This window comes from Cydia strobilella, chromosome 6 (genome assembly GCF_947568885.1).
Source record: "Cydia strobilella chromosome 6, ilCydStro3.1, whole genome shotgun sequence".
Classification (NCBI taxonomy): Eukaryota; Metazoa; Arthropoda; class Insecta; order Lepidoptera; family Tortricidae; genus Cydia; species Cydia strobilella.
This window is the reverse complement of record NC_086046.1, coordinates 11,845,563-11,989,741: the sequence shown is the minus strand read 5'-3', so window position 1 is coordinate 11,989,741 and position 144,179 is coordinate 11,845,563. Positions and strand designations below refer to the sequence as shown.

The 144,179-nt window shown below is 38.4% G+C and overlaps 5 protein-coding genes across 6 annotated transcripts; 2 read left to right on the top strand and 3 right to left on the bottom strand.

Moving 5' to 3' along the window:
- Positions 1-30,911: 30,911 nt before the first annotated feature.
- On the bottom strand, positions 30,912-59,491 carry LOC134742454 (integrin beta-PS). Of its 2 annotated transcripts, none has more exons than XM_063675627.1 (17): positions 59,349-59,491; positions 48,853-49,183; positions 41,709-41,861; positions 41,188-41,416; positions 40,760-40,844; positions 40,237-40,407; positions 39,884-39,991; positions 39,281-39,433; positions 38,713-38,832; positions 37,061-37,228; positions 36,164-36,400; positions 35,809-35,983; positions 35,066-35,172; positions 34,460-34,610; positions 33,661-33,797; positions 33,174-33,326; positions 30,912-32,859 (listed from the first exon to the last, which is right to left on the bottom strand). In XM_063675627.1, the coding sequence occupies exons 2-17, from the start codon at positions 49,151-49,153 to the stop codon at positions 32,794-32,796; spliced, it is 2,514 nt and encodes an 837-aa protein (XP_063531697.1). In that variant the 5' UTR covers positions 49,154-49,183; positions 59,349-59,491; the 3' UTR covers positions 30,912-32,793. The 2 variants fall into 2 exon arrangements, with proteins under 2 accessions (XP_063531697.1, XP_063531698.1); XM_063675628.1 differs by lacking the exon at positions 59,349-59,491 and adding an exon at positions 51,936-52,458.
- Positions 59,492-60,170: 679 nt separating this feature from the next.
- LOC134742138 (kinesin heavy chain) lies at positions 60,171-80,873 on the top strand. The gene is made up of 19 exons (XM_063675102.1): positions 60,171-60,490; positions 63,089-63,260; positions 63,372-63,515; positions 63,596-63,739; positions 63,831-63,955; positions 64,047-64,300; positions 64,451-64,559; positions 66,045-66,179; positions 66,740-66,912; positions 67,451-67,640; positions 68,507-68,797; positions 69,723-70,022; positions 72,047-72,213; positions 73,088-73,189; positions 75,562-75,679; positions 76,542-76,769; positions 77,107-77,221; positions 77,482-77,610; positions 78,612-80,873. Exons 1-19 carry the CDS (start codon positions 60,344-60,346, stop codon positions 78,620-78,622), a joined length of 3,054 nt encoding a protein of 1,017 aa, XP_063531172.1. The 5' UTR covers positions 60,171-60,343; the 3' UTR covers positions 78,623-80,873.
- Positions 80,874-91,305: 10,432 nt separating this feature from the next.
- On the bottom strand, positions 91,306-107,370 carry LOC134742461 (sorting nexin-29-like). Its single transcript, XM_063675637.1, has 11 exons — positions 107,199-107,370; positions 106,838-107,004; positions 104,714-104,841; positions 104,485-104,626; positions 101,094-101,200; positions 99,954-100,683; positions 99,694-99,814; positions 99,226-99,402; positions 98,741-98,881; positions 97,897-98,024; positions 91,306-95,633 (listed from the first exon to the last, which is right to left on the bottom strand). Exons 1-11 carry the CDS (start codon positions 107,199-107,201, stop codon positions 95,543-95,545), a joined length of 1,935 nt encoding a protein of 644 aa, XP_063531707.1. The 5' UTR covers positions 107,202-107,370; the 3' UTR covers positions 91,306-95,542.
- A 1,830-nt stretch (positions 107,371-109,200) lies between these two features.
- LOC134742449 (cyclin-dependent kinase 11B) lies at positions 109,201-131,840 on the top strand. The gene is made up of 12 exons (XM_063675614.1): positions 109,201-109,429; positions 109,866-110,021; positions 110,326-111,143; positions 111,584-111,808; positions 111,907-112,120; positions 112,354-112,525; positions 112,963-113,145; positions 127,682-127,826; positions 128,107-128,228; positions 129,192-129,416; positions 129,882-130,100; positions 130,762-131,840. Exons 1-12 carry the CDS (start codon positions 109,347-109,349, stop codon positions 130,969-130,971), a joined length of 2,772 nt encoding a protein of 923 aa, XP_063531684.1. The 5' UTR covers positions 109,201-109,346; the 3' UTR covers positions 130,972-131,840.
- A 1,877-nt stretch (positions 131,841-133,717) lies between these two features.
- On the bottom strand, positions 133,718-137,679 carry LOC134742552 (uncharacterized). Its single transcript, XM_063675768.1, has 2 exons — positions 137,551-137,679; positions 133,718-133,955 (listed from the first exon to the last, which is right to left on the bottom strand). The coding sequence occupies exons 1-2, from the start codon at positions 137,677-137,679 to the stop codon at positions 133,782-133,784; spliced, it is 303 nt and encodes a 100-aa protein (XP_063531838.1). The 3' UTR covers positions 133,718-133,781.
- Between the last annotated feature and the right edge of the window lie 6,500 nt (positions 137,680-144,179).

Here is a 144,179-nt window from a genome sequence, read left to right as displayed (position 1 = left end):
GCCACAGAAGAATGTTACATCCACTTTTATACCAGAAACTGAGCCACAGATTAATAATTTACCTGCTTATGTTACCGAAAATGAACCGCAGAACCCTCTAACTACACCTGAAGCAGAACAGACTGTGTCACAAATTATCCAGGAAAACTCTGATATACGCATCAACTCGGCAGCATCGACCAGCATTCCAACTATAACAATATCTCATAATACTATCCAAAATTTACATTTACATTTTCATAAATAAAATTTTGTGTATTAATTTTTGTACTTTATTTAATATTGCCTACTCATAGAAAAGCATTGTATGCAACGTTGTATAAGTAGTCAAAAAATGCTCATGGCGTACTTATTAACAATGTTCGCCTTCGGCTCACATTGTTACCCACGCCACTCGCATTTTTTGACCCCACTTATGCAACTGTTGCATAAAATACTATTAAACTCCTATTCACGCTAAACCGCTGAACCGATTTAGTTGAAATTTGGTAAATAGGTGTTTTAAGTCCCGAGACAGGATATAATATAGTTCTTATCTCAAAAATCATTCTTTGAAGGTGTGAAATTTGGTGTGAGGGGAATTCAGCTTCTTCGCCGAAGTTGAATTCCTGAGGTTAATACTGTTTAAATTTAGGTTTGAAGTTATGTTTGGTATCATTATCAACTAAATCAAACATGTAGACCATCCCAAATATTACTTAAATAGGTTCAGCGGTTATTGATTCCCCATACAAATTTCCACCCCACTTTTCACACCCTTAAAAGATGATTTAGGTTATAAAAACTATCCTATGTACTGTCCCGGGACTCAAACCATCTCTGTAACAAATTTCAACGAAATCGGTTCGGCGGTTTAAGCGTAAAGAGGAGTTTTACAAAAAAGCATTTTTTTAAATTTTGTTTTTACTTAGGAATGGTGTCAATGTTGATACCATAAATGAATTCAGCACCCCCGATTTATACGAAAACGATCCCAAACCCGGCCTAGCAGCTTCACCGATGTAGAAAATCAAGATAAAAATGAGAGCCCTAAACATAAACCTTGAAGAGCGGATATCTCAAAAACTATACAAAATATCGAAAAACTTGACTGAACAAAACTTGTAAAAAATTCAATCTCTTCATTTTGTATAACTGGCCAAGTCGCTCAGACGCATAGTTTCCGAGATATAATCGAAAAACCGAAAAATGGAACCTTCAAACCCCCTCCCCCCCAGCACCAGGGTTATGGCCGGGGACTTATGATATGTTCATCTCCTAACTAGTCCAAACAAAACTACGAAGTTAAAAATTGTGTTCCTTGCATTTCCCTCTATACCTTTTTTGGGCATTTATTTCCTGGCCTATATGGTCCCTTGAAGCTGAGAAATAATCAAATTTCTAAGTTAACGTAAAATAGTTATTTGTTATACAAGGGTGCAAAGCTGCAAAGTTGTATTTTACCCGCGAGTGTGGAATTGAAACACGAGCAAGTGAAAGGATTCTATAGTTGAAAGTAGTTCTAAAATAGAATCCTGAGCGTAGCGAGTGTTTCAACACACGAGAAGTAAAATACATTTGCAACCGTGTGTTACACAAAACTTTTCAGCTCACTATTGCGAGGAAAGTGCAACATCCACAAGCGTTAGATCATCTTCATCACTGGAATCACTCTTTTTTACGATATTATAACAAAAAACTGGAAATTCTGTATTTTTACGTAAGAAGTTTTAAAGTAAAAAATTTGTTGACTATGTTGACATTTCTGACGTATGAAATGTCAATGATGCGTTTTGAAATTGCATCGACTCAACTTATGCGTTCAGAATTATATTTAACATCATTATATTGTCTTCGGTTACCGCGATAGTTACTCATGAAATAAAACTATGAAAACGGATTATATCGCGTATATTGAATTTATAATACATCCCGACCCCCCCGAATCCCGATCCCGGATCCCGGATGTATTATAAATTCAATATACGCGATATAATCCGTTTTCATAGTTTTATTTAACATCATTATTAGAAAACAATCGTTTCTTATGGAATTTTAAGGTTTATGACTTAAAATCATTAAATAAAGGTAAATTTGGTATTTTTTATTAAATTCTCAAACCATTTATTTAATGATAATTAATATCGAACGAACAATTATTATGAGCGTTTTACGTTTTGTTATCTGTCAAAAGCTACTTAAACACGCTCCATCCAAGGTCAAAGTACTTTCCCCACTAGTGGATAAAATGCGTTTTTCCCCGCTTGTTTTAAAGGATAAAAGACGGCTTTCCGAGCTAGTGAGGGGAAAAATAAATTACTTACTCGTAGTAGAAGGACATGAATGTTGTAGATAAACCTCCTTCTTTTGTATTCATAAAAGTGCGAGAATCTTAAATTTTAAACTAACCCAACAACTACTTTTTCACGTATTCATGGCATTTAATGAATAATTATGTCAATAGAGAAAGCAGTGTAAGCTGTGTTAGCATGCTAGAAAATCATAATGTTCCACTTAAAGCATGTAATTCAATGCAATGCTATTAATTACCACACACGTATTGCCCTGATTAAAACTGGCATAATTTCTGCACATAACCATAAGTAGTAAGTAATATAGCTGCTATCGGAGTTTAAGAAAAAGTTTTCACTTTGCAACTGCAGTCAATGAATGCAAACTGCTTTGATAAAGGCCCGGGCCCGTCCGCCGACCTACGACCTACTGCTATTTTGACCACATCCAACAAGAAATAAAAGGTAGCAGTAGTGCACTGTTTTTGTTAAAATAAATTTATATCTTCCGTTGTGTGCGAGCCATTTTCTTTGCCGTGTTTTAGTATTAAATTAACAGCGCCGTAAAAATAAACTGCACACCGTATCTACCATCTAGGAAACAATACATATTACGTAACTAGCCGTTGTGGCAGGATCGTTTAGCTATAACATCCTATAATAATCCCATAATTTTCTATTTTGCAGTGAGGTTATTATTTACACAGTATTAAGTAACGTTAACAATAGTGCTCCTATTATGTTCCTCGTGTATCAATTTAAATACGGATCAGTTCAACGTACAATTTAAATCGCATTATGGTACCTATTTATTTATATTATGTATTCGTTCCGGGGGCATCTTTATGCTACAACTTTATAAATCAAATCAACTCTGCTATTAGACCCGTAGATAAAAAATTGGGACCTACAAAATCATTCAAGTCATCACGTCAAGTTAAGCCGAAAATGGGCGATCTGCGGAAATAATTCGTGTAGTTTGCGTGAGTAAGGTTGCCAGAGCTCGAGGGAGAGGAGTGTTAGGGTCGGCAACGCGCATGTAACTCCTCTGGAGTTGCAGGCGTACATAGGTTATGGAGACTGCTTAACATCAGGCTGGTCGTATGCTTGTTTGCCACCGACGTAGTATAAAAAAAAAGTTATACCTTGTGGTGTACAGATGAATATACTAAGTCCTCGGGGGTGGGGGGTTAGCTAAGGGTGTAGGGGGGGGGGGGGCGGGGGTTGAAGGTACCTTTTTCAGATTTTTGCTCATATCTCGAATATCTGTACGAATAGCATTATAATTACTTCGGACAAAAGATTCTACATAAAATTTTCTACAAATTAGTTCATATTCATTTTACTCTACGATTAATACTTTACGAGGTACAGGTGTTTAAATTAATAAAGAGATAAAAAATAAACGATTTAAGAAAACGTCGTTTTTTCGTAGTTGTTCATCATAGCTCAAATGTTTAGTTTAGAATAAGCAAGCTTAGTCACCTGCTGATCAATTATAAAAATAAACGGCCAACATCATGTCGGGCCATGCTCAGTGTAGAGTTCCGTAGTTACCCATCCGTCAAAATATACTTTTTGCAAAAACTCAAAAACGGCTTAACCGATCAGATTCGCTATAGTCTTCCATGAAATTCTTTACAAAGCTCTACTTTCACGATTTTTTCCATATTTTTGGACTCGTAGTTCAAAAGTTAGAGGGGGACTCACAAACATTATTTTTTCTTTCATAGCGAATATTTCCGAAAATATCACGTTTATCAAAAAAATGTTCTTAAAGACTCATATTCATTTTAAAATACCTATCCAATGACACCCCACACTATAGGGTTGAACGGAAAAAAAAAACATCCCCACTTCTCGACCATGGTCTAACTTTTGAACCATGGGTCAAAAAAATATGAAAAAATCGTGAAAGTAAAGCTTATTAAAGACTTTCAAGGAAAACTACAGCAAACCTAATCGGTTAAGCCATTTTTGAGTTTTTGCAAAAAGTATATTTTGCCGGGCGGGTAACTACGGAAGTACGAAACCATACACTGAGCATGACCCGACATGCTCTTGGCCGGTTTATTTTTATTTTTGATCAGCAGGTGACTCAACCTGCTTATTCTATACTAAAAATTTCAGTTATGATGAACAACTACGAAGAAACGACGTTTTCTTTTGTCGTCTATTTTTCATCTCTTTGTTAACTTAAACAACCTGTAGCTCCTAAAGTATTGATCGTAGAGTAAAAATAAATATAACCTAATTTGTAGAAAATATTATGTAGAAACTTTTGTTCCAAGTAATTATAATGCTATTCATACAGATATTCGAGATACGAGCAAAAATCTGAAAAAATATACCTTCAACCCCTTCCTACACCCCCAGCTCACCCCCCACCCCCGAGGACTTAGTATGTTTATCTGGACACCACAAGGTACGACTATAGCAATTTTCAAAACTACACGAATTATTTCCGCAGATTTCTTTAATTTTGTTGGGTTAAAAACAGAGAAAAAGTTTAAGCGGTGCGGCGGTACAATAAAGCCGACTTTCTTCAAACTATGTCGTCCTAAAAGTGGCAAAGTCATGACTCATGAGAATATCAAAACCTCGATTCGGCACTATAAATTACTTCTGTAGCAGCAGCTAATAGGAAAATGGCTCCCATATCACGGAAATGGGTGTCCATTGAAAGAAACATCCCGTCGACGGCGCAGTAAAGCTAATGGCACAAACTGCTTTGTTACAGCCAACGGCGACTAGACTAATTGGATATTAGATAACTAGATATCAATATTGAAATCGGTACCGATGCCTTTGTTTGTAATATTGAAATATCTGTTACACTAACGGATTTTCTGTGAAAATAAACAATGGCCGCCATTCTAACATGTGGCGCCATGGCTCTTAACTCCGGATTTAACAGCAGGAGCAAGAAAATATTAAACAGAGTTTACGGGATAAAACTTCTTAACGGAAAATACGGCATTATTGGGCCATCTTATTCAAAGCTTACACAGCGTTTTCGAGTTGTCCCATACATTTGATATAATGTTTTGCACACCTATTTAAAGGGCTTAATTTATAACAATAAATATACGAGTACGTTAGAGTTTAACATACTATATATTTTAATGACAAACATATTATAACAAAATTTACTTTAGCAAAATACGGCAATACTACACCTACGTCTGTGTATATTTATTGCCTGTTTCGATCTTTTCTGGCCTACATTTAAAGGTTATCGTTATCGCATTAACAGCAAAAATGTTAAAACAATAAACTTGAGTACTCTGGTAACGAGCTTTACCATTAGCAATATTATTACAGCAAATTGTTGCTCAATGGAAAGGCCGAAATTTTATCGTGTTTCAAACATCAAAAACGATGGCTGTGCTGTAAAAATCCCGTTAGTAACGATTTTGAAGTATTTAAGTGATTATTGCAGAATTCGAATTCGGATTACTAGAAACAGCGGAACAATAGTGTCCAAGTTTTTCGCAGTCATTTTACGGAATGGGCGGGCGGAGCAGCGCTCTACAATGGCGCCGTGGCGCTTGCTTCCGCCGTTCACTTCGCTAATACTTAGCCCGCTCTAGGGCCCTATCTACGCGTTAATCGTTTCACCAGAACAGGATACTAGCTGGTGATGGATGGAGGAACTCACTACGATAGTAATGCCACATATACTAGTATATATCACGATTCATGGGCTACATTTCCATAACCTACCTACCCGGACTATTATTGATCATTTTCAATTGAATACCTCTCTGTGTAAATGTTCCATTCAGCCTTTCGGACGCGGCGAAATTGATGTAAATATTGGAAATTGAGAGATCATTGTAAATACAAATATGCAATTTAATACAAATAGTTGCACGTTGTAGGTAAAATTGAGATACCTATGCTTAAACTTGAAATACGATATTGTATATTCTGTGATAGCTAGATCTTAGTCAATTCCCTATTTTGATTTACTTGCGTTACAGTATACTTACAGTCACTTGTGAAAATATTTAGTCTATCACGTCGCTATTTTTTTTATTCACTAGGTATGGATAATGCCCAGTATGATTGAGGGGCAAAATCTTAACGTCTAGTTACTTAAGATCAAGTCAAGTATCATATGAGAGAGCTCGAGTTGCACATTCTAACACAAACATTTAATACACAGAATCTTTACATGAAACTGTTATGTATTCTATTTAATACGTTGCCAAGAACTCATCAGAAAAGTACATATCAAAAGGAAGACGACCGGTCTGGCCTAGTGGGTAGTGACCCTGCCTGTGAAGCCGATGGTCCTGGGTTCGAATCCCGGTAAGGGCATTTATTTGATTTTATTTATTATTCATTAAATTTCGTATAGGCATAACATATATAATGTAATAAATTTAAAATTAAATAAACTAACTAATCTCTAAAACTAAACTAAACATATAAAACTTAAAATAAACTTATAAATAAAAAATGCTCCCCAGGTCGCTATCATGTGTAATGGTGCCCAGAAGACTGGCAGCGTTACCTCTTTGGATGGCCAGACTTAGTCTCATTATTCATTTATTATTGTATTAAGTACATTTAATACATTGCCAAGTTGTCGTCAAAATAGGTTTACGTTTTTTTTTTTATTTGTGGGGTTACAAAACATGTTTCAAATATGTCATATTATAGTTGGTCAAGAAAATCTTGTCAGTACAAAAAGGCGGCAATTTTTTTTAATACAGTTGCTCAAAAAGTGCTACTTAAAGTGTTAATATTAATTTCCTTTATTTACTTTCTTGGATCCGGCCTCCCTTAGACTGGCGACTGGTTTGCGACTCGGGGTTTCGGTGTGTACGCCACACATATGCTCTTGTGGCACGGACGTGGACCGACTGGGACACCATGGATTATCTTGTCAAAAAAGTGCCGGCCGTTTTTCAAGACATGCGTCGCTTAATGACATAATCCGTCGGTCTCTTGCCACCATCAATGTACCCGCTCTTCTTGAGCCGACTGGCATTATCAGAGATGATGGCAAGAGGCCCGATGGGATGTCCTTGGTTCCTTGGAGCTTGGGACGGATGTTGGTGTGGGATGCTACCTGCGTAGACACACTGGCACCGTCCCACCTCCAACGGACTAATGTAAAAGCGGGCGGAGCGGCGGAAAGCGCCGAAATTTTAAAACGTAATAAATATAAGAGCCTCGGTAGAGAGTATCATTTCGTTCCATTTGGAGTTGAAACTCTAGGTCCATGGGGTCCCAGCGCGCATAAGTTGTTTGCAGAAATCGCGAAGCGTCTGGTTGACGTAACTGGTGACCGAAGAGCTGGCGGCTTTCTCGCACAACGTATCAGCATTGCGATACAGCGGGGAAATGCCGCCAGCATCCTTGGTACAATGCCTCAAGGGCCTATTTTAGATTTAAGCTAGTTATTAATTTCGTTTACGTAGTACCACTGTATATATCTTGTATGTAAATAAATGTATTTCCTTTAAACGTCGTAATCTACATAAAAACCTAATGTAATAATACGAAAAATATACATATTTCATAACCCCTTTTTTTAAATATTGAATATTGAAAAACTGCTCTTAATAAGTTGTCTGAATGGAATGGAATAGATATGGAAGGTAGAGGTAGAAATAGCTGCCGAAACGCCTGTCAAAGAAGAGGCGTTTTTTCTTACTGCAAGGATGTTTTAAGTTTTCAAAGTTTTTATTCCTTACTTGTTTTTATTATTTTTTCGCAACTGTATTAAAAAACGTCGTTCGATACACGTGCGAAAATGTCATTCTTCACTCGTCTACGGCTCGTGGCAAGATATCTCGGTACTCGTGAAGTAATGACATACTTTCCGCACTAGCATCGAAATGTACTTTTTTTTTACTTTTCCTATTTTACACAACTCTCATGTGCTTACCTACAAGTCATTTGTATTCAATTCTAAAACATTATTGTTATATCATTAAAACAGCCACCAAAAGATAATAATTTAATTGGACCACTCATAGATTTCCGATTTCCGATCATAGTAGATGGGCATTAAACTACGAGTAGTATCTTATGCACTGCGTGAAGACAACAATAAATACCTACCTTAGCATTGTTGTCTTGAGCATTGACTCAAATTAGCATTGTCAATGCTGCCTTTATACGAATAAACATGAATCCGTGCAGTCTATAGTAATTGCAGTTTAGTAGGGGGTGGCTGTTCAGTCTATTGTGAACGCTATGTGTAGAGTGTATCAAAATCAAAATATATGACTACTATTTACTAGACAACCCATTATATTCAATAAGTGAATTTTTTGACATAACTGTATAATTTATAATCGCATACCATTTTTGACATTTTCCTTGTTTATTATTGTTACTATTTGACGATCCTTCTCAGGGGAAATTTTTCATATAATGTATAATTAATGAAATTAATATTGGATTGTTTTGCTATTATTTAAATTTATTTCTGACGATCACAATGTAGATTCTTATAAATTGACATTAATGTAATTTGTACTGTAATCATATGTTGTGAAATAAATATATCTAATCTAATCTAATCTATGTATGTAGTAAAGCAAGAAAATACAGACAATACAGAGTAAGCGTATCAATTTATGGTGCTTCATGTTACTAAGAGGGTTTACGTGCATCGGTATTGCATACTAAATTTACTATTCAATTCACTCACGAGTTGGTCCTATGGCATATGCATGATGCTTCGTCCTTCCTCAATTCCGATATGTGGTATTTCTACTTGTATTAAGTATCACTTTTTATGAGATATCTTGTAGGTATCACTATGTTTTGTATTTATAATGGACCTATTAAATTTTATTTTTGACTTCCACTTTCCACTTCATTATTTATTTTTGTACTTAAATATTTATAAATTGCACACATAATGTTTTTTTTATTCGTAATTATGGCTTCTCTGCTATGAGGGCACTTTGCCAACGTCAAGTGTATTAGATATATATAACAGTAAGTCGTCGATATTTAGTCATCAGTCATCCGTCGAGGCCTTCACGATGCACAACACTGGAGGATAGCTGGAGCAGTAGTACAAAGCATAATGGCGGCCGAGAGCACGAACCGCCGAATGATGTCCGAAGAATTAGTTTGCATTTCCAGAAGAATTCTTCATTAACTGCACTGAACTGCACCCATTGTGCTTGCCATTCACTGCATAATATCCTATCAAAATTATACATTAAACAGCAGAATGCAACAAATAAATAAAAACGTCTGGAGCACATAATGTTGTACACAATGTTTTACAAAATTACAAAACATCAAATTTGACATAATGCCCCTGTCAGCAATACTTTGCTGAAAAGAGGAACAGTACTAAAGAGTAATATACTTAAACATGTTTAATGAAAAATCATAATGTTTTTTTATTGTTACAGGTGCAGTAAACAAACTGCAAAGTGTATAGAAAGTTTACAGGGGAGATCACTTAACTCTGCAGTTTACTGCTGTACATGCAATGATTTACATTAATTAATTGATTGTAAGTAATGGACTGACTGATTGATTGTATAACACTGATTTAATCTTTCACGATTTTTACTCATTATTATTCACAACGACGGGACTTAATTGCGTAAAATAAGTTTAAAATTTACCTCCGACGTTTCGAGGATGGCGTTGTCCCCGTGGTCTCGGAGAAGACTGGCTAAAGTTGACATCAACATCTTCTAGGCGCGCGAGTTTTTTATTTATTTATTTATTTAAACTTTATTGCACATAAAATTATAAGTACAAATGGCGGGCTTAATGCCATAAGGCATTCTCTACCAGTCAACCACTGGGCTAAAAAGAGATGGTTGTTAGGTGCAGGATTAATAGTCGAAAAATTAAAACGATAATCGCTACCTACTATTTACAAAATAAGTATTTGCGAACTGCAAACAAATTTCTATGCACTTTGCAGTTTGTTTACTGCACCTATAGATTTACATAATTACATATCACAGTATTACGACTTGATTACGACTAAAATACCTAATGGTTAGGGTTGTACATAAAATGAACAAAACGAATAGAATAAAATAATTTTACGGTTTAGACTCACTTGTTTTTAGTCACTCGCGCGACGTTTCGGAGAGCCTAGGTCTCCTTTCTCAAGCACTAACACTGAGAGCAGCGTTCACGACGGCCGTGTATCGCGTACTGCGCAGTATAAGTCAAATTATTTAATGTTAGTATGTCTCACAACAGTTTAAGTTCGAAACGAATGAAAGATGTAAATCTATAGAGTAATAATAAAGCTCTCCAAAAGGCTGTCGTTCAGTAAGATTTATGCTATAGCGTATAAAAGTCAAAAATATATTATGTTTTGCAGCGTAACGCTTTAGGAGAAACCTTTTTTCTTTACAAGTGAATTCTTTGATTTGCTTTGATAACTGCCAAAAGAATGTAAAAAAGATGAAGGTGTGAAAACTGTCAATGTGAGAAGGAATTGGATGTGATGGTGAAAAAGTGATTGATCTTTTCACAAAATAAAAGTAATTCTGCCATTTCTGCCCATCTATAACAAGTACCGGGTTTATCCAGGATCACGGAAGTTTTTTTTAACGTGAATAGCCGACCCTTCAGAAATAAGGAGAACCGCTTTTTGTCGCGGGTAAGTCCGTTCCATATTCGATTTTATTATTTTATTGGTTTTCACTTCATCACTTTATTATAGCGTGGCCCTTCTCTTCGTCCGCAGTTTTTCATTTTATTTGGAGAACATATTGCTCCTACTTTTTCTGGACACGGATCACGGATTCACGGCGCACGCCATACCACAGTGTCCGGCATAGATCCCTGGTTGCGGCTCCGACATCCGCCTGACCGGAACTGGTATAGGCCTGGGCCTGTTTCTCCAAGGAGCTCACTCTCCTCTCTCAAGGGAAGTGACCAACCTATTTCCTACCTACCAATTTTAGGCAATCTACACAACGTCTTCCTTTTTATATCTTTTATAATTTTAAACCACTGTTAAATATTTATTACTCGCAGCCTTCACTCCTGGCTGATCCCCACTGGTACCAGTAGGCTTTAGCCATTTTTTATTTAATAAGATTTATTTCCGTGGCATTTTTATAAAATTGATTTCCGTGGCATTTTATTTAATAAGGTTGATTTCCGTGGCTTGTAAATATCAATATATATATCTTGTAGCATTTATATTTTTTATTTATTCCCAAAATTGCTACAGTTTATAGTCTGTTAAGCCATTTCCGTCAGTAGAAAAAAGCGGTAAGTTTAAAAAATGTAGGCGCGAAGGGTTAATTATCGTCCCATAAAAATCCAATTTCAATTTCGCGCCTTTTTCTACTGTCAAAGTTGTTTGTCTGTGGTATCCGGTATCAGATCTGAAAATCGCAGGTTGGAAAAGAAACCTGTTCGTGAAAACCTCTATCCCATTAAAAACATAAATGTGAAATGAGAGCCAAGATCAATAATTATATATGCCTTGGTCTTTGACTTCAACGACAAAAGAAGTGAGATCTAAATGGGTACCAAGTTCAATGATCAGTCCTGAAATTTATTTATAACAACTTTTTTTTATAACAACTCAAAATATAATTTTTTTCTTAAAACTTAGGATAATATATTGAAGCCTAAGGAGAACATATGTAACTCACAATTTTCAATATATGAGCCAGACATGTTTATGTAAAATAGTTTTTGAGTTATGAGGGGGTCAAAAGTGGCTCTAAATGGTTCATGTAATATTACACACGGTGCTGCTCACCAGTTCTGTTAGCTTGAACTTGGCTTGACACGCTACCGCGTGTCTAGATTAGCTTGTCTCAGTCTGAGACGCTATCCAGATTTTTCTGTATCAACCTAATTGTGCTGCACTCGCTATTACCTATTTATAAAACAAAACGTGCCAAGTCCGAACCGAGCTAGTGCGTCTAACGAAAAGTTAACCATATAATGGCATAATGGTTTATAATTACGTTCCTACCTACTAACTACCTACATTTCTTTTTTGACATCATAAAGGGGAGACCGAGAAAACTTGAGAAAAGTTCATATAGCTGTCAAAAAGAATGTGATGTCAAAAAGAAATGTACTTAACTTTACCTCATGATACATGATTCATGGTACATGATTTCCCCTTCATAGTAAAGTGCAAATATATCAATACCTACCTATTGTTGGTTTAAAATAACAACATTAAAATTATGAAGTATGTAGTGACCAAGCTCGTCAGCCGGAGTAACATGAGGCATCCAAGCCGATAAATAAATTCTTAAAGTTGGTGCTTGGACTGCTTTGCCAAACTCAAACCACGACCTATTTAAATAGTACGTGCAGTGTAGTTATTTACTATGACGGTCCTCGCTACGTCCACGCTAATTATAATTATAATTACAAATATCCACTAGTACACTTTGTAAAGTGCCTGCAGCCATGTCACATCGGCAGCAGTCACGAATAATAGTAGGTACACTTCAGTGCTATGAAAATGGCAGGCAAACAAGCATACATCCTAACAGATGTTAAGCAAATATGTAATATCTACTTAGATAATTTTATAGGTAAGTACAGACAGAAACAGGTAGGTCCATCGTCACATCGCCATCGTGATTCGCGTTTAAAATTTTCATCATGATGAAAACAAAAATGAAAAATTCAAAATTGCGGCCGTTTGTTCCAATTTTGACTACAGATTCATATTATTGTTGTCACGAAAAAGGAGAAAATCAAAGTGGGCGAACTTTGTTCATTATTAAGCCCCTTTTTGTATTGATGTCTTATATACTAAAGTTATTGCGGAAATAAATATCCTCTGATAGTTCAGCCAAAAAACGGGACGTGCCCCTAGCCTGTCGTGCGTTCCAATTTGAATGTAAGAACTTCGCTTCACTTCTCTCGCTCGTTCGATAATCCTGCCCTTGTTGATCTCTATAAAAACTATTTTGATTTCTATAAAAATTTGGAAAAAACTATTTTTTGCTGACTACGTTTTCTACAAATCTGCAAACAGCCCTATCCTTCTGAGAAAAACCTTGTTTTAACTTGTTTCGTATCAGCTCAATTAGGTAGGGCTTCTGCATGGTTGACAGTAGGTTGGTGGTGCACAGTAATTATCGTCAATTCTGAGAAAACACAATATTTATAATATAATACTATTTCCACATAAAAGACCTAAGTATATATTCAATTAAATGAACACAACGACAAGGAGATATCTGTTTAAGTGAATCTGCTGCGTGGGCAAATATTTACGATTATTCAAGTTTAATGTGTTTATTTGAAATATATAATTTATAAATTGTATATACAGCTGTCAATCACAATGAAAAAAAAACAGCTGTATATACAATTTATAGATTGTAATAATGTGGTACGTCCCACAATAAAAAAGGAAAAATATATTAACTGTATGAATTCATTTTTTTTGGTAACTAGTTTAGTAAGGTACTCCTATATAGCATTGGTTTATATATTGACTCATTGTTTTTATTTTATTCTGTCATTTAGGCCTGGGTCGACAGTGGATCGACTGAATCAGGTTGACAGTGGGTCAAAGCTCGCTACACGAACCCTGACAATTCCAAAAATGTTTAGCGAATAAAAAGTTAAATTTATTTTAAACTGCCCGGAGAAGTTTCCTAAGTAGGAAAACATTCTTCTAGCTAGGGGCTTAAAACTTGTCTAATTAGGATTTTTGATAAACTGTTTTTTTTTTAGTCAGTTCATTGATCAAATAAACATTTTCAAGAAGATCGCAAGTCGTTTGAGCATAAAAACTAACGAGCCCAATAATTTAGCAGACGATTTCCATCTTTTGATTTACTGTAGACCACCGGGTGATTCGTGCACCCTACCCCCTGTTGCACGTGAGTCAATTCCCGTGTTTTATTAAAAGCGTTACTGGCGCTAAATAGTTTGAAATTTAGATTTTGAAGTATAACATAATGAAACTTGAATAAATTATGTCTGCAATAGTTCATAAATCAAATATAATATATCACTGTTTTACTCAAGATACGGGCATTAGAAAATGGGGTGATCCAGTGTCAACCATCTTACCCTAGCTAAAATTTAGCTAGTATCTCCCATACTACAGTCAAACCAAATTGTCAGTAAATAAGAACAAAAAAACTATACTCATCCTTTTCTTTTGTGTGCTAGTACTAGTGTAAGACAAAGACAGTATGATTCTCTCTGTCTAATGTTTGAAATGAGACAGTCCTTTGACAAACTGATACTGATTATCGAGGTCATATTATATTTCTTACCTGAATTACCTACAAAAGCAGAGATTGATGGTTAATTTAGTACTAGAACATGTGAAGCTCGGGCTTAATTGGGTATATCTAATTACAAGCGATCTACCATCACATTATGCGTCAAGGCTTAGTAGGTATATACATATGTCCGAGAAATGTTATCTACATTTGAAGGGTACACGGAAAGAACATGTCTAGTCACTTTTTTCGGATAAGATTTTTATTTCAAAATGTAGAGCTCTTAATTAACTATTAGTTATATCTCTTGCTACGACTGTATAATATATGTAACACAACTTTTTTTTTTAGTTTAAAAACACCTGGTCACGGAATTACCATACATTTTGACATGGATCCAAATTTTAAAACCGCGATTACTCAAAATGTTACTAAAGTGCGTGTTACTAAAATGTTATTAATTTTATCTCGACCTTAGAAGAAAAAAACTTAGTATAAAATATTTTTTAAGAAAAAAAAAACGACTTCCATGTGGGATGCTAGTGAAATATTATTGTTGACTGTGCACGATTCCATGCAATGAAATGATAAAGACAGCATCTTTTGCCTAATAATGTAGAAAAGGAGGTAAAACCACCCACTTTTCTAGTAGCATTTCGTTTCTATGAGGATCGCAGTTCTAACCTAACCCACTTTTCTAGCAACGTTTCGGGGTCTGGATTCCGATCCGGGTCCTGGACCGGGTCCCGGTCTAAGTTCAGGTCCAGGTCCAGGACTACGTCCAGATCCGGGTCCAAGTTTGGGCCCAAGTTCGGTCCGGGTCCGAGTTCAAGTCGGGGTCTGGGTTCAAGTCCGGGTCTGGGTCCGGGGCTGGTCTAGGGACCAGGTCCATTTCCAGATCCGGGTCCGGGTCCGAGACCGGGTCCAAGTTTTGAGTCCGGGTCCGTAACGAAGAGGACAAATCGCCAAACGTGAACTATGTGTCGTTAAAGAGTTCCATTCTGATCATCATCAGCAGTTCCACTTCATCAAATGTCACTCTTTTAAATGCAAATGCTGGATTTGTTGACGAAAATACAAAATTCACTATATGTATGCCTTTCACATTTGAGGAGTTCCCTCGATTCCTCATGGATCCCATCATCAGAACTCGAGCTTGATAAAAGTGTGTCTTGAAAACCTAAGTTGCTTAACAAATATAACGAAGAGAACAAATCGCCAAACGTGAACTATGCGTCGTTGAAGAGTTCCATTCTGATCATAATCAGCAGTTCCACTTCATCATATGTCACTTGTTTAAATGTAAATGCTTGATTTGTTGATGAAAATACTAAAATCACTGTATGTATGCCTTTAACATTTGAGGAGTTCCCTCGATTCCTCAGGGATCCCGAACTGCGTTTTGACAAAAACGGGACCAATCTGTGTGTACCTATATATACTTACAATAAAAAAAAGGAAATTTCATAATCGGTCTAGAAATAACGGAGATATGGAGTAACAAACATTAAAAAAAAAACAACCGAATTGATAACCTCCTCCTTATGAGATTTGGAAATCGGTTAACAAGTTTTATCATTAAATGCCTATATATATTTTTAACTAAGCAGATTACGTCGTTATTGTGCTTTAATATTTATTTATTTATTTATTTAATCTTTATTGCACAAAAGAAAATACAATCGTACAAAAGGCGCACTTAATGCTATGAGACATTACGGGGTTTTCAAATGCTACCGCTACCGATGAAAAAATGTGTTGGCTTATTGTTAAAATAATAAGAAAAAATAGATGGTGGTAAAACTGCCAGACAAATAGTTAAAGAACTTTTATTCAAATTAACTATGTAAATAACTATATAATTAATAAGACTTAAAACTAAGTATTTAGCATGTACCTGACTTGTAAAATTGTATTTTATGAATAAAGTATTGAATTGAATTGAATAGTAAAAACATACAAATTCTACTATTAATTTGAATAAATATTTAAGTATCTAATAGGTAGTTAAATAGTCATTTACCGTCTAAAATTTTTATAGGTACTATGATAGGAATGTTGATAATTACAAACGCAGGTTATGCGTGAACCCTGATAGTTTAGACCTAAAATATCAACTCTAGGTGCCGCCGGCACATTATGTGTAGTGTACAGTCGCCATAAGATATATCGGAGCGGTCGAGGTGCTCAGAATTATCTGAACACGCACCTAGCGCCATGACAATATAGGTAGAGGCGTGTTCAGATAATTGTTAGCACCTCGGCCGCTCCGATATATCTGATGGCGACTGTACCTAACTACCTCCATGTAGCAGTAAATACAAGGTAGAGTGAGCCACGCCCAGGCCTGTTTTATTTGAGAGCTCGGGTCTAGTCGAACGAGCGAGCGAAGCGTAGCGAACTTCTTACATTCAACTTGGAATACGCACACGCGGCTGGCTAAGCGCACGTCCCCGCATTTCGATGTTGTTAAGCTGAACTTATCAGAGGATAGTTTGATGGACAATAACTTAAGTAAATTTGTTCTAATTTAAATGATCTTGAGTAAACGTGTAGTTGAGGGCATTATATTTTAATCATTACATTATGAGCAGGCTCGATCAAGGGGTCATTGATCTAGAAGAGCTTAGATGGCTAAAAAGCAATTTGTCCATTGTTTGTTGGTTTGTTGTGTTGTTGTTTGTTTGTTTGTTGCATTGTTTGTGTGTATTTGTGTTTTGTTGTTGTTGTGTGTTTGTGGGTCTTGCTATTCTGGTCATCTTATTTGCAAGAAAGTATGGTCGAATTTGCTGATATCAAATGAAAGTGCTCGGCTTACACATAAATATAATATTGTTTTTAAATTTACGATTTTAAAATAACAAAACTTCCGTGATACACAGACATATTAAAATTTCGAAGTCGAAAACCGAAACCGTCACCGTCAACGCAAGCTCCTGATGACGCTCCTCGGTAGCTCCTTGGTACGGAGTGAAACATGTCGAGCATTTTGGACTTAAAATAATAAATAAATATTATAGGACATTCTTACACAGATTGACCAAGTCCCACGGTAAGCCCAAGGAGGCTTGTGTTATGGGTACTCAGACAACGATATATATAATATATAAGTACTTAAATACATAGAAAACACCCATGACTCGGGAACAAATATCTGTGCTCATCACACAAATAAATGCCCTTACCGGGATTCGAACCCAGGACCATCGACTTCACAGGCAGGGTAACTACCCACTAGGCCAGACCGGTACAATACATGAGTGACCCGTTTTTAATACGTTTAATATGTCTGTGTCTCACGGAAGTTTTGTTATTAAGATAAAAACTAAATAATATAAACCGTTGATATAAACATAATAATAGGTATTTGACATTTGACAAGAATCATTACGGCTTACCACAGATACAGTTTATTTTAATCTCTATGGTGACTTACATCCAACTTACATCTATCAGTTAAGGGCCAGACCTTGCAATAAATCGCACGCAATTTTCGATCCATTGCCGACTAAATAGGTGCAACAAATTCAATCGCTCTATATAGTTTATGGTAAACCGTGAGTTCTCAGTTCGGGGCGAATATAACTTGATCAGGGAATTCTGATCAGCCATTATAAATTATCTCCGACATACAAGATTGACGATCATTTACCTACACTGATGGCTAGAGGCGATGCGGCCGGCAAGCATCGTGACACCCTGCGCGTTGTGACACGCATCAGCGGGCACGCTACGCTGCGATTTCACTTTCAGTTCATTCCAACCACTCTGAGCTTCATTCCAAAAGCTCTTATGAACCAGCGAAAGCCTTCTCAGATACGCATACCTAGTTTCCTAAGGCTCGAAGTCACTGATCCTTCAAGGACTCAATTCACCTAGTAAGCGATTGGAATTACCCCAGCACAATCTGCATAGATGCATCTGTTGCACAACTGCTGTCCAGTCTGGTGAACTGGATATAACACGAGTATATGGACGATGTTAGAAGTAGGTTTTTATTGTCACCCGGTTATTGTTTTTTTTGTAAGTAAGTAAGTAATCATTTATTGTCAGATTGTGCATGTCAGTATACAGTGTACCACGTCGGTGGCAAACAAGCATACGGCCCGCCTGATGGTAAGCAGTCACCGTAGCCTATGGACGCCTGCAACACCAGATATATTACATGCGCGTTGCTGACCCTTTAAAACCTGTACACTCCTTTTTTGAACCCCATACTGTAGCCCCTCGGGAAAACCTCGGCAAACCTTCGGTTCATTCCAGAGACGAAGCGTCCGCGGGAGGAAATTCCTCTTAAACCGCGCAGTACGCGACCATATAGGTTCTAGGGTGTGAGGATGAACACCCTGCCGATGGCGAGCGGTGCGGTGATAGAAAGCGACCGTTGGCATCATGTCAAACAATTCTTCAGAGCACAGCCCATTGTACAGGCGGTAGAACACGCACAAGGAGGTAAAGTCTCTCCTTAGACTTAAAGGTTCAATACCGCTTGTGAGTCTGGAATCGTCGACGATTCGTACTGCGCGTCTTTGAACTGAGTCGAAGGGTCCAAGCTGGCATCCAGATGCTCCTGCCCAAAGGTGACAGCAGTACTCTATATGGGGTCTGACTTGCGATTTATATACCTAGCAGTACTTTGCCCCGGAGTAAAATATCGCCTCGCTTTATTGAGGAAGGAATTATCTAACTTGTGAAGGGTTCTGTGTTTTTGTCTATTGTTTATTTTCTGGTTACACATATAAGTAGGTAGGTATATCACATCCTCCCACGTCCTTTATACCCTAATCTACATTGCATCGTATGTATCGTAAAACTCGTAAATCAACATTACAAATGTTACACCTGCTCAAGTGCACAGTATTTGTTAATTACGCTTTGTAAAGTGTAATAGTAGGCAGCCGTCACATAATGCTAGCTAGCTTTTCACAACTCACAGGTTTCTGCACTAAAGGCGTGCCAGTATAAAGCCTGACCTAGTTACCTATCTTTCTTACGAGTTTCGGTGTCAAGTTAAACTAGTGACTTGTTTACAGTCGAGCAAAATGTTTAGTGAAGCAAGCACCGCCGGCGCCGACATCGTCGTGCCAGCGCCGCCCGCTGATAGACACGCATCAACGGCCTACGAGCTACGAGCAGCCCGGCACGCGATCAACTACCTACGACGTTTCAATCTACATAGTATATATACTATCTATTCAATCTGATGGACTTAGGTATAATTAATGGACGATAGGGCGGCCGCAATCAGTACCGTTTATAACAATTATAACTAAGCAACTGAAACTTACTTAATGGCAACGAAATGTTTCAGATCTATGTAGGTACTATTTATGAAAACCTGAACATAAGTAGATATTAGGAGCCCAAGCGTAAACAAGCAAGTTGGTAAATACAGGAATTTGTGGATTCAGATCAACGTTGACGGTTTTGTGGTAATTTAATAGCCACCACCAAGCCTACTTTAAATATCCTGCAATTCGCATAAACAATGTCTACCTACATGCAAAATGTGGCCACGTAAATATGCATCAACGATACTTCAGTTTCAGGCACTCTCAAAGTTCAAATAAAATTAATCTTTAAAAAAAAGAAAACCGACTTCAAACGGGAAAAAGATAAAATATTATCTCGTTTTATATGCGCTAGCAAACTGATACGTTTGAAGTCGGTGCCAAGCTAAATAGTAATAGTATTAATTTTATTTTCCCCTCACTAGCTCGGAAAGTTGTCTTTTATCCTTTAAAACAAGCGGGGAAAAACGCATTTTATCCACTAGTGGGGAAAGTAATTTGACCTTGGTTGGAGCATGTTTAAGTAGCTTGACAGATAACAAAACGTAATAAAACGCTCATAATAATGATTCGTTTAATATTAATTATCATTAAACAAATGGTTTTAGAATCTATTAAAAAATGCCAAATTTAGCTTTATTTAATGATTTTATGTCATAAACCTTAAAGTTCTATAAGAAACGTTTGTTTTTTAATAATGATGTTAAATATAATTCTGAACGCACAAGTTGAGTCGATGCAATTTCAAAACGCATCATCGACATTTCATACGTCAGAAATGTCAACATTGTCAACAAAATTTTTACTTTAAAACTTCTCACGTAAAAATACAGAATTTCCAGTTTTTTTTATAATATCGTAAAAAAATTAGTGATTTCAGGGATGAAAATGATCTAACGCCTGTGGATGTTGCACTTTCCTCGCTATAGTGAGGTGAAAAGTTTTGTGTTACACACGGGTGCAAATGTATTTTACTTCTCGTGTGTTGAAACACTTGCTACGCTCAGGATTCTATTTTAGAACCACTCGCTTCGCTCGTGGTTCAACTGTAGAATCCTTTCGCTTGCTCGTGTTTCAATTCCACACTCGCGATTAAAATACAACTTTGCACCCTTGTATAACAAATAACTATTATCCATTTTTAGTGTTTCTTAATCTGTTTGGCCAAACTGTCACTAAACATTTTTGCACCTCGGGTAAGTTTCAAGGTCTGGATCTAAGCTATCAAGATTTGAGGAGTTGGACCTCATGGAATCCATCATCAGAACTAGACCTTAACACAAATGTTCCTTCAGAACTTACTTGTGCAGCACAAGTTGTGCTTAACAAATATAACGAAGAGGACTTAAATCGCCAACATTTTAATATGCGTTGTTAAAGAGGCCCGTTCTGGTCATCATCCGTAGTTCCACTTCATCAAATGGTACTGTTTTGAATGAAAGTGCTTGGTTTGTTGATGAAAATACTAAAACCGATATATATATGCCTATAAGATTTGAGGAGTTCCCTGAGAACTGGGTTTTGACAAAAACGGGACCAACTTGGGACTATACACATTCAAACAAAAAAACAATTTTCCAAATCGGTTCACCAATGAGGGAGTTATGAGGTAACATACATACAATAGTTTTTTGTTATACAAGGGTGCAAAGTTGTATTTTACCCGCGAGTGTGGAATTGAACCACCGCACCTCCCGCCAAAGAAACAAAGCTCATCCTCACTTTCTTGACACGTGGCAAACCAAAAACAAGCGGGCATCTCGCTCGTTTTTGCCCAGAACGTGCAAGTTGTGGAATGAGCTACCTTCTGAGGTGTTTCCCTTGCGCTATGACATGGGGTTCTTCAAGAAGCAGGTATTTAGGGTTTTCAAAGGTGGGCAACGCATAAGTGGCTCCTCTGATGTTGCTTATGTCCATGGGCGGCGATGACTGCTTCCCATCAGGCGGCTCGTCTGCTCGTTTGCTTCCTATTACATTAAAAAAAAGCGAAAGGATTCTATAGTTGAACCACGAGCGAAGCTAGTGGTTCTAAAATAGAATCCTGAGCGTACGAATGTTTCAACACACGAGAAGTAAAATACATTTGCACCCGTGTGTAACACAAAACTTTTCGCCTCACTATAGCGAGGAAAGTGCAACATACACAGGCGTTTCTTTTGATCATCTTCATCACTTGGAACGGACTTCCTTTTAACATAAAAAATGCGCCAAATAAGTTCGCGTTCAAAAAATCCTTACGTGCTTTCTATGCTAGCGGAATGATAGTTTCTGAGTGTATTTTTATTAGTTTCATAATGAGTCTCGTCGTTATTTATATATATATTACATATAGTATATATGTATATTATATTTGTATATATGTGATTATATGTTATTTTTATTTTATTTTTGCTGTTGTATTTGTAGCACCGCCCACAATCTCTGCTTAGCCTTAAGGTTGACTGGTAGAGAATGCCTTATGGCATTAAGTCCGCCTTTTGTACTGTAAGGTTTTTCTTTTGTGCAAAAAAGATTAAATAAATAAATCACTGGAATCACTCATTTTTAGGGTTCCGTACCCAAAGGGTAAAAACGGGACCCTATTACCAAAGATAGATATAACTCCGTAATAGATGTTTACAGTCTAAGGAAAAAACGTGCCTCGAAAATCAAGAAAATTTGATTCTCGTTCAGAGGGCGCCACTAGTTTTGGCCCACTGTCGTATAGATGGCGTTGACTGTTTCGTTTGTTATTTAACAATTTTAACGCATATCAAACAACATGGAACAAAAGAACATGGGTCAAAATCATAAAAATAATTAATGCATTTTAAAAAAATCATTTATCTATATTTAAATACATTTTATCGTATTTTTATAAATCTTAATTTTTAGTTTTAAAGTGTGTCGACAGATGGCAGTGAATTTACTGGGGTTACAAAATTTACTATGACAGTACCGCTCTAGTTACTCTATGCTATTACTAAGACTCCGCTGTCCGTCTGTCTGTCTGTCTGTCACCAGGCTGTATCTCATGAACCGTGATAGCTAGACAGTTGAAATTTTTACAGATGATGTATTTCTGTTGCCGCTATAACAACAAATACTAAAAACAGAATAATATAAATACTTAAATGGGGCTCCCATACAACAAACGTGATTTTTTATGCTGTTTTTTTCCGTAATGGTCCGACTCGCACTTGTTTTACGATATTATTAGAGAAAACCCTGGAAGTTGTGTATTTTACGTGAGTCGGAATGGGGGGGGCCAAGTGAGAACTTTTAAAGTAAAATTTTTGTTGACACTTGACAATGTTGACATTTCTGACGATGCGTTTTGAAATTGCATCGACTCAACTTGTGCGTTCAGTTATATGCAACATCATTATAAAAAAACAAATATTTCTTATGGAATTTTAAGGTTTATGACTTAAAACCATTAAATAAAGCTACATTTGGTATTTTTTATTAAATTCTCTAACCATTTATTTAATCATTATTAATATCGAACGAACCATTATCATGAACGTTTTACGTTTTGTTATCTGTCAAAAGCTACCTTAACACGCCATCCGAAGTCAAATTACTTTCCCCACTAGTGGATAAAATGCGTTTTTCCCCGCTTGTTTTAAAGGATAAAAGACGGCTTTCCGAGCTAGTGAGGGAAAAAAAATACGGTCGAATTTTTGATTTCGGTTAAAAAGTCGTTGCACGCTCGTGAAGAGGGCTTCAGCGGATCACAGAGCTCGTAATGAAGCCCAGATATCTAGAACTTTGGAATTGGATTTCCGACTTTTTAACTTACAAACGAATAACCATATATATATATATATATATGTGTGTGGTACGTGGTCTCTGGTTATGAAGATTAAAGCAAAAAGATAAATATATTCGAAAGAGATAAAACATTGCCAGTTTATCTAAAAGGACTGAGTATCCTGTAAAACTAAATATTAAACCTATTTCTATGTTTAACTTATAGGTTCCTAAATGCAGTCAACAGGTTCAGATCTGTTTATCTGGTAGGTATCTACATTAATTTTAACAATTTTACATCTCAATAACAAATAAAATTATAAACGACTTTTTATCAAAACACATTGTTTGTTTAAAATGTTGCTAATTAAAAAGTTCTTACCTTTATTGTAACTGTTAGAAACAGCCAAACTTTGAGGCGAGTAGATTAGGTTTTCCCGCGTTCGTTGGCTTGACGATAAGCGGGCAGCGCGGATGCGAAACGAGAGGTATCACGCGGCACCACGGCGGCACTACCGCGTTTCCGAGTCCGGCCCGCCGCTCGCCGCCCGCCCAACGGCCACTGGAACACCCTACTCAAATTCGCTCAATGTAATCCACAATGTTCGAGTACAACTTCTGTCCCATTCGCGCTTAACTCAGTTATGTGTAGTAAGGTTATTAGCAATCTCGTTTATCGCCTTGCATTTCGATTTAGGTTGATGTCGAAAGCCCCGAGCTTTGATTATTTGTTGTGATTAATCGCCAAGCCACCTGCGGATCCGGTGTAGAGTAGGGTTAGGAATATATGTAGGTAATGTTGTTTCCGTAAATAATATTAGATTATATAGATAATTCCGTGCTTCGAAGCGTTAAATCGAGAACTTGCCTAAATGTATATTAAACTAAACAAGGTGTCCCGTTACTTAAAGTGACGTTTATCAACAATTCAATTACAAATAAAGTTGGCGTAAGACTTAATTGATTGAATTATATCGTATCTCGTTTCAGAAATTAGGGATTAATTTTGTTGTGCTGTATTAAACGTAACTACACTAGGCAGGCGGATATTATAATTTAAGTAAACTTTTAAGTACCTAGGTTTGGTGTATAATTTTGCTTCGGGGTCCAGGGTCCGTTTTCTGACTCTTTACCCTTCACTTCGCACGTAGGTATACCTACCTACCTACTTAAGAATCATCTTTTATTTCTGTAATTCCCCAATTATAAAAAAAACCCAGACATGTTTTTAACATGAGAGTATTTTTTAACGAAAAATAATTTTTAAGAAAAAAAAACCGACTTCAATGGGGGATGCCGCTGAAAGTTCACTTATTTTTGATGGTGCACTCTTAGATTCCAGACAATGAAATGAAAATGACAGCATCTTTTGCCTAATAATGTAGAAAAAGGAGGTAAAACCACCCACTTTTCTAGTAGCATTTCGTTTCTGTAAGGGTCGCAGTTCTAACCTAACCAAACCTACTTTTCTGATAGCATTTCGTTTCTGTAAGGGTCACAGCTCTAACCTAACCTACTTTTCTGATAGCAGTTCTGTTCTTTTTTTTATTTTATTTTATTTATTTGGGGCATCAACAGCAATACAAAAATTAATACAAATCATAGTGAACAGAAAACATAGCCAATAACAGATGTCCACAAAAGTACAATTAACATGCAATAACTAAGTGGAAACACAAAAAAAAAGAAGGGAGTAAAAAATTTATACAAACTAGATATGGCTTGCATAACATGTGTACGTGTGTGTTTTGAGTGATTGTGTGTGCGTGTTCGTGTGTGTGTGTATGTGACTGTGACTGAGTGTGTAATGGAAGACGGAAAGATTAAGGTGTGTGATTATTTACCTAGTTAGATTTCGTCAATTGTCGTTATTTTTATATTTCAGTAGCAGTGACTGAACTCGTTTTTTTAAGTTGATTTTGTGCAGTCGAACAAGTCGATACTACTAAATTGTTTATTATAAAGTTTTAGAATACGATTTATGGGCGAATTTTGAACATAGTTGGTATGAACTCTGGGGTAGACTAAACAGGCAGCGCTCGGAATTACGCGTTCTAATAGATGGCACTGAGAAATTGATCTCCGACAGCAAAGAAGGACTGTCAATGCGACCTGAGAGTATATCATATAGTGCAGTGATGTCTAATAATACTCTTCCATTCTGGAGACTCAAAAAGCGGTGACGAATACATCTGTACTAGTAGTCGGTATCCCATTGCCTAATACGGAAGCCTAGGTGGCGCAAGAAGGAGCGCTGAATTTTTTCTATTTTTTCTTTATGAATTATATACTGGGGAGACCAAACGCAGCTAGCGTATTCAAGGACGCTTCGGACATAGGCATAGTATACTACTTTGATGCACCCGACATCCTCAAATTCACCACAGACGCGAAACACGAACCCCAGGTTCTTATAGGCACGGTTCACAATATCGTCGATATGTTGAACATATGTTAACTTTGAATCCAGGGTCACACCAAGGTCACACCTCACTGAATATACTCGCTCTATAGCCTCACCTCCTATACTGTACTGAAAATTGTTTGGGCAGGGACTACGAGTAAAGGAGATCTGGGCGTATTTAGTTATGTTAACATTTATACGGTTCCTAATGTAATACTGATATAAAGCTCAAACTGCTAACTTCAGTGAATATTTTTTTGTCATCAGCATACATAAGAAATTTCGAAGATCTAAATACTGAATAAATATCAAAGAGATATGCGTTGTAAAGCAATGGACCGAGGTGCGACCCCTGGGGGACGCATTCTGTGAGAATCGCAGTTCAAAACCCAACCACCCACCTAACCCACTTTTCTAGTAGCATTTCCGGGTCCGGGTCTGGGTCCGGATCAGAGTCCGGGTCCGTGTCCGGCTGTCCGGGTCCAAGTTTGGGTCAGAGTTCGGTCCGGGTCCGGGTCCGAGTTGGGGTCCATGTTCAGACCCGGGTCCGGGTCCGAGTCCGGGTCCAAGTTTAGGACTGGGTCCATAAGGAAGAGAACAAATCGCCAAACGTGAACTATGTGTCATTGAAGAGTTCCATTCTGATCATCATCAGCAGTTCCACTTCATCAAATGTCACTTTTTAAAATGGAAGTGCTGGATTTGTTTATAAAAATACAAAAATCACTATATGTATGCCTTTTACATTTGAGGAGTTCCGTCGATTCCTCATGGATCCCATCATCAGAACTCGAGCTTGACAAAAACGGGACCAATCTGTATGTATATACTTACAATCAAAAAAAGAATTTTCAAAATCGGTCTAGAAATGACGGAGTTATGGAGTAACAAACATAAAAAAAAAACCGGACCAAGACCCGGACCCGGAAATGCTACTAGAAAAGTTGGTTAGGTTAGGTTAGAACTGTGACCCTTACAGAAACGAAATGCTATCAGAAAAGTAGGTTAGGTTAGGTTAGGTTAGAACTGCGACCCTTACAAAAACGAAATGCTACTAGAAAAGTGGGTGGTTTTACCTCCTCTTCTACATTATTAGGCAATATTATAATAATTAGGCAATTAGGCTAAATTAGGCACAAGATGGATTAGGATAATTAGGCAAAATATGCTGTCTTTTTAATTTCATTTTCTGGAATCTAAGAGTGCACCATCAACAATAAGTAAACTTTCAGCGGCATCCCCCATTGAAGTCGGTTTTTTTTTCTTAAAAAATATTTAATCTTTAATTTAATCACATACAGTTTAAGTTTTAGTCCCGGAGCGCAGTTCGACATTGTTATTGACAGTTTCGCGACATCGCCATTTTTTAAGGGTAAAAACGGGACCTTATTATACTAAGACTCCGTTGTCTGTCTGTCTGTCACCAAGCAGTATCTCATGAACCGTGATAGCTAGACAGTTGAAATTTTTACAGATGATGTATTTCTGTTGCCGCTATAACAACAGATACTAAAACCAGAATAGAATAAATATTTAAAGTACGGAAACCTTCGTGCGCGAGTCCGACTCGCACTTAGCCGGGCTTTTTTTCGTAATGGTACGGAACCCTCAGTGCGCGAGTCCGACTCGCATTTGACCGGTTTTTTTTATTTTAGCAGAATATGACACTTCCTTAGTGCCATATATTTAATCATGCCAACAAAGCCTTGGAGGCCATTTGCCCGACGGACAGGCATACTGACAGCAGATGCTTTCAACGCTTCGAGCATCAAATCCCTTAAAACGAAAATCATATCTTGTCACAAACTTGAATTCAGCCCTTTTTAGATTAATTTCTAGGTCTGTTTCTTAAATTGAACGCGAAAATTATAATTTCATGAATTGATAATTCATCTCCCGCAGCCAAAGAGGATATAATACTATAGAGCGGTACTGTCATAGTAAATTTTGTAACCACAGTAAATTCACTGCCATCTATCGACACACTTTAAAACTAAAAATGAAGATTTATAAAAATACGATTAAATGTATTTAAATATGGATAAATGTTTTTTATTTTTATTTGCATTAATTATTTTTCATTTCTCATGCTCTGAAAGAGGGTCATTGTTGTTCTAAAAGGTGCGCAGAAAATGATACGTGTCTGCACTAGAGCATTTTACGTTCGAAGTACGACTTTTTTAATTTTTTTACGATACGCAATTGAAATTTGAGTTTAAATGGATTTGTAATAAATTTTTCATTTTGATATTTGACTCTCCATTCCATAAATAACGATACTTTTGTCTGAATTGTTAATTGAAAGTACCCTCAAGAAATACTATAAAAATGTATACTTAGTCATGTTTTAAAAAAAATACATGCATTTTACTTTCCTCGTATTCGAAATGAAAAGTAGAGTGTTTAACTCGGGTGAAAGGCATCATTTCTGCCTCGGACTATTGGCGCTCTCACTGCATTCGAGCGCCAAAATACCTCGGCAGAAATGAGTGCCTTTCATCCCTTGGTTAACAATCTACTATTTATTGTTTTGACCCATGTTATTTCACTGATATGCGTTAAAATTGTTAAGCAACAAACGAAACCGTCAACGCCCTCTATACGAGAGTAGGCCAAAGGTAGTGGCGCCATCTGATCGAGAATCAAATTTTCGTGATTATCGAGGCACGTTTTTTCCTTCTTAGACTGTATCCATCTATTACGGAGTTATATCTATCTTTGCCCGCAGCAAATGTAACATTCGGTGTATGGTTTAATCCGGTTAATTACGGTACAGTCAGCAGCAGAAATACAGTTTGTTTAATCGAAGTGGCGCTTTAAAGTTTAAAAGGTTTCTAATAACAAAAGATAATTATTATCTTAAATAAGTAGGAAGGCTGAGGGATGGCTGAATGATCTCGCTCATAGAGTATATTATTGAATATGATCTCGCTACTCAGTTCAAATTTGGAATTTCTCGCTTGCCTATTTCTTGAGGGTACTTCTTTATTTCTCATGCTCTGAAAGAAGGTCATTGTTGTTCTAAAAAGTGTGCAGAAAGTGATACGTTTCTGCACTAGAGCATTTTAGTTTCCAAGTACTTAGTTTTTTTACGAAATGCATATGAAATTTGGTTTTAAATGGATTTGTTATACAATTTCCATTCTGATATTTAACTCCCCATTCCATAAATAACGATACATTTACCTAAACGGTTAATTGAAAGTATCCTCGAGAAATGCTATAAAAAATATACTTACCTATAAAACTCCCGTGAGACTCAAACATATTAAATTATTTTAAAGCACCACATGTCGAGCTATTCGACTTAATAATACGTGAGTTAATATACTTACCTGAACACATGTATTTTACTTTCCTCGTATTCCATTCCATCTTTGATTAATCATGGTAAACATACTGGTACAGCTCAATAAATGTTAGTGGTTTAAATAAGTGCCATCTAATCAAAACCCAGATAATTTGAACAATGTTTGCTCATAATTTCACTGGGGTAATTTTATAATTTCTTAGATTCTATTTAAGCAAGTCCCCCGCGCTCGGTGGCGAGTGGCGGAAGAAGCGGAAAATTGAGCTTGCTCCACTTTTATTTTCATCATTTCCTCGCACGTCTAGTCTAGGAGCTGGCACTGGAAAAAGGTTTGCTGTTTGAAGAGTACAAGGTCCTTCGTATGTACATAGAATTATAAGCATTATAGCGATATTCCGATAGCACAGGTACCTGAGCGGCATGCCGATACGCATCTAGTGTAAAGCTCGGTATAGAACTCGGCTCGCGCTTTCTTCTACTGACAAAGTTGTTTGACCGGCTATATTTTATCTTTATCACCTAATCCGGGTACCTGATAAGGACTGATGATTTTAGTTAAGTAATGTTGAATGCTGGCTGACGCTACGGTCGTGGGAAAAGTGGTGCTAGCATGGCTAGAACAGCTTGCACGCACTATTTCTTAAGCTCTCTCCAGACTATGTGCGTGAATCGCGGCGCGATTTCGCGGAGCGAACATATCGCGATGTTGCGACGCGTATGACTAGGTATGACTCCACGCTCGCACAACTTCACGGCAGTGTGGAGTCTAGTTCGCTAATCGCGATTCGCGCACGAGTGTGGAGCGGCTTTACGTTCGCGGCTTCGCGCCGTGAACCGCGCATGAGTGTGGAGAGCCCTTTAAAGATATGAGTCATGGCACAGATTATATAATACGAGTTCTTACGAACAGATACTTAATATCTCTCAAAGAAAACGCAAATACCTACCGTTTTGATACCTACACAAAAATACAATGGAGTGACCTTCAGCGCGCCACTCCCCGCCACAACGCTAGGGTTGCCGACGCTTAGAAATGATAAACACCTACCTACTTAAACAGCGGAGTGAAATAAAATGAACACTGAATCTTAAATTATGTATTTTAATCATTTATTTAAAACTGTTTTTCTTTAATGTAATGTATGTTTTTTTCTGCAGTAACCGCAGTGTTTACGGCGTTTTATAAACCGCGCAATGAACCCAGCAAGAATTATTTTTAAAATATCTTGTAATTTTAAACTACATAGAGAACAATAAATAAAAATATATACCCATGAATACAGGTAATTAATTATAACCAGAGTAAATGGGTAGGTACCTACTTTCCGGTGCAAAGTTAAGAACTTACTGTCGTTAAAATAAACATTTACTTACCAAAATAACTTAAGTTTGCTACCTATTTGAAATAGATAGAAACTATAGGTACATGTTTAATTAAAGAAATAGTACCTACGTAGCTTTTACCTATCGTAAAAATTGCCAGTGCGGCGCGCGGTGACGTGCGTGCGTTAGCGCGTGTGGCAACCAACTGGATTGCTTTTCTACCGTGAACGGGAGGCGATTCGTAGGAATAAATACGAGCTCGCGCGGAGAGTTCCATAGGCCTGGTCATGGCATGGTGTGCGAACCGTGCTGGACGCTGGTGTGTCCCAAGGGTTCTCTATCTACGGCCCTTTGTTACCGCAATCTTGTAATTAAATGAAAGAGTATAAATTAGCGTTAATATTTATTAGCTATAATTTAATATAGATAAAATTGCATTTATACATACTGTTCCCTCTAAACAGAACGAGGTTACTTGTTACTTATTTTATGAAATAATTGGTTTTAACTTTATTAACTGACTGTGTTCTAAATGCATAATAAAAAAATATATAAAGGCACGATCAATAAAACTTATATTTACTTAATTTCAAAAATAAAACGTAATTACACTTAAAACTATAATTAATTTCAATAAATAATATATATTCTGTACCGTTTCATTCAAAGAAGTAAACAACCAATTTTTTTATTACAATTGCAAAAAAATTACTTAAGTGAAACATCACATCTTTGGAAATGAATTGGATGTCAACCATTTATTTAGTTCAAAATTTAATAAAATTAAAAATCAACAACAGACCGGCCCTCAAACGTTTCATATTTCATATTTATTTATTGCAACCATGGTATTATAGGTAGTACAAAGTCTGGATAGTTCCACATGGACCCTGTGTTTCAGTAACGAATCTCAATAGATGGTATCGAAACCGTATTGCTTCGTAAAAATACCAATCTCTTCATTCTCTGCAATTGTAATTAATTCGGTATCTTCATTATTTACCCCCGTGTATAAAACTGTTAATATTCTATGTTTAGCATTAGTAATGGCACAATTTGTTACTTCTCACGTTAAAAGGCACATGATGACATTATTATCTTGGCAGTGAACATATCTTGAATATGCACAGATTTTATGGAAGTTACTCGTGACACAAAACGTTACACTCAAAATATCACCTTGTCATCATTACATTTTTGTAATACGTTAAACTTACACCGGAGTAATTGTAAGGCTCCGTTATAATTTACTTTATCGTTTTTAACAACCGAGGATTGCCTTTAGTGTTTATGATAATATTGGTAATTAACAAATTCATATAAAAAGTACACACAAAATTACAAGCAGCTTCTTTTCGTAATCGGATATCAAACACCGGTATTTCTATTAATATCGCATTATGCGAAACAACCCCAATACTACTACACTGTTTCCTAGGACGCGTCGCACCATTCAGTCGTCGCGACAAGAAGAAAATCTATCATTTCGAACAATTAAAAGCCTTCGAATAATTATAAGACCCGATCAGGCACTCGATTCGTTTTCCCTACTTATCACACAATACGTAAGTACAATACACAAACACTCGCACAATAAGTACAAAAAGCGTACTACAAATAATGTAGAGAAATATTGATACAGATAAAAACAGACCCTTTGAAAATTCATATTATTGCAATTAAAAATGTACAAGATTCATAATCGTATAAAATAATTAATTACTTATTATATTTTCAATACTTTAATGATCTATTTGAGATTTAATGAAATAATTAGCACATTACGGCGATCATTATTCGAAAGTAGTCACATATAAATGTATTTTTTTTTGTATAAATTACCGACAAAGGCACAATTTAAGGCATCATACTAAGTTTTCAATCAAACAGTCTACTGACTACATCATTTCTTATGAGAATCTTTAACCGTATTTCAAGTCTTAAGTAAAAGACACTACAATATATATAATACAAATACTGACTACTGACGAGTACAAACGAAGAGACGCTGGAGTGACCAATAGAAGACCAAGTTGTAATAAGGCTTACGGATGGTCAGAGGGTCTACCGCGAACATCGAAATTTCGTTATTTACCTCTCTATCGCTACAATATGTATGAGCGATACAGTGGCAGAGAAAATTTCGATGTTCTCGGTAGACCCACAGTTATCTGCGTCGTGGAGGGTATGCGCAACCCTGGGCGCTTGTTAGAGACGACTACTTTCGTGACATTAATTAAACCTTTGCTACACTTATTACTTTGACAGATCCTTATTTGCCGGCGTAAGTGGGGTTCTTGAAGGTCGACGTCGCCTGCTTGTAGATGGGGTTCTCGCCCTGGGAACAAATATTCATCGTTAATCGGGCCAATGCATAATTAGACAAATACATTTTCCCTGCTTTGGGGCTTCCCTACAGTACATTTTTTAAATAACATTAATTATTAATACGAAGGGTTCGTATGCTGCAATCAAATTGCTTTTGAATCAGTGACCTATAAGGTTAAATAAAAGCCCAAATGGTCCGGGGGGAGAAGACAAGAGGACGTGTTATCCGCGCATAATCCGCCCGCAGAAGGCGTAGGAGAGGATTATAATTATAAATAAAAGGAAATTTCAAAATGTTTATGAAGCGAAAAGATGTGCACGTACCGTGTCCCACTTGGCCATCATGCGCTCCTTCTCGAAGCGCGCGAACTCTCGGCGGTCGTGGATGGTGGTGACCATCTTCCACAGCATGAGCAGCGCCAGCCCCACCAGCACGATGGCCGCGATCACGCCCAGCACGATACCCAGGATGAATACCTACACATAACGATACAAACTTGTTCAATTCACCAAATCACATAAAAATATAAGTAATGAATTTTAAATCAAAAAGTTCTAAATTCCAGAAAGATTTGATTTATGTCGGCTTTCCCGTACAGCCGTCCAGAAATTTGAGAGGCGTGCGCAGAGCAGAAGCCAGCGGATGCTGGCCTTGCCTGTGTCTTGGGACGCAAGCAGAGGCAGCACCCGCCAGGGTGTAATCTAAAATTTGCTAGGCTATTTAGTATATAAAAGCGATGGATTCAATACTGGGCTGTTTTATAGGTTTAAATGTATTTAATGGGACATAAATAGATGGTGGATATCTGACCTTCTTGGGACACTCCCGTTCCTCCTGCGCCCTGATGTAGAGGTCCTGTTTGTCGTCGTACGAGTACACGAACACGTACAAACAGTCGTCTTCTTCGTCTTGGAAGCTGCACAAATGCTCATTTCTAGACTCGTTCGCTGAAATAGAAAAAATTGTGCTGTTTACTGCATATTTAACTTTTTGAACGCTGTATGTCATAAACAAAAACGTCACTCAAACGCCAAGGTCCCGGGCGCAAGCGAGCTAATGTAAACCTAACTTGAAAGTGTGAAGGTTACTTTGACAGCGTACGCCATAACAACTATAGTTGTCCGTGGCGCTGTGGGCACGACTAGGTACGACGCCTTTAGGTGTCCTTGGCGTTCAAAAGGTTACGCTTTTAGGTGCACGGGAAACTGGACGCTGTTCAGTTAAACTAGGCAATGGCTAAACAATACTTGAAGCAAAAGGGATTAAGGGGTCTTGTTATACTGCCCGAAACAGAGACGAAAAACACGGTCCGTATGTATAGGGTAAACTACTCTATTGTGCACTCCACCTATGTTTTGCACCTTCAACCTTTTGTCAAGGTAGCGTGGTGATGTCCTACAAAAATAGGTGCCAATTTAACTTTTGAGTGCCAATCAATGGGTCGTTTACCCTTCAACACTAACGAGTGTAAAACTTTCAACACTAAACAGTGTTGAAAAATAAGTAGGCTTAGAATTCCAAAAACACGAACATTTTGTGAAATGTTCCATTTTATTTATTTCAGATAGGTGACATAGTATAGAGCAGCTGCACTAATCAAAGTCGTTACCTTCAAGTTTCCCCTTCTCGACGATGGGGTTGACGTCGTCTGCATCCTTGCACGACTCGTAGCACACCTGCTTGTCGTTCCACTCCGCTCCTCGGTGGTGCACCTTGCACAGCACGCATTCCTTGAACTTCTCGCAGCGGCCGGTGCATGTCTGGAACATAGGAAATTATAAAATTATTGAATTTGACAAATTAGTATTTTAATTTTACGTCACGTTATCTCGTCTAACTGCCACTTTCCTGATAAAATGTATGGAGTTTGACATTCACCGTCAGTTTTGTGACGATTACTAACCGGCTGTTAATGGTATACATGCAGTTACCCAAGTGAAAACGCCCATTGATATATCAGGTACCAGGGATCGGAACCGGTTTTTTGCAAAAACTTCGGAATAGGCATAATTTTCGAACTATTTTATACTTGAAATGTGGGACTCAGTTGTGTTTTTAGGTAACGACTTCGTATTATTACTTATTAGATTACCCAATTAGAAATGAAATAATTAACAAAGAATGAAAAAATACCGTTTCCGTTTCCATACAAAAAATACCGGTTTCCGATCCCTGTCAGGTACTACTTACTACTTGATCTCATTGAAAAACTCACTGGGCATTTATCGCAGTATCTGCCCGAATAGTGCTGTGCGCTGTTCACGTTGCACACACACTGACCGCACACACACTGCCCATTGCCGCTGCATATTTCACCGTCACCTGCAATTACAATAAATGGTTATAATCCGCATGTACCTATACCAAATCAAAGAGAATTTAGAATAGAGGCGTATTGTCAAAGTAATTTTTGCAGTCACAGTAAATTTACTGCCATCTTTCGACACAGGATTAAAACTTTTAGAACGTCATTTGACTTTGATCCTTGTTCTTTCAGTTGTGTTAAATTTGTTAAATATCAAAAGGTGTCCCCATCTACACGATTATAGGCCAAAGGTATGGCGCCATCGCTGGAAAAGATGGCGCCATATATTTGGCCTAATACTGTGACTACAAAATTTACTTTGACAATACGCCTCTATTCGAAATTCTCTTTGACCAAATAAATTATGAAATAAAACGACCAATTAAATAATTGTGGTTGATTGGGTCTCCCAATTTTCTCTTGTCGATCGTTGCTGCGGCAACGCGAAATATTCTCGAATACACAGTGTGCCTAGCAACTTGGGCCGCGGACTTGACGCACGTGGACGGTATCTGCCGCCGCCGCCGTTTTCCAAATACATTTTTGATCAGAGTCGCTCGGTGTCCGGCCGCCGGCGGCGCGAGCAGTGGTTTGCAGTGGATTCAGCATCGAGAAGCGCACACGAGCAGTGATGGGAGCGAGGTGATGCCTACCTGGCGGGATGCACGGCGTGGTGTCGAGCAGGCAGTCGCAGGCGGCGCCGGTGTACTCGGGCTTGCACTGGCACTTGCCGCACACGCACTCCCCGTGCTCCGCGCCCGAGCAGAGCAGACCCTTGTTGCGGTCGCAGGAGAAGTTTTCGCACTCGCAGAACGGCCCGGATATCACCTGAAAACGATGCTCGGTCGAGTTATACGCGCAAAAACTTTTATTTTTAATTCGTGATGCTTTTTTGAACGAATGTCCTAGGCCGGTAGCAAGTGGTAATGGTGTTTCTGTTTATTTCGTCGGGTCTGGCTTCTTGTTGCACCGAGCACTCGCAGGTGTCGCCGAGGCGGGCAGGCGTACCTCGGTGGGGTCGGACATCTTGTTGCACTCGCAGACGCCGCAGATGCAGTTGCCGCGGCCGGAGCAGACGGCGCCGGCGCTGGCGTTGGTGGGACGGCAGCCGCGGTCCTGGTCGGCGGAGCCCCCGCCCTGCGCCGAGCACTCGCAGTGCTTGCCGAAGCGGCCGGGCTGGCACAGGCACACGCCACACGCCGAGATGCCGTGTCCGCTGCACACGTCGGGACTGTCGTCGTACGCCTGCTCACATAACGTTGTTATTGGTTATAACTCTTTCAAACCAATTACGGCATTCGAAAAAGGCAGCAAATTTAAAAAAATTCGGCGAATAGGCTAGATATTTAATATTTCGGACCCTTTTCTACTGACTATACGAATGCTGACGACACAAATGCAGGATCGGCAACGGCATAGACTCGCTTTGCCGCGAAATACGACCAATCATTTACTCGTGGCGGAGCAGTCCGTTTCAAACTTGCTTGCTTTTATTTTTCTGGCGATCAATATTTGACCCTAAAATAAGGTCTTTAGAATTGTGTCTTAAATGTTGCGTATAAAGAAACAATCTGACATATCCATTACAACTCACTTTACTCACAAGAATAACAATTAGTTTCATAAAATTAAGGTTTATTGTTTTTCGAAAGGACATACCATAACATCAATGGGCTATAATCCCAAGTTATAAAGCAAAGATATTAGATTTTTATGAAAAAAATTATGCATAATTCACACGACAACGTATGCAGTGTACAAAATAGTAAAAATATGTACCTATATCAGTCAAGGTGGTGCAGTTCACCTGGATAAACATAGATACCTAGAAGGCGATTTATTTTTGTACACAGGACCTTTTGTTATTATAATTATATCGCATTAAATATACAGAAGTTCACTCACGTGATGTCCACGATGTTCGCACGGGCAGTCGCATTGCATCTCCAGCTCCACAGTGAGGCCCTCGGAGATGACTCCTGGGTAGATGAGGAACGTCTGCTTCCACTTGCTCGGGTCCTTCGGACACTCCTTCAGAGTGATCTCAGCCGTGAACTCCACGACATCACCCACCTACAATAATGTCAATTATATTTAGAGATTTTCGTTAAAATCGGATATAAAATAATGAGTAGATTTTCACGACCAAGGTAAAAACCTTATAATTATGTGCTGTATAAATTCAATAATATCTGGGAGACCGAGCTTTTCTCGGAAAACATATAAAAACTCAAAAATGCGATCCATTTTTCGCCTGCGAAAACCCCTATATAGCAAATTTCATCAAAATCGTTAGAGCCGTTTCTGAGAGAGAATTGCTCGTTTAAAGGTGTAAGATTATTCTAATATGTACCAAATTATCCTTATTAGGTATCATTCGTATTCATTATTATTTACAACGACGGGACTTAATCGCGTAAAATAAGTATTAAATTTACCTCCGAAGGAGACGGTATACACTCCTTTATCCAAAATTGCAGGAAACCTGAGGTCACCGAAGGACGTTATCCCGTTGCAGTCACCTGGCGTTTATAAGATCGATTGCAGTTGTGGTAGTTCCTACATCGGGGAAACGAAACGTACCATTGCGGAGCGAGTTAAGGAACATATCGCAGCTGTCAAGAACCGTCAGGTGAACAAGTCTGCCGTTGCTGAGCATTTACTAGAGTCAGGGCCAAACCACTGGATTGAGCTTCACAACCCTAGAATATTTTCTACAGATCGTGGGTTTTATAGTAGAAAAATCCGTGAAGCCATTGAAATCAAGAAACATAGAAATTTCAATCGAGACGAAGGTTTTAAGATCTCATCCACATGGAACCCAGTCATTAGTAAGTGTAAGCGAAACCAAATATCGAAAGTTGAAAAATCGAATATTGTGAGTGTTGTGTGTCGACCCGTAACATCCCTAGTGCGCAAAACGTTCAAGTTAATAAACAAGACCAAGTGCGGGTAGTTCGAAAAACTCGCGCGCCTAGAAGATGTTGATGTCAACTTTAGCCAGTCTTCTCCGAGACCACGGGGACAACGCCGTCCTCGAAACGTCGGAGGTAAATTTAATACTTATTTTACGCGATTAAGTCCCGTCGTTGTAAATAATAATGAGTAAAAATCGTGAAAGTTTAAATCAGTGTATCATTCGTATTCGCTCTGTTCACATATGTGGCTGCGATAGTGCGTAACCTGTCACTACCTGTGAGTTCCTATAATTGGCTACTACAATTTTTATGTTAATATCACAGCTGTTGGATCTCCAAATAAATAAAATAAATAAATAAACAGTTCTGCTCTAGCCTTCCTACAATAAATAAAATCCCGTACACCAGGGGTACGCAAAGCCACAGGGGTTAAAGAGGTTCGCGACAAGCGTTAAATACCTATAACCAAACTTTCTTAAATACACAGTGTTATTTTTTCGCCATGTGGTCCGCAGTCAGCTGAGAGACTGATAAGGGGTACGTGGGGTTAAAAAAAATTCAGTAAGAAAAACCAACTGAACAAACGTTTGTTACTAACAATTCTTAGTATAAAATTATTAATGCAAAAATATAACTTACCCTTAATCCGTCACATTTATTCGTCTGAATTACGTTGGTTTTGTCAAGGCAGGATGAGTAATACACGATCTGGATGGCGTCACTCGATGTGTCCGTAATTTCAACCGCCGAAGTTATTTTCTGGATGAAACAACAGTGAAATAATCAGACACGTGAGACAAAAGATTAGAACTTATTCACTTAAACATAAGAAACATAACATTATCAAGCATTAATAAAATAGAATAAACAGACTAGTCACCAATACAGACAAAGGAGTATTTTTTCCCTATTTGTGACACATATATACTGCAATGCAATAGGATTACGATTATGACCTAAACATTAAATTTTCAACTCGGTGATAAAAAGGAAAAACAAGGTTTAGCTGTAATTGGCAAATAGTTATGTTTCTCCGGTGAAGCCATTGGAGCTAACGTATTGGACTTGACCCCGTAATTCTTAATTACTTTTTTTATTGCTTATTGCATAAGGATGGTTCAAAATTGAATTTAAAACATCAACGTCGTTTTTGGTAGGGAAACTTAGACCCCTGGGTCTCCAGGGAGGGGTTAATCATTGCACTCACATTGTACTGCTCGCGCACCAAGTCGACGACGTTGTCCGAGTTCTCGGTGAGCACGCCGCTGCTGGAGCCCTGGATGTGCTTGCTGAGCTCCTCGTACACGCCGATCTGCTCTGACGTCACCGCGAATATCACGTTGATTGAGTGGTCCTTCGCCTAAGAGAAACCAAAACGTGTAAATGTTGCTCTTAATAGATGGATCAACTATGTATTTCTTGCCACTTGTTGCTATGGTTACTTCCACGGTCTCGCGTAACCCCTTACAGATGTAGTGCATAATTGTTTTCCATCGTATTTTCTCGGAAACGTTAGTATTTGTCATGCTACTTCAGTCAACCTCAGTACTTTTTGTACCGAGACCGACTTAAATAGCAATAAGACACGTTCGTACGTTTCCGTGAAAATAAGAAGGAAAATAATTATGCACTACATCTGTAGCCTTTCGGCCGACGTGATTACGCGACGCTCTCTGGGAGTAGAGAGGCTAAATTTACTGTTATTAACATTAAAATAATGCGGGATACTAATCATGTTGTTGTTCAGAAACAGTTGATTAATCCAAATTGTATGACAATAAAAATGATTGCCTTAGCAGTTCTAACATACCTTTTGATTGATCTGTGATATGCTGGGGTAGTCTTGTATGGTAGAGTACGTGTACAGGTTGTCTTCCATGTGGCATTCACCGTCGTTGGGTTGAACGATGCCGCCAAGCTGTATGTAAATATTTAGACCTTTACACTACATTGTTCTAATGACACATGTTATGCTGTGATGCGGTATATAAACTCACCAACGAGACACAGCTAAGTGTATCCCCGCGCAAAATGACTAATATAGAAAATAATACGACATTGTAAATCTGACAAGACAATGGCATGTATGAGTCGCGTCGAACCTTCGGGCACGTCCAGGTTACCGGACACATCAGCTTCAGATAGTATTTGGTGTATGTTTACCTTGCCATCTCCGGCGTAGTGGAACCCGGCGTCAGTCGAGAACACAAGGAGCCTGTTGGCCTTCTGTCGCCAACCGATCTGCTCCTTGCACACCATGGCTTGCATAATGGCGTCGAACCCGCCCTCTGGCGCGTCCAGGTTTCCGGACACGTCGGCTTTAGATACAGCTTGCTGAAGAGGAAATTACAATTTAAACACGTACATTTTTTTTAAATTATTATTTAATACTTTGAACGCCACGCCTAACGTGCGCGGCGCGTAATCGTGAACCTTGTCCGAATGCACGAAGGTTGATATTGGTCTGTAGCCGCGCGCGTTAGTTGACGTCTTTGGCAGACAAAGGCTTAACAATATATTAATACAACATGAAAAAACCAGGGAATAAACAAGTTTAGTTATCTCTCTCAGTTAGTCTCAATATGTTCTGCTATCAAAATCATTGTAAAAGGTTTCGAGTACTCGTATTAGACCTTAAGTATATCTCTAACAGTGGTATTTTAAGTATAAACTACACTATACGTACATCGAAATAAGCGGTGTCAGTGCTAAGTGACATTTGGTTCTTGAAGCCGTAAGGTGCCGCACAGCCCTCGCAAGGCGCCTTCAAGCTGAAACGAAATGTCATCATTAGTAAATAAGAAACAGCAGATAGATATAAGAATAATTTTCAAGAGAAAACGTCCTGAATTTCATATTTATTTAAGGAAAATAAAATAGATAAATCTAATTATAATGGACAGCCGTAATACCAATAGAGTCAATGTGGTTAGGGCCGTCTATCAGGTAAGACCGTCTACAACCTCTTTCGTCGCTTCCAACTCTTGCGTTTGTACACATACTCCACTTACGGAAGGTCGGCAGAGCAGAAGGAGCGAAGCATGTATACAAATTTGACTGTCTTCCCAACCAAAAATGTTATATGCCGGTCTTCACCACATTGATGTTACTTACTTCTTTTCGACAGTAGAAACATAAGGCATGACAACTTTGTCGACAAACGAGCCGAAGCCTATCCTGAAGTTGGAGGTAATATTCTTCATAGTAGCCGAGAGCAAATTGCCGAGGGCAGCCAGTTTTTCCTGATCGTTCTTCATAGAACGACTGAGGTCCATAAGGTAGTACAGGTCTAGTGGGTAGTCCTGGGCACGGGAGTAGGCGAACGATAGCTTCTGCATTTGATCTGTAAAATAATTGAAATGTAATAAATGACAATGAACGTAATGTTATATTTGTAACGAAAAAAAGTGTATAGTGATAAAAAACCTTCAACCGAATTAAGAGCCTCATTTTTTTAATTAATTAAAAGACATTAAAAATTTGCCGGCCCCAAGGCGATACAGCGCGAATCCAACCATGTGTGGATTTGTGATCACAAAATTTGCGAAACGAATGTCTTCACATTTTGGAGTACTTTGACCGGTGTGAAATTATTGAAGTAGTATTACAATCAGTTTTTATATATAGGTACTTACTCTGTCGTAATTGCAGGTTGACTCTCTGTGGTTTGATCTGAACGAGGTTCTCGCCGGAGCCCGCTGTGGACATGGCGCCGCCGCCGCTGGCGCCGGCTCCAAAGGAACCGGCCTCCCCGTACGAGCCTGAACTGGAGCTCGAGCGAGACCGCGCTGAAACACAAACGAGGGATTAATCATTTATGAATACAAGAATTAAAGGAAAAAGTAATCGTAGTATTGAAAATACGCCTCAAGGAGCGAGACTTCACAGGATACTCTCCAAAGCTAGAAGTAATCAAGTAGGCCTTCTCAGGAGGCATGATGGCTCCTTCACTGCTAGTGAGATGGAGACTTTGGAGCTCTTGGCTGAAACTCACTTTCCGGGGGCAGGACAGTCACACGAGCCCCAGCTGGTCAGAGGCCTGCATAGGCCTCGCCCAGAGGACTGGAGGCAGGCTGCCCTCGTCATAAGACCTGGGATAGTGAGGTGGGCTATAAACTCCTTTAAACCTTACAAGACGTGCGGCCTGGACGGAGTAAGCCCTGTGCTAATGCAGCGAGGAGCTGAAGTCCTAATCCCGCATTTGGTCAGGATCTTCAGAGCTAGTTATGCCTGGGGACACCTACCGGAGCAGTGGAACATGGTTAAGGTATTATTTATACCGAAGGCTGGGAGGAAGGATTACGCTTTAGCCAAGTCCTTCAGACCCATCAGCCTCTCCTCGTTCCTCCTTAAAACCTTGGAAAAGGTAATTGATAAGTATATCAGGGAGAGCTGTCTTCTAAACAAACCCATACACGACACCCAACACGCTTACCGTAGGGGCAGATCTACAGAGACTGCCCTGCTGGAGCTGGTTGACAGAGTGGAAAGGGCTTTGGAAGACAAGGACATAGCCCTGTCGGCCTTCCTAGATATTGAGGGCGCTTTTGATAATACACCCACTCGGACACTGGTGGAAGGGCTCAGGGCCAAGGAGGTGGACGACACCACTATCCGCTGGGTGCAAAGCATGCTCTCAAGCAGAATGGTTAGGCTAGACTTGCTTAACACTACACTGGAAGTGGCCACTGTGAGAGGCTGCCCGCAGGGGGGTGTACTATCTCCCTTGCTCTGGACTCTCGCGGTGGATGGACTTCTGCATAAGATGGCGGAGCTCCGAATCGACACTCAGGGGTACGCAGATGACCTTGTTGTGACGGTGAGGGGCAACTGTCAAAGTACTTTATCAGACCTTATGCAGAGGGCTCTCAACACCATGAATACATGGTGCAGAGATAATGAATTGTCTATCAATGCGGACAAGACAATTATAGTTCCATTCACGAACAAGCGGAAACTAGACAAACTTAAGCCGCTTGTCATGAATGGTAAAACTATTCCGTTCTCAACAGAGGTCAAATATCTGGGGGTAACACTGGACCAGAAACTGACCTGGAACAAGCATGTGGACGGAACTATACAAAAGGCTAGATCAGCCTTGGCAATATGCTGTCGTTTAGCAGGCAACCGATGGGGTCTAAAACCCAAGATTGCCTTGTGGCTGTACACGGCTATAGTGAGGCCGATAGTGTCTTACGCCTCCGTAGCATGGTACAGGAAAACGACGCAGAAGGCAACAGTGACGAGGCTTGGCAGCCTGCAAAGAACTGCCTGTGTCATCGTCACTGGAGCCATGTCATCCTCCCCGACGGCAGCCCTAGAGGCCATACTAAATCTACCGCCCCTTCACCTGCATCTGGAATTGGAGGCGAGATCTAGTATGCTTAGAATAGCGGGCGCGAGGAGAGGTAATTGGTTATCGCAAACTCTGAGACTGTTTAGGGAATCAGTGTACGATATTCCTGTTCTTGGGATGCCGTCCGACACTATGGCACCCAAATTTTGTCCACTCAAACTCTACTCAGTGGAACTCCCCAAAAGGGAGGACTGGTCAAACAGTCAAATTAAGTGGAAAGAAGGAAGCCTGAGGTGGTACACTGATGGCTCCAAATCCGGATCTGAAGTAGGCTGCGGAGTATATGGTGAAGCGCCCAGGAAAAGCATCAGCTTAAACCTAGGGCGTTTTTGCTCTATATTCCAGGCAGAGGTATACGCCATTATTGAATGTGCGTCAATGAATCTGCAAAGCAACTACGGCAACCATACTATCTATATCCATTCGGATAGCCAGGCGGCACTCTTAGCCCTAACCTCTGATGTCACCACATCGAGGCTGGTTGAGAACTGCAGGCAATTATTGAACAACCTTGGAGCCAGGAACAAGGTTGTTCTACGTTGGGTCCCGGGGCATGCGGGTATCGTTGGAAACGAAAAGGCCGACGAACTCGCGCGAGCAGGGGCTAAGGGGAAGAACTACAGTCCTGAGCCGTTTTGTGGGATTCCCAGAAGCCTAACGCGGCTCACCCTAAAGACCTACTGTCAATACAAAACCATTCAACTCTGGAGGGAGAAACCAGGGTTGAACCATTCCAAAGCGCTTATCAAGGCCTTCAGCAAAAAGGCGTCTTCGAGCGCCTTGGCGCTGCCTAGGAACCAACTGCGCAACTTGGTCAGGGTGCTTACCGGGCACTGCGGCCTAAATAAGCACATGCACACTATGGGGAAACGTGACATGGGGCGGTGCAGACTCTGTATGGAGGCAGAGGAGACGCCCCTACACATCCTCACAGAGTGCCCCTGCCTAATGCGCACTCGTGACTTGATCCTGGGTGGACATATATTGCGCCCGGAGGAGTTAAAGTCTTTCGAAACCAAAAAGATCCTGCAGCTGTTTGAAGTTGCAGGTTTGGATCGAGAGTTGTAGTAGGTGGCGATCACAATAGATCAGAGATGGTCGCAGTGATACATAGGCTCTGGAGCCTTACATAGCCCCTAGAAAAGAAGAAGAAGAAAGAAGAAGAATCGTAGTAAGAAAATATTTTATTGTACCACCAAAGAAAAATTCAATAACAGATTCACAATGTATATAAAAAGGTAGCAACAGGCGGTCTTATCGTTGTAAGCGATCTCTTTCAGACAACCTTAGGGCAGCAGGATATAAAGAACAGAAAACTGATACTGATAGTAATGATAGGTACGGAAGAATTAATCGAACCGGGCGATCGATTAACTATCACCATGAGCTCTACAACCCAAGGCTCCACTTATCCCCTCAGCTGTGGAAAGGCCACTCGAGCCCGAGCACTTTTGAAACTACAGCAATACAAGGTTAAAGGTGAAATTCTGATGTCAACTACTTACCACAGCTGAGGGGTTATATTATAGACGAGATCCACATGCTATCCAAGTATTTTAGTTTTCTCTTAAACATTAGTATTTTTCTCAAACATGCAACGAAATATTGATATTATGCTATTCATATTAGACTGGGATGTATCACGACTCGGGCGCAGCCAGATGAGAGAGGTCTTTGGAATTCACGACATGCGCCAATGATTACTGTAATATATTAAGTCATAAAGAAATTATTAATGCAATGTACTGTAACATAGTGAGTGCTCTTAAAGGAGCCGCGTCCGCAAGTTGGGCAGGTAGAAATCCTAAACATAAAAATAGGTTGGTAGGATGGAATAGACACGTGGGTGAAGCTCATAGGGTGGCCAGAGCGGGATTTCGCGAGTGGAACTTGCACGGAAAGCCCAAAAATGGATATTTCTTTGAGAAGATGTGTTAGAGCCGAAAAATATTTAAGTCGAGGTTGAAATGGTGCCAGGATCACCAGCACCAAATCAAAATGGACTTAATTGCCTCCCATCACTCAAAGAAGAATTTTCGAGCATTTTGGAAAGGTACAAATAGTATGAACTTCCGGTCTGGCCTGCCTGTGTGTGTTAACGGTGAAAGCAACGCAAGGAGCATTTCAAATATTTTTAAAAATCACTTTTTTGTGAAATCTTCTTTAGGCTCGAAGGATGCAGAGTTAAGCAATGCTGAGACAAACATAACATGCCCGGTGTTCATTGCCCGGGAGGTGGAGAAGGCTATAAAAACAATGTCTCGCGGCAAATCACCGGGTCATGATTGTCTCAGCATTGAACATCTCCAGCATGCAGGTCCCCATTTGGCGAGAGTGTTAGCAATGTTATTTAATTTATGTGTAACGCATTCTTATTTGCCAGACGACTTGATGCGAACGATAGTTGTGCCTATAGTAAAGAATAAAACGGGAGATCTGTCCGATGTAAATAATTATAGGCCGATATCACTCGCAACTATAATAGCTAAGGTATTTGATAGTGTGCTTAACACGCGATTAAGCGAGTACGTGGAATTAAACCATAACCAGTTTGGTTTCAGACAAGGATTATCCACAGAAAATGCAATATTGGCTCTTAGATAAAAATCTACGTAGATAAAAATTCCCCTGTATATGCCTGCTTCCTTGACCTATCTAAGGCTTTTGACTTGGTTTCCTATAAGATTTTATGGAAGAAACTTGAAGACATTAAACTTCCATCTGGACTAATCAGCATTTTCAGGTACTGGTATGGAAACCAAGTCAACTGCGTTAGATGGGCGGATGCGCTCTCTGACCCTTATAGGTTGGAGTGTGGGGTGAGGCAGGGGGGGTTGAGCTCACCCACTCTATTTAACCTCTACATGAACGAACTGCTAGATGCGCTTGGCAGATTGCATATCGGATGTCATATTGACGGTGTCTGCCTTAATAATATTAGTTATGCAGACGATATGGTTCTGCTAAGCGCATCGGTTGGTAGCATACGTAGGCTGCTGGAGGTGTGTGAAACATATGCAGAGACTCACGGCTTAAAATATAACGTAAATAAAAGTAAATATATGGTCTTTGAGGTCGGCCGTGGCAGAACAGCCGAAGTGACACCCATCAAACTAAACGGGGCAGACCTCGAACGGGTGGACATGTTTAAATATCTTGGGCACATAGTCACGGCAGACCTTAAAGATGATAAAGACATAGAGAGAGAAAGGAGGGCCCTGTCGGCCCGGGCGAATATGATTGCTCGCAAATTTGTGCGCTGTACCAGGGAGGTGAAAGTGACACTCTTTAGAGCTTACTGCACCTCACTGTACTCGTGCACTTTCATATACGAAACGGGCCTACGAAGCCCTCCGCGTCCAGTATAATAACGCGTTCCGGGTGTTGATGGGGCTGCCGCGCTTCTGTAGCGCATCAGGGATGTTCGCTGAAGCCAGGGTCGATTGTTTCTATGCCACTATCCGTAAGAGGGCCGCATCCCTGGTGCGCCGGGTGCGCGCCAGCCCCAACATCACCATGAAGATGATAGGGGACAGGCTGGACTCCCCCTATTTACTATGCTGCAGTCGGCTACATGTGCCGTACTCAGATGACAACAAAAATAGTTTATAGATATAGATGTATCCCTAGGTTTAAAAAAATACTAATACATAATTTAGAATTAAGTTTTACTAACCACATTATGAGTGTAACTTACTTGCAATAAATAAATTATTATTAAATTATTATTATTTAATGAAATTTCATACAAAGTTGCAGGCCTAGGCCGGGAAGTAGCTCTTTTTTAATTTCACATGTACTTTGTGACACAGCATCATGGCATTCAGCCATTAAAAAACTGTAAGCAATATTTGCTTTTTGTTTCGTTATGACATTCTGCCACTACGCCTATTAAAAAAAATCAATAAACGATGTTTGTTATATTTTGCAGTTTTTTTATATAAACTTGTCATAAACATTATAAAAAAGTCACATTATTAACAAATTACAATAAATGTGAATTGCAAATTAAACTACACAAATACACATTTAAAATATTGTATTTAAATATTAGCGGTAAAAATTTCTACTCAAACACGCGTAAGTATTCTTTTAATGGTTTGGAGGCAAAGTTGAACATTTTTTATTCTGTAAAAAGTACTCGCTACGCTCGTGGTTCAATTTTGGTTTCGCTTGCTCGGGTATCAATATTAGCACGAGAGGTTAAACAACAACTTTGCCTCCTTGTAAAACAAATAACTATTATAGGTTTTTTATTGCTATAATATATGACTCATTTACTTATCAACTGCAAATTACGGAGTTACACATTATCCTTCTAATCGCAACTCTCCGGGGTACACGAGAAGAATGATAACACAGTTAGCAATACCAACAAACAGCGTTTGTTTATATTATGAAATCCTTTAATGAGAATAATAGCTATAAATTAGTGGCAGGCTCTGTTAGTTTAACATAAACCACAAATAAATTATTAATTGTTTTACCCTGTAAAGGGTTCGAAACGTCGGGATGTATTATAAATTCAATATACGCGATATAATCTGATTTATTTGTAGTTTACAAGTTAAATGTCTGTAATATAACTAACTTAACATTAAACATCTGTGATGTTTGAATGTAACCTAGGATGAATATTTTTCATACTTATTAAGTGAATCTATTTATTTGCACAGTTTACGTCGCAGCGGCATTGATTAAATAATAATTTTTAGCTTCGAGAGCCAGAGTATAGGTATTGATTTCTTTTTACTTTTTAGGGTTCCGTACCCAAAGGGTAAAAACGGGACCCTATTACTAAGACTTCGCTGTCTGTCTGTCTGTCCGTGTGTCACCAGGCTGTATCTCATGAACCGTGATAGCTAAACAGTTGAAATGTTCACAGATGATGTATTTCTGTTGCCGCTATAACAACAAATACTAAAAAGTACGGAACCCTCGGTGCTCGAGTCCGACTCGCACTTGGCCGGTTTTTTTAGTCAAATAATCTTATTTCTGCTCAGTTCCTTGTTGTAAGCGGGGTCTATAGAGGTAAATCGCGAGTCAAGGGTTTTAGACATGATCCGCAATGCTTTATTCCAGAGCGGGAACTACACTTGGCGCCGTTTAAACCGGCGGCGAAATACCAGGCACAGCTTGTCATCAGTCACTGCTTTGCTGAGAATATCGCTTACGAAATACTTTTGCCTTGTATCCCAGTTACCTCAATCAAATGCGTAAAGATCAAGAATATATTACCAATTTGTTAGCCAGTATATCTCATGAAGTATTACCAGACCAAATATCGCTTTCTCAGCATTTTCAAAAGTATTAAAAGAATGGCATCTCGTAAGCGACATTCTCGTGTAATGCCCCTTTTGCTGGAGCAGGAGTTTAGGGACGGCTAGCGGAGTAAGAGCGGTAGGTGTCTCTGGTCTACTTACTTCTACTAAGTTCCTTGTTATAAGCTTGATCTACGGACAGCTCGTTGTCAGGGTTGAAGATGTAAGCTTCATTGCAACCCGCAGTGCCTCCTTCTAAGGCAGGGTTGAAGCACCTCGGGCCGTTGAACCCGGCGGCGAAGCACCAGGCACAGCTGGCCGCCCGTATGCAGTCGCTGCAGGTGGTTTTGCTGGAGCAGGGGTTCTGCGCTAGTTGGGCTAATGGAGCGGGTTGGTCCGCCCAACATATCGCGACCAGGCAAGCCCATAGGCACAGTCGTAACGTCGTTCGTTGTGTGTGCATTGTGCGGTTTGGTTGTGTTCAGATCGAAATCTGGAAAGAAACGATAATGTTTATTACTCATTTATTTCATTGTTGATTCCTAATAATATTTACAGAGTATTGATATGATTTGCTCTAATCTAATGAAGTAATTGCTTAATAGTGCCAAACAGACCTTTAATGCCGGGGCAGTTAATGTGGAATTGAGTGTTTATTAAAAAAGTGTTTTCATTTGCAAAGTCCATACGAGGATAAAAACAACTTCATGGTGGCTTAATAATATATGTAACTCTATTTAAACGAAGGTCGTTGCGAAGAGACTTAGGGCCACTTTCGCGTCCCAGGGTTAGCCACAACTAACTCGGAGTTTACCGTTTATACCCACAGTACAGTTTAACCCCTGTATAAATGGTTAACTCCGAGTTTGTTGGGTAACCCTGGAACGCGCAAGTGGCTCTTAATAATATTGCAATCACAAATACTAAATGAATAATCATGCGCAACGGAAATACCTAAACATGGTCAACATGTGGTCAATATTTTTCTACCTACATTTATTTGAATTTACACAACGATTAAAATGCAATCGATAACATAAAATTAACATAAACAAAATAAAAAAACCTGCCAAGTGCGAGTCGGACTCGCGCACGAAGGGTTCCGTACCATTACGGAAAAATACAGCAAAAAATCACGTTTGTTGTATGGGAGCCCCACTTAAATATTTATATTATTCTGTTTTTAGTATTTGATGTTATAGCGAGATACAGCCTGGTGACAGACGGACACACGGACAGACGGACAGCGGAGTCTTAGTAATAGGGTCCCGTTTTTACCCTTTGGGTACGGAACTATCGCTAAAAAGTGATTTCTTCTAAGCAACCATTGGTTAATTACGGAAGTAATAACTGGCAACACTAACGGAATATATAAGTAATTGAATTAAGTTCATTAGAGGAACATTAAAATTATCTGGGTTAAAACCACAAAGTTTAATTAGGTATCTTCTTCTACGTCGCTTTAAGATTAACAAAGACAGTAAAATTGCAGATAATAGAATTACAAATTGCGAAAAATCCCCCCTTGCTATCTGACAAGAGCCGCAAGGTTCAGGTTAAACTACATAACAACATTTGAAAAAGTGTCGCGGAAGGGAACCAGGCGCACAGCACGCGCCGCATGGGCTCGGGTGTTGCGCGGGCGCAACTAGAAAGGGCGCCGCCCACGCGCGGATCGAGGCCAGCCAGACTTGACGTGTGGGCCGACACGGTTACGGGACCAACGTGTGACCGATTGTACAAGTCGGGTTCCTACATCTGTAAGGTGGGTTTTAGCCAAAGCTGAATGGATGGTTTTTTTTAAGATGACTTTTTTATTTTAACGATCCAAATAACAATGTTTATACCATACGGGGTCTATGTACATCAAATAGTGCAAGTTGTCTGCTAGGTGAGGTGAGCCTCTGATCGTTAGTCTCAAAACGGACAGAGGGATAACTCTGTTATAGGTAGTTATACTCGTAGTTAATTAAAATAATGTAGATCTACATCAAAAGGGGATCAAATCATATGGTCCAAACTGGCAGTTGACAAACAACCACCGGAGTGCAATTTATCGGAATATATATATCCATCTTATTGACGGGTCAAGAATAATGATGCAGTATTGATTATTGCTGATTGTAGAAGTCGGTCATGCTTGATTAAACCAGCCCAAATTTCCGCTTAGATCTTGATGAGTACTATAGATGACTGCCTGTCCTGTCCAAAAAAGAAGTTAGCAAGCTTTAAAACAAGATTTTGAACAAATATACCTAATTATATATTTTTCAAAGAGTAAGTAACCTAAGTGGATTGAAAGGCCTTTCTACTGATATTTCCATTAAATATTAAAAGTTACTAACAAGTCAAGAGTTTTACAAACAAAACCGTTCACGAGGCTCTTAACAATACCACACGCCGTTTCATCAATAACGTTGTTTGTCCAAAAAGTGGCATATATAAATATATATAAGGATCACATAATAAAAATCATAGTCCAGTTGTTTAAGACAAAACGAGAGGACTGAAGTATCTACATCTGCATCAAAATCTGTTCATTGATTCTAATTTTAGATTTAAAGAGTTTCAACTATGCAGTTTCAAGTGCGAAGTGCATAAATGCTACATTCAACAAAAAACAAGTTACCTATCAAGGCAGTCAATGTCAATCGCGTCATTTCATTGAGTGTTTACCTGTATTATATTACTCATGCTATCTTGCAAGAAGCTGAGAAGTCACGTCGTGAATGTTGCGATGAAATCATCGCGGCAAAATTAGGGGTTACAATCGGAACTATACACCATCAATATTTATATTATTTATATCCAACTATTAATGTCACTTGAACTGAAGAGGAAAAGCACAGCGTGTCTGGAATCTGTATCGATGTTAATAAGGCCTAGCTAACACACACTGTCAAAGGTTTGTATAAATGGCGCCATCATAGCTTGCCCCTTTTTCTATGAGATTTGGCTTAAAAAGTTGGCATCCAGGGCATAAAATCCCATTAAATACTTCGACCGGCCAACCCCATCAGCATGATAATTGTTTTATTGACATAATAGGACCGTGGCTTATAGAAGCGAAATTAGTTGTAGAGATTTTCTTCAATGTGTGTGACTAGTGACTACACTCCAGCTACACTCAACTCACTCTTTATTTTCTTTACCAGTGTTTTAAAGTTTCACGATTCTAACCATCTTACTGACTGACGCTTGCACTAGTTTTCCAACCATTAAGAAATTTTATTACGACAACTTACCAAAACAAGGTTTAATTCAATATATGGTTTTACATATGCATACAGCAGGTATACACGGTCGACCCACTTCCGTTCACAGCTGGGACATTTACATAAGACGTTACACTATAATACTTCACAACACTTTCAGTTTCATACTAACGATCCCACTATTTTCGAAATGTTTCTTATCACAGCCTGGCTCACATTTCTAGTCAAAAATACGAGAGTATTTGGATGGCAAGAATCACATATCACAACATAGCTTTTCTTATGTACTGTTTCCAAGTTTCGGCAAGTATTGAGATGGACTACTTCAATATGAGGTAGAGACTATTTTAAGCGCGCTTAAAACTAAAGCGACGATAAGTTATCAATGTTTAATCTCGAAATAGCGTTCATTTAACTGAGGGAGGCTTGAATAGTAGACGTTGCCGGCGCCACTTTTTTATCTAAAACTAACTGTTCGAGTAAATAAAAACAGATGGGGCAACGCAGCGCACGACCTGCGCTCGCGGCGGATACGCGGCTGACTAATTGTACAGAAAATAACTTCGTCATCGGTGATACAGCGGCCGCAGTCACCGGCGCTTCTCCGAAACAGTATTTAGCGAGAGTTCACCTACACAATATGTTTATTGGCCCAACAAGCTCCTCGGTAGACTGTGGTCTGGCACTAACAGCGTCCATTCTCAGTGTGTCAAGGATAGAACTGACCTAATTGATGGAATAGAGCGTATTATTTATCCTTATTTGTAACGTTTGAGACCGATATTTAATTGTGTTTTCTTCGCTTTTGCATGGCCACTTTATTCATTCATAATGTGTCCATGCACTTTTGCTGCTCGCTGTACATTAATCACAAAATGCACCGGTGATAACAAATTTGAAGTAAGTCTTTAACGCAAAGTCTTAAGGCAACGGAGACCCTAAAAGATGGTGAAACTTCTCAAATATTCGTTCAGATAAACGTATTTTGATACTTAATACTCGTAGTACTAACGCCTACAGTCGACGATATGCTAATCGTATCATTGAAACCAACCCGAATTTAATGGATTTGCGTTGTGTTACTAGAGTTCCCTTAGCCAACTTCCGGCTCCATTGAAGGAAGCAAAGTATTTTCGAAAAATAAGTAAGTCAAATCATTTCCTACATACAACTCTTATAATATTTAAATACAGACTTAAACTAAACAACGGAGACCCTAAATTCGATTAAGCTAAGATTAAACTAGGTAACGATAAATAGTACGTAAAAAAACATGGAGGCATCTCGATCGAAATCGGCTCTCATGGGCTGACATGTTTATAAAATATTTGAGCGCCTTATCCTACTATACTTTATGTAATGGTCTTGGAGAAAAAATAAGTCAAATAATATATTTCGGTAATACACTTGAGATCTATTTTTTAAAATTCGACTAATTGTAAAATCAAGGTTTGGGAGAAAAATTACATACCTATTATACTGTTTTTTATCGATTTTTACGCTGCTATGACTGGTGGTCAGTTAATTAAGGACAAGAAACCGGTGTTTACCGTATGTTGGACGAATTACGTCATAATCAGATATCGATGATTCAAAGCTATCGTCGCAAGCATTCTTTCGGTTACACAATCCACCGAAGCAGCCATAGTAATATGCAAATTTCTTTGGCATGTAAGCGAGCTTGCTTGCTTAGCAAGCGATCTTAATTTACTGAGCGTTTGTTTACGTATTTTTTTAGGTCAGCTGTCTGCTTTTTCATCAACAAATCTGGATTAAAACCCGAACTTTATAAATCTACCTACTGTAACTAAGGATATTACTATCAGTGCATCTCACCCGTGGGTTATTTTATGTTTTTTTAAATTACGAATGGCGATGCTCCAGACAAGAGACAAAGCCGATAAACATTCGATCTGAGGCATTTTATTCTCCTTATTTATTTTTCTCCTTAAGTTAGGTTGTTTATAACACGAATATACCTCGCCTCCATTTCTATCGCTCGCCTTTGTACCTAAATTTTATGAATTTCATGTTAACAATTTTTGTTTTGCACAATAAAGTGATTTACTACTACTACTACTACTAATATAAAAGTAAAATACAAAAAAACGTACAAAAACAACACAAAAAACATAGGGTGCCGTCAGCAGCGGGGCAGGGCCCAAGCTGCCGGTGGTCAGGGCCGCAGTGCTAAGAACCGACGAACCGTACGATACGCGCCGTGTCCAAGATCCGCCTTCTGCATCTGACCCTCGATCCAGCCACCCAGCTAGAGTCCACCCGGAGTAGAGTTTAACAACGAGCAGTCTTATAGAATAGCGGTGTTCCAGACAACTTTAGGTGACAAAACTGCACGTCAGGTCATTTCTTTACTAAGTAGTAAAAGTGATTTTCTGCGCGTGGCATGGCCGTAATCGCAGCTTTATAACCTGAGTTGTTGTTAATATTTTAACTTATTTTGTGTTAGTTTCAATAAAGATAAATCATTATGATTCATTTAGAGCCGTATTCAACAGCAAGATGGCAATCATTAAAATCAGTTAGCCAACTTAATAGCAGGTGTACTCTAAACTTGTATCGAACATATAACAGGACCAAGGAACAAGTTGCCGATAATCCCCGTAAGACCTTCGACTGGGCCTTCAACCAGTTGCCATATATCGACAATAACGGTTAAGGGGTGCAACGGGGACGAGGTCAGTGACCGTTACCCTTGCGGACACTGCAACTTTATTACGATTTTATACCGAATTTGGACGTAAAATTAAGTTCCTAAAGCCGGTGAACGGTTTTACGGTTGATAAAATATTAAAGATAATTACTAGGTTGGATGGTGAGGTGCACAAGCTGCACACCCATTGGATAGGATCAAATGGCGGGAAAGAGAAGCCTTTACTTTACCCAGCAGGGTTTAACCTTTTTTTTGTCAAATAAAAAAAAGTTCGTGATTTCAAGTTTCCCTTGCGCGTGATAAAATAAAAAATCTCTACGAAAAAGACACACAGGGTGTAATATTATGAACATATCTTGTAAGATGCAATGTCAAGAAAGGATATGAAAAAAACCGGACAAGTGCGAGTCGGACTCGCCCGCGAGGGTTCCGTACTTTTTAGTATTCGTGATGCTTTCAACCAAAAGGTACCACATTGTCGCTTGTTGATAAGGTTGATTTCTAATTGAAGCTATATGGAAATAGCGCCTTACTGACAAGCGACAATAAGTACCCTTTTGGTTGAAAATGGCACATTTGTTGTTATAGCCGCAACAGAAATACATCATCTGTGAAAATTTCAACTGTCTAGCTATCACGGTTCATGAGATACAGCCTGGTGACAGACAGACAGACGCACAGTGGAGTCTTAGTAATAGGGGTCTCGTTTTTACCTTTTGGATACGGAACCCTAAAAAGGACTATAAAATACTAGATATCAATTATGGAAGCCCAACTGTTTTATATTATAATATTTGTTCCCTCACCCAAAATAGGTGCTAGTCGTCCAGTTGCAGAAACTTGCCTGTATTACCCTTTGCCTCGCCTGGCTCGCCTATACAACAAGCATGCTAATAATGTTCCTTCTTTGGATGTGTTTCACGATAGTGAAGTCTTATTTAAAAACAAATTATTGTCTGTTGACAACCTCAGCTAGCTCGGCTAACTTACCTTAGTTATTGTTAATATTAACTATTAGGTGTCTTGTTAATTAGTATTATATACTTATTCTAGATTTTTGTAATGTATACTAAGTCTTTTTCTAGGTGTTACTGTTGACTTAATGTTTAAATTAATATAATAATGCATGCTGTGATTGCCTGTAAGTGGGGGATCAATAAAAAATGTGCCCTTTTTGTAAGTTAATACTAGTATGTAAATTGTATCTTCTGTTGGTGATCCTAATAAACAATACAATAACATCTTCTCACTTGCTAGGAAACTTATACTATACCTATAGGGGCGTTTTCTAAAATAAATATTGTTGAAAACCTGATTCTTTAAAATCTGGACTTTTGTGGGCTCATTCTACTCAGAATCGACAGCATTCTCCATCCTGTTATTATTTAGAACATGACGATCAATAGGAGATACTCATACTTAGTTAATAATCCCGTATTTTGTTTCTGACATAAATGCATAAAATTTAATTTTTAATTTAATTTAAAATTTGTAAGACATTTTTTTGATTTGTATCAATTAATTTATTAAATAATGTTATGTGAATATCTAGTCAATGACGATTATAATATAAATTCATGTAGATTAGTCTAGCATAATTTATAATGTAATTTCATATTATGAGAATAAATATCTAATCTAATCTAATCATGCCATTAAATAAAGATGTCCCAAAACGTCTCGTTTTAGTGTGAATTATTCGTTTGTATGTGCGTGACGTAGTGGAATGTAGGTACAATTTTCATACAAATTTTTGGTACATTTTTTTATCATTAGGATCACAGATTTAATATATACGCTAGATGACGCAAATACCACGATTTGTATTAAAACCAAGCGTGCCGACTTTTTCATACAAAATTTACGCATAATATAATTTTAAAATTACATATTTGTGATAGGATGTTGTTGCCTTTGGGTGCTCGCAATTTTTGGGCTATTGCAGTTAATTATCATGCAACGAAGCATTATTAAAGTTTTCCCGGACGTCCGGCTGCAACAATTGACGCGCGCGGACTGTAAAGAGCGACGGTCAACCTCGACGCTTGGTCGGGGTTCGGACACGCGAAGTAGATGCATTTACGTCTTCTATGGTATATATATTTCTGTGATCAGGATTGAATATGCTAGTGGTTCTGAGTTGAAAGAACCCAAAAACACCAGGATCTGTGAGAATCAGGTTTTCAATATTTATTTTAGAAAACGCTTATGGATGACTCTACTCCTGAATATAACAAGTAACATGTGCATAGCCGACCTTATGAAAAACTTTCTTGAAAAAACTGAAAACCCCAATAAAAGAGCCTTGGCAGGAATATCAACCATAAGATTCCTTTTTTTTTGAGTTTAGTTGTAAGACTGGAAATCTCCCCTAAGTTTAGACTGCTGAAAGTTGTGGGGTTAAAAATGATGACTGGTGGAAATTTAGACTTAGTCCTTTAAAAGTTTTATCTATCCGTTCCAAGAAAAAAGTAATGGTAGTAAACAGGGCAAATATTCTCCCAGTAGTCCCAGTTTCCGAAGCACTCGGCGATTACCAAAAAGCGAGCTAGTTTGTATATCTTGGGTTGATAACCAGTGCCGGTGGTTGCACCGCCGAGATACGCCGCAGAGCTGGCATGGCTAAGAGTGCTATGGCTAACCTCGACAAGATCTCGTGCTCTCGTCTTTTCAATATTCCAGTATGGTACAGTATGGTATGGTTAAGCCTTAGGGGGCTTTGTTCGCTGTCATAGTTTTTAGAATGTATATACTTTGTGTTAATAAATAAATGAAAAAAATAAACGTGGAGTCTCAAAAAGTGTGAAGTGGCAAAGGTTGGTGCTTTTGAGATGTGGTGTTGACGAAGACTGCTGCTTATACCTTGGACAGCTAGAAGAAAAAAACCCCCAAACTCTGAGAGCTCAATATCGCCACTCACCTCTTCATAACACACCATGGGCGAGCCCTTAGATTCTCGGACATATCATGCGGTTTTCAATGCATGATGTGGAGAAACACATGTATTTAGGCCGATGGCAAACAACTTAAAATGTACCGTAAACCACTATATTTCATGTTTAAAATGTAAATGTAAGTGTTAAACACAACAAACTTCTAACTTTTGTGATTACAAATAGTTCATTGGACATTGTCCTGGAATGCCGTTTCACCAAATTCAAGTGATGGATTGAAGACTTTGCGAACCTCAGTGAAACGGCCAATGAGTATCTGAAGAGTGCAAACCTCAAACTAGATTAATATTTAATTTAAATCCAGTAACTGTAATGGCATATCACTACATAGTATAAAACAAAGTCACTTTCCGCTCTGTATGTTGGTCCGTATGTATGCTTCTTTCAAACGAGGCAACAGATTTTGCGTTTTTTTTAAATAGATAGTGATTCAAGAAGAATGTTTATATGTATAATTTGTAAAGGTTTTGTGTAAATTTGTTGAACTACAATGGGTCGCGAATGATAAATAAATAAATAATTTCAAATAATTTTATTTTTATCGTAGGCTAAATTTTATTTGACTCTTACTATATACTAGTACATACAGAGTAGAGTAGTGCTTTGTAGGCAAACAGTTTTCATTGTAAATGTGACTCCAAAAGTCTTATAAATTGAAAATATTCAGCGTTTTGGCCTAGTGGGGCGGAGTATTCACTTCAGTCAGCGGGGTGTCACTGCGCAGTTTAGGTATATTTGGCCAGCGCACCGCCCGGGCAGGTGTATGACAGTGGGCTGCCGCTCGGCTCGCACGATAGTCGTGTCACGTGGCGCTCGCGCAAAATTGAAAATACGCAATGGCTTCGAAATAGTTCGAAACCTAAATCGCGATCTAATCTGTCTCTAAACGGAAGAACATTTTTTTCAAATTCCGGCTTATATTGACCGACATATTTTCAAAGGGATAAGTACTTCTGTGGCATACCTACTTCCGTGTGAATCAGACGTACTATCTCCGGCTAAAAATTTTATGTTTACAGAATCAACGTTTGTAATTCCTACATATTTATCTCAAACATAATAAATCAGTAGGTATAGGTACAAAAACTTGTCAAGTGACAACCCCGTGCCGACACTCGCAGCTCGGTCATAAAACTGCAGCGCGCAAAGAAGATTCAAGGTTTGTGCGCGGTTATAAGTTTCAATTTTGCTTGCAGGCGGCGACTGTAGGTATAATTTTATACCTAAATCTGGCTTTTGTGAAGGAGTGAATTTTCTGTACGGTAGTACTATTAGTTATTCTGTGCTTCAGTATAAGTAATCAGCCAAAACCGATATTCATGGCATCTCTAATGATTATGTTTTCCCAGCCAACAAGAGGTCAAAAGCTTAAAAATTCTGAAAGTATTTTAAATATTTTTATTTTTGTGGAATACCTACTTTTTTTTATAATTAACAATGTTATTGTGATAACTAAAGACAATGATTTATACAATTTAATTCTTATCCATAACTCTACAAAATGATACGGATATCAAACATGTTAACCTGAAAATATAGAAATATAAAAAAATTATAAACAATTATTTTGGCACATTTTGTTCAAATAAACAATAGCGGCTAAGTACTATAAATATTACGCGAAGGTAATTAAAACAAACCAAATTAGCCAGCAGACAATGTATTCTTGATTTTACGTTGTAGAGTGTTGTACAAACTTCATTCTTCTCCGCAATCTTTATATGGCTGTAAAGTTTACATAGGAGCTGACTAATCAGCTCGTCCGTGGGTTGGCCGTTGATCTGCTAATTTACTAAGTCATAGTCCATGTTTACTTACCAGTCTTATAATCGCGTGAACAAATTAACGCACAATAACACTTACACTACACAATCATATCTCTTTAATTATTTAATAACACTAAAATTAAAAGAAATTACTTCATCTTGTAGATCTCGCTGAGAGTCGAAAATGTAAGTGTTACCAGTTTCACTGTTTAAAATTTCTATAAAAATAATATCCATGATAACTAAAGAACTTATTACACTATCCTAATTTAGTGACTAACAAGAGGGACGCCTATACGTGAGAAACGATAGGATGTATCTCTTATTGCGTCTCACGTATAGCGGGGTCCCTCTTGTTAGTCACGAAATTAATATAGTGTAATAAGCTCTTAAATTGAAGTAGTGATTTAAAATGGTACTTTCATTTCACTTTTAGTTTTAACTGGTCGTTTTTCTAATAATAACGTGCAAGTATTAAACATATTCAAGTACCTATACAAAGTAATAGTACAATATAATACAAACAGTAGAATATTTTTTCCTGAATTGGTGGAATTTATTTATACCGGCAACCCTGGTATGACGAACACGTTCGGATACATTGCATACAAAGTCATAACGAACATCTGTTCTGTTTTTTTTATTATTTATTTTCACAGTTTACCTGTCTACTTCTACTGTAATAAAGCAGTTGGTAAAGCTCTTATTCTGTTTTACATATTTATGATATACCTATATAATAATATATCGAAAACAAAACTGCGCTGATTTTTCAGTGTTCGTGTAACAGACACTTAAATATTTCCTGTGTGTTGGCTATTCATCGATTTTTTTGCTTATGTTGGTAATTTTTTTTTTAACCAATAACAAATTTCGAGCCTTTCTTCGAAAAGAACATGGCCGACATTTTGGTCTTGCTGTCATGAAGATTTTCTAGTGACAAATTTTACCTTTGTAGTTCTTCATGCACGGTTTTAAGTTCCAAAAACGTTTTATTTTTAATTAAATAGACGGTGTTTAGTATAAGATATTTTATTTTTATAAAACATGGCAGCTGATCGAGAGATTGCTGCTGAAGACAGCATAAGAGTGGTGTGCCGATTTCGACCATTGAATGACTCCGAGGAAAAAGCTGGTTCCAAATTTATAGTGAAATTCCCTTCAGGAACTGATGACAATTGCATTTCCATAGGGGTAAGTGAGCATTCTGTGTGTTTTGTACTGATTTTTGTATCATCGCCCTAAATTAGATCATGATGACTAATACATTACGACTCGTTCACATGCTACGAAATGGCCTTTCTTTTTCATTCCGCTTCGGTGGTTATGATTACCATCACAAAATTTTAAAGAATTCGGCTGAAATCGAAACTTCTAATGCAGGAACGTCTTTGTTTTGTTAAAAAATCAATACAAATATCTTCCGACCTTGACCTCGAATATTTTTTGAATAATGTGAATTGTATCACTATTTTACTTTGTTTATTTTTATGATAGACTTAAAGATAACACCAGAATTAGTTACTGTTTATTCAATTTTACTATTTGTGTTTACTATTACAATATTTTCAGTAAGAATTATTTTCAATACAAAATAACATCTTTTTGTAAAGTAGGTGTACCCTACTTTATTCTTAATTATCCATAGTGAGAGATACCTAATTAAAACGGTCCGGATTTTTAAAAATACTTATTGTTGGGTAGGTATGAATGAAACTGAATTTAAGGAAGTCAGAGTTAAATAATCTTGAAGCAAATATGTCACATAAATGAAACAGTAGATTACTTTCAACAGTTTCAACATTCAAAAAATAATTAGACATCTACAAAGTTTTTTTAAACAAACTAGGTATTAAAATGTCTTTTCACATCACCAATTCAAAAAAAAACCATCAAAGCAACACTTTTCTGTTCTAGGACACAATTTTTCCAGTTTTGCACATATTTTTTTTAGCTTAAATAATATTTTTAAACATCATAATTACCTCATAGGTGATGTGAAAAGCAGTATGTGTCACATGGTAGCAAAATTATTTGCATCTTGGGTGTAGCACACTTGAATCCCACTATGCTCAGGATACTACTTTAGAATCCTTTGCTTCGTTTAGGATTCAATGTGGTGTGATCGCCATAAATATGTCATTTTGCTCCCTTGGGACACAAACTACTATTATAACTCAAGATACAATAAAAGTAAAGTCAGGCTGAAGTTCAAATCAGATAAAAAAATTAAATAAAAAAGTACTGGGAAAAAAAATCCCACTAGTTACCACTGGTAACAACTTAGTGGTAACTAGTGGAAATAATCCTAAATTGTATATATTTTGGGCTTTATTATTAACTGTTATCTCTAGGTATGTGATACAGTGTATTACTAGATTGCTATCACATGAAAAAAAATATCTGATAATTTTTCTGTGCCTTAGAAGTGGTGTATTATAAAGTTGGGAAGTGTCACATTTGAGTATCAAATAAAATGTGTTACCTAGTTTCATTGAACTCATTTGAGCCCAATATGGCAAACAGCCAGATAGATGTCATTTTATCTCTTCAGTGCTTTAAATTTTTTATAATTTTTTAGCATCTAAGAACAAAAATAACCCATTTCCTTTTGGATAGGCATAAAATTGGAATGGAAATGAGATCTCCAATTAACATACAAAAAATATTAAAAATTAGTTACTACATAATATTCTGCATTACTTACTAAAAAGTATATACAAAAGTTTTCTTGTAAAGCGAGGTTTAGACTAGCAAGAACTTGCATGCAATTTTCATTACATTGCGGTATCTGATAAACATTTTGAATGCAGTTTACCTTAGTAGTCAGCAATGTAACGTAAATTGCATGCAAGTTCTCGCTGGTCTAAACCTCACTTAAAACAAAAACATGCAATTTATGAAAATACATCTACCATCTGTAGTGTGTAATATGACTAATACAATATGTACTATCCCATACTTATTGAATTCCTCCTGTAAACATTAAATTATTTTTTTATCACCTGGAATAGTTTGCTGTTAATTGCATAATAATTACTATACTTAATTAATTTTTAACAAGCAGAAACGTCTGCGAACAATGCTTTTAAGCAGGGGTCGGAAACCGGTATTTGCTCCATACAAAAATACCGGTATTATTACGTTCTTTTGTTTATAATTTCATTTTGAATGGGACGTTTTAATAATGCAAAATTGTTTACTAAATACATGATTCAGTCCTACGTAATGAGCATAAAAAAATTCAAAATATTGGGCTATTTCGGGGTTTTTAAAAAATACCGGTTCCGAGCCCTGCTTTTAAGCTTAGAATACATTTACTGCCTTGGGTGAGACTTGAGCTCACTGCCTCTGGATCAATACTCCAGCGTCTGCCAACTAAGCCACCAAGACCTCATCCATAGACAGAGAATCTTCCCACTATATGGGTCTAGGGGACCCTAGCAACATCTACCATAAGAGTGTTACACTTCATAACCCTTAAATGCATATTGTTGCCAAATGTATACAAAGCATTAATATATTACAAATATTAACATATATATTTTATTTTATTTTACTAGCCTAATTTAGTGTCCCACTGCTGGGCAAAGGCCTAAAATACTAAATTTAATAAATTTAAAATTTAGTATTTTGTGTTAACCCTTAAATCATGCATTTAAGGGTTAATAATAAAAATATTTTATTACCGTACTTGGTAATATTTTTTTTAAATGAAAAGCAAGCAGCTGTACTTAAGTGGTAGCTTAAAACTGTATCTATGCAATATTCTCAAATTGTCATATTTTTTAGGGTAAAGTATACTTGTTTGACAAAGTATTTAAGCCAAATGCGACTCAGGAGAAGGTCTACAATGAAGCTGCCAAAAGTATCGTCTCTGATGTACTGGCTGGTTACAATGGCACTATATTTGCTTATGGACAGACTAGTTCTGGAAAAACACATACCATGGAAGGTGTCATAGGTGGGTACATCAAATATAAAAAAAAGCAACAGTTATGTGTTTCTGTATTTCAGATGCTATATTGAAGGGTTGATATTAAATATTAATATAAATGTATGAATAACTTTGCAGGAGATCCAGGGAAACAGGGTATTATTCCACGGATAGTCAATGACATATTCAACCACATCTATGCAATGGAGGAAAACTTGGAATTCCATATAAAAGTTTCATATTTTGAAATTTATATGGACAAGATTCGGGATTTATTAGATGGTAAAAATAATCTATATTTACTGGATTTATTTTCTAACATGAAGTTCAATAAAACATTCTAATTTTTATTTTATTTTTAGTGTCAAAGGTTAACCTCAGTGTTCATGAAGACAAAAATAGAGTTCCATTTGTAAAAGGTGCTACAGAAAGGTTTGTGTCAAGCCCCGAAGAAGTGTTTGAAGTTATAGAGGAAGGGAAGTCAAATCGACACATTGCTGTAACAAGTAAGTGCATTACATGCGTATTACCTATGTAAATAAAATAAGCATTGTTTAAAATGTGTAACTATTGACTAATGTGTTTTCTTTTTTTCAGACATGAATGAACATTCATCTAGATCTCATTCTGTCTTCCTCATTAATGTAAAGCAGGAAAACTTAGAAAATCAGAAAAAACTTTCTGGGAAACTATACCTTGTAGATTTGGCTGGTTCTGAAAAGGTAATTATTGGTCTCTTCGTGTGTACATTTTCCATGAAATGGCTTAGTGTTTTTTATGACTATGAGTGTAATTTTCGAATTACTTGTGTAGGTATCTAAGACTGGTGCTGAAGGTACGGTACTTGATGAAGCTAAGAACATCAACAAATCACTGTCTGCATTGGGTAACGTCATCTCAGCGCTCGCAGACGGAAACAAATCGCACATCCCATACAGAGACTCTAAACTCACGCGTATCTTACAAGAGTCACTTGGTGGTAATGCAAGGACAACCATTGTTATTTGCTGTTCACCAGCTTCTTTCAACGAGAGTGAAACCAAGAGTACACTTGATTTCGGCAAAAGGTAATCTTTTTTAGCATTGACTTGATTGATGCGAAAACAAAGTCATTATCATTATGAAATTCATATTGAGCTTTGTTCTGTTCTTAAACCGATGCAATTAGCGTCTGACCTAATCATAGACGGACTGATTACCACGTTTGTAAATTTCAGGGCCAAGACTGTGAAGAACGTGGTCTGTGTTAATGAGGAGCTTACTGCCGAGGAATGGAAACGACGTTACGAGAGAGAGAAAGAGAAGGTGGCTAGGCTGAAGGGCAAGGTTAGTTGTTTTGTTTAAAAACAATTCTGTAATTGTTGTTGTATATTTCACGCGTTCAACATATTTTAGTCTGTGAGCCAATAATAACAATTCTTTACTTTCATTTTAGTCTTTAAGTACAAGATTTACATTAGTCTCTAGGTAGTAGAGTTAAATTAAAAACACAATGGATTATTACGATTGATTTAAAATTACGAGGTCATACAGTAATCGAATTTAAACTGTTGTGAGACATACTAACATTAAATCATTTTACGGTTTAGACTCACTTGTTTTAGTCACTCGCGCGACATGTTTCGGAGAGCCTAGGTCTCCTAAACAAGCGAGTGACTAAAACAAGTGAGTCTAAACCGTAAAATGATTTAAGGTCATACAGTATTACCGGTAGTAGATACATCGTGCATGTACGTATTAATAGCAATCAAGAAATGTATTTGTTAATTGCTGTATATCTTCTTCTTCTTCTTCCTCGGTCCCTCATTGCTGAGGATCGCGACCATGTATGCTCCGTCTCCATAGTGTGCGGTCATAAGCCACATGAGTCACGCACTGCATGTTGCCGCCAACCACCCTCTTCACACCATCAGACCATCTCGTGGGTGCTTTTCCTCGCCCGCGCTTGCCATCCATTTGACCCAAGATAATCTGCCTTTCTAGGTCATGCTTCTTAGACCGCATGATATGTCCAAAAAAGCTGAGTGCGCGTTCTTGACATATTGTAGAGAGCCGCGTGGTGATTTTCAGCTCCTCTAGGATGGACTTATTGGTTCTCATAGCCGTCCAGGGTATGCGTAAGAGTCTTCGCCAACACCACATCTCAAAAGCGTCGATTTTTGCCCTGTCGCGACTTTTCAAACTCCACGTCTCGGCACCGTATACGAAAATCGAGAATACCAGAGATCGAGTCAGACGCACCTTGGTTGAACGACGAATGCTTCTGTTCCTCCAGATCTTGTCGAGGTTCGCCATAGCACTTTTGGCTATACCAGATCTACGGCGTATTTCGCCATCGCAGCCACCGTCACAGGTTATCAGCGACCCGAGATACACAAACTCACTTACTTTTTCATATTTTCTGAGTGCATCGGTGATGGGAAGTAGATTGGCTCGGTCTATCACCATTACTTTCGTTTTGGAATGGTTAATCTTCTGTATATCTAGCGAGGCAATAATCGCATTTAAACGCATGAATTTAGCAGCTCAAACCCAAGGGCCCTATGCACTCGAAAAAGTCGGTAACAATGGCTTAATATTATTAACTCAATTTAACCGTTATTTTAGTTTAGGATCATAATATTATGAACTAATTTAATTTTTATTAACTAAATAGTCATTAAAATTACTTTTTCTTTAAAAGTAAATGAGGCCGTTTTCTATGAGAAAAATTTACTAAATAAATAAATACTTATAATAAATTTATTTTTAATCAAAATTTGTTTCTAAAATTGGGAATAAAAATGTTTTCATTTACACGTCCTTCGGCAGGTTGAAAAGTTAGAGGCGGAGCTGGCCCGCTGGCGCTCAGGTGAGACGGTGCGACCCGAGGAGCAGGTGAACCTGCAGGAGCTCGAGGCCGTCACGCCCGTGACGTCATTCATCGAGGACAAACCTCCGGCGCCGGTAAGTGACCGTTTATAACTGTGACTCATGTTCTGGACTGGAATAGGTTTTAGGCTAACCAGCTTAATGTGACCTCGACGTCCGTGACAATTATTAGTAATCAGGGACTTCACTTATACGGGTTTTGTTTGCTACTTGTGCGCTGGAGCAATGATCTAATGTTCACAGGAAAATAAGATTCGTTCCAGGATTGTTACGTCAGTGCGGTTGACGGTCACAGCTATTGCCATTGTTTCTTAGGAATGCATTATTTTATTGTACTGTTGGCAAAATTATTCTCGTTTGTAAATGTTTTCCAGTTTTAGTAATAAAAGTAATTTCCTTCCTGACCCATACTTTCAAACTTAAATATTGTGACTAAATTACATACACACTAAATTGCTATAAATTTAAAGGATTCAAATTGAAATTCAACAAGAATTTAACTCGTTTTATGTTCTTCTTGCATACAGAAGATCATTAATGTTAGTGCCAGAAATGTGTTAAATCTTGAATAAAAAAAATTAACACATCCCTCTTTTTCATTATGTCCGAGTTAAAACAGAGTTGATCATTTGTAGCCGGTACCAGTAGCCGTTTCAAGTGCTGTGGAAGATGCGGCCATGCAGGGCAAGCTGGAAGCCCTCTACCAGCAGCTGGACGACAAGGACGAGGAGATCAACCAGCAGTCGCAGCTGGTCGAGAAGCTCAAGGACCAGATGATGGAGCAGGAGGAGCTCATTGCTTGCACAAGGTGTGTTGTGTTGTAGTTATCGTACTCAACAGAGGATACCAATTTAGATTTAAAAAAAATTGTGTCACCATAAAATTTGTGCAATTAAGTTGGTAACCTCCCAACCATCACCTGCCTGCCTGGTGCCTGGTGGTCTGCCTGTGACAACGAACGTAACGTCACGTTCGAAACGTCAGGCCATAAATAAACATAAGTTTTTACGCGGTTAAGTCCCGTGTTAGTTTAAAATAATGAGTGAAAATCGTGTTAGTTTAAATCAATATATTGGTAACCTCTGTTCTACACTTTTCTTCAGTTGATAAGGCATTCCTAGGGTTTTTACCAGCAGGACAAGTCCTTCTGCTGTAGAAGATATGGTGACTCAAAAAACCTTTAGGATGATGATGAGGCGACGATTTAGTGATGGAAATTTTAGGTTTTTTCAAATATATGTTATGTTTTGTATGTTTGTATATTTTTTGATGTGCATTGTTTGATAGATAGTCTTTTACACCTTTAAATTGAAAGACCAAAGAATTAACCAAATGTTGCATTTCAGGCGCGACTACGAATCCCTGCAGGGTGACATGAACCGCATCCAGCAAGAGAACGAGGCCGCCAAGGAGGAGGTTAAGGAGGTGCTGCAGGCGCTCGAGGAGCTGGCCGTCAACTACGACCAGAAGTCGCAGGAGGTGGACAGCAAGAGCCGCGAGTGCGACCAGATGTCCGAGGAGTTGCAGGCCAAGCAGGTAACATATGGTCGTTATCTAAAATATCTAAATGTTGAAGATATCTACAACTATTCTGACAAGAACCTAACAGGAACAATACACACACATACATATGACAATACACCACCAGTATACAATGTTTTCAAGTTTTAAAGGCTCTTCAAACAAATTGTCCTGATAGATAAGTATGCCTGACTAAGAAATGAGTCACATCCTTACGTATTTTCATGCTACATGTAAACTTTAACGAGTGTGACCAAACAGATGTTTACTGCTGGTTTGATTATGCTATACAATAGTCATTAACTTTGATAGATCAACTGATTAGATTATTACCATCTAATTTTAGTGGACCATATCAGTATTGATTGCTATTAATTAATTTGCTTTTAACCCCTTCGAGTCCCGCGGACGCTATATCGCACACGTGATTTCATACAAAATATATGACACTAGACCTATATCGGGGGGTGGTAACGTTGAAAGCGAACGCAGCCGACGCGCAGGAATGAGGGTAGACCGAGCGCGGTCTACACAACTTTGACACCCGCCCGCTATCTTCAGTTACCCGTGAAAGAATGTAACTGCGTCGAAATATCGGGAGCTCGAAAACAATACAAAAGGTAATCACGGTCCATATCCCGGTCGATACAACTATATACGCCTAGTCAAACTAACCGTGAATGATTCAAAACTATTAAAATGTATGGCAAATCAAATACCCTTGCACCTAGTTTTTTGACTTATCTAGTCTTTTTGACTTTTGGCTGAGACTCGAGGGGTTTAATAAGATTAAGTTTATATTTAAGTTGCAATACATGTATATCTTGTTAGGTCCACTGAAAATATGTACCTATGTCTAATATATTGTAATTTGTGAACAGACGGCGTTAGCCTCCGCGACGGCCGAACTTCAGCAGCTCCGCGACATGTCCGCCCACCAGCGCAAACGCATCGCCGAACTGCTCTCCAACCTGCTCCGCGACCTCGCCGAGATCGGCGCGGCCGTCGGCGGCTCCGAGCTCGACTTCAAGCTCAACGTCGACACCGTGGGCAAGCTCGAGGAGGAGTTCACCGTGGCGCGCCTGCACATCAGCAAGATGAAGAGCGAGGTCAAGAACATTGTGCAGCGGTGCCACTCGCTGGAGACGGCCAATATTGACGCTAATCAGAAGGTAAGCCCGGGGAGGAGTTCACCACTGTGGCCAGGCTCCACATAAGCAAGATGGAGAGTAAAGTCAAAAATACTGTACAGCGGTGCTACTCGCTGGGGACTGCAAACATTGACGCCAATCAAAAGGTAAGCTGGAGGATTAGTTCACCGTGGCCAGGCTCCACATAAGCAAGATGAAGAGCAAAGCCAAGAACATTGTGCAGCGGTGCCACTCGCTGGAAACAGCCAATATTGACGCCAATCAGAAGGCAAGTTTAATAAATTGTTCTGTTATAGATGCTGATATCTAACCTGTAGAATAAGCTAAGGCAAAAATAGCGGACCACTCTGCCTCTCGTCAGATACCGCAAACATCGACGCCAATCAAAAAGTAATTACTCTGTGTTACGTTGTGTGACCTAGTTACCGTTGCGGCGATAGGAAATATTCATTTGAATGAAGGCCATACTTTAGAATACATACTTAGAAAGTGCTCGTAATTCTTAATTTACCTTATGTAACTTAATGGTTACGGTCGGTCTGATAGGCGTTATGTCATCACCTTTGTTTGCATTTGAAGTCTAACTTTGGATGAGATGCTATGATTTTGATCTTGAGTTGAATTGGTTTTTAAATCTGTCATCGCAAATTAATGTTGCTTTCTAATTTTTTTAAATCCCCATAATTTTTTTAGGGTTCCGTACCCGAGAATTTTAGTGTTTTTACAGACGCGTAGATCGGCGAGATGTATCTTAGGACATGACCCATAATATTATATAGTCTGTTGTTGTATAAGTACACAGAGTGTTTATTTCTAATAACGCTTCAATATTAAACAATGGAAATAAAATGCAATAAGAAATTGGGGGTAGGCATACAAGAGTAACGCCGGTAGTTTTAAATTCAAAAAACCAGTCAAAAACATCTCCGTTAACCTCGTGTTTCAGATCGAGGAGTACGAGCGTTCGCTGGGAGAATGCAGACTGCTCATCTCGCAGCACGAGGCGCGCTGCGCGTCGCTCGCCGAGTCCATGCGCGAGGCCGAGAACAAGAAGCGGCAGCTGGAGGAGGCCGCGGACGCGCTGCGCGAGGAGTGTGCTCGCTTGCAGGTAACATACAGACTGCTCATCTCGCAGCACGAGGCGCGCTGCGCGACGCTCGCCGAGTCCATGCGCGAGGCCGAGAACAAGAAGCGGCAGCTGGAGGAGGCCGCGGACGCGCTGCGCGAGGAGTGTGCTCGCTTGCAGGTAACATAGACTGCTCGTGACGAGACCAAACTACGGCCGAGTCAATTGCCGAATTCCATAAAATCCGGCGTGCAATGATGAAGCGAAGGCATGGCTGTGGCCCTCGAGTCAAAAACTTTGGAAATCCCGAAAGACTGCGTAATGTGCAACCCTCACCGAGATCTATAAATAAATTGGGATTAGTACATTTCGATGCTAGTGCGGAAAATATGTCATTAGTGCGGAAAGAATGACATTTGACGTTTTTTAATACAGTTGCGAAAAAATAAGAAAAACAACAAGTAAAATTTGGAAAATAAAACATGCTTGCAGTAAGAAAAAACGCCTCTTCTTTGACAGGCGTTTCGGCAGCTATTCCTACCTCTACCTTCCATAGCTATTACGTTCCATTCAGACAACTTATTAAGAACGGGTTTTCAATATTCAATATAAAAAAAATAAACGTGTTATAATGATGAAGAGGTAAGTAATTAAATATGAAATATGTATATTTTTCGCATTATTACATTAACAATAGGTTTTTATGTTGATGACGATTTAAAGGTAACTAATATTAACACTCATCAATAAGTAGTCAGGAATTGGAACAAGTATACATTTAAAAAAAAATGGAAAAGTAAAAAGCACTAATTCGCGAAAACCAACTTTCCGCATGCTAAACAGCTACGTAAAGTAGCACTTTTTGAGCAACTGTATTAAAATAGTTATTTACGATACAAGTGCGGAAAAGAGGAAATTCGAAACGAGTGGCAAATTACCTATTCGCACGTGTATCGTACAACGTTAATAGTATCGTACAAAGTACATAACCTTTAAACTTTCGACATATGCACGAAAAGTGCTCTTCTACGCTCTAGTGCGAGAAAGTAGCACCATATGTACTGTACAATATGTTTGAATCCAATGCCGCAAGGAACGGGTTATTCCGACTATTTACCACCAAAGGGATAAGTAATAGGAGTAGGTTCCCAGTGGTAAAAGGTGAGAAAAAAAATATTCAGTTGTTACCACTGATAACAACTTAGTGGTAACTAGTGGGAATAACCCCAAGAACTTACAAGTCCTCGCGGACCGTACAGGTAAAGAAAAAAATTGAATAATAGTGGAATGCGATTTAACATCGAAATAAAATGCATTTACGCTGTAGTTAGTGGGTATTACAACGTAAAAAACGGCGCGACAGGACATGCGTGAAATCAAAGCAATTATTAATTGATGTTTGATGTCCAGGAAGGAGTTTTTGTGGTGCAACCGTTAAGTAATGGATCCGCTAACACTAGTGTGATTAATCATTTGTAACTAATGGACTCCTGCCAAATTTAGCACGCAACGCTTAAATTGAACGACGAATTTTGTTGGTATTACAATCTGATGTTATTTCGTTGAAACTCTGATGATATATTTACGTTCTGCAACTCTGCATCGCTTTTGTTTTTCTATACTAAGAAATATGGAGAAGTGGATAATGTACTGTGGTTTTATCACGTTTGAATTGCCATGTATATAATGGTTTATATAATTGCTTGCTCCTCACAATAATCCATGGTGTTGAAAAGTCGATTTTGACGGTACCGAGAAAAACTCGACGCTACCCCTTAGTTTGACATCCAGAACAGATGGCGCTGTACTGCGCCATATGTTTTGCGGTCACTGGATTGTCAAACGTCAATTTTTGACAATCAGAGTTACCGCAAAATGTATGGCACACGGATTTAGATTTTAATAAACCGGATGGAGTACACAGGCCAAAAAGTGTGTCCACATGAGAAGTCAAAGTGGGCGGTTGCATCTCTTTCTAATTAGGGTGACCATAAGTCATATGTATGTGGGATATTAGGATAAGTTGGAATGTATTCAGGCCTTCGAGTAAGGTTCGGTTGCACCAACCAAACCGTCTGTCACCGTTAAAGCGTTCGCTAAATTTGATTGTATGTGAAGTTTAATAGATCTCTGTTGCGTGACGTCGATTAGTCGTACTGTGGTCGGTATGTGTATGTGTATGTGGATGTGGTATGTGTACGCAGGCGGCGGAGCGCGTGTCGGCGGCGGCGGCGGAGCAGCGCGCGGACACGCAGGTGCGCGGCGCGCTGGAGGCGCAGCTCGAGCAGCTGCGCGCCGCGCACGCCACGCAGCTGTCCTCGCTGCGCGACGAGCTCGCCACCGTGCAGCGCAACCACCAGGACCTCAAGGAGTGAGTACTGACTACTAGCGGAAGCCGCTCGATCCCAATTTCAAAGGAATACCGCAAATCAATGTACAGGTTAGCCGTTTGGCACACGCATACAGGTCGAACAAATTTATTGACCCGCAGCTCCTAAAAAAATTTCGCTTGGGCAGCTGCGGGTCAAAAAAATTGTTTCGACCTCTAGTATGCGTGTGCCAAACGGCTAACCTGTACATCGATTTACGATATTTTTATACGAACGGGTTAGACTATACTGAACCACCGGTTACATCACCTTCACTCACTATAACGATTCACTAACGAATTAATGATGACGCTATGTGCCATTGCCATCGTTACTTGCCTACCCGCAAATTTACAGTGTCAGGTGACAATGATCTACTGTGACTGCCGATTGCCGATCACATTCTCCTATATGAATCTCCCGGTAGTTATGAAGTGTCTAAAAGATATTGTGCAAATTTTGCATCATGTTTATTATTTACAACAGTTAGACCATTTTACAGGTGTTTGGATTGTACGGCCTAGTGCACTGATATGGAAGCATACCACACGTTTACCTGCTCATATTTCTTCTGATCATAATAACTCTTCTGTTACTTATTAACCATTATTTTAACTTTAAAAACTAAGGTCTAACTGGTAGAAATCCCATATTAATTATATCCGCCAAATTTTAGTGACTAATTTCCTGGAGTTCATGTAGACGCGTGCTCATTATTTCCAATGACATAATCCAGTCGCAAACCACATTGAACTTTTATATAAATATGTGAACAGGTGTTACCTTAACCTTGACAACGACAGACTCTTATTGTTACGATTGATTACGCGAGTAATAATGAGCAGTGAATAAAGGTTCTCTTTTGTGTTGTTGCAGCACGTACCAGGAGCTGACGCTGGCGCGGCAGCAGCTGCAGGACGACTACGACAAGCTGAAGCGCGAGGAGGCGGACAAGTCGGCCAAACTCAAGGAGCTCATGTTAGTGTCCCCGCGCCGCCACCTCGACAAGGCGGCCAAAGAGCACGCGAACCAGCAGATGGTGTTCAAAGACGAGTTCGACCCCTTCAGGGATTACATGCTATCCCCCAAGAAGGAGAAGCTAGCTTTCGGATACGCTATGCGCCTCGAGAAGGCCGCGGCGACGGAGGAAAAGTCGCTCTCGGCACTCCCCAAATCCTTCACCCGCCACTCCTGCAACATTCACCCCCTCCAGCTGCATCTACTTATATCCGTGACCATGATCCTCCTCACCCATCGCTACCCTCAAATAGTTGTTTTGATTTAAGCTTACCCGGCTGTCTCTGATATTCTGCATGGATCTCTGTACACTTAGGACAATATTAGTTGCAGTGCCTTTTCATTCCTTGGTTGACCAAAACCCAGGGTTCCAAACTATGTGTGGAGATCCATGGTTTGTCTTGAAAGTATTAAATTAATGCTTTTCAGCTGGCTTATATTACGTATGACCTAACCAATAATCGATTTGTAAACGTAACTTTTTCTCGTCGATAATATCAGCCAGGAGTGAAAATTACTCTTATTTATAACACCACTCTGGATGAACTGTTACTTATTTTGGAATTTAATATATACCTTATTTTTTATACATTTTTATGCTTCGCTTCCGAGAGTTGTGATGCTAGTCGATAAAGCATTTAATTAATTCACTAGCCACAAACTACTTCTAAGAAGAGAATATTTACATTGTCTATTTGTAAGATAAATACGTGTTGTATGTACGCATTCGACGTGTATTCGTAGTTCTTGACTTTGTAGCATGTTTGATAGTGTGATGTGCATTTTAGTTTAATAAAAGTTGGTCGTTACTCGTACGTGATAATGTTCAGTTCAAATACCTACTTGTTAATGAAGTAGTTTTAACGCCGGATCCATTTTGGGTAGGTAAATTGAAAATGTTGGTGTGTTTTCGTGTTACTTTAACACTGCCTTGTTATTAGTTGTCTAGTAACTAGTATATCCAACGTTCGGAAATCGTTGAATAGATCACATTGAACAGTGCCGTTATTTTGGTCTCAAATTTCTACTTAAGGGTGCAAAGTTAGTCACAAAATTTCAAAATATTTGTTTCTACAAAAAACGTTATGACGTTAAACTTATTAACGTGTAAATAATTGTAAATAGTTTAAATGTTTGTATAGAGAAGGCGCGCATATTTTTAACAAATATTTTTATATATGACAACTGTAAACCATCAACATTTTTAGATATAGTATGGTTCACATAAGATAGAAATAGGATTATTTATTACCTAGTTGTATACATTATATCAATTCGTTATTCTAGTATGAAATACGATGCAATAAGACGCTACTTAGGTCATATGGAACCATTAAGTAATAACGGCAATACATTATATAAGCTTTTAGAACCATTTTAGGACATTCCAATGTTGGCATTTTATCGACATATCATTTGCATTTTTTATTTTAATTATATCATTGTCATGTTGCTCCGTCATGTCCTGTGATCACGCATGCTTGAGACATTTGATCATTGCCATTACCACTATCAGTATTATATTGCATTTAACAGAACATTGTCCCTGTGTCCACGTCACTCCCTCTAGTCTATGTGCACTCGAAATGCCGAAGAGTGATTGCCGCCTCTATTTCCGGTCATGTAGTCTTGTGTGAATAGAAATAGATGTATGTATTTTCATAATATCTAGTCTACTTTCTAATTTTCTATTTGCACAAAGCTCCATAAGGTTGGTCAAGACTTGATCTAGAAAACTTGAGATAAAAATGTTTAATGAGGAATTTCTTGATTAGTCTTGTAACGTGTAGTTACTACTAAACATTCTTTAGGGTGCTAATTGTTAGTCAATGTACAGTTAAGGTCCAAAATGTTTACATTTCTTAAACTCATGATATGATCTTTCAAAATAATGTAAGCATATCCGACCCCGGCTGTATAGTACTACGATTAAAAGTGTGCGCTTCTTGCCTTCGGCGACTATTCACGATATCATCTCACCTAATCGCAGCCGTTAATTTCTAAGGTTGGTATTCCACCACCCTAAGGCGCACATTTTCAGTCGCAGTAGCGTAAGTCTGAAGTAGACGTAGTGCAGTCTTGTCGCAACGCCTTCTGCTTTTTATAAAATTTTGAGTTGTCATTTTATTCCGCACGTATCCCATTCATATTCATTCCGCCGGGAGCTGGCGATCCGAAACGGCCTTACAGCAGGGGACGATGTATATGTATGGGTCGTGCCAAGTGACATGACAACTCAATCGCATCTGTTCGCAGGTAAACTCGGCAATGACACTTTGGTTTATTTTTTGTTTGTATTTATTTATTAAGTGATGGTTTTTGTTTCGGTGCAGTCAAAGCGTGGAGAGGCGTGAGCAGGCGCGGGCCGATCTCAAGGGCCTGGAGGACACGGTCGCTAAGGAGCTGCAGACCTTGCACAACCTGCGCAAGCTATTCGTACAGGACTTGCAGGCAAGTTACTTTTCACTATCAATTTAATAATGAACAAAGTAAATTAATAAAGTAAAAAGAGATAAATCAAGAAAAGGAAATAACACTGACATTTTCATAACTGAACTAAAAGTGAACCGCGGGCCAGGAGCATATATCGTCAGTCATCGCCTCCCGGCTGATACTTTGTCAGATGATAGTTTAGATGCTATCATAATTAAAAAATAGTCGGCCGATTAGCGCTTATTTTTTACATGTTCAGGCCACCAGGGCCGTTTTGCATAAAAACAATAAAGTATTACAAGCGGAACTCCTTTTCTATTTAGTGGAATTAGAAAAGGAGTTCCACTTGTAACATTAGTTGTAGTTTATTATGCAACACGGCCCAGGTGACATTCTTTCCACCGCCAATGACTGAAAAAAAAATTCTTTTTTACATGTTCATGTGACCAGCTGACAGTCTTTCCACAGCGATACAATCGGCTGACGATTTTGTTTATTCACAATAGCATCTAAACTATCATCTGACAAAGTATCAAGCGGGAGGCGATGACTAAATTTTTATTATAGACTTTATTTGCTGCCATTCCTTAACCCACCAACGGAGCGGCAGCTGACGTCCACGAGGGTTCATCATACATAGTCGTTAACCACTATACGAGTTATCGCCCAGGAGGTGATTGGTCATGGAAATCTGTTCCTGGCTCGCGGTCTATTAAATATTAACTAAACCAGGTGTTTCTGTGCGTTGTCTCGAGGGCATCGGAAACCGGCTCTAGAGCTACTCGTAGGTTATCTCCATATTCAAGGGCCTCGCTAAAAATTATACATGTAAAGGGAAAGTTTGTTACCTCGTAGTCTAACCATTGGCATAAACTTGCAGGCGAGAATAAAGAAATCGATAAACTCTGAGGAAGGCGCCGAGGAGGAGGGCGGTTCCCTGGCCCAGAAGCAGAAGATCTCGTTCCTGGAGAACAACCTGGAGCAGCTGACGAAGGTGCACAAGCAGCTGGTGCGCGACAACGCCGACCTGCGCTGCGAGCTGCCCAAGCTGGAGAAGCGGCTGCGCGCCACCATGGAGCGCGTCAAGGCGCTCGAGACCGCGCTCAAGGTACAACTGTTACACTGACAACCACATTAGGCTTGGCGTGTCATGTCCTGGAGGGGAAATAGTATGGTTTATGGAAAATTCCAACTACTTCTAAAAGTGGGACTTTAAATGCAGGGTCAATTTTACGGTTCCAGTTAATCTATACACTTGATTTTCTACCTTATCCCAATGATCATAAAGTGTGTATTGCGAGCGTCAACATCATTAATATCTATCTAATGTCATTTTTTTAAAGTGCATAGTAAAAGAAGATCAATTTATTGTAAGTTCTACGGATTAGTTTTAACGTTTAGATGACTAGATTCACTGAGCTTACTATTTGCGCGTTTACTTGTAGGAAGCAAAGGAGGGCGCTATGCGAGATCGCAAGAGGTACCAATTCGAAGTGGACAGGATCAAAGAGGCCGTTCGTGCCAAGAATCTCGCCCGAAGAGGCCCACAGGCGCAAATCGGTACGTATCTTATCATAAGTACCTATGGCTATTTAATCCTTTTCCAGGCATAGGACGTTTTATCGCCTGAATGAATCATTAAATATTTATAAGGTCGTCTGGGAGGACCTGCGTCGTCACTCGGAAGCTGCCTTATTTAAAGAACTTAATTTTTTTTTCTTTCCAAAACCACAAATAGTGACGAATAATGAAAAAAGTTAGTAGAATGGCGTCTTAGATTGGAGGGACGTGTATAAGTAAGTTGGGCGTTTATATTTCAGCGAAGCCGATCCGCGCCGGCGGCGGGCACCTGGCGGGCGGCGCGCCCGGCGCCGGGCGGCCTGCGCACGCGCACGCGCACGCGCCCGCGCCCGACATCAAGCGCAAGTCCATCGTCGTGGGCGGCCGGGGTCAGTAATACTATCCACTGCGACACCGACACGTGACGCACTCCCACTCCCTGACATATGTTAACAATGAAAATAAAACATGTTTTTTGATTCCCAATGTAATTGTTTTTTCTCAAAAATGGACGGCAAAGTCGACGTTGCCGGTTAAAAAGTAGGTCGCGAAGTGCGTAGTTTATGGTCAGTCAAAAAATTAAAAAGTTAAAAACATTGCAGTCTCGATTTCGGGACTGCAATGTTGCATACAAATTCCATTATTTGTCGAGTTTCAAACTTTTTAAAAGTTGAAGTGGCCATATCAAATGAAGGCATAGGTCCATTAAACAGCCAAACAGATGATCAGTACTTATTATTATAATGTTGGTACCGCGACTATTTAGGTGTCTCAAATAGGTTGGCGTATTTTCAGCAAAAAAATACACTTCCATTTTTAATTAAAAAAATAAAACGGCGGCAAAGCAAATCTTTTTACTTTTTTGTGTGAAAATATATACACAACAATGTTACTTCTGTAAAATATTCCTATTATATTTGCGTTTATTGCGCCATTTTTGAGAAAAGCACTATATATGACTCGGCTGGAAGGCTACTTGCTGGCTTCGGATTCAATTAAACGGACTCCCAAGGTCGTCCGTTTAAAACAAATCCTCAGCCAGCAAGTAGCTACTTCCGAGCCTCGACAATAATGTACTATTTTTTTGTATAATGTAAGTTCCGTATAAAGGTGACTGGGCATTGTTTCTGCCCTTATCCTGCTACGGCCCGGCCTTAATGTTATTTGTGGCAGCTATTCAGTTTTACTAAATTAATGGTAACTTGAGTTACTTAAGTATCAACCCGAATTCGATTCTAATACAAGACAAATTAATTTGTTTGAATTCGATCGAAATGAAATCGATCGACTAAATCGTGGTCCCTCTACCTGGGTTTTATTGAATTAATTGTATTTCAAAAGACAACAGAGGCTTTTGAATAATAGATAAATGTTTAAATGTTTGTTTCAGATGAAAGTTGAAGAGCTAACCGCATCACATCTTAGAGAATTTAAATGGAACTTTATAGGTGTACCTAACTTACGGCGAAAATCATTCTCGAGCATTATATCCATTATAATAAAAATACGTGTTTAATAAAAGCCTAATTTAAGCTGCAACAAAAAAAAAAGAAATATCGTAGTTCTCTTAAGCTTAAATGTTTCGGGCGATCTAATTAATAATGTCAGTGCACATGGACTTAGACGGTATAGCTTTTTGCTAATATTTAAGCTACTTAAAATTCGATATGTATAATTGTTAGGTACCCCTGCAAAAAGTATTACTTTCTATATAATCAGATCCGAAGCGTTGAGGGTTGCTTTTTTTTACAAAGGAGATAAAATATTTTTATGAAATGACAAAGTATTAACTTTAGCTTGATAACGTCTTGAGCGCTGATCGCATTACATACTAAATTAAATATTCTAATTAATCTTAGTGGTATGATTCCGTGGGATGAAATGCGGCCGATGAAAGTACGTTAAATGTGCAGTACAAAGACATACCGAGCCAGTTACCAAGAATTCTGGAATCACTGAGACAGTGCTCCCATTTCTCCTATCGGACGCGATTCATGTTTTCAAAAGTTGCAATACGTTATTATGTTAAGGTTCGCTGTGAATAATTTGCAGCTTGCATATGCTACCGCACAAATAAAATAAAAATACAAAAAAAATGTTTTAAAATAAGTGTCTATTACGGTTGCTGTAAAGTCCTCGTAATCACGTGTGGTGGCAAATGCATACCAGTATGCATCTTCAATGTGTAGTTGTAGATTAGGCTTCATTGATATATATTTTTATATATTGTGATAAGCGTTGTTATGCCGACAAGCGAGCATTTATTTAATTACTAACGAAAGATTTGGTACGTTCGTTAAGGTGTCATGGGTGATAACGAGAATTCGAAACAGACAGGAACAGTTTATAATAGATTGTCGGGCATTTGATTTAGGACGAGAGTGCCTGCGCGACTTGCTGCCACTAGCAAGTTCTCTGCTGTCAGGCACAGTCTGCGACGCCAGAAGGATTCATATTTTACATTTTTAGTGGGTGATTTTTGTATTCTATCTAGGAATATGAAAATCTCATTCAACTAATTACATTTTTGCTCTGGTGACATAGGAATACATATAAAACAATATTTACCAATGCGTAGTAAAAGCACTTATAGAAAAGTTACTGCTTAAATTAGTGTAGGTTGGTTATCATTCATCATCACCTTTCGCTTAGCTCTCATCGCGCGTCATGTTCACGTTTGCTTGTGATCTGTGATTTTAGCACATAATATAATGAACCCCGTCTGCTTAGAAAGTCTCAGTGGTTATTTTAGTTAAGTTCCGAGCATATGTAATGCCGCGGAACGTAAACGATAAACGTGCAATATTCCTTTCAAGCACATAATAAACGAATGACAAGTGATGCTTAAAATACCCAGTACCCGATTGGTTGAAGTTCTCTATTGCTTTTAGGATACATCCGCTTCATCTAGATCTGTAACTTATATAAGTACTTACGAATGTAATCACGGATAGGGGCCAGCAGTGCCGCGTCGCGAACATGAGGAGTTATGGAACTACGTGAACCACATGTCAGAAAACCAAAGATAAATCACATTTTTAGATTTATTGATTGAGATTAAATGCCACCTGAAATTCAATAAGTTATATCCCGAATTACTCGATGGTTCCAAAGCTCCTTGTTTTTCTTGCAATACATTTATGATTTAGGTGTAAAGTTATAGTAAATTATTTCACAATTAAGTTAGGTTCTCGATTTTATTATTTTTTATTTATTGTTTCACGAACCAAAATTATCTCGTTTTTTTTTTTCACTTTTAAAGTGTTGTACGCTTTTTTTACATACCTCTATTTACATTATTTTAACAATCATGATCAAATACATATATTTTTTCATTAAAAATGGGGATGTAAGCAAAGATGCATTCCACGAGGGAACTCGAAGTGTGTGTCTTTGTCGTCGTTAAGTCTAGATTGTTTTGTTTTGTTGTCGTGTAGGTACATAAGAGGCTACCCTCGGTTACTCGCGCCTGCGGTGGCGCTCGACGGGCTCCGGCGCATCGCAAACAAACCGACAGGCTTGCCTTTGCACCAAGTGATTTAGTTTGTATTGACATCTTTTGTATGATGTATTTAATATAAAGGAAATTCTCAGAAAGAGCGTTTTCTTGATTTTTATTTATTATAAAAATAAAATTATGAATTTAATTTGCTAGACTGTTTTTTATTTCCCATAGGCCAATGGGGTTGGCCGGTCGAAATATTTAGGGGTAAAGCGTATGAATTCGCCGATAGGGGCGCTAGTGTAGATGGTGGTCTTCGCAAAGTTCGAAATGTCACTTGTCACTTCAATGGCTGACAGCTGTTCTTTAGTCTTGGACCACCATCAACAGAGGCGCCAACTGGTGAGCAAAAAAACGATAGCCCTCATTAGCAGATGGCGCCAGCATAGCTTGCCCTGTTAATCCCTAGAATTGAGTCAATTTTTTGTTTTTTTAATGCCCTAGATGCCAGCCCTTTAAGCCAAATCTCATAGAAAAAGGGGCAAACTATGATGGCGCCATCTCTCAAACCTTTGACAGTTGCCAACCCCATTCGCCCCATCCCTAAGGCTCGGTACAAAATTCATTAAGAGCCCCATCAACGTGCTCACTAGCGCCACTGCTAAATAATTGTGATTATTTAAAACTAGTGGCTCTGTGAGCTGTAGACCTCGCGAGCATAGCTTAAGATGATGGATGTGTAGAGCTGTCCTGCCGACTAACCACCAAAAGATCAGTAGATTCGTAATGTAAAGTAACCTATATAGCGGATGGAATGTTTATTGTTAAAAAAGATTAAAAATTAAATTAAAATTCTTGTTTGAGACTTTGACAGGCACTGATATTTTCAGACATTAATTGTCATGTGCTCGTAGCATCCGTAATCTCTTGTTTGAAAAAAAATTCAGATAATAGCTGAGATGGCATGGTTCAAACCCCGACGGTGCTAAATTTTTTTAAATAATTTTAACGTTCTTTTTCAAGTTAAGCGTATGTTATTTTATTATCAATTGAGTGTCGCGAATTCTTCTACCGATAACTACAAAAACGCTTCTATTGATAGCTTAGTGCTGTTGGCGTGCGAGTCAAATTTTTGAGTAGGTAACAAAATTTTACATTTACTATGAAGAAAACGTGAAATTTTATTCACATTTTTCTATCTCGCCAATCAGACAATATAAATCAGACAATAGGTACTTTTTTCATACAATTTCCATTTCGGCAGAAAACGGTTTCCACTAACTAAATCTTAAGAAATCACTTTGATTTTGATGTTAATCGCTTCAGCATAATATATTGTAGGTTTGTAAATTTCGCTTTAAAAATAATTGTCATAAAAAATAGCATGTGAAAAATAAAAGTTTTCATTTTCGTACAAACTGTATGGGAAAAGTTTTCCTCGATAGGCTGTATCAGGGATACAAAATTTTTGTTCCCCAATAGCTTTTGTTCCATTCGCGTTTTTCCCCATTCTGCTTTTTAACCAGGCGTTAGTAGTTAATTTAATCACACGCGTATGTCCCAGTCGTTTTTTTTTCCAAAGAGTAATGTTTCCGAGAACAAGCCCTTCTTACCCTGAGCCGACGGAGCCCCGCCACGCGGGGCTCCTATCTCTGAGCTGTTTGCCCTTCGGGCATCTGAAGCTACCTAACGAACCTAACCTACCTATCTATCGACTTAGTGTGACTATCGTGAAAACATTACTCTTTGGGTATAAAAGCGACTGGGACATACGCGTGTGATTAAATTAACTACTGAAAAAATTAACGCCTGGTTAAAAAGCAGAATGGAGAAAAACGCGAATGGAACAAAAGCTATTGGGGAACAGAAATTTTGGGTAGCTAATCTAAACAGTCATTGCGAAGACCGCATAGGGACCTCATAGCGTAAAGCAGGCGCCCTGTATGTAAGACTTAAATGTTGGGCTTTACCTAACCTACAGTGAAAAGGTTGTAGGCACCGGAAAAAGGCGCCGCAGGCGCCCTGTACGTAATCTTTACAGTGTAAAAGGCGCCGCAGGCGCCATTTACGTAAGGCGCGCTTTTGATTGTCGGGCTTCGCTCGACCCTACAGTGTAAAGCCTGTGTGTAAAAGCGCGCTTCGCGCGCTTGAATGTCGGGCTTCGTCCGGCCCTACAGTGTGAAGCCTGTGTGAAAGAGCGCGCTTCGCACGCTTGAATGTCGGGTTTCGCCCGACCTTACAGTGTAAAGGGCGCCGCAGGCGCCCTGTATGTAATCTTTACAATATAAAAATTCGCCCCAGGAGCCATGTATAAAAAGCGCGCTTTGCGCGCTTGAATATCAGGCTTTACCCGACCCTATATTGTAAAGCCTGTAGGTAAGAGCGCATTTGAGCTTTTTATGCCTTCATTTTCGCACACGGTGGCCTCAAACAAACGCAGTCGTGATATTCCTGTAAAAATGCCACATTTTAACTCTTTTCCAGCTCCGCGTATTTTAGTTTTATAATATTTCAGAAAGATCTATTAAATGAACTCAATTGTATCGAAATCGGTTAATGGACTGATGAGTAATTATTAAATAAACACTGCAAATAGGGGTCATTTTAGCTCCGAATGCGTCATTTCTAGCGCAGAATCAGCGCCATATATGTCAGCAGCACATGCAGTTCCGAGTAATGGCTACTTTCGTTGAGACACTGATGAACCAAAAACCAAAACCATTCATAATATACCCCCACCGCGCCATAACACTTTTTCGTTAATATCGGTTTTCGATCCGAGCCCCTCTATGGGTTTTTAAAAACGTGCACCTTACGTTTCACGTTAAAAAAAGTTTGTCAAAAATGACCTTTTTCTCGCATGTTCTTTTCCAAAATCTGTAAACCCCAAAATTCATTAATTTGAAATTGAGGGAAGGTTTTCTAAGACCATTTTCGCGTAGCAGCACGGGATCTGGTAGCTGACTGTCACTGACCCAAACCAACCTGTATAACTGGCTGAGTTTTGAATTTCTAAAAGTATTGAAATGCTTAGTAGTGGAGATATGTTGAAGGGAGCCACACGAAATCAAGCGCACGAAACTAAAAACCGCACAAGTGCGGGTCGGACTCGCCCACCGAGGGTTCCGTACGTTTTAGTAATTGTTGTTATAGCGGCATCGGCAACAGAAATACATCATTTGTGAAAATTTCGGTTCATTAGATACAGCCTGGTGGCAGACAGACGGACAGAGGAGTCTTAGTAATAGGGTCTTTACCCTTTGGGTACGGAACCCTAAAAATCGGCCCGTTTCGACCTGACGATGTCACCACCTGTCGAACAAATTAGGTACTACTTAGTTAGGTCACCTGTGTTAAAGTGACATCTTTGTTAGTTATTATTAACCAACACAAACAGGCGTTGAGTAATATATATTTTCTCAATTTTTTATTGAATTTTTCAATAATATTATTGAATAATTGGCTCCATAAACCCGCTCAGACAAACGAATCTATGCTACATAAACCTCAGTTTATGGTGCAAGAAATCTACTTATTTTAAAAGAAAAACTCGAAATAAAATTGTATGAAATTCGGAAAAAGGAGAGAACCACTTAAAGCTAACTAAATGTATGCCTCTGCCGTTCAAAACACTTTAGAAAATTAAAATAACAAAAATAAAACATATTTTTTAGGGCTAGTTAAATAAAAGCTTGTAAAAATGAAACGAATACGCTAAGCCTGCGCTTGATCAATTAATTTCAAAATAGAAAAAATAAAAAACAAATAAAAAAAAACAATACGAGATTTAAAATAAATACAAAAAGTTATGTAGCAGCATAAATTACTGGGGATCGAACCAGGGACCACCCGGTGCAAACGAAAAAAGCGAATGTTTGCAAAACACGCCATGATAGTGCTTACCTAAGCTGACGAAATTCAGCTACTCATTCTCGAGCAAAAACTAAATATCTAAATACCGCCAAAGTCAGCAATACAAACTTTCTGCATTTTTCGACATTTAATCTGTAAACATATCTTAAAAAGAAAATACTGTTATGATATCGATATGATTATTTGTTTAGGCGCGAGCTATCACGACTCCGCCATTTTGAAAAATTTCCAAAAACCGGATCGACAAAAAAATTATATTTAGTCATAGAATTTGGTCACAAAATTTCACGAGGATCGGTTGAGAATTGCGACCTGTAGAGGAGAACATCCGGACAAACAAAAGCAAAATGCGCGAGTCAAACCGTAGACCTTCGCTACGCTTCGGTCAATTAACAATAGGAATTCAAAAAGGGTGGCCGCTACGTACTGTATTTTGTATTTATATGCCTTTTGAATACAATATAATAGTTTTTACGTTGCTGGATTCGTCAATCTATGCGTCCAAAGTTAAAACGGCCGTTTTTGTTTTCAGTTCATGGATCGACGAGTCCAGCAACGTAAAAACTTATAATGTATTCAAAAGGTACCTAAATCAGGGGGGTGTCACTACGCAGTTTAGGTACATTTGGCGCGCCTCCCGGACAGGCGTATGGCAGTGGGCTACCGCTCGGCTCGCACAATAGTCGTGTTACGTGGCGCTCGCGCAAAATTGAAAATACGCAATGGCTTGGAAATATAAATATTGGTTACCCAGAAACAATATTAGGAACTGACCGACATATTTTCAAAGGAAAACTGGTGTGGCATACCTACTTCCGTGAGAATCAGACATACTTACTATCTCCGGATAAAAAAAATATGTTTACAGAATCAACGTTTGTAATTCCTAAATATTTATCTTAAAAATAATAAATCAGTACAAAAACTTGTCAAGTGACAACCCCGTGCCGACACTCACAGCTCGGTCATAAAATTGCGGCGCGCAAAGATTCACGGTTCGTGCGCGGTTATAAGTTGCAGGCGGCGAGTATAGGTATAATTTTATAACTAAATCTGACTTTTGTGAAGGAGTGAATTTTCTGTACGGTAGTGATATATCGTCTTTCACGGTTGCTGTTGGGAAAATGTCTATAGCCACGTCAAGCATGGTATGTCTTTACTGTCATTTTGTTAAATCAGAATCTGCTAACTTTAAATACAACCAAAACGAAATTCCTTTGTTTCTATAAAGGCTGGCGTCCACTAGACTCGCCGAGGCGAATCGAATCGAATCGCAATATTTCGCCTCCTATATTTTCTAATGCAACTGCGTCCATTGACGAAGAGCCGCGGCGCGCCCGTCAATGGACGCAGTTGCATTAGAAAATATAGGAGGCGAATTATTGCGATTCGCCTCGGCGAGTCTAGTGGACGCCAGCCTTAATTAAGACAGCGGCTTCTTCACCGGGACTACAGATGAAACTTAAAGTCCACAATCGTGGCTGCACTGTTTCTTCAGCCCAAACTTGTGTGTGACCATATGTCAACATCAAACAAAATAAAGTATCTCGGTATCGTGATAGACGAGAATAGAAACTAAACTTCAGGCTGCATGTAGAGGCGGTGGCGGGTAAGGTCCGAAAGCTGATACACACTATGAAGATGCTAAGAGAATCGGCTGATTTACCCCTATTAAAAACTCTTTGACAATCGATAATCAATTACTGCATCCTTGCATCGGGAGGTACAAACTCGACTATCCTTCTGAAATTAGAAAGAGCGGTGTTGAAGGTAGCCTTGAAGAAATCAATTAGGTATCCTACGAAGGTCTTGTACAATGACGCTCAAGTACTTAGTGTTCGGAAGCTCTATCTTCTGAGGGTGGCTGTCAGTACACAAAATGGTTCTCAACTCATCAAACTACAATATTTAAAATAGAATATTTAAAATTCCTACGACTGCTGTCAAAACCACATTTGCACATCGTTTTTCAGACTTTTTCCACCCCCGAATCAACGATCGTTTAGTTAATTTGTACAATTTTAAGGAATACTCGGTCTCTTGGAAACAAAAAAGCTCTTAACAGTTAATATGATGAACTTATCCTTTTTAGACACAGAAAACATTATTAGGATAATATCCTAATATAACACACCTCACACACAACGTATTGACACTCAATCAGAATTAGGCTAAGTATATGTTTCTCTTTTATGTTAGCTAGTTGTATTATTTATTACTTAAACTTTTCTAATGTGAATTTTATTCTACTTTTAATTTTTCTGTTCTACATGGTTGCTATAGCCGCTTATGTATATCTTTAAGTAAATCGTATGATAGCTTTTTGCTAATATTTAAGCTACTTAAAATTCGATATGTATAATTGTTAGGTACCCCTGCAAAAAGTATTGGGGGGGGGAAGCCAGGGTATGGTCTTGGTGGGAATCGCTGTATGTGAGAACAGCATTGCCTACAAAATGCCAAGAAACCGTTTGCTGTGTTAGTGGCGGAACACCGAATTTGAGCAAAACCCTGGCCAGTCCGAGTCACCCACGTCCCCGCCGTCCCTCCTGGGAACTGCTGCAACCGCACAGCCGCGCGGCCGCCACCTCGAAGTGCAGCTGAGCTGAGGGTGCAGGGCGAATCTTCTGCGCCTCAAAACAGAACCAAACTCACTAGGGAGGAAACCCGAAACAAAACCGAGCACGCCCACAGGCTCTAAGGTGGCAGCCCCGCCAGTAGGCTAGGGTATAGTGGGCTAATCACTCGCTTACCTGAAACCCAAACTGATTACTGAAACTGAAATAGTGCAAAACCGGACCGATCATACTACGACGACCTTTGGCATGAAAATACGGACACGAATTGCTTGTTGGAACGTGCGAACACTAAGCGAGGATAGTCGACTAGCCCAAACAGAAGCAGAAATGCTAAGATACCAACTGCAGATACTCGGCCTTAGTGAAGTGCGCAGAAATGGATTCGGGGAACTGAGAACGTCCAGGGGCCTTACATTCCTCTACTCCGGAAAGGAAGATGCATAGTCATCGTCATGGGGGACCTAAATGCCAAAGTTGGCACTGATAACGGCGGCTGTCAAAGACACATGGGCACACACGGGCTGGGAGTCCGGAACGAAAACGGAGAGAGATTCTTGGAGTTCTGCCAGGACAACGACCTCACCATCGGAGGCACTTTATTCATTCATGGAGACCACCATAAGTACACATGGAATTCACCCGATGGAGTCACCAAGAACCAAATCGACCACCTTGCCATCAGCTCCAAATGGCGCTCATCACTGCTCGATGTCCGCAACCGTCGTGGTGCAGATATTGACAGCGATCACCACCTAGTAGTAGCCGAAGTGCGGCTCAAAGTAGCCGTAGCACGAGCTGCCAGCGCGACCACCAGGGTAGGCAAACGATTTGAGGTCAACAAGCTGCGGGACCCAGATGTAGGCGACGCCTTTAGGCTGGAGCTGCGTAATCGCTTCTCCGTTCTCGAAACGGACTCTTTCATTTCTGTCGACGCGGAGTGGAACCACATCAAAATGGCCTATACAGAGACCAGCTCCGTCGTTCTTGGACACAAAACATACACACGTGAGGACTGGATGTCACAGAGAACCTGGAACCTCATTGAAGAAAGGCGCCAACTCCATCTTCAACTCCTGGTAACCAGCGACGTGGTAGTGCGTGAAGACCTGAGGCGGCAATACAGACACATACGCAGAAAAATTTACCGCAGTATCCGTCACGACCGACGAGTATGGGCTGATACTGTTGCGGATTCCGCCCAACGCGCTGCCAACTCCGGCAATCTCAGGGAGATGTACAAGGCAACGAAGACCTTGGCCGGGATCCGGAACCGGAGGAAGAAGAAGCCCTTGAAGGACAAGAGAGGCCAGTTGATTGTGACATCAGAGGGGCAGCTTCAACGCTGGCGGGAGCACTTTGAGGAGATCTTCCGAGTCCCGAACGACCCCGTTATTACAGACACACCTGCCGCCAGCTCGCCCGCACAAAGGCTGGACATTGATGTGTCTCCCCCTAGAGGAGAGGAAGTAGTGAAGGCCATCCGATCACTGAAGAACGGGAAAGCCCCAGGAGTCGACCTTATCACAGCGGAAATGCTGAAAGCTGACGTCTCTACCGCTGCGAACGCGCTGACGCCCCTACTACGGAACATCTGGTCAGCCGAGGAGTTACCCGACGACTGGAACAAAGGGCTTCTTATCACCGTGCCCAAAAAGGGAGACCTCAGTGAATGTGGCAATTGGAGAGGCATCACTTTGCTCTCGATTCCTTCTAAGGTGCTCTGCAAGATCATCCTGGACAGGTTGTCGAGGGCAGTCGAACCTCTTCTTCGCAAAGAGCAGGCTGGATTCCGACCCAACCGATCGTGTACGGACCAGATCAACACCTTGCGCATAATACTCGAACAAGCATCAGAATGGCAGAGGGAAATGTACTTGACCTTTGTGGATTTCGAAAAAGCCTTCGACACGCTGCGATGGAGCTGTATCTGGGACCGGCTGCGTGAAATTGGAGTCCCCGAGAAGATCACGAACATGATTAAGGCCATCTACAGGAAGCATTCTTGTAGGGTGACTCACGACGGCCTCGTCTCGGAGGACATACCGGTCCATGCGGGTGTTCGTCAGGGGTGTCTCCTTTCACCTCTCCTATTCCTTGTCGTCCTCGATGGCATCATGAATAACACCACCAACAGCAAGCGCCGCGGCATAGAGTGGGGACTGTCCAACGTCTTGGAAGATTTGGACTATGCCGATGACCTATGCCTATTGAGCCACACGCGCGCCGACATGCAAGCCAAACTGGACGACCTACGGCGAGACGCTTTGGAGGTGGGACTAAAGATTAACATCCGGAAGACCCAGGAAATGAGGTGCGGAGCGACGAGCTCGTTGCCGTTGCTCATCGGCACAGAGGGAGTGGAGAAGGTCCACAAGTTTACGTACCTCGGTAGTGTAGTGTCGGAAACAGGAGGGACCGAAGAGGACATCGCTTCGAGAATCGCCAAGGGGAAAGCAACCTTCGCACAGCTCCGTCCGGTATGGCAATCGCGGAAACTGACTAGGAGAGTTAAGCTCAAGATATTCCGGTCCAACGTGAGAACCGTATTGCTGTACGGATGTGAGACGTGGAAGGTCACTAACAACATCTCGCGTCAGCTCCAAGTCTTCATCAACCGCTGTCTTCGCCGTATCCTCGGTGTATACTGGCCCGAGAGAATATCCAACGTAGATCTGTGGGAACGTTGCGGTGAGACTCCGATCGACCAGCAGATCAAACGCCGCAAGTGGAACTGGATCGGCCACACGCTCCGAAGGGACCCGGATCACATCCCGAGGCAAGCCCTAGACTGGAAGCCCCAAGGAAAGCGGAAACGTGGTCGCCCTAAGCAATCCTGGCGGCGGACGATCATCGCAGAGGCGGCGAGCATTGGCAAGACGTGGAGCGAAATGAAGCGCGAAGCTCAAGACCGAACGGGATGGCGAAGCACTGTGGATGCCCTCTGCCCCATCTAGGGGATATAGGACCATAAGTCAAGTAAGTCAATGATTTCCCTCACGGGACAGGCTTTGCCTAGTGTGGGGGTCACTATAAATTGTAAATGCTCTATGTTTCTGGAAATAAACTATTTGTATTTGTTGTATTTGTATTAATTATTCTGTGCCTAAATACAAAATACAGAACGTAGCGGCCCCCTTTTTTGAATATCTATCGTTAATTTTAAATAATCACAATTATTTAGCAGTGGCGCTAGTGAGCACGTTGATGGGCTCTTAAAATACGAGTATCCATCCAGAGTGTAGTACACTCAAATAATCTTCAATATTTTGTGAACCGCTGCAAAAAATATAAGTATTTTTGATTCAAGCAATTTTCTTCGACTGTACTAAGGCGGTTTTAACGAGCTCCGAACAATCATTATTTTATTACAACGTTTATATGGTCTACTTCTGTCTATCTTCAGCCGGACCTGCCAGCCTAGCCAAGGTGACAATCGCGCACTAATATGGAAGAGTGATAGAGAGACACAAAGAGTTTCGTTGTCGAAGCGATAGCGATTGTCACCTTGACTAGGCCGGCGGCTGCACATACTCGTAATCAGAGAGGGTATTCGTATCTATTGTTGTCACCTAAGTTATGTAGGTTTAAATAAGGTAAAAACTTTACTAAAGCCCTTGTTGCGTGTGCGTGTACAGTTTGCAAAAAACCGCATAAGCAAAAACCCCAACCCAAAACCTCCCTGGCAACGGGAATGCATTAGTTTAACATGCACGCCGCACGCCCCGCCCCGCTGCACGCCCAACTCGAGCGTGCACTCAGGCCTTACACTAACTGGTATTTGGTATTGGTTAATCAAATGCAACAATTATATTCATAAGAATAAGGGCCAGTTGCACAAACCACATTTGACAGACTGATCAACGTCACTCAGCAGTAAACTATGAAACTTCCCATACAATAAAATTTAGTGGTGACAGGCGGTTTGGTGCAACTGGCACTAATATTTTATTAGCAAGGATCTCTTATAATATTTCAAATAAAACGGTAACTTGCGTTTATAACAGGTTAAACCTGCCTCTAACAAATACGTTTATTAATAGTAGAGGCAAACAGTAATAACAGTATTTACAGGTATACAAGCGTTATAAACAACGTGACTGAGCAGACCATTAATAATTACAGGAGGAATTGCTATATTTTAATCATTATATGATTATTGATGCTTTAAAATAATATAGTCATAGCTATGATTCCTAAAATAATATATTTTCCACCTTAATGATATTTTCTAGAATAAAAACCTTTAATACATATTGATCATGATAACTTACAAATAAAATGCTCCAGTAAATATTTCTTTACATAACATTTCTCTTCATTTATACTGACTAAAAATATCACAGACATCATTCTTGAAACACATTATAATATGTATGCGATTAGGTACATGGAATTATAGAACATTGAGTACTCACCTACTATGTACAACTTTCAAAACAAGTTAAAAAAAGGCTACGTTTTTTCGTTAGGTACATATTAGTATAAAACATAGTCGCTTTCCGCTGTCTGTGTGTCCCTATGTATGCTTAATCATTAAAATTACGCAACGGATTTTGATGCAGTTTTCACCTATCAATAGAGTAGTCGCTAGTTCAGGTGATAAAGCTAAAAGTGTTTAAGTAATTTAAAACTATCTCATAGAATAAAAAAATAGGGAATAAGTAGGACAACAATGTTAAAATGCTGATTTATACAGAAATTAATTGGTTTCTTATAAAACACAACTCCCCTAATGACTGCGCCACTGGACGGTCGACCCAATCTTAAACTCACGTCGCGTCACTGAAGTCGTCAGAGGAATGTGATGTGATACCGCGCTTGAACGGTACCGGTACCCATGAGTACACAGGATTCCCGGAAACATCAGAACACAAACATAAGGCCTACAGCCTGCATGTAATAAATGCGTGTTTTAGTAAGAGCTGGTTATATAAGTAGGTAAATGATTTCGCTTTTTGCAGTTGTACGTAGTAGGTACTTTAAAAATGATATTTACCGGGTGTGGCCTGTAACAGGAGCAAAAAAATAAACCGTAGGCTGCACTAGACTCCTCAAACTAACCAACACTTTAAAGTTTATTCTTATGAAAAATAGGAAGGAAAAACTTCATAATTTTTAACACTAACTGCCCCTCGCTTTCACTATTGACATGGATCGATACGTAGATACGTAGATATAACAGGTAAAGCACAAATGTATAGAGCCATCCATTTCTGATTCCGACGTCACGTAGACGTGACAGAGTAGTTTGACGGTGCATGTCATGTAATGCACGGACACATCACGGACAGTTAAAAGTTACAAAACAAAGTGTCACGTTTTGAGAAGTACAATCTATGTTTTAATTATTTGCTCGTGTAACAAGTCGTTACAGGCCACAACCGGTATACTTACATACTTAGAACACGTTAATGAATTATGATATTGTCAACATTGCTATTACAATTTGTATATCAAGATTTGCAGCTACACATATAATAGTAAATTTACTGAAACCAAAGTTAATGCCCAACGCCATTCTGCCATTAGTTTTAGATAAGCGATTAATCGATCGATTAAGAGCAAAATTCTTACGTACCATCATTGGACCCTATGCCTTTGCAATAAGGTTTGTGAATGAATTGTCAGCAAAGCTCGGAAAAAACGCCGGTCATTTTGAAAACATAACCATAATTTTATTTAGGACCCATTTATGACTCGAAAATGTTTGTTCACAGACCACGGACGTCATTGGGGCATATTTTATTGATCGTTGACATTGGTACATATAAGGCAGTCTTTGTTGTACGGAACAAGGTTATGTTTTCAAAATGACGGGTTTCGAACCTTGATTGTCAGTTAACAATATGGACGATAGTAGGTACATACCTACTAGCGGACAATGTAGTTGCTCTCTAGTCTGACCCCCTTTTATTCATAAAAGCGCTACAAGCCTCAATTAACTAACTATCGTTTAACATAACGTCGCTGCGCTTACCAAATCTGATATGTGCGGAATTTTAATCAAATTATTTATTACCTTGTCTTTTGTTACTAGGTAACTTTTGTCAATCAAAAACTGATCAAAAATCGTGCACATATCAGCTTTGGAAAGCGCAATGACGATAAACTGTCATTTTGACTTATGTAAGTATTTGTAAAGCGAGATAAAACAAAAATTAATTAATTGAGACTCGTAGCGCGTAAAGGGGGTAATAATTATTGGTCAAAAGGGCAATGCTGACTAATTGAAAATGAAAAATACTATTCCTTATTTACTTAAATATGATTTTTTTCGTATGTTACTGCTAAACGAAATCGTATAAGATATATAAATATTAAATCCTAATACTTTATACGTCTCAATCCGTTTTAAAGCTAGTTTATGTCTCATATGAACTTTTTAATGTAATATATAAAGTACAAAATATTAAAATAAATAATACTACTCTAATACTTAACACTACGTGCATTTTACTTAAAACATTTCATTTTGTAACATTATACTATGTATAGTTGGTCAAACCAAATTGGCAGTTAATAAGAAACAAACAAACTATACTCATCCTTTTCTTGCTAGTACTAGTGTAAGACGAAGATAGTATGATTATCTCTGTATATGTTTGAAATGAGACAGTCCTTTGACAAACTATATATCTAAATAGATTTAGATCCTATCGTGAGAAGAGACATAATAGTTGCATTCGTCGTTTGCTACGGCCAAAGATTCATTCACGTGGTGTTATAACACTGATGCGAATTCACGCGTCGCTCCAGTGTATGAGCGTGACAGCGCTATGCACGTATATAGGCGATATCCCGCTCGCACATCGGAGCGACGTGCGAATTCGCATCCAATGTGAATACCGCCTGATAGTCTAAGAAAAAATCGTGCCCACGAGTTTGACAGATGACCGTAACTTTTTACAACCACAGTTATGAGTTACCGTGTAATGTACGGAGCCGTACAGCGCCATCTACATTAGATGTAAAATTGGACTCACGAATTTGTCTTAGATTTTATACATTTATGAATCTTAATATAATGATCTCCAATGTTATATAGCATATTACAAAACTGATTGCATTGAGGCGTAATACCAAAGCCAATGCCACAATAAATACAACACATTTTATTATAGGTATCAAATGATTCCACTCCATTTATTCAAATTTGCTGTAATTACAGCAATAAACTAAAACATACTCTTTTCTTGCAAACAAGCTGCCCGAAAATTTGCTTGCCATGAAGACTTCATAAGGTATGGGTAAAATCAAAAAAGATAAATCTTTATATATTTCGAATTAGCTAGAGCAAACGAACTTTTGCAAGCGCGTATTTAATGTAATGAAATGACTCGTGTATGACATTTTATATTTTTTCCAAACTTTTTATGAATTCTAGTTACAATTTTTTATCACAAATACTCAATATAGTTTACTATTCCACGTAGTTATGAGTTCATTGTTAAATAATTATACTTTTCTCAAAAATGGACGGCAAAGTCGACGTTGCCGGTTAAAAAGTAGGTCGCGAAGTGCGTAGTTTATGGTCAGTCAAAAATTAAAAAGTTAAAAACATTGCAGTCTCGATTTCGGGACTGCAATGTTGCATACAAATTCCATTATTTGTAGAGTTCCAAACTTTTTAAAAGTTGAAGTGGCCATATCAAATGAAGGCATAGGTCCAATAAACAGCCAAACAGATGATCAGTACTTATTATTATAATGTTGGTACCGCAACTATTTAGGTGTCTCAAATGGGTTGGCGTATTTTCAGCAGAAAAATACACTTCTATTTTTAATTAAAAAAATAAAAAGGCGGCAAAGCAAATCTTTATACTTTTATTTCTGTGAAAATATATACATAAGAACGTTGCTTCTGTAAAATATTTCTATTATATTTGTATTTATTGCGCCATTTTTGAGAAAAGCACTATATATGACTCGGCTGGAAGGCTACTAGCTGGCTTCGGATTCAATTAAACGGACTCCCAAGGTCGTCCGTTTAAAACGAATCCTCAGCCAGCAAGTAGCTACTTCCGAGCCTCGACAATAATGTACTATTGCTTTTTACTTTGTAAGGTCCCGTCCCGTCTGCGACCTTTTTTGTTAGCTCTTTAAAAATGCCTTTTGCTGTCTTTCTAACAATGTTGGCCCTTATTGTAGTTATTGTATTTATTCATGGTTCTAATATACTTCTCATTTATATTTTAACAAAAACATCTCAAAAGTATTTTTTCAAACGGCCATCAGTTTACGCTAGCTAATTCTGATAGGTGTTTTCTAAAGCGAGCTTTAGACAAGCCTAAATTAACTATGTGCGTAAATAAACTGTGTAAAAATACATGTCTGACTTAGATACATGATAAATGCCTTTACACATGTTATTTCCGTTTTTTTTTGCAACCATGTCTAAAGTTCGCATGTTAGCTATTTACTTGGCAATCAGAGAGCGTCGTAAGTGGAAGTTGACTCGTTGGAATGTTGACGATTTAGCATGTGACTCGATCCGTTCGATCTCGAGGACGAGGAAGTGCTGAAAGGAGACCAAATGATTTACTACATACAAAACAGTGTCCATAGCAGGTATATTATGCCTAACTCGCAACAATTTTCCTTGTAATAATAAAAATATACTTGAGATTCTCATTCCAGCCCTTTGTTTTCATATGTCACACAATAAAGTAAAATATGTCTTTTTTAGGGTTCCGTACCCAAAGGGTAAAAACGAGACCCTATTACTAAGACTTCGCTGTCTGACTGTCCGCCTGTACCAGGCTGTATCTCATAAACCGTGATAGCTAGACATTTTTCACAGATAATGTATTTCTGTTGCTGCTATAACAGCAAATATTAAAAACAGAATAAAATAAATATTTAAGGGGGGCTCCCATACAACAAACGTGATTTTTTTGCCGTTTTTATAGATAATGGTACGGAACCCTTCGTGCGCGAGTCCGACTCGCACTTGGCCGGTTTTTTTCTAATTTAACCCCCAAAGTGGCCCCTATGTTTTAGATAAATTTATTAAGGTTACATATAAAATTTATACAGACAAACCAGCGCGAACCTATAAGTGTTGTTTGTTTTTGAGGTATGGAACCCTAAAAATTAAAAATAGCGCAATGTTGTAGCAGATTTGACAGCTGAAGGCTAGAAAGATATGGTGCTGTATTGCTCTGTATAAGTATAGGGTATTTTGATTGTATTTAAAATAAATTATTTTACAGTACATATGGTGCTACTTTACCGCACTAGTGCGATAATAAGCTCATTACGCAACTATGTCGAAAATTTAACCTTTTGAACGCCAAGCATTGACGTAACTCGACGTGACACCGCAATGAAGCAAAATAAAACCTTAGAGAACAATAGTGATTACAAAACAGGATATCGATATTTTCACTGATTTCGTTTTTGACATACTTAGATTAGAAGAACCACTACACAGGTGTTTTACAATATAATATTAGATAATTCTGGCTTTTAGCTCTACTAAAAACCTTTAAATAACGTATTTAAATATCAAAATGTACTTGTAACTTCCACTCAAATCTCTCAATAATGCCACATCACTACTTGGTGGTGACGTCAGGCATCGGACGTGAAGTGCCGTCATGGGCGCACGGAACACTGATAAGCGCGCGTTACTCAGAGATGTGCAAACCCGTTGTCGATTATTATTACCTACTAATTAGCAAACTGCAGTATCGTTACAATAAAATAAATGCATAAGGGGTTACATTATCACAAAAGGTCAGTACCGTCTTTCAAACCAAGTTGTTTAAATTAAGCACGAAAACAAGTACCGTAACAGCACAAATAGCAGAGTTATTTTAGCAAAAACAACTATTACAAAATGTATGGGATTAAGCCATATCTATTATTGATGGCGCTAGCGTGTTTGTCGGAACTGCGCGAAACGATTTCTATTAGGAGATTGTTACTTTCATATAATAATATTATTCCTCCATGACTCGGTCACATCACTAGGCGACGTCAAGTGCCGTTTTTGGCGTGGCTAGCTATGCTATTTACTGGGTAAGTCGTATTATAACATAATGTTGTTTTTTTTAACCTTCTATTCATAGTTGAATTGTAATAAAATTATACAATAAAGTAGAAGGGCAAAATAAAATAATGCAAATACAAACAAAGAAATATAGTTATTTATTAAAGAGTCTTTGATAAATTAAGTTTGGACGGCAAATGACGTCGGCGGCGTGAGTGGCACAAAATGTCGACGACGTGATTTACCGTCTTTGGCGGTCAAAAGGTTAAAGGGTCATATGTACTGTAAAATGTTGTACGATACATGTGCGAATAGGTAATTCGCAACTCGTGTCGACTTAAAACACTCCCTTCGGTCGTGTTTTAATTTATCGCCACTCGTTGCATATTTTCTATTTTTCGCACTTGTATCGTAATGTACTATTACAACATGCATGAAATAAAGCACCAGAAGATTAATGGAGTAACGTAGACAGCAGTTATTTTTAGACACACTTTCTATTTTAAAACCCGTATAAAATTTGATTGTGACGTTACATGCTAGTTAGTGTTTCATATAAATTCCATAGTAGGAAAATCGTTTTGACAGTTCGAAAAAGAGAAATGATTTGACTAGTAGTCAAATACCCTATCATATAGGGACCGTATACGGTGGAGGTTCTGCCATCTTGTGGCCTAAATCGGAATCTTAAACTTGACATTTACACTTTGCACTAATAAACACGGGCCCCTTTGCTGCCCCTTACAGTTCATGCACGCTCCGTATATTTGTTTATACAATCGCTTACCCAAAGAATGGCAAGATTGTGATGAGCTGCGCTCGACTGGTGCACTCCCTTAACTCCGGTTGGACCAGCAAAATATGCCGCAGGTACGCCTGCAGCGCCACTCGCCGGCTCTCCACGAGATGTGCGTCCTGATATACAATCAAACCAAAGGTTAAGAAGTTCATTCATCGATAGTTATTACGACCGTCCACCAAGTGTGAATGTCTAATTCATTCACAATAGCGCGATTAAAGATATATACTACATGGAAAAGCGCCATTTGACGTGAAATATGGTATCAAAATAACATTTTATTAGCTTCGGGTCATTATCCCAGGAAATCTAATAGCGCGATTCAGGATTTTCAGTTTACGGGACAGCGCCACCTACCGTGGATTTAGGTTACTAGATAAAAGTGTACGAGTCTGAGGTCATAATCCCAGGAAAAATCTCAACAGCGCGATTCAGGATATTTAGTTTACGGGACACGCAATCTACCGTCAAATTAGGTAACAAAATGGAGTCTGGAGCGTCATTATGCCACGAAAAGTCTTAATAGCGCGATTTAGAATTTTTGCTACAGAGAACAGCGCCATCAAGCGTAGTTTTAGGTAATTAATTAAAAATGTAGGAGTCTGGGGTCATTATTCCAGAAAAAATCTAATTGGCGCGATTCAGGATTTTTGCTTCAGGGATGCATCTACGATGATATGGTAACTAAATCAAGTTGTACGAGTCTGGGGTCATTATACCAAGAAAAATCTTATTAACGCGATTCAGGATTTTTAATTGACCGAACAGCGTCAACAGCGCCATCTAGTGTATGATTAGGTAAATAAAACAAAACTGTATAACAATAACGTACCCGTTTTCGCAGAGTTTTCTTTGGAGGAAAATTATATGACGCTATGTCTGGGTGTAATTTCTTTAGCTGCATGTGGAGCTCATGGAACTTAGCATATCGGTGATACACATTCCATTCTTCATGACCAATTTTGAGAAATATCTGTAAATTTATCATTATCACGTCAATCAACTCATACACGTTGCAAACTATTGATAGGTCTGAAAATTTAGTGCCTCTTGCCACTAAGCAAAGAAACGGTCAGTCATACTAGACTTTTTTTACATTTATATTGTTATGTCAGTCGAAATTAGATTAATTTAGAATATGTATTATAGTCTGAAGAAAAAACATACCATATAATCAATCCAATGACTATTTTGGAAAAGAAGTTTTAGTCACATAAATATTGGAATGTGAACTTTATTGTTAATGGCATAAGAGCATTTTTATTATTGTTATTTTAATAACAAACAAGAAAATCTTAGATTAGTAGTAGCCATCACCTGATAGACGTGGTAGGATTGAGTTTTCTTCCCGACCAGAAACGCGGTGGGGATATAAGCCTTCACATTAGTTTCAGGATGGTCGAGTATCTCGAGTTCCGATCTGCTCTCTAATTCTTGCAAACGTTTTTGTAGATGTTGATTGAATTCCATCAGCTCTGCGTGCATTTCAGCAACCTATTGAAAATATAGACATAAGAGTAGGACCATGAATTTTATTAATATATGTATGTATGAATTATATAGCGATAAATAGCCTAGCTACCGAATAATGAATAGGGCCGTAGAGCACTATATATATATCGGCTGAAAAATTTGCATTGCAAATCGCATAAAACAGGGTGCCCTGGAGAAAGTGGAGAATAACCCCACTTCGGGTCGGGTTTCTTTGTTTATACTTTCTTACCATTCGAATTATTACAATAACAATCGAATACACTTAAGAGACGTGTAAAATGATAGACATACTTGAACTAGTTTCTTCTCATACTGTTCAGCTTCTTGCTCTTCGCCGTTGTTTTTCAAAGCAACTCCCATTTCAACAGCGGACATGTACTGTCTTAATTGTTCTTTAAGACGATCATTCTCTCTGAAAAAGCAAAAAATATATTTTGTAATAACTTTTCCACTAAATTATATAATTTTTGATGGAGGATATTGAATTTTGATTTTAATAACAGTATTCAGAATCATATAATTATGTATTATGTGTTTGAAGTCATGCTTACTTGCTTAGATCAAGAATGATTTTCTCTAATTTGAGTATTTTTTCCTTGCTCGTCTGCTCAATATGAATACACTTTAATTGTAAATTAAAACATTCCTTTTCTCGTATTTCTAAAATGGAGTGAGATTTTTCTTCAGGTACACTTTCGTCTTCCGTAAAACAAAGTTCCAGACAAGAAGTGCTCCCGTCAATGCTCCCCGCTATTTCTTCACTGTCACTCTCATATATCTTTAAATTATTAATACTTGATACAGATATGTCATCTTTAGCTACATTATTTGTATCTATGCTGTTAGATGATGAAAATATTTCTTTAGCACACTCTGACAATTTTGAAAGGATTTGCGAAGGACTGTCTATGCCCTTCACACTATCTGGGAAGAAATGTCGTATGCTATTCTTGTATTCTGAACTGGTGGGTTCACTAGTGGAAGCTTGAGGAAGAGTTTTAGGATCTGGAGAATTCAGGCATGTAGCGGGTGCGCTGTTCCAGAAAGAGTCATCTTTCATACTTGGCGACCGTATCAGTTTTCTGTCATCTTTGGTTTTATTTTTCGAATCATTTTTGTCAAATGATATGACTTGGCGCAGCGGCTTTCTCTTCAGATTGGAAGGTTTTACCGGAGCAGGCAAGGATATGACTAGTTCTGCTTTATTTGATTGGTTTGCTTGCTGAGTTTCATTTAATTCCGCTCTATCAATTGATAATGCAAACAAAATTGTTGATAATCCTAAAAAAACTACATGAATTGAAGGTATTCCAATAGTAAATGCAGATACAATTTAATAAACCCAATCAAAGAGATAGGTAATATAAGTTCATGAACAATGATTTTTATATAACAATTTATGGAGAGCTAGCTAGAGCTAGTTTGTAGTTAAATAACTACACGCTATGGGATAGCCGAAAAAAAGTTCTCCATACTTTAGGTGTAGGTAGGTGGGTGTAGGGAAGGTACCCTAAAAATCATATTAATATTTTAACCTCTCTTACGGCTTCTATACTTTACTAATGGTTTCTTGAGCTACAGATGGACAGGGAGACAGAATAGTAAAAGTGAAGAACATGTACTTTCACTATTCTGTCTTGTTAGTTGTTTACTATAGAACTTGGGTGGAATTAAATATTATCAGGAATTACCTGAAGCCATGTTAGGTAACTGATATGCTAATTCATTGTTCCTGACTAATGCACCTTCTTCATAATACTCCATCAGAAGACCATGTGCTACCCAGCTTTGGAGATATCTGTCAATTTGGTAATATTTGCACTTCAATCACATGATAATTTACTACTCTGGCAAATAGTAACTACCGTAACATCAGGTAACTTTAGTCCACAAATATTTTTCAAATTAAATTGAGTATCTAATATAGAAAAAGCATAAGTAAGTATATCTAAGCTCCAAAATGTAACGCGTACAAATCAAAAAGGCTCGTTAATAATCAACGTTAAAAACCGGACCACAGTTGTATAATAACTATAGTTACCAGAGTTTACGGTACGTAAATAATCTTATTAATAGGATAAAACCAGGGATCGGGACCGGTTACCTTAACCGGGCTTTTCCATAGGGTTATTTTAGACGTGGTTATAAAAACCCCTACCATATCGGTTACCGTTTGATTCGGTAACCGTATCAGATCGAATTAATTAACTTCTTTTTTCGAACTGTAAAAACGATTAACGCCCTATCAACTTCGATATTGCGTTTTCTTTAGTTACTTCTGGTTAAATAAATAGAAAATGTGTCAAAAATACCTACAGAGCTACAGTTTACTATTAAGTATTCCTATTGTTGGTGATGTAAAATATTTTATTTTATTTATTTATTTAAATAAGTACAGTCAACAACACTTTTTTGTACTTAGACCTTATTATGCTTATTGTGTGTTATTTTTCTTTGACCATTGCTGTTTTTTGAAGTTTTCAGTCTATTCAGTTACACATGAAGCCTCCAGCACAAACAAGTTTTTGTCGGTAACTTCGCTTATTGTCATATTTGTTTAGTGGTCAATAAGTATAATTTAGCATAATAACATATATATATGTAAATATTAATTAAATGTACAATTCAGGTATAAAAGAACAAAATAAACATTACAAATAAAATAAATAAATAAATAATAAAATGATTAAAACAAATACAATAATTAGAACAAGAAAAATAAATAAACTGAATTTTAAAATGTATAATTCAGCCACGTAGCCACGAAACAATCGGAATTTACTGGGAATATTCCTAAACACATCAAGAAATACGACTGTATACAAAGCTATCTACTTTAAATGTAGGCAAACCAATAAGCAACCGATAATAAAGGTACTATACCATAACTGTTTCGAGATTAAACCTTTCAATAAACTTACTATTACAATCAGGTAACAGTATAGATAGATCATTTATTGATTTAAAAAAAAATTACATGTCAATTTTGCTGATTTTGTGATTTTTAATGTTGTATTTTGTATGATAGGGTTACCGAATGATAAGGTAACCGAATTGATTGGGTTACCGAATTGATACGCTTAAGCGTAAAGAGGGGCTTTCCGATCCTTGGATAAAAATAAAACACAGTGAATATACACGGTGTTTCATGACCCACTGAAAACCTAAAAACAGTTTGTTCAGAATCGATTGCGCTACATTTTAATGGGGGTAATTTTTTTAATTTTTATTTTTTATTTTTACATGCTCAGTCTACATTTTGTAATGCTACAATATCAATAACTAGCATTTGACACGTTATTTGTCAATGAGCCACACCCTTAACTGGCCATTGGTAAACCTTATCTCGTTGCAGTAAGGTATGCAAATGGTCAGTTAACAGTGTTTACGATGGTAACTAGCAATTGTTTGACGTCACTAAAACGACGAAGTATCTTGTATAGAATTACCAGTCGAATAGAATTGTTAAGAAAACTAAACATATTTTTTTATTTATCGGATTAAAGAATAAATACTCAAGATGAGTTCAAAATAAAAAAATCTGTTGGGGTGTCTCAGGTTTTCAGTGGCTCAACTAACACCGTGTATAAGATGTGCAGTTTACAAGATGGCATGGATGTGAATGAGAACTCCGAACAAAAAATATTTAAAAATTAATCTAATGAACATAAATTATAAATCTAATAAAATAAAGCTATGAAAACGGATTATATCGCGTATATTGAATTTATAACACATCCCGACGTTTCGAACCCTTTACAGCGTTCTTAGTCAACGGGTGACTGAGGAAAAATTACAAAGTGCAAATATACCCACATACTAAAATAATGAACAATCATAGACTATAACTTTAAGGCTGGTTGTACATGCAAAATCGGTTCATAAGGCTAGTTATACACTACAATTATTTTCAAGTAAAGATATATATATATATATATATATACGCGATAAAAAAAAAATACGCCGGCTCCAACCCTACACCACGGACCCGAGAAGATTTAATTCCCTCCTAAATTGTAGGAGGGTATCCCAATATGGGACCGGCAACAAAAATAAAAAAAATAAAAAATAAATAATAATTTAAAGCTGGAATATAAACTTTATTCTCTCTGATATGCAGTGATAAGTAAGTGCATGCGAATCCCTTTATATATCAACAGTAGGTACAGTTTAGAGCTGCAAAAAAGTCATGTAATCACCCTTTTTTAATGTTTGTTCCAGGGATGTTGCGAATATTCGTATCCGCATCCGCAACCGCGGAACTTCCGCATTATTTTCAACATCCACATCCGCATAAAATTGATGCGGAGCTTAATGCGGATGCGGATGTGGAACAGGTAGGTACAGGAACGTCTTAGCGGCGGCGTAAGTGCTAGGCAATTTTGTCATTAGCCAATAGGAATCTCGTTTCGTTTTTGTGATTCGTCGATCGAGCACTTTAGCCTATGACGGACAGCGACAAGAAATGAAGTTTGTTTTATTTGGACTTTAGTATAGTAATGCGATTGTGGGGCACCCATATTCTTTTTCAAATACTAAGTTTCGTTTTTTTTTAAATTAAAATTACTAAAGTGTAATATTTGACGTTTTTATGTGTCTAATCTCGACATCCGCATCCGCGTCCGCGGATGTCAAAAAATCGGCATCCGCAACATCCCTGGTTTGTGCCACAAGGGCAATTAAAGACAATCATAAGTTGATATTAAAATAGAAAATAATTAAAAATGACAATACATACAATAAATAGTGTTAAAAAACCCGGCCAAGTGCGAGTCGGACTCGCGCACGAAGGGTTCCGTACCATTACGGAAAAACAGCAAAAAAATCACGTTTGTTGTATGGGAGCCCCATTTAAATATTTATATTATTCTGTTTTTAGTATTTGTTGTTATTGCGGCAACAGAAATACATCATCTGTGAAAATTACAACTGTTTAGCTATCACGGTTCATGAGATACAGCCTGGTGACAGACAGACAGACAGACGGACAGACGGACGGACAGACGGACAGCGGAGTCTTAGTAATAGGGTCCCGTTTTTACCCTTTGGGTACGGAACCCTAAAAACTGTTAAATAACACACCTTTCTAATGATCTTTCATTTAAAGCAGCTCTAATGAAGGCCCTGAAGTAGCCAAGTGGAGTGTTGATATTTGATAGAATTTTAAATCTTTCTTTTTCATGTTTAGTGAGGTGAAGACATGTGTAACTCCACAATGAGTTTCCTGAAATGAGAAAATGAACAATGTAGGAATAACCTTAAAATAAATAGCTGTGAGCTGTCATATAATGTAGTATCATAAGGTACACACCAATATTAACAATGTTAAATGTAAAATTTAACCCAGCAGTCACCAAGCTTTGTAAAGCAGAGTTAGATAAGTTGGTTCTTATACCGTGACTGAGGACTTTTTCCCATTTTTCACAAAGCTGTACTATTCTGTAAAAAAGAAAGTAATTTAACATTTGGATTTAGTTTTGTTGATTACAATAACTCTAATACAATTTTGTTTCAGTTCATAATGTGCTTATCAAAATAGGTGGGACTGATATTGCTGATGCTGTAAATCAATATGATCAATGCTAGTAGATTGTACCTACTTGTATCCAAATTCTTGGGTGAATTGCAAAAACTTTGTAAGTTGTTACCTGTATTTAGTCTTTATTTTATTGATTCCATTGTGTCACGAAAATTAGTAATTTTTTTATTTATGATAAGTACATGTTTACAAGTGTGTTATGGTAAACTGTTAACTTATATGTGTATGAAATAAATACAATAAAAAACATGCAACATAATTCATATACTTAGGTAATTTTTTAAACACAGTTGAAGAAGATGCTGGTTCAATCTTAGTCCTGGGCACCGGAGGCTTTGGTCACTGTTGCGAACGCAGCCTTTTATTTGTATAATGCAGTAGCTAAACGCAGCCGTCGGGCTCGCTTACTATGCGGAGGCTTATTTAAATGCACCACTAGGAGCGCTCCACATAACCTGTATCGCGGCCAATTAGAGGCACCTAAATTTAGACTACCTTTTTACCATTCAAAATTAGCTTAATCACTTTCGCATCAGCCTCCATACTAGAACCACCACTTCTACACCATTTAACCGTTGTTGTCAACTGTACCTCATAACCAGCACCTATATATACTTCAAATCGAAGTCTTTTTATTTGTCGTCGAGACCTGCACGGCGGCTACATATGGTCCTTCGAACCGGATATGAACCAGTGACCTATGGATCTTTTTCTTCCATTTGATTAAAGATGAGCTGAATGTGGAGTTAGCCAAATTCAGCCGGATGTTCGGTTCAGATCTTACCAAAACGAATATTCGGCCGAATTATTCGGTTCATCTGTACTATTCTAATAAAGCATTCAATTACAGTAGCAGTTAAAAAGAATCGCTTCTTAGGCAATTCCCTAGGAACAAACAGGTCAAAAGGCAAGGGATTGGCAAAAAAAATTATCAACACCAAAATAATCAAACATTCTGTAGATTCGACCTGTCTCATCATGTATAAAATTTAAATGACAACGGGAAAACGTAACCTGATGGATGAGAGTACTTGTATGTTACTTATAAACCTATGAAGGAGCTTTTGCAGTGTTGCAATAAGAGAAACATAGTAAAAAATATTTGCCGAATATTCGGCCCATCTCTACATTTGATTATGACATCTATTTCAGTTTAAGATGGTATTACACCTGTCCAATGTGCATTGCGTTTCACTCTCTCATTAAGTGAAATGTGAGACGCAAATACACATTGGAACAGATGGAATACCATCCGTACTATTGAATCAATTAAATGTTGATGAAATAAGACTCAAATAAGGATGTAACTACAGTATAATCCGCATATAATGACATCGAAGGGAAGTGACAAACACGTCATACTAGCAGGGGCCCATTTCTCGAACGATATTAGTCTAATATTACGAGTGTGTTGCCATGGCAACCCATATGATTTGACAGTTCGTGGACTAATTATATTAGTCTGATGTCGTTCAAGAAATGGGCCCCAGATGTCATATAAAGCATAGTTGATTAACTTCTTATTTTTGTGAATTTTTCCAAATTCCTTTGTGAGATATGAAATTTATTAACCTTGGACCAATTATCAACTTGTCACTGAGAATCAAAACTGAAACAACTACACGCCACGCACGCATCAAACGCTCTTGCAGCAAACGTGTCAGTATAACCGGACATAATTTCATGAAAATAGGATTTATGGTCATAGTAAGCGACTTGTCACTATAAGCAAAGTCATCTTATCTGTCTTTGTTACAAAGAATTTTATATGAAAACCAAACTTTGCACAGTAATTACGTCATAGCAAGCAGTTTGTCAGTATAAGCGAAGTCAATCGGATTCTACTGTATAAACATTTTTTGCAATTCACCTATACAGATAAAAATAAGTAATTACCTTATATCATCTTCTGTAGCAAGTTCTGCTTTACCTCCAAATCGGGTTTGGCAATTTTGAATGCATGCCTGCAACTCTTGTAATAAAAGTTTAGATGTTTCTATCCGCTTCTTTAGTTCCTCTTTGGTGTCCATAGCATTAGCAATTGTACTTAATATTTTACTGTTCTGTAATTGGCATTTAGGCAAGTTATTAGACACTTATTATGCTGGTTAACTTCTTTACCAGGTAATAAGTGGGGGGTGGACATAAATGTTTTCTAGCAGTTCTATCTAGTGTAGCTCAGTTGCGCTAAATACCATCTATAACGTCGAATAATTGAATAATAATTTAATTTGAATGTAAATTTTATCAAGCTTACCATTGTTTCAAATGAGTTCCCTCATACAATCGTAAAATAAATATAAATACACAAAGTATTATGTTATTTACTCCCGTAACATCATTAATACGTCGATCATATCATAATTAGAATTAATTTACTTTTATATAAAAATTAATTAATTGTATTCGTATTGTGCTCTACAATTATTACAATAAAAAACTTTATAAACTCCGACTGACTGACTGTCCATGACTTCTGTATCGCATCGCTCATCTGTCAATCTGTTTTTAATGTTTTTATGGCTGTGTTCAAAATAAGTGACCGTACCCTGCACACGAGCGCTTTTTCAACGCGCATTAAATAAGCGTTTAAATGACACAATGGAAACATGTGTATTTATTCACACGATGGCGGTAGCGCTTTTTATCAAGCGGTGTTGGATTTTCAACTTTAGGCCTTGGTCTTTAAATCGAAATAAGCGTGCGTACAGATTCAAGCTCTTTTTTAACGCGCGTTGAAAAAGCGCTCGTGTGAAGGGTCACTAAAACAATTTTTTTTTATTGAAGTTCTCTACAAACGTTGCGATAATCGTAGGTGATTTGCAATACGTTGCGGCATTTGATCGTTTCGCACCATAGCTCGCACTTTAAGTCGTAACACACTACCACACGCATAGAACACACATTCGATTATTTGCGTTAAGCGCTCCAGACTACGCGGCGCGAAGCCGCCAACGTGAGTGTGGAGTCGATTTCGCTGATTAGCGAACTAGACTCCACACTCGCGTTCGCGGCTTCGCGCCGCGATTAGCACACGAGTGTGGAGGGCCCTTTAGGATTTTAACCTTTAGGCCCATCAGCACGAGAGCTTAAAAAGCGTTGCGTGTGTGACGCACCCATAAGTAAGAGCAAGAAAGAGATATCTCTTTCTCGCTCTTACTTATTGGTGCGTCACACACGCACTGCATTCGGGATAGAGATAGAGATCTTTATTTGCATACCAGTATGTTACATAGGTACATAGACAATTGATGGCCAGTCGTCCGCCATTGTATAGGTATATTGCCCCCTGTACACAATGGCGATGGCTTGTTATGGACCATCCTTGACCCTGTGTACTGGGGCCTTTACAACCCGACAGCGCGGCTGCACTTCGGAACGAACGTCAGGTATTTTTCCCTTTCAGAAAACTACAGAATGTGTGCGCCTAGTCAAACATTTAGTATGGAGTGTGCATTCAGGTTTCCGAATCTGTATTCTCAGTTCAGATTCCTGATCAGTATCAGGAAACCGTGCGTCTGAGGCAAGCCTTAGGGTATGCGCGCACGAGCAACTTTTGTCGCCGCGACTATTTTGTCACTCACATCAAGTCTATGGGCTAGTATGGAAGTGCGCACACGTAGCGACGTGACTCCCGGGAGGCTTTTTTGTCCGCGGGTTCGGTGACAAGCCCGCGACGAAACTGTCTCCTTCCCTATTGGTTTCAATGCGTGCGCGCACGGGCGACAAATAAGTCGCCGGTCGGCCAGAGGATCTACCGCGAAGCAGCGAAGCACGTTCGCTATGGTGCCTCTCTGTCGCACTTGTAAATTCGTATGTAAGTGTGACAGGGAGGCAACACGTGGAACGTGGTTCGCGGTAGGCCCTCAGAAAGTCTCCCGTTTGTGACGTCGCTACATGCGCGCACTTTCATACTTTCCCATAAGCTTGATGTGAGAAGCAAAATAGATTTATTTGTCGTAAAGAGACAAATAAATCGCTGGCGACTAAGTTGCTCGTGTGTTCATACCCTTACGGCTGTAGCACCAAGGTCACGGTGCGCCGCACCTAGGTCGCGGTGCGGTGCGGTAGTGTGTTATTATTCCTCACTAGTCCGTTCAGTCGTCTGTTATTCTGTCTGTATTGTTGGTAGTCCTGCTTCACTCGGTCGAGCGTGCGCATAGAGTCTCATTGCTTTCATCGTTATTTTTTTAATCTTTCTTTCCTACTTCCTTTCCTACGAATGAATGACATACACAATAAAATGGCGTCGAGTCTTTTTGATTGAGTTGAAGACGTTGAAGTCAGTCTCCGTTACGTTGCTGTATTTTACGTATGAGAAAAACGTGTATGTGTAAAAATTTGTGACTGTGCTTATAAAACTTTAGTCTAAACATTACTGTGATATTAAACGTGAAACTTCATTATGAGTAATTACGATGACGAACAATGTGAAGATGGAGAATTAGCGCATAGCCCTGTCCAAGACGACGAAGACATGGATTTCAGGTATTTATCTTAATAATACAATTCAATACCAACAGTAACGTTATATGAATAACTTAAACTTGAATTAGTCGTACTTTTTGCCATTAACTTGTGTTACAATTTTACTGCCACATGACTCACACATTCAGAGCTACAACCACACGAGTTGTAATTTCTGTAATGTAATTTACATAGTATAGTGTACATCTGCATTTGATGCTAATTACTATTACTATTACTTACAACGCAAAATGGTAATGAAACAGAGTTGACATCCTGTATTTGGGTAACATCTTTTCTATGATAATGTTCGATCAGGAAAGCATTGTGCAATTAAAAAATCGTCAATTTTAGTGCCATGATAAAGAATTAATAATAGCTTCAAGTCTGTAATTAATAATGGTAATGTAAATTAGCCCATGTTATAGAAATGTTACCTAAAGTTGTTTATTTTTAGTTTGTCTGATGAGGACCGTGACAATGCTGATTCTTTAGTGATCAAGCCTCCCCAAGCTGTAATTCGGCCATCTCATAGAGACAGGAGAGGCCACAAGAGATCTGTCAAAGACAGATACAAAGAAAGTTCAAGAAAAGATAAGAAACATATTTATAGGTAAGCAGTACTATCTAAGTTTGTCAATTATCCTTAATATAACCAAAATACATTCAGGCAGGGGCGTATTTACCCTAGGGCCATGGGGGCCATGGCCCGGGGCGGCAGGCTGCATAGTTGCGGCAAAACAGGTTTTTTTTCCGTACATGAGATACATTATCATCACTTAATGGGATGGCAAATCTAACTGGCCGGGGGTGCCAAAACTTTAAAATAATAATTATATTTAATAATTAATAGTTATATAAAAAAACAAGAATCAAAGTAATACAACTAATTCGATATCTTTCTTCCACTCTAACAGGGACCGTGAAAAGTCTGATAAACCTACTAGAGAAAATTCTAAAGCTATTGAACGCGATGATGTGTCCAAAGATTATCATAGAGATAAACAATACTACAGGGAGAAAGATTCTTATCGGGACAAAGAAGTTAGAGATAAGGAACTTGTTCGAGAAAGAGAAATGAGGGATAAAGATGTGTATAGAGAAAAAGATCCTTACCGAGAGAAGGAAGGTTATAGGGAAAAAGACCCTTATAGGGAAAAAGAAGCCTACAGAGAGAAGGAGGCTTATAGAGATAAAGAACAATACAGAGAAAAAGAGGCATACAGAGAAAAAGAAGTGTACAGAGACAAGGAAGCCTACAGAGAAAAGGAAGGATATAGGGAAAAAGAAACATGTAGAGAAAAAGAGTCTTACAAAGATAGAGAACACTACAGAGACAGGGAAATGTTCAGAGACCCTTCTTATAGAGAAGCAGCAAGACCAAGAGAAGCATACAGAGACAAAGAGTCACAGAGAGAAAGAGATGGCTATGCAAATCGTGAAAGGCAATATAAGGGTTCCGAAAGTGAACGGAAACATCAAGACACTGAAAGAATAGAATCTAGATTAAGATTGCTCGCAGAAGATGGACATGCAAACCATAACAATGAAAAAGAAAATAGGTCATCTGGGGATAAAGCCTTAGAAGATTTAAGAAGTAGACTATTAAGTAAAAGAATGCAGAGTAATGATCAAAAAAGACAGAGTGATTATACTGAGAAGGAGTCCAAGCCTGAGAGACAAACTGCTCTTGATAAACACCAACAAGAAAGAAGAAACAAGTTACTAGAAGCAGGTATATTAGCCTATGATCTGATACTTACGGCCCGGCCACGACATCGCGCGGCGGCCATAGGTGGGAACGAATGGTCCGATCGCTGTGTCTCGCTCCAACCTATGGCCGCCGCCACGCGATGTCGTGGCCGGGCCGTTAAACTTATAAGCTTGGTGAAAATAGATGTCATAATTTCATGCATGTACAATTAAACCTCCTAAGCACAGGGCCTGATTTAGAAGTGTGGAGGCCCCCGGGCAACAAAGGAGTGGAGGTCCCCTAGCCCCAGATTAATTTTCCTATCCTTTCCTCTTCTTCTTTTTCTTCTTTCTTTTCTTCTTTCCTCTTTCCTAAGTCTTCCTAAGTCTCTTCCCTAAATCCGGCCCTGCCTAAGCAGATAAAGTAATTTAGATTTATTTACTTTTCTAAAATGTATGTTAAATTGAACTTTTCCTTTCTAGAAAGAGAAATGGAAAAAAGGAAAACGGAATCACGCAATGAATTGGAAGCAAGACGCGAAGAGCGTCGTCGTCGCGGTAAAAAACGCTCTGCGTCTTCTGAAGAACCTTCTAGCAAAAAAAATAAATCCACACATTCTCCACACTATGGGGATGTTGTCACAGTGTCTGATGCTAGTGATGTAGACCTGAAGAGTGAGGCAGAATCTAATTCAGATCAAGAGGAAGGTAAGATAGTATACGGGTACATAGCATAATTAAATGTGTGTGTGTTTCTTCACCAAGATGTGCAATATAATATGTAACAAACTGTTTTCAAATTTAAGGAGAGCATTCAAATAGTGAAACAGATGACGGTAGTTCTAGTACAGATTCAGACTCTGATGCTGATTCAAAATCTGAGGAGGGTGATGAAAATGAAGAAGATAGGAAAACTGACAAGGAAGAAGAGCAAAAAACTGAAAATGTTAAACAAAAATCTCAATCACCACCTGTCCGCAAATCAAATCATGGTACTCCATCATCAAATGATTCTAGAAGGTAAGTCAATCAGAGTTACCTACACTGCTACAGTTTCATGCCAAATAAAACGAATGAATGAATGATGAATGTACATATTCTATGAAATAAACATTTGTATTTGTTATGTTCTTCAGTCTTATGTTTTTTAACGTCATAAAGAGTTTTTTAAAACATCAACCTGACCACAGACTTACAAGATTAACCTGTCACTATAGAAAAATCTTTTATCTAGTCTCCACATTTTATTGTAGATCACTCTCTAGATCCAAAAGTAGAAGCCGGTCTCACTCTTTCTCGCCTCCTCCACCTGGAGAAAATGGGAAACCAGAGGAAGAAGCACAACCATCTAAGGAAGATGAAGAGCAAGTTCGTCTTAGGGAAGAGGTTATTAATGCTCTGCCACCATATTTCCCTGCACTACAGGTAATTATCTTGACAAACCTTACTACCCTGCTAAAATAAAGTGATAATATTTATCACTTTTTTTACGCTTGGTAGCTTTTACCAGATGTAATGGTGTTTTTTTTTTGACAGCAGTATTGAAGCCTCTAACAACCCTAATTGTGTAATTATACTATTCTATTATAGTGTAAATTATTACAACAGCTAGAGTTCAATGTGATAATTTTTATTTGCTTTTATTGTATGAGTGAGTCAAACAAATTTATCATCATTTAATGGATAAATTATTTTTAAGTTCAAAATATAACATAAACAGGATAAAAATTATTAAATAAATGTGCTTTTACATTCAGTTTTGTTGTTTTTCCTCATTGTTTTCTGCATGTTGTATTTTTTTATTTATTTTTTAGTTTCCTAAAATATGTATTGGAAAAATTATTAATTAAGATTATTTACAGGGGTGTCGATCAGTTGAGGAGTTTCAATGTCTGAATAGAATAGAGGAAGGCACATATGGAGTTGTTTACAGAGCTCGAGACAAAACAAGTGATGAAATAGTTGCTTTGAAGCGACTAAAGATGGAAAAGGAAAAGGAAGGCTTCCCTATAACCTCTCTGAGAGAGATCAACACATTACTTAAGGTAGGATCACAATTTCATATTATTCTATTAGAGTAAGCTCACTTGAGCCATCTCAATGCATCACTGCTGGCTGTTAGAAGGTATTTCATTTAAATGTGTCATTCTCTCAGAAGAAGGACCAATGCACCTTGTGATTAGGTGTTAATATAGGGCCTAATCTCAAAGTGTACTTAGGTCACTTTTCACACTAATCGCAAGATGCACTAAAGGCCTTTTTCCAGAGAATGACACAAATATTAGTTTGCAATGAGGCAGCTTGTTTGAGCCGCAAGCTGTGAAGCACTCGATGGCTCATGTGTTGAATTCAATTGATTAATGCCTTGTATTTTATTCCTACAGGCCCGGCACCTCTTACCTGCAAGAGGGTTGTGCTAGAGGTGTGACCCAATTGCAAGGGTTAACAACTTCGATACACGGGCGGGCCTAAGTATCTTATAAGGAATTTATTCCAGGGGATCAACCCTCCAATGCTTCCTCAGTTAATTATGTACGAACTCAATGTTCACTGATGAGTAATTATCAAAAAAGCTTAGCTACATTTATTGAACTGCAAAGTTATTTAAGATGGCGATACAATTTCCATGATAGTTTAATTGAAGTGCATAGGAAGGTCATCTATCATCACATCTGTTCAGGTAACACTTTAAAGACCAACTACACCGAATATTTTAATTTAATTAAGTGGACCCGGCGTTTACGTAGCAAACCGTAAATCAACAACGCGACATACAATACGCGTGTGTCACTGCGTGAACGCAGCGTCGACCTTCGGTGTGGTGGGCCCTTTAGTTATTAAGTATAATATAATGATTAATCATCGTGGCTAGCGTAATACCTTACGTTTATCGCAGAAGTTACGGGTTCTCCTCACTTTAACAAGTTTAATATCTTCTTTTGAGTACTGTAATGGTTGTGTTGGCAATAAACGTTGGCGAAATAAAAATATACGAGTTAATCTGTTTGTCTACCAGTGCAAACATTGTACTCAATAGAAACGAACATGTTAGTCAAACAGACAGACATATTCGTCACAAATGTTTACACTGGTGGAATTGTACTTCAAGTGTAAACAGTAAAAGCCAAAATATTATCTAATTTTTTAGAAATATGTTTCTCATATAAATGAAATGTAAATTTCTTTTTGAGAAAATAAAAATTCTTTAACCCGAAAATATGGTAATGTGGACATTCAAATGTCATTATTTTATTGCAATTTTTACTCTTAACAAATTAATCTGATTCATGATTATGATTGATCTTTATACTAGGTCTAGGTCTAGTTCATATTGGAGTCTATTTTAAATGTTAGTAATCATTAGCGCTTTTTTGAGGAAATAAGTCTTTTTCAGACTCAGAAGTGTCATAAAGTACTGATTTGAAGAATTGCAAGTTGAGATGTTTTCCGGGAGTATACATTGTATGGTAAAAGGTTATTTTAAGGCAGTCATCTACTATCCAGACCTGGAATAGAACGGAAGTAACTGCGAAGCTCAAACAAGAAATCGAGATTCATAAATGAAAAATCACTTTTCGGAATCACACCAGAAGGCTGTGAATAGTGTAAATACAAGTGGCAGTCTCTTTCAAACAGCTGTTTATGTTACAAAGAGATTTTAGTGGTTTTTAGAGGTTATATGCCTTTATCAAAAGCCCCTAGTAGCACTACTGCTGATTGCAGCTCGGAAGTGTGATTCCGTTGGTAACTGAATTAAAAGCAGTTTTGTGATTTGTTCATTTTTCCAGCGGTTCCTGTAAGGACCCACGGAAGGCATGGAGCTACGTGTGAAATTTCATCATGCCGTGCATCAGTGATTTCTGGCAGGCCAAACAATATCAATCGGCATCAAAGGAAATTATTATACTGATTTAAACTAACACGATTTTCACTAATAATTTTAAACTAACACGGGACTTAATTGCGCGTAAAAAATAGGCGTAGTGCTAGTTCGGATGGATGGTTCCCTGGCGCACACTGTGTACAAGAAGCCAACACGCACAGACAGGTATCTCAACGCTCTGTCTCATCATCACCCTCTTCACCTACTGTCCGTTGTGAATTCCCTAAAGAACAGAACGCATGGTCTTTGTGACCCTGAGTGAGTTGTCACACGTTCAGGAGGTTCTTAGGAAAAATAGGTACAGGTTGGACAGGCGGCAACCTAGACGAAAACCGAGGAGGAAGTATCCAGATGTTGCAAGACGACCGGCATTTATGTCCTATGTCAAGGGAGTGACGGACAAGGTACGGTATTAAGGAAGTATTCCATACAAACTGTGTACAACCGTTGTCCAACGTGGTGGGGCAACTAAGGTCAGCAAAAGATGTTATCCCTTATCAAAACCGGGAGCATAGTATAAACAGGGCAAAGTATGCTTCATACAACGCACCGCGCGTGACTTGTATGTGCGCGCGACTTGTATCTATGGGCGGCGACCCGCGTTTCTCAGTGCGCAGGTCGAGATCTTGTTTGAGTGTACGTGCGGCGACCATAGATACAAGTCGCGCGCGGTGCGTTTGTATGAAGATAATATACTTTGCCCTGTTTATACTATGCCGGGAGTTTATAAGATTGAATCCAGCTGTGGTAGTTCTTATATTGGGGAAACCAAACGCACTATAGCGGGAAGCGTCAAGTCAAGGAGCATATTGCGGCTGTTAAAAAACGTCAAATAAATAAGTCTGCGGTAGCCGAACATTTGCTACAGTCGGGACCAAACCACTGGATTGAGCTCCATAATCCCAGTCCTCTCAACGGAACGTCTTTACTACAGCAGGAAAGTACGTGAAGCAATTGAAATCAGAAAACGTCGAAATTTCAATCAAAATGAGGGACAGGTGATTTCGTCTTCGTGGAATCCAGTGATTAGCAAATGTAAGTGGGAAAAAAACATCCCATCACATACCATCGGATGTCGTGAGTGTTGTGTGTTTTACGCGATTAAGTCCCGTGCTAGTTTAAAATTCTGAAGGAAATTATTACCAACAGGAACCGTTAGATACAGCTTGCCCAAGTCGACATAGATATAGGTTTTAACTACAAAATAACAATTAATCTTGGCAATAATCATTTTAGCTAGCATTAACCACTTGCGTTGATTATAATGACCATATTGAATTATGTCAATATGTATAATAAAAAAAATGTATAATAAAACCGATATGGATATGTGGAATAGACACAGCTGTCTGTGGGGATGAGCCAGCAACTCAAACCTAGAAATACTTCAAAGATTCCAAAATAAAACCCTAAGAATGATCACTTGTGCACCATTATTGGTTAGAAGTAGTGAAATTCATGAATACACAGAGATACCAACTATAAAGCCCACTCCAGACTACGCGGCGCGAAGCCGCGAACGCGAGTGTCGAAGGCCCTTAAAACAAGAGGTAAACGAATACTGCAAAAAGTACAAGGAAAGACTTCAAAACCACGGTAACGAATTAGCCAGAAACCTGTTAAACGAACAAGACTACATACCGAGGCTAAAAAGATGGCATATTCCAGGGCTAGCCGAGACAATAAGCCCCCACTTAAATTGGTGATGGTGCTTAGTGGAACACCACCCTAAGTAACCTAAAAAATAAAATATCTGATTATGGCTAGAACAGCAAGTAGCACTGGGAAAGAATAGAAAGCGACACGAAAGATGTTAAATGCTACGTTTTAAGGACAGCGTGAATATCGAATGAAGCACGTGACACGAGCAAGCTAAAGATTGCGAAGGATTTACGAGTAAGGATGCCATCGCGGAGGGCCGGTAAACCAGCTTTGATGCCTGGTTCCAAGACCTAGCGCAAAAGCGCACCAAAAGACATAATAATCAAGAGCCCCCATTTTAGATTCCACAAATGCGGACGCAATAGGGTATTTGACAACATTAAAAATATATAACGAATTGCTGTCATCCTGAAAGATAATAAACTAATAAAGTATATTTCACTATATTTGAATGTAAATTATGTTTATTTTTTGGAAAATAAACGAAAGAAAATTTAATATTTTTTGAAATTTCACCAGGGACGTGAACGCTCTGTGATTGGTCAACGCTCGGATGACGTCACACGCGGGTAAAAATTCTTGATTGCCTTAAGTGTTTTAACTGTTTTATTTGTATTTAGTTAATTTTAGTTATTGTTCCACAGTTTTCTGATATATTCCGATTTATCCGTATATCTAGTAGCACAATATTCATAAGAATCTCAAAATGGAGCCGAAATATGTGAAAGCTGATAGCGCAACCTACCAGACAGACGCATTAATGGTTACACTTTTCTTTAAAGATAATCCGGATTACTATGCTGGGGAACTTAGAAATGTAAAAACATTTCGATTTCGATGATACGAATACGACGACGATATATATATATATAAAATACGATGACGAGAATAATATCTCCATACTGCACTTTAGTTTGAAAGAAAAAGTATGCTACTAACTACCTACTAATGCTGAAAGAGCTATGTTATGAGGTTAGGTAGTAATACATTAAATACCTAGATCTTGTTTCGTTAAATAACAAAATCCGCTGCTTTAATTACCATATTTATTTATAGTTAAATATTACTTACATCGAAGTGGTCTTCACACATAAAAACATTTATATGCGCTTAAATGCTCTTTGGGTCTCTTCGCGCTAGTTTTAACCACATTTTTCTTTTTTTGGGATTCGTTGGAACGGAAACAAACAATTTATCTGGATTTTTTATAGTCGTACTTAAACATTGCGGCACTATACACCATTTATAATATAAATGGTGTATATACCATTTTACAGTGAAATAATCAATTCAATGCACATTAACCATAAGATTTACTAAGGTCATTGACTGAGTTTACTCGCGTGTGACGTCACACGTGTCACGTGATTAGCCCCTTTGCAAAAACAGCGTTTAAGGCGCGTTCAAAATAAATAAACTTTAACATTGTTTTTTTATATTTAATACAGGAATTTTCACGGAAATATCAATGTAGTGTAATTATTAAGTCATAAACAATAAATTAAAACCATTTTCAAAAATTAGTCAAATAGCCTATTGTCGTCCCCGTACTGGCTAATATAGTCACGTGAGACGTCTCTCGTATATTAACCGTGTAAATGGCCTTACGCTGATACTTAGGTAGGTATATTCTCGTTAACATCTGGATAGTAGATGACACATTGACTGCCAAACCTGTTTAACAGATCTTCGGAAGCAGAAATAGTTTGCGACTCTTCGAATGCATATTTTATCAACACAACACCACATTTCGACTCTTCGAATGCATATTTTATCAACACAACACAACACAACACAACATTTATACAGGACGTTTAGTGCGGGCTATTTTGACTTACCGATTTGCCCCCATAAATGTTCAGAAAAAATTAATCGTTTCTAAAAAAGATTTGCTAGGGATGTAGCCATTCTACATTTTTATAGTGCCCGAAGGTTCGGTTTTGATATAGTTTTGGCCGAAACTGAACCTTCGGCTGTAACATGATTTTTAGGGTTCCGTACCCAAAGGGTAAAAACGGGACCCTATTACTAAGACTCCGCTGTCCGTCTGTCTGTCACCAGGCTGTATCTCATGAACCGTGATAGCTAGACAGGTGAAATTTTGACAGATGATGTGTTTCTGTTGCCGCTATAACAACAAATACTAAAAACAGTATAAAATTAATATTTAAGTGGGGCTCCCATACAACAAACGTGATTTTATAGCAGTTTTTTGCGTAATGGTACGGAACCCTTCCTGCGCGAGTCCGACTCGCACTTGGCCGGTTTTTGTGCTTAATCCTGCCGAAACCGAATTCGAAACTTCAGTCCAACACTATTTTTCTTTTACTTTTATACTGTTATGATATCGAAAGGTAGTCCATTTTAGCAACTTTTTTCTCATATAATCGATAAATTAGTTTTTAACAAAAATTACAATACCTACACTGTATGCCTAATATCAGCCTTCGATCTTCTTTTGTTTCAGATTTATTCACGAAAATGTTAAAAAATCAAGGTAATTTTTAAACTGTAATTATAGCTAAACCAAGCAAGCGAGGGTAACCAAATAAAATTACAAATTAGGAGGATATAATGGGGTTACTAATGCATATTTTTACAGACCTTCATGCCCTTAAACTTAGATGAAGAAAAAAAACTGGTTTTTTTTCGCTTCATTTTTTTCCCACTGCTCGCGGAGACACAACTACCAAAAAAATTACGTGACAAGCCACTATTGTCAACTACGTATACATGCAAAATCATTTTCAAATATCATGGTGCGTCATGTCAACAAAAATAAATAAACGAACGTATGTTTACTATATCAAGGCATATTAATAGAGTAGTAGTAGCAAGTAGTAGGTATAACATCCTCTTTCGTTCATTATAAAATAATTCATTGACATTGATCAATGACATATGTCATACAATTACGACTACACATTTTCTAGCTATTTCTTATATCGTTTCTTGCAATAATGTCTGAAAGCAGATGTAAATGTTGTAATAGATGTTTACTCAAAACGAATGGCAACAAAAAAGTGATACAGAACGCTGACGAAGCTTTTTTCTTTTCTAGTGCTACAAATAAAAATATTTTGACTAACGATATTTTGTGTGTGCATCTGCTTTCAGACATTGCAAAAAACGACATAAGAAATGGCTAGAAAATGTGTAGTCGTAAATATATGACATGTTATTGATCAATGTCAATGAATTATTTTAAAATGAACGAAAGAGGATGTTATACCTACTTACATACTCATTTGCTACTACTATATTAATATGCCTTGGTATAGTAAACATACGTTCGTTTATTTATTTTTGTTGACATGACGCACCATGATATTAAAAATTTTTTGCACGTATACGTAGTTGACAATTGTGGCTTGTCACGCAATTTTTTTTGGTAGTTGTGTCTCCGCGAGAAGTGGCAAAAAAATGAAGCGATAATAAAAACCAGTTTTTTTTTTTCATCTAAGTTTAAGGGCATGAATTTCTGTAAAAATATGCATTAGTAACCCCGTTATATCCTCCTGAATTCTCATTTTATTTGGTTACCCGCTTGCTTATTTTAGCTATAATTACAGTTTAAAAAATACCTTGATTTTTAGGGTTCCGTACCCAAAGGGTAAAAACGGGACCCTATTACTAAGACTTCGCTGTCCTTCGGACCGTCTGTCTGGCACCAGGTTGTATCTCATGAACCGTGATAGCTAGGCAGTTGAAATTTTCACAGATGGTGTATTTCTGTTGCCGCTATATTAACAAATACTATAAAGTACGGAACCCTCGGTGCGCGAGTCCGACTCGCACTTGGCCGCTTTTTTAACATTTTCGTGAATAAATCTGAAACAAAAGAAGATCGAAGGCTGATATTAGGCATACAGTGTTCTTAGGTCCTGCCACTACTCCACCTAAAAGTATAACCAAATCCCTCGTGGGGGCCACTCTTGTTAGCTCCTTTCAAATGAAAATAATCATCTTAAAAGTCCATAAAAATACGTTCTACAACCCTAACATTTTTAACAATAAATATTATAGGACAAATAAATAAATATTATAGGACATTGTTACACAAATTGACTAAGTCCCACGGTAAGCTCAAGAAGGCTTGTGTTGTGGGTACTCAGACAACGATATATACAATACTTATACATACATAGAAACGTCCATGACTCGGGAACAAATATCTGTGTGCTCCTCATCACACAAATCAATGACCTTACTGGGATTCGAACCCAGGACCATCGGCTTCGCAGGCAGGGTCACTACCCACTAGGCCAGACCGGTCGTCTTAGAAACAATAGAAATGAATAACATTACAAGTTTTAACAATCCCAACGAAAATATAAATGTGAGCCGAGTTCAATATTCTGTGCTCTGTAGAAAATGATAATTTATTAACGGAAATGCATTTGTAACATGATATAACGGTAACAAACATCCAAATAAAAAATATTTCGTTCAAATATAAACTTCATGCATGAGGCTAATTCTTCATTTTTCTAAAAAGTCCTAGAAACACTTTAATTAAAGCCAACTATTGTAGAAAATTTAATGGACAATATTTTGTTCATTGAAAGTTTTGCCGTAACTTAAATCATTTTTCTAAAAGCAATTAAAAATTGTAAAATGGGAGGCAGAAGCGGGGGAAAGGGAGGGAAGCATCCACTGGACAAGTTGCTTCCCCTTCCATTTTTCTTACCTACATAAGGGTGGTATAATATTCCACCCGTCCAATTTATTTGTCCAATATGCATTGCGTGTCACTCTGTCATTAAGTAATACATAATCTTATTAAGCCCATTAAGTAATAGTTTGTATTTTTTTAAATATTTTATGTGAATTGTGTAACTATTGTACATATAAGCCAAATAGCTTGAAATAAATTAATTTTATTTTTTATTTAAGCAAAATGTGAGACGCAAATACACATTGGACAGATGGAATACCATCCTAAGCTACATGCATGGCAAGTTACGTGCTTTCTTACGGAAAGGACTATAAAGTAAAGACTCGAAGCACGAACAATTTCGTATCTACATCTAGTACATTGACGCGCTATTTCCTGTACAGTCGCCATCAGATATATCGGAGCGGCCAATATTTGAACACGCCTCTTTTGTCAAAGCGCTGGAGTGCGTGTTCAGATATTTTTGACCACCTCGGTCGCTCCGATGTATCTGATGGCGACTATACAATAGCGTACATGTACATAATAAGGGTTTTGTTTTAGATTTCAAAATTTTTTAATTATTATTTTTAACTTATTAACATACATAACAAAAAAAACACACTTATCTAAGCATAAAAAAAACATTAAAACTACATATTATCTAAACAAATTAAAACTAAACTAACATTAAAATAAAACTACTTAAAAATTAAAGTAATATAGAAAAATACTAAGGGTTCTTAAAATTCAAGGGCCGAACTTACAAAACGAAACGAAGTTAAGTTTTGTAAAGACAGGCCCCCCGACATTTTTAAGACCCAATTATGTATCGTTGCACACAATATTTTTTCTAAGACAGCGGCATACACCTAAAATTTGAAATAAAATCAAAGTAAATATTTGTTTGTAGATCTTTGCTTACAAGTCAGAATTTAAAAAAAAAACAACAGTTGCATAATATTGTATGAATATCCTTAAGAACACTGCTGTTAGGACTCTTATAACATTACGCCTGGGCGGGCGGGGCCCCGCGCGCCGCGGTTCGAAGTTGTTTTCGATCTCATTTATCCAGGGGGGAGAGGAAATGATCCGAACTACTTTATAGGATGTCAGAATTTAAAGTAACGCCCAATGACAAGATTAATTTTAGAAGGCTGATATATCTATACAACGCCACAAGTGTCGTTGATGTAGAGTGCGCCATTTATTATGTTTGCATTTTAGCTGTGTGTGTGACCACTGCCATATTCGTCTCACCGTTATTTATAATTTGGTGTTGCCTCTATTGTGAACACCTTAAAAGTGCCTGTTCAGATATTTTGAGCATCTTGGCCGCTCCGATATATCTAATGGCGACTGTACAGCGCCACCTAGCTATTTATCTGTAAAACTTTTGTGCCCTGTTTTGTACCCATGACAACTATTTATTAGGCATATGCAAATCCAATTTTATATTTGAAGTTATAAACAGCAGTGAGATGACAGAAGGGCACATCCAGACAAAATTAGAGCCCTTTTCCACTAAGGTCCAGTTCTGCGGGAACGGTTTTTTTACTGAATCCCGCAAAAGTCATAGGTGTATTAGTTTCCATCCTGTTTTTTGCGGTATCGGTACAGCAATGACAATGAGCATATTGGGCACATCCAGCGGTTTTTTGCCGGATACCTCAATCAGAATGGCCTTGTGAAACGTTAGTAGGTATATAATTACGTAAACGAATAAATGGGATCCTGCAAAAAATCGTACCTGGTAAAAATTGGGATGTTGCCGTGGGAAACGGTTCTTAGGAGCTCCATCTACAGACTAGTGATTCACGGCATTGTATGGAAATTATCAGTGTTGTATTTTTTTTTAATTTGTAAAAAAAGCTCTCAATTGCTTGTGTCATCAATAATGTTTGTGTGATGTTAGTATAAATTATTAAAATGTGTGATTTCTTACATCTATGTACGAATACTGTAATAATTAGTATACACCTATGCGTCTATGACATTGTATCGCCATTTAAAATAACATTGTGTCCGAAATATTACTATTATTTGTTACGCCTTTATACTAGATTAAGTTTATTATTCTCCCACTGAGCAGTTTTTGTATAATGTAAGACCATTTTTACATTGTGATCTTAATGTGTATTTAAATATTTTAATCATCAGAGTTCTGAAAGAAAAAGCATTTCGCTTTTGTTTCCTTATTTAATATTAATTTATTTTATGGGATATATTATATACGTAACAAACATTTTACTCTTCAGATCAACAATATCTGTATTGTATTATACCATTTACAAAATGGGTCATTCTACTTTTCGGGCTAGAAAACAGGAATGAGAATTTAATAGTTTTAAATAGCTTTAAATGCTTCTTTTACCAGCGTCGTATATGTTTTCATACTAGATTCATTGTTTGTCATGAATTTATTAAATATTTATGTATTAAAGCAAAATGTAACATATTGTCGGTTCTAATAAGGTTAGAAATACCCTTATTGACAACCGACAATGATGATTGCCCGCAAATCGTCACGTTGCTTTCTTGTAATAATTCGTTTAAAAATTACCACTGCATCGAGCAGTCGTCAAGTTACCTATACAAAGTACTACTAGGCCAATCAAGTTTGAAGAATCAATTCCCAGCAAGCTGGAAATCGTTAAATACCTTCATTTGGTTTTCGATGCTTGTAATCCGAGCGCAATCCCAGGTGTGCATAAAATTTTGCTCCTTTTCAGTTTTTTGCTTGTAGATCGAAAACGGTACGCCCGACGGAAAATTTGTTCTAATCATGTTAAAAGTTGATGTCTGAGGATCCGAAAGGTACCTTAATATGAATTCATAGTCAGTTGTAAAAACTGACCGCCATTTTGAATTTTTAGTATGATCACCTTAAAAATCCGAAAACGCCTTTTCACCAGTGTCTGATCCACCAAACCTTGCTGGTAGTAGTGGTAGTGCCATTGTAATTGATGTTCGGTTACTTCTACATCGAGTGCTTTGGCAATCCAAGGAAAGATTTATCTCCTATTAAAATTCCCTTCCCAAAATTTATGCACATCTGGGATTGCTCAAACTCGGATTACACGCATTTAGGACCAAATGAAGGTATTAAAACCATGGTATAAAGATAACATACTTTGCCCTGGTCATACTATGTTAAAACGATTTCCAGCTTGCTGGGAATTTATTCCAAGGCTTTTTATGGATCAAATTTAATTGGCCTACACTGCTCTTACCATAGGATTGGGATTCTTCCCTATCCCAGTATTGTACATTTTTCGAAAAAATGTATGACAAGCTTGACAGCTGTTTATAGGTTGACAGCTTTAGTGCCAGTTGCACTTGACAGACTGATCAACGTCACCCGGCGCGCCGCGGCGGTTTACTATGAAATTTTCCATACAATAAAAGTTTGCGAACTCTTTAACGATGACAAACAGTTTGGTGCAACCGACCCATAGTCGCCATATTTAACGTTGACCAACGGCCGTCGCTCGAGTTTGCCGCGACAGTATCACGCGCGCAATATATATATGCTACCCGTTCCTTTTGAAATTGAAAAAGAGGGAAATCTATCTCACGCGCAGATACTGTCGCGGCGCAATCTTGTTAACCCCGCAGTGGGTCTTATCTTATATCTAGCCAAGTGACAATCGATTATAGAAAATAAAAATAGACACTTATGTAATGTATGGAAATAGCATCTGTCAACACGATACATTTTTTTACTTTCAGAATGGCGTTTGTTGATAGAGTTAGACTAAGATAAGTGCAACGATTTTGATAGCACACGCAGTGCGAGTGTTATTTTAAACTTTTGAAGGCGCTGGCGCTGTGGGCACGACTAGTAACGACACCTATAGCGGTCCCTGGCGCTGTGGGCACGACTAGTAACGACACCTTTAGGGGTTCTTGGCGTTCAAAGGGTTAAAAGTCAAACTTCTATGAAATTATGACGTATAAATAACACTTGCACAGCGTGTGCCATCAAAATCGTTGCAGATTTATCTTGGTCTAACTCTAAACGATTATTATCTTGGCTAATACGGCGCCAGATGTTTTGATTGTACGTGGTGCTATATTTTCTATATAATACGTTAAATGTGAAGACTGATTATATTAGTACCCCGAAAATCAGAATGTCCTATTGGGCAGATCTTTGCTTCAAGATATTAAAGTTACGTGTAAAATTAAGTTATAAATTAATCTCTGTCACTTTTGTAGGACTGGTAGGTAGTAGGTGTTACCTGATTTTGATTTACATTTCAGTTAAGAATAAATTCTTGAAGACTACAATTTCATACACTATGAAAATTTTCATACTGATTTTTTTTAAACATTATTTGGTCGTCCTTTCGTTTCTTAATCGAGTTGGTTTTTAATCTCAAAATACTTAAGATCCAAACTTCAGAAAACGTCAACAGTTTCGAAGAGTATTTCTAAGGCTAAAATTTACTATTTAATAAAGTTTGTAAGTACCCTCGGCAATCCAAAATATGTTTGAGTATTAGAAAATTATATTTTCATAAAAATAAAATATAGGAAGGCTGAACTCCATGACGTTGAGTCACATGCGTCATGATTGTTGTGGAAGGCTTTATTTTTTAGCTTTGTGCGACGGAAAACTCATTTTCCTGCTATTGCTATTTATAACTTCGAAACGTTAAATTTTACTGGCCTTGTAGCCTTAGCACCTGTGCGCCGAAACAATATCTTAATGTTTAGGTATAGGTAGCTATTAAAGTGATGTATTTTGTGTGGTATTGAAGTGTGTTAGTGATGGTCTTATATTATGGATATTTTCGAGTGAATAATAATCATTAGTGGAACTGTACGTTGCTATCCATATGAGCCTTTTGTGCTTGTAAAGTTAAATTTCGGGGTTTAAAGTTAAACATATCAGTCCTAACTCAATTAGGCCCTACACAACACTGACGACGTATGCGGCGTTGTATGAAGATTAAAATGGTTGTATATTTTCTTGTTCGCTGATTTCGAAGTAGATTACACGTGCAGTTAGGGCGGGCACCGGGCACGTTAAGAAATTTAACGTTTAACATAATTTTCGAAGTTTTGTTTTTTAACTTTCACGGACTACTGAATTCTATTGGGTTTAAAATTTATTAGTTCATTAAGAATTATTTAGGATTTATATTTAGCTTACCTTGTTCTCTTATATGTAATTAGGGTTTGCTCCCACATTTGATACTAATAAATCTGGACTGAAGTTAACAACAAAACCACAGTCAATAAATGTGGGTAAAATGTTTGCTACGAAGTTATGTACGTATTTTACTCCATTTCATATGTCGCATTAAAAGGATGAGACAGTTTTTTTTATTATTAACTTAAGACGAAAGTGGAAGACCCGCACGAAATCGCCTTTTCGTACAAACGTATTCCTCATTTCCCTCTCTGGATATTAACATTATTAAAAATATTTTGACACAGTTTGCTGTATACCAACCACAGCTATGCCCTACGTTTGTTTTATTTTTTCGAATTTTTAATTATTACAAGGGCAAGGGGGTTTTTAATTATTAGAATTTTAAAATTTGTATGAAATCTGTTTTTCGCTCATGACGACTAACTACGTTTGTATGGAGAAACGGCCGTCCCCTTTCCTCTTAAGCTAAGAGGCCAGACTGCTAAAGACCGGGTTATTATCCCAGATGCTTCTTGAAGGTAGTAGGAATGTAAACTATCAAATCGTCAGGTGACAATCAAAACTCATGAATTGCATAGAAAACAAAAATCAACCTTGTTACTATGGCTCTGAATTTGTGGTAAAGTAATAGAGTTTTAGTTGTCACCTGACGAAATAATGTTTTTGAGCTTTACCCACTATCCATTCTTCATAATACTGACATGATGGCGGTTAGTAGAATATTTTAGCCTCAACCCATGTTTTTCTGAGATATTATAGTATACAAGCTTTTGTGTTGAATTCTGATAATTAAAATATTTAAATTCTCATTGCGATAGCAATTCTTGCTGGATATAGGATTGAAGACACTTCTGTCATGTTAACTATCTGCCACTATTATCACTATCCATCGCGGTATATTGTGATAATCGCGTGTTTCATGGTGATCACAGTAAAGCAGGATCGTCGAGCATAGCTGCTTCGGTGTAACTAACGCAGTGACATGAGCTATAAGGAATCCCTACTACATGGACGGTTAAACTACTGCAGAAAGGTACTGTCGCTCTATTAATGTGTCATTGTCACTGGAGATCCTGAAGCGTAAGTGGTGGAAATTTCGTCTCTCGGGCGCCCGGGGGTAAACTTCTCCCTACTGCGGGGTTTCGCCATCATGGCGAACGGTATAGTGCGCCCCATTTTAACTAACAAGCGACACGCTCCATTTGCTTGTTGCAGGGCCAACATCCGAATATAGTCACCGTGAGGGAGATCGTGGTGGGCTCGAATATGGACAAGATATTCATCGTCATGGACTACGTGGAGCATGATCTGAAGAGTCTCATGGAAACAATGAGGGGAAAGAAACAGGTGTTTTTACCTGGTAAGCCATCCTTTTACCGCCTTCAGGGCTTATTTTTATCACTGGCGTAGGTAGAATCTGTCGTTAGTTCGCTCGTTTTGCAAAATAGTATCGGACTTTTAACTGATGGCTCACTGAGAGCTGCAAACGTTTGCTGATAAATGAGAGTTTACATTAACATAACAATTTTAATTGTCAACCTTTACAAGTTTACACGTGTCTGAACATATCACCATTGTCATCAACCGACATCTACACTCATGGAAAGGAAACATTAACAAACAACGTTTTTCTCTTCCAGGGGAAGTAAAATGTCTGATGACTCAATTGCTGAAAGCTGTTCACCATCTTCATGATAACTGGATATTGCACAGGGATCTCAAGACTAGCAATCTTCTTCTTTCCCACAAGGGAATACTAAAAGTACGTTATAATTACCTACTAGTTTATTGTCTGCTAGACTGTAATATGTAAATCTATTCGTTTGGTGTAAAGACTGCTAATTGTAATAATAATAACTGACCCCCTGCATATAAACTTGTTTGCATTGGGTCAGTTATCTTAATGTATATCATGTTATGTTAGTTAGCCTAATGTACATCTAAGGCGTTTAGCACACTGTATCCGATTCGCGCGTCGATAGAACTTCCTAGTAAAAACAGCATCAGACGTCTACTTTCGAACACTTTAGATCACTAGCAAATCGCTGTGGTCTAGTATCATATAAGACTTATATTATAAGTGTTATTCTCTTGCTTGAATTACTAGCGCAATCTGTAGCATTCCTTTTTGCATCATATTAAAAGTGTGAGTGGGTAGGTCCATAGGAGCCTCCCTCGACAGGATGATAAATTAAAGGCAGGATCCAGGGCGATCAGGGTATTTATTATTAAAATAAGAAGGCACCTGCAACAATACAGGCGAGTTACTGTCTGATGCGCTAACAAATAGAGATAAAACACTTTCCTAAATTAGTTAACTATTATAAAACTTACAATTTCATGTGCCTTTGAATGTAGGTAGAACAGATGCGCTGTTACAATAACAAGTGCGCATAAAACAATGCACTTGCAGTATGAATTCACTATATAGATCACAATATAAAATATTAAACTGAATACTATGTACTGCAGGAAATAGATCTTTACTCAGCAAAGTTTTGTAATGGACTGAAAATTATTACCAACGAAATGGATTCGAAGAAGGATTTGAATTTGAATGGCGAATTTAGGAATTGTATTGTGCCAGGAATAATACAAAAGTTGGTAGTGTAACGTTCCGTCACACGCACCGTCACAAAAAGTACCAGGCATATGATGCTGGCTCTTTGGGTAACTAGCTTATTGTTATGGAATTTAAAACTTAATGCCGTATTATTATTTACAGGTGGGTGACTTCGGCCTAGCCCGCGAGTACGGCTCGCCGCTGCGTCAGTACACGCCTATAGTCGTGACGCTGTGGTACCGTGCGCCCGAGCTGCTGCTGTGCGGCAAGGAGTACTCCACGCCCATAGACATGTGGAGTGTGGGCTGCATATTCGCCGAATTTATTACCATGAATCCGCTGTTTCCTGGAAAGTCCGAAGTGGACCAGTTGAATCGAATTTTCAAGGTTAGCGTAACACTTCTTTCTCTTGTTCCATTTTGGGCGCGGACGCCGAGTCATCGGTTATGGCAAAAGCATTTGCGTGTCGACTACTTGAATGTGGTTCAATATTGTTTTGTTACCTAGGTATAATGTTTTGTGTAAAATGTTTGTTCGGTGTAGTTACTAGAGTTCATCTTAGCCAGGGGTCACCAATTACTTTCTTCAGGGGTCCGGTTTATAAAATAATATTACCATTGCGATATTTGCGATCCCTTTCTGCTTGAGTTTATTAAATAAGCAAATGTAATATACAGCACAAAACAGGTCGTCGGCCCGGATTCGTACCGCGATCTAAGCTAAGTATGCAGCGACAAAATGTAACAGTGCGTCTATAAACAATGACTATTATTTCTGGCATAATACTGCTATTATGCAATACATACATTGATATCAATGTCTGATAGTAACTGGTTATTGAATAACCACCAGGACCTGGGCACCCCATCGGAGCTGGTGTGGCCGGGCTACGGCGAGCTGCCGGCGGTGCAGAAGATGACGTTCGCGGAGCACCCGGCCGGCGGGCTGCGCCAGCGCGTCGGCGCCGACCTGCTGTCCGAGACCGGGCTGTCGCTGCTGCAGGCGCTGCTCACCTACAACCCCGCCAGGAGGATCACCGCCGATGCCGCGTTGGAACATAAATACTTTCAGGTGAGCTGGCACAATCTCTAGTCTATTGATTTAACATTCGTGTAATAAATATACTACAAAACTATCATTCGACCGTTTTAAAAAAAGGTAAGCAGATTTTATCGGGCGGGAACTTTTTAATTCGATGATTCTGATTAATCTAAGAATAAAACTAGTTATTGTAAAAAAACTTCGGTTCATTTTTTAGGAGTGATAGTAATCTCATATTCACGTGATGGTTATTAGATTGCGTAGCTTGTAGTCGCGTAAAGTAACCATGACGTTATTTGTCACCTCTCCCGTAGTCTGTGCCGAAAGAGAGTTGTAGAATGTATGGGCCCCCTTTGATTCCACGACTCTTCTCTTTCCGCACAGACTCTAACTCGAAACTTGCCTATTGAATCGACTGAGCTAGAGGCTGACTATAAACTGGTAACGCTTTCTTCTTTTGGTCTCATTTTTTAGATGGCTTTTTTCTTCTCTTGCTTGCTTATATTTTTTCCGTGGATGACAAATAAACACTGTAGAAGAGAAGTAAATTGAGATATTTGAAGATATCGGCCGAATCGGTTAGTATTTAAATTGATTTAATTATTTTTTCTAACTAACTAAAACTAACGATGCCTAGTCAAAGATGATGGTGATGTTTGAGATTGAGTGTAGTAACTAAGTAACATTACAGGAGCAACCGGTGGCCATCGACCCGGCGATGTTCCCGACGTGGCCCGCCAAGTCGGAGGGCAAGAGCCGCAGCACGCACAGCCCGCGGCCGCCGGCAGGCGGCGCCGCCTACGCGCAGTACGCGCGCGCCGACTCCGACGAGGCAAGAGGCTTCAGAGTGCAGCCGCAGCGCTCGCTCAACGTGGCGCCCGGCTTCTCGCTCAAGTTCTAGCGGCCCCACCCCCCTACACACAACAAAACTCGGTGACACCTGACCTGATTTTGTTGCTGCCGGCCGCCCTGTGATCGACGGGACGATTCATCTGCTCTATAGAAACTGCCGTTCTAAGTGATACGTTTAAATCCGTGATCCGTTTTTACAAGCCCGGAGTTTACGTTCGTGGCCACTGTTGGGATTAAAATTTTAAATTGTACTCTGATGTTTTGAAATATATCCCGAACCAATGTATGATAAACTGTCTAGTGACGCATTTACTAAACAAATCGTTTGTTGTATTATTTGTTGATGTTTAGCACAAAAATGCTTACTTTTACATACCTCGCTAGTGATAAGGTCTACATCTTTTAAATGGTATTTATTATCAGATCATCCGGTAGTATTATTTGCCCCGCAAGAGATTAGATGTTGTGTCCTTCTCGTAAAATAGTCGAGAGAAATGTTAATAAATGCATTAGCATGTTTAGCATTTTGTGCAAACATGGGTAAAACAAATAACCACGTGTACTTATAAAATGTATATGTATAATAGGTAGTGGTATATTTAACGATATAAATTAGTCAAACACTTGGTGTCATAGCAGATGTATATGCTTACATAGATCGATATTTTTGCATTACAGTTAAATGTTGATGTAAATGTGGACAGTTTAAATTCTGTGGGATGGCTTATCAACGTAGTAGAGAAACTAATCATTCTTTACAATGGATAAATTCTTTTTTTAGTTCATGTGTAAATAGGGTTAAACTTTTTGCTATTAAATCTGTTAATATACCTTTTCATCATGGTAACAATAGAATAGTCTTAGTCTAATTAGCATTATAATTAAAATATGGTACAATATAACATGTTTTGACAACAATGTTTTATTATTTACCACCCAACTTTTCTCACGTAATTGTTCAAAACACCAGTGAAATAGGATATTTTTCATTAGTTGTATAGAACTGATATTTTCCTCAAGCATAAACTTCATTTTGTGAATTATTTTTAGTCTTATCAAAGAGGATATAATAGGATAGAGCGGTACTGTCATAGTAAATTTTGTAACCACTGCTATCTATCGACACACGATTAAAGCTAAAAATGAAGATGAATAAAAATACTATAAAATGTATTTATACAATGTGTGGCCTGTAATAGGAGCAAAAAATTAAACTGTAGGCTGTATTCCTCATACCGACCAACATTTGTTCAGCGACTTTTAAAAATAACTTGTTTTGATTTTTAATACACTTTAAAGTTTTTTCCAAGACGCAATGTATTGCGAATTTTGTTATGTATAAGGTGTGACAGGCAACGTCAATCACGATGATAATGGCGTATGGCGTACATTGAAGATATTATTTATTTTGTATGAAAAATACGAAGTCTTTAGTCTAAAGTCTTCATTATTTTTAAAAGTAGCTGAACAAATGTTGGTCAGTTTGAGGAGTATAGCCTACAGTTTAATTTTTTGCTCCTATTACAGGCCACACATTGTATAGGGAAAAAATGATTTTTTTTATATGCAATAATTATTTTTATATGATTTTGACCCATGTTCTTTCACTGATATGCGTTAAAATTGTTAACTAACAAAGGAAACCGTCAACGCCATCTATCCGAGAGTAGGCCAAAGGTAGTGGCGCCATCTGATCGAGAATCAAATTCTCTTGATTTTCGAGGCACATTTTTTCCTTAGACTGTATCCATCTATTACGGAGTTATTATATCTGTCTTTGATATTTATCTTTGGTCTAATTAAACAAACGGGAAATACTAACCTGTTGTCCCCTAAGGAACCCCTATCTACCCAGGCCTGAGATCTCCGGTCAAATTTTTGTTACTCCCATGTACCCGGTCCTCACCCGCGCGGGGACCCCGTATTTGTCACGGTTTTTTCGGAGCACGCGAGCAAACCACTTGACCCTACTTTATGGCTCGTATTTCATACTTTTGTTTAACAATGCTTATGTTTTTTGGAAGAGCATGAAACAGGTTTCATTTTGTTTATATTGGAAATACTGTACTCAACATCAGTAGCGTAACTAGGGGGGGGGGGGCAGAGGGGGCAAGTGCCCCGGGCGCCATCCAAGGGGGGGCGCCAAAATGGGCAAAAGGCAGCAGCAGGGAAACTTTTGTCAGTCGTCAGGGGGCGCAAATTTGGTGACTGCCCCGGGCGCCATATCCTCTAGCTACGCCCCTGCTCAACATATTTCATTACAGAAATCATGGCTCATTCGCGGGATGTGGAAAATTAGACATTCTTTATAAATATGCTCGTAAATTATGATAGTGATTTATAATTATAACTTATTTTATTTATTCTGGCTTTCGAAGATATAGGCTGTCGACAAATGTATATTACTTTAGGATATACCTGTAAAAATATTGTTTTAAACGTTCTGAGTAACAGCGGAACTTTGACTGTTTGAAACTTCGTATTTCTGGAAAGTGAAGTTATATTCGGCACCAATCTGTAGCTCATTTCATTGCGTTTGTATTGGATGACGACTAATAGAATATAGCACGTATTTTTATTTAAATAAAGCTACTTTTCGACTGCAGGTATCAAGACCGGAAATCTCCGTCCGTAACAAATTACGGGGTACAAAATACTGGCCGGAGATCTCCGCCCTGGTTAGATAGAGGGGTGCTTTTTTCTCAAAGCCTGGACAAATGCGTATGCCTCTTTTTTTGCCGGAGATCTCCGGCTTGGGTAGACGACAGGTTAAATAAAATACTCGAATCAAATGACAATCACGCTTGTTTGTATTTAAAATAAAAGTCAAGGCAGTGCGAGGTAGTTAAAGAGAACGGTTTAGCGCCCAGCATCGTTCAGGCCCTTCGGAAGAGCTAGAAGCGAGTTGATCATGTCCGCGTTTCGTTTCCACGTCCGGTACTTGGTGTCGATGAGGGCGTTGGTCTCTATGATGAGTCTACCGCCAATGTCTCCTCGGTATGCGTCGATCATGGAGTGGATATTGCGGATGTACTGCAAACAATATTTTTATAAATAAATCCCTTTAAAAACATATTCCAAACCGAACTATTTACCATCAATGATGAATTTCTAACCAGAGGGTCTAGCCAAGATGAAAATCGTACATCACCAAACGCCAAAAGAAAAAATGTAATGGGATGACAGATGCTACGAAATGTCACGTGACTATTGCCATACATTATTTGTTTCATTGGCGTTATCTATCAACGATTGTCATCTTGACTAGGGCCCAAGGGCCTGACCAGGCCTGACACTCTTTGATAGAGAAAGATAGTCTTATTGCGATTCCTATAAGAGGAAAGAGATAATTTTTAAGAAAAAAAAACCGACTTCAATGGGGGATGCCGCTGAAAGTTCACTTATTGTTGATGGTGCACTCTTAGATTCCAGACAATGAAATGAAAAAGACAGCATCTTTTGCCTAATAATGTAGAAAAGGAGGTAAAACCACCCACTTTTCTAGTAGCATTTCGTTTCTGTAGGGGTCGCAGTTCTAACCTAACCTAACCTACTTTTCTGATAGCATTTCGTTTCTGTAAGGGTCACAGCTCTAACCTAACCTACTTTTCTGATAGCAGTTCTGTTCTGTGAGAATCGCAGTTCAAAACCCAACCACCCACCTAACCCACTTTTCTAGTAGCATTTCCGGGTCCGGATCAGAGTCCGGGTCCGTGTCCGGCTGTCCGGGTCCAAGTTTGGGTCAGAGTTCGGTCCGGGTCCGAGTTGGGGTCCATGTTCAGACCCGGGTCCGGGTCCGAGTCCGGGTCCAAGTTTAGGTCTGGGTCCATAAGGAAGAGAACAAATCGCCAAACGTGAACGATGTGTCATTGAAGAGTTCCATTCTGATCATTATCAGCAGTTTCCATTTCATCAAATGTCACTTTTTCAAATGTAAATGTTGGATTTGTTGATAAAAAAACAAAAATCACTATATGTATGCCTTTCACATTTGAGGAGTTCCCTCGGTTCCTCGTGGGTCTCATCATCAGAACTCGAGCTTGACAAAAATATGTCTTAAAAACTTAAGTTGCTTAACAAACATAAAGAAGAGGACAAATCGCCAAACGTAAACTATGCGTCATTAAAGAGTTCCATTCTAATCATCATCAGCAGTTCCACTTCATCAAATGTCACTTTTTAAAATGGAAGTGCTGGATTTGTTTATAAAAATACAAAAATCACTATATGTATGCCTTTCACATTTGAGGAGTTCCCTCGATTCCTCATGGATACCATCATCAGAACTCGAGCTTGACAAAAATGTTTCTTGAAAACCTAACTTGCTTAACAAACATAACAAAGAGGACAAATCGCCAAACGTGAACTATGCGTCATTGAAGAGTTCCGTTCTGATCATCATCAGCAGTTCCACTTCATTAAATGTCACTTTTTAAAATGGAAGTGCTGGATTTGTTTATAAAAATACAAAAATCACTATATGTATGCCTTTCGCATTTGAGGAGTTCCCTCGATTCCTCATGGATCCCATCATCAGAACTCGAGCTTGACAAAAATGTTTCTTGAAAACCTCACTTGCTTAACAAACAACGAAGAGGACAAATCGCCAAACGTGAACTATGCGTCATTGAAGAGTTCCGTTCTGATCATCATCAGCAGTTCCACTTCATCAAATGTCACTTTTTAAAATGGAAGTGCTGGATTTGTTTATGAAAATAAAAAAATCACTATATGTATGCCTTTCACATTTGAGGAGTTCCCTCGATTCCTCATGGATCCCATCATCAGAACTCGAGCTTGACAAAAATGTTTCTTGAAAACCTAACTTGCTTAACAAACATAACGAAGAGGACAAATCGCCAAACGTGAACTATGCATCATTGAAGAGTTCCGTTCTGATCATCATCAGCAGTTCCACTTCATCAAATGTCACTTTTTTAAATGTAAGTGCTTGATTTGTTGATGAAAATACTAAAATCACTATATGTATGCCTTTAACATTTGAGGAGTTCCCTCGATTCCTCATGGATCCCATCATCAGAACTGCTTTTTGACGAAAACTGGACCAATCTGTATGTATATACTTACAATCAAAAAAAGAATTTTCAAAATCGGTCCAGAAATGACGGAGTTATGGAGTAACAAACATTAAAAAAAAAAAAAAAAAACATACAACCGAATTGCGAACCTCCTCCTTTGAAATCTTGAAGTCGGTTAAAAATAGTGCCATGCTTTGTCCTTATCACCGACCGGGTGGCATCATAGGTAGGAGGCGATGGCGAGACCGAAATTTATAAGAGTGAAAGATAAAAAATCCTATACTGCCCAAATTTTATATGAATATTCTTTCTCTTACCCCCGGTCGCTCGGTGGCGCGTCTATACCTACTTGTATATACTTATATAAAATATGGCATTGATGCATCGAGGCGGTTTGTTTCTTCCGGGAATCGTGAATCCTAAATTTCGCTATCTGCCTCTTTATCGCTCGAATATATATGCAAGAGTGACAGAGCTGTTAGATAACGAAATTTAGATTTTCTTGTTTTGCGATAGACCCTCAGATTGTGGTAGTGGCTTCCCCAACGCAGAGTTTCGCGTAATTTTCCCTATTAACCAGTTTGCAATTTGGATCTAAAATACAGATACACCGACATTGGTTGCTGCAGATCCGGATAATTTTAGGCAAGACCAAACGAAAAGTGTGTACCTATAACAATTAACTACCGCTGTGCCAAGGGGAATTTTCAGAAACTGCGGTTTTTTCCACTTGGAACAAATTCGGAAACTTGTATGGACAGTACTTATTTATGAGGCAGTTAAGTGTCCACTTCAATTTCTCAGAGATTTTGAAACCTTTTCCAATTCGTTGTCAATTTTCCGCAATTAGCATATCTCTGAACCTAGATCTGTTGTAAAAAAAACCATTTTTTTTTTGCTATTCCGAAGATGGTCCGATTTCTAAATTAAAACTTATTCACGGTTATAAAAAACGCGAGGGTGGAGATATGTCATTGGGCCAAATAATTATTGCTATCTTGGTACCACTAAAATATCTTGAATTGGCAAGGTGCGAAGTCGGTGGAGGGAGAAGTGGCGCTGATTGTCACAAATACACGTACAGTCAAGTGTAAAAATATGGGTGCACTCATCATACTCAAAAATATGTCCCATAGCTCTTATGTCAGCGAATTGAGAACTATGGGACATATTTTTGAGAAGTTGTATGCACCCATATTTTTACTCTTGACTGTACATACCTAATATTATGGAATGTCACATTTTTACTCCATAAGATTTAACGTAGAAAAGCCGACAAAATGAGGGTAGCACCAGTCCTGCACCTAGCGAATATCGCCCCTGTACCACAGAATAAATAATAGTACTAGGTACAGAAGATTCACTCTAACGAAACGCGTCTATTACGACAGATAAGACCGCTAGGTAGCGCGAACAAGCGTCCGTTCCGAAGCGGTGCGCGGCAACTACTATGGCTAGACACCAAAATTGGTGTGGGCCGCATGTACTTGTAGCGACCACCGAAATCGCGAAGTGAGCCACGCCTGCCTGTACAAAATTAACTACATGACATTCGCGGATTCAAATGATTTAATTGGGTGGTGCCATACTTCCTCGTCTGTAATATACGGTTGCACCGACAACGGCCGGTGGTTCTGCCGGAAGTTGTGTTCTGCCACGACACAGACCAGGACCAGTGCCACCAGCAGCTTGGAGAGGTGCCACCTCACGGCTGCCATACTGCAACAAAAACAAAAAGTTTATAACCTAGTTACTCCTTACGCCCATGGCGGGCCTTTTAAGAGTCCCCGGCAAGTTCGGTTCTCCATACAAACGTAGTTACGCTACCTATACTCATTTTAAAACGACTCTCCAGATTGCTCTGATACTTTGTACTTACAATAAGATAAGGTACTTATATCTAGGTCTGTAATTAGTTTATGTAGCTTCAGATACCATAGTAAAAAAATACAGCGAATTTACGTTTTTTATACAAAACATGTTTTTGCTCTATTTAGTTTGTTTTATAAACTGGAGCTATTATGAACTAATTACAGACCTAGATATACCTAATGTCATTGTATATGCAAAGTTTCGTTACAATCCAACACGTTTTAAAATAAAATGAGAACGAAACTCCGTTTGTATGGGAAGGTGAAATTCGGCCGAGCTTGTCGGGACTCTTAAAAGGCGATGGGAAATTATAATTTGATTTTCATCATTCGATCTTCGGTGAAGAGAAACACCGCAAGGAAATCAAACTATACCAACAAGGCCTATATAGTTTGCCATCTGGAATGGAAGGTAGCTACCTGACCACGCTAAGTTTGCAAGCTACATTAGGAATGTATTAGTACTTGGCATGAAATTTAGCGTGGTGCGACTCTCGGTTATTAGGTTGTCAAGCAAACCCCAGGCTCCCTCAGTGAGCTATGGCAAATCCGGAACAACGCTGGAATACTATAATGTTTATGTTATCAGTTATAAGAATTTAATTTATTTGCGCCTACATAACCATGATAATAGATACATAACCATGACATTTTTCTTCGACAATAAATAAAATAAAAGATTCCGAGAACGTCCCCCTTTTGGTTAACATCGGTTAAAATCATAGTCAATCTCATATATGTAATATGTAGCTCGGGCAGAAGGATATTTGTATTTGTATAAATTTGCATTGCATCGCTATTAATATAAAATATTATTTTGTCATTGCATATCTATTATCTATGATATTTGAAAATTTATCAATACCTATTGTGCATAACACATGAAAGCAGATTTCATATCTCGATGGCATTTTAGTTAATGGCCAATCTACATAATCCTCACTCGGGTAATTACAATTAGATGTGCGGCACTTTTATCTTCGAAAGGCTAGGATTAAGCTACCACCCGGTTATATCCACTTCAAATGTAACGGAACGGAAGCTTCGTTTAAACAGCATTTTATAAATTAATGTCAAATTTTATTATAACAGCAGGGGACAGGGGGTGGGGGGGGGGGGGTGTATGGAAATAGGTAGTAGTCACGTGACTTTTCGTGGCACCTGCCATCCTGATACATCTTTTCATCTTTCAAAATCAACCAATTGATTTTAGCATAAAATTACAAGAAACGTATTTATCTATATAAGAGAAATAGGGTAAACAATAGAGCGTAGAAGAGGATACTTAGGGGACTTATGTAGAATATGTAGTTGTTAATCGTATTATTAGGTTATTAACGTTCTTCACCCCTTCTTCAGCCCAGTCCGAAAAGTTCACCTGATATGAGCTCTCAATCTAATGCAACTCATTTCACTATTTAAAGGCCCTTCAAACTTATTTCACTTCAAACTAAATAGGTAGTAAGTATGTACAATAGGGCGGTAAATTATAAAAAAATTACCTAGGGGTCAGAGTTCGACCTCCCAAACAAATTATGAATTTCGCGCCTTAGGAAAAAGCGTTTGAGGGGCTATAGTAACTATGTAACAATTTTACTTATTTTTTCTAAAACTTACCCTACAAAAACTTTAAAATCCAAAGTCACTGTCAAATAAATCGAGTTAAGACTTCTTGAACTAGTGCGATATGTTGCTGCGGTAAGTGCCGACGGTAAAATGCGGTTGCGATACTTGCGATTGTTGCCGAGTTATGTTACGGGTGGTATCGGCAGGGAGGGGCGCTCGAGCGGAAGACGGCCCACGGAGCAATGCGTGCGACAGCTCGCCCTCCGGTCCTGTCCTTGGGACGCAACGGGCGTAAGGGTTCGCATCCACTAGGCATGAAACGAAGATAACCAACTGACAGCATATTTTTTTATAAAAATTTGATGCGTAATTGATACATAAGGAGACTGTTTTATTTGAATGGCTTACATTTTTATCAGATACTAGCGCCCCGTCCCAGCTTCGCACGGGTTACACAAAACATGACAAATTATACTCCTAAACCATGCTCAAGAATTACTCTATTGATACCTAGGTGAAAACCGCATGAAAATCCGTTCAGCATTTTTTTTAAGTTTATCGCGAACATACATACAGACAGACGCGGAGGGGGACTTTGTTTTATAACTTTTATAAGGTCACAGAAAACCGCCTGTGGGTGGCCAGGGGTGGTCTGTGTATAAGGTGTAGTGATTTGATTACTCGTATTGATTTAAACTTTTACGAAACATAATTTATTGTCATCTCGTATGTCTTTTCATATAGTCTGCATCATCTCAAATGACTTTTTCGTCTAAGACGGTAATCTGCTAAACAAAAGCCATTGTCTCTCTTCTGTGAGCGGTTGGCCATTGTGTGTGAGCGCCGCACGCGCCGTAGCACGCGCCAACACACAATGGCACACACAGGCCGACAGCTCGCACAAAAGAGACAATGGCTTTTGTTTAACAGATTACCGTCTTAGACGAAAAAGTCATTTGAGATGAGTAGATGATGCAGACTATATAGGTATAGGTAAGGAAAGGAAATTTTACGATAACCTAATATTAAGGGTCCCCGGCAAGCTCGGTTCTCCATACAAACGTAGAACTTACGCTCTCATTTTAAAACGAGTGGGTAGTTTGCTGTGAAAGTTTGTACTTACAATAGGATGAGGTATATCTATGTCTGTAATTAGTTTATGTAGCTTCAAATACCATAGTTAAAAAAATACAGCGAATTTAAGTTTTTCATACAAAACTTGTTTTTGCTCTATTTCGTTTGTTTTATAAACTGGAGCTATATAAACTAATTACAAACCTAGATATACCTCATGTCATTGTATGTGCAAAGATTCATTACAAACCAATACGTAGTTGTAAAATGAGAACGAAACTCCGTTTGTATGGGAAGGTGAAATTCGGCCGAGCTTGTCGGGGACTTAAAGTAGAGGCGTTGGAAAGATTCAAAGTTTTTATGTGAATGAGTTAACTATGTGCCGAAACCCTTTTTTTTTAACCGACTTCAAGATTTCAAAGGAGGAGGTTCTCAATTCGGTTGTTTTTTTTATGTTTGTTACTCCATAACTCCGTCATTTCTGGATCGATTTTGAAAATTCATTTTTTGATTATACTCATACTCATACTCTATATAAGTACATACATACAGATTGGTCCCGTTTTTGACAAAAAGCAGTTCTGATAATGGGATTCATGAGGAATCGAGGGAACTCCTCAAATATTAAAGGCATACATATAGTGATTTTAGTATTTTCATCAAATCAAGCACTTACATTTAAAAAGTGACAATTGATGAAGTGGAACTGCTGATGATGATCAGAACGGAACTCTTCAATGACGCATAGTTCACGTTTGGCGATTTGTCCTCTTCGTTATGTTTGTTAAGCAAGTTAGGTTTTCAAGAAACATTTTTGTCAAGTTCGAGTTCTGATGATGGGATCCATGAGGAATCGAGGGAACTCCTCAAATGTGAAAGGCATACATATAGTAATTTTTGTATTTTTATCAACAAATCCAGCATTTCCATTTAAAAAAGTGACATTTGATGAAGTGGAACTGCTGATGATGATCAGAATGGAACTCTTTAATGACGCATAGTTTACGTTTGGCGATTTGTCCTCTTCTTTATGTTTGTTAAGCAACTTAAGTTTTTAAGACATATTTTTGTCAAGCTCGAGTTCTGATGATGAGACCTACGAGGAACCGAGGGAACTCATCAAATGTGAAAGGCATACATATAGTGATTTTTGTATTTTCATCAACAAATCCAGCATTTACATTTAAAAAAGTGACATTTGATGAAGTGGAACTGCTGATGATGATCAGAATGGAACTCTTCACTGACATATAGTTCACGTTTGGCGATTTGTTTTCTTCCTTATGGACCCAGACCTAAACTTGGACCCGGACCCAGACCCGGACCCGGAAATGCTACTAGAAAAGTGGGTGGGTTTTGAACTGCGATTCTCACAGAACAGAACTGCTATCAGAAAAGTAGGTTAGGTTAGGTTAGAACTGCGACCCTTACAAAAACGAAATGCTACTAGAAAAGTGGGTCGTTTTACCTCCTTTTCTACATAATTAGGCAAAAGATGCTGTCTTTTTCATTTCATTGTCTGGAATCTAAGAGTGCACCATTAACAATAAGTGAACTTTCAGCGGCATCCCCCATTGAAGTCGGTTTTTTTTCCTAAAAAAATATTCCACAACTCTTTCAGTCCATCTTGAGAAGAGAAAAGAAAAACACAGCTTTGCTACGAAGTGCTACGCCGTAGCCCGTAGCCAATAAATTTCGTACGTTGTTACAAATCGTGATTTACATTTGTATGTATGAGATATGAGATACGAATATGTTTATATGTATATCTGTTTATCTACCGCACCAACAGCTCAAAGGATTTTAGACGAAGCAACGGCGGCTCCGCCCTCCGCCTCGACTCGACAGTGCGAGATTTCGTTAGGCATTCTACGTATTATTAATATTATTATACTTATTTCAAGATATTTCAGTTGTAGTCGTGAGCATGTTGTGATAAATATATTCTATAAAATTGTTGGAAATAGGCCACAAACATAAGCGCCTGCTGTTTTACCACATGCAACACGACGCAGCGCATGAAGTAATTCTCCACTTTTAGGGGATCTCTTGCCATACATACGTAACATACGCGACTAGCTATGTTTCATGTCAATCTTCATTTAAGTTTTTTATAATATATTCTTTTTGTTTTTCCCTCAAAACTCGTATAATTTCATTAGGTTATGGGTCGTCCCATGCCTACATAAAAAACAATTGAAAGTCAAAGTTTTAAAGTGAAATATGTAGTTCAATTAATATTTAAAGTCATTCAATCAATTTATTAAAGGTAACCAGCTGATGTAATCAAGATGTTGCCTGTAAGTACCTATTATCATAGCAGAGCAGTGAGCAATCGCCTTTACCACCGCGCACAGTATCTAAGTATTTTCTAGTCTTTTTAATTTGCATCATAATCATAACATTAAAATATTATTATGACTATACTTTTTACATTGTTATTTAGTTTGTCGTCTAATTTTCATCTGTTATGTAGCGAACTTTTCTAAATCTTATCTTATGCAGGTATGTATACTTACCTAGTATAAAAGTCGCTTGCAGATACATATTTACCTAATTAATTACAGTGACAAGCATGACAAGCCTACATAAAAATCTAGATTACTTTTAGAATCATAAACTAGACTTGAAGGCGGATTGTGGAACTCTTTTGTAGTTATTACTTAGCAATGTTTTCTGCCAAAAATGTAATTTTTTAAAACACACTATTTTCGACTGCAACTGCGATAGACTTATATTGACCGGAATATAGACCGTGATTACCTTTTGTATTGTAACCAACCGTGAATCATTCAATAGTAGATTGTGTGCCGAGGTATTTTATAGTCCGAGGCTGAAATGATGCCTTTTACCGGAGTTAAACACTACTTTTCATTTCGAATTCGAGGAAAGTAAAATGCGTGTGTTTTTTTAAAACATGACCAAGTATAATTTTTTATTGTATGTTTTTAAGGGTACCTTTCAGTTACCAATTTATTTTGTATAACAAATCCATTTAAACTCAAATTTCAATGAGGGCTATCGTTTTTTTGCTCAGCAGCTGGCGCATCTGTTGATGGTGGTCCAAAAGACTAAAGAACAGCTGTCAGTCAGTGGAAAAGACCACCATCTACACTAGCGCCCCTAGCGGCGAATTCACGTTAGCCCTAATTGCTTATCGTAAAAAAATTCAAAAAATCGTACTTCGAACGTAAAATGCTCTAGTGCAGACACGTATCATTTTCTGCACACCTTTTAGAACAACAATGACCCTCTTTCAGAGCATGAGAAATGAAAAACTATTATTGCAACTGCAAATAATTGGACCCGTCGATAAGAATCTAATGAGCCCAACTCAGGGTTTTACTAAATGGTGTTTTGATATCAAAAGTTTATTGTCACAGTCTAAGCTAAGGGTTTGTCTATCTATATGTATAATCGATGAGGGGATGTAGACTAATAACAGCGTGACGTGTCTCGTTGCATGGTGAAATTACAGCGTAGGTGTGTGGGTTCAATAAATAGACTAATTTCACGTAGCTTCGTAAAAGTTGTTTATTCAGCAGGCGTATTATGGATGGCTTTATCCACTTGACAAAATAACCGTCTCTATTTAACACCGCGGGATAGAAAGTGACGGACACCGTTTTATCACTCTGACACGTAGACAAGAATGACCATCATATAGATCACATCCGTACAGTTCTAGCTGTGACGTGAGCAAACTA

Excerpts from the sequence above, each read along its gene's own strand:
- LOC134742138 (XM_063675102.1), top strand. The coding sequence starts at position 60,344 with ATGGCAGCTGATCGAGAGATTGCTGCTGAAGACAGCATAAGAGTGGTG. Across the intron at positions 64,301-64,450 it reads ACACTTGATTTCGGCAAAAG|GGCCAAGACTGTGAAGAACG; the intron begins GTAATCTTTTTT and ends TGTAAATTTCAG. Across the intron at positions 68,798-69,722 it reads ATATTGACGCTAATCAGAAG|ATCGAGGAGTACGAGCGTTC; the intron begins GTAAGCCCGGGG and ends CTCGTGTTTCAG.
- LOC134742454 (XM_063675627.1), bottom strand. The coding sequence starts at position 49,153 with ATGCACACACAACGAACGACGTTACGACTGTGCCTATGGGCTTGCCTG. Across the intron at positions 37,229-38,712 it reads ATAAATGTGACGGATTAAGG|GTGGGTGATGTCGTGGAGTT; the intron begins GTAAGTTATATT and ends ACATTATTGTAG. Across the intron at positions 34,611-35,065 it reads GATACTGCGATAAATGCCCA|ACATGCACCGGCCGCTGCGA; the intron begins GTGAGTTTTTCA and ends CCTATGTTCCAG.
- LOC134742552 (XM_063675768.1), bottom strand. The coding sequence starts at position 137,679 with ATGGCAGCCGTGAGGTGGCACCTCTCCAAGCTGCTGGTGGCACTGGTC. Across the intron at positions 133,956-137,550 it reads CGTATATTACAGACGAGGAA|TACATCCGCAATATCCACTC; the intron begins GTATGGCACCAC and ends TATTGTTTGCAG.
- LOC134742461 (XM_063675637.1), bottom strand. Across the intron at positions 100,684-101,093 it reads GTTACCTAACATGGCTTCAG|GATTATCAACAATTTTGTTT; the intron begins GTAATTCCTGAT and ends TAGTTTTTTTAG. Across the intron at positions 98,882-99,225 it reads AATCCTACCACGTCTATCAG|ATATTTCTCAAAATTGGTCA; the intron begins GTGATGGCTACT and ends ATAAATTTACAG.
- LOC134742449 (XM_063675614.1), top strand. The coding sequence starts at position 109,347 with ATGAGTAATTACGATGACGAACAATGTGAAGATGGAGAATTAGCGCAT. Across the intron at positions 129,417-129,881 it reads AGTTGAATCGAATTTTCAAG|GACCTGGGCACCCCATCGGA; the intron begins GTTAGCGTAACA and ends AATAACCACCAG. Across the intron at positions 130,101-130,761 it reads TGGAACATAAATACTTTCAG|GAGCAACCGGTGGCCATCGA; the intron begins GTGAGCTGGCAC and ends GTAACATTACAG.